Source organism: Herpailurus yagouaroundi, unplaced genomic scaffold (genome assembly GCF_014898765.1).
Source record: "Herpailurus yagouaroundi ecotype Mexico unplaced genomic scaffold, PumYag 77, whole genome shotgun sequence".
NCBI classification, from domain to species: Eukaryota; Metazoa; Chordata; class Mammalia; order Carnivora; family Felidae; genus Herpailurus; species Herpailurus yagouaroundi.
Window position 1 is genome coordinate 33,435,888 of NW_024412388.1, and position 139,640 is coordinate 33,575,527.

Consider the following 139,640-nt stretch of genomic DNA (forward strand, 5'->3'; position numbering starts at 1 on the left):
TAAAGCTAAGTGAAGAGGCCGCTTCTGGTACAGAGCAATTTAAAAGGCGAGCGCAGTGGACGAGCCAACTCTCAACAGTTAGGGCAAACTCAGGTAACCAGGATCTAGTGTGATTCTCCGAGGTGCATTTTTATCCTTGTCACGTTAGTGAAATTGGTATTGAAAAATGTGATGTGATCCACTGGATTAGTACGTGGAGATTATTTCTAAGTGGTTAGCCTTTGGAGGTAACAAGAGTTGACAGTGCAGTAGGGGAGGTCTTGTCATCTTGACTGCTAAGGTTATATCGCCTTTGTTTAACGTTTCAGTGTATGATGTCTTGAAGGCCTTGGAGAAATTTCACATTAGAACTACAATTTCTATTTGTTTCTGTAGTGGCCTCTGGAAGAAACTACCCTTTTCCCTTTCTCAGGTTTTTTATTTCTCCTACTTGTTTGTTCTCATCTTTAGGATTAGTCCTTTGAGTCGTTTGTAGCAGTAGTGATGATAGCGTGCAGTTTTCATACACTGTACTCTTCACGGTCTCCCTTGTGAGCCGGGCATCATTTCCAAGATGGCTGCCAAGCAAGGCTACTAGTGCAGTTGCATATGGGTGTAGGGCATGGTGTGTGCTCATAGCACATTGGCCTTACAGGTAGGATACCTTCATCTCTGCGTTTTCTTACATTCTTGTTTCAGAAGGCATTAAACAACTAGAAAAGAACACCTAAGGGTAGGAAATAATACTGAATGTTTGTGTAATGGACACTACTGCAAGAAACCCAAGTGGGCAAGATCAAGCTTAAAGACAGACATAATTGGCTGATGAAAAACCTTTCATTACTCAACCATAAAATATTGTGGAAATGCTCACAGCAAAAGAGATTGTAAGCATTTGATGGTCTGTTTTCCACGTTTGCAGTTGTGGGGAAATAATTTTGTTTCTTCCAAAATCTTTGGGGAATTTTCCATCTGTTATTAACACTTTTTGTGACAGGTCAAAGCTACGTTTTTTCCTCAGTTTTTTGATAATTGGTTACTAGTGATGAAGAGAATGCATGGGTGCTTATATTTGACCACTTTTTAGTTGCTCTCTGAATGTTAGCATTTCAGTTATTATTTCCATCTTACCCTGATTCCTGATTCTCTTTAGTGGTCTATACCTTAAACCAATAGTTCTCAAATTAAAGTATGCTTAGTACCTTGGAAGGGTGTTAAAAATGCAAATTCCCGAGTTCTTCCCAGCCTAGATTCTTTGGTTCTGGGGTACATTTTTAACAAGAATTCCAAGTGATTATGTCTTGTGGGCCATTCCTTGAAAAATAACGCTTCTAATTTTTGACCCAATGTAATGCTGGTGTGTACATTAGAAGGGAATGTAATGTGCAGCGTTCTCTGTGGTTGGATTGTAGTTTGTGTACTTTTGAAAGTGTATGCGCGTGCCTTATTTTTGCTATATTTTGTTAAATGGGCAGAGGTTATGATTTTTTAAGTGAACAGTTTCTATCCTAGGGTAAAAGTAGTTTATTTACATATTCTAAGTTTTTTTATTTCATGAGATGCCATTCCTTGAGTATCTTTATTCCAACCTGCAATTAACCCAATTGGTAGTCCTCCAGGGCAAGTTAAATGTAGATTGACTTTCGATGATCCTTCGCTTGGACTGTCCTAACCTCAACTATTTTGTCAAGTTAACCGGTTTAAATGTGCTTGTGCTTTGTGTTTCTAAACTGGTTTCAATGATTGTAAGACTTTCAAGTCACTGTAAAATGTGACTGTAATAAGTCCAAGAGAAGTTTACCTTGATGAAGGGAAAATGTAGGTCTTAAAGAACTATAGTCTGGAAGTTTGCGAGTTGGTTGGGTATGTAGACAGGGGTGGAGGTACCTGGCTGTCGATTGGGAGGGGGTGGGTAGACACTGCTGCTGCTGTGTAAGGGAGAGGATGTAGTCTTTGGGATGATGGCTGTGACTCTAATTTTAACCTTGGGAGTTCTGTGAGTTATAATCTAGGTTCTTCAGATTTTTATAATTAAAATTGAAGGTATTTTTATGTAAACTTTTTTACTGTTGAAGAATGTATTTTCATTGTAAATATTGTGATCTAAATTATTACCCATGAAAATAATGTTAGTTTTGTAAGGATTATATTTAAAAGCGTTTTCTTCTGGTGGTTTTATTGTACAAAAGGCATAAGAGCTTTTAAAACATCAAACGTTTGGCAGCTTTTGTTAGGCTGCAGAATCTAGGAATTGTGAGAAATTCATGGTTAGTCTTCCTGTGCTGTCTTGAACAATAATTGGATTATGTGACTAAGAGGGGTTTGTTGAACACCACCACCACTTCCCCCCCAGTTTCTTTTCAGTTTATTATGAAAAACTTCACTCAAAACTGTTGGAAGATGTCATTAGAAGGATGCCGCAGGGGTCAGTGGTTTCAGGGTTTGGTTCTTTGCTTTTTAAATCTGGAAACCTGATTTTTGTCTTTTGCTTCCAGCTGTTGAGGATTAATCCATGCTCACCAAACTCATGAAAAGTTACCATGAGTTGGTAACAATGGGACATGCATCTTTCATAGTGACAACAAGAGAAATACTCTGACTCTGTTCTCCAGAGTACTTAAAAATGGTTAATTAATCATCCTAGGGTTTGGTGGTGAGCGAGGAATTTGGAGCAAAGAGAATCCAGTAGGGCAGAGGGCACAAACTGGTGACCTCCTAGCTGAGTCTACCCCCAGATGTTTTGTTTAGACAATAGTGTTTTAAAAAGGATTAGAAATAATTACTGACACTTAGGGAGATAATACCCAAATTTTCAAGTTATCTTTTTTTAAGATCTGAATTTTAGCTTTGGGGCCTGAAGTCCATGTAAATAAAAATCAGCTGGCCATGAGTATTATTACAACTTTCAAATAGGGCGTAACATTCTTTTTCTTTACCGCAATATGACAGGTTGGGTTTTCTCCTGTTGTTGACTTCCCTTCCTGCTTCGCTTCTGTGTATGCATTTGAATTTATTACCTGTGGTCTAGGAAGATGTATGATAAACCAAGCCAAGGAAGGACTTAGCTATCTCTCTTTAGCAAAAATACTGAGGTTGTGGTTATCAGGTTTAGTCTCCCTTTTAGGGATTCCATGTGTATGTAACTGATGAAGGTGACTTACTTCACACAGTGATGGCACATAAAAGTAGCTAATATTTCTCAAACACTTAACACCAGGAATTATTGTAAATGCTTTAGGTGAACTAAACTGTTTAATTTTTAAAATCTTTGAGGTGTAGATACTATTCTGAAGACAGAGGTTGAGTGATTTGCCCTAGGAAGCATAGTAAGTGGCAGAGGTAGGTTTTGAACGGTTTTCTTACTGTGGATTTTGTTCATTAGCTGCTGTTCTACTGTCCCTGAAAATATAGGCCCTTAGTCCTCTTCAATTTGGTTGGTGTCCACAAAGTTACAGGTAATTTCTTAGTGTGGCTATTCTTAGCCATTGAAAGACCTGTTTTCCTAAGTAATACCCAGCATGTCACTGGAGCTCCTATATGTGCTCACTATTAGTTCCCTGGATTTTAAAAGCTTTCTGCTTTGCACTGCCTGTTTCATGTAGTTCGGTATTGGCTATAATAGTCCCAGTTTAGTGTGCAGATTGGCTTTAACAATTAAAAAGGACTTGCTTAATAGTCAGTATTGGGATGCAGTTGAGGAATTAAGAGAGAGAGCCTTTGACCCTTATTTCTTGGATCTTTTCACCCCGTCTTTATACGACCTGCAAGCTAAGAATGGGTTTTACCTTTTTAAGGGTTATTTAAGAATATGTGACAGTCTGTGACCTTACGTGGCCTAAAATATTTACTGCCTGGTTCTTGGATTTTAAAATGTGTAGACTTATGGAAAAGTGATTGCCAAGTCTTTTGGGCTATTAAAAATCAGACTGAAGTTGATTATGCACAGTAAGGTCTATCTAAATCATAGAAGACATGGGTAGTCTGTAATATAACTAAATGCTGTGGCACTAAGAAGACTGTGCTACTAAGGCAGGATGGGTGGATGGAAGCATAAAAAATGATACCTAAATAGTCCTTAGGTCATGATGTATCATTGACAGTCTTGAAAAAGCAGTTACTGGTTGTGGAGGGGGGATTTGTTTTGATTTCAGAACTGAGGCTTTTCAGACAATGGCTTTGTATACAAGGCACTTGAGGATTAATTTACATGCTGGTTGGGTTAGTTGCTCATCTTAAGTTGGCCAGAAGTCATCCTTGTTCACCAAGTCACTGATAACGTAAAAGCTTTTCATCTTAAGTCTAGAGAACGAATGTATTCACCTGCTGGGTTTTTTTAATGACTATAGAATTAATAATTTGTGCAATTGAGCAATTTAAGTTGTTAAAAGGGCATGGTGTAGTAATCTGCAACAAGGTAATAGAATAAGAGCGTTTAGTTAGGGATAGATGAACTTGTGTATATGTTAGGTTTCATTTAAGGCAGTGCTGTGGATTGGCGCAAAAGTTTCCTGAAATTTTAGGACATCTTAAAACACTTTAATCTGGATAAATTTAGTAGTATAGGAGTTTAGTGCTAGCTACATGTTTTTGCCTTCATTGTGCTGCATTAGGAACTTTTAAGAGACTTGTATTTATAAATCCCAGCAGTATTTCTCTTTAGCATTTTCCCAATTTAAAAACGGTAGCCTCTTTTTTTTCTTCAGCTGCTCACTATCTGTGATTCCTTTTTTCCTTGAAGACAGTACTGTGTCCTCATTTGCTGAATAAGGACAATACTAGTTAAGAGTGAGAAAACCTAAGAGGAGGGGTTTTTGTGAAAAATTTTCAGTATAAATAATGCCCTTAATAACAGCAAGAGGTGGAGTAGAAGAATACAGCAGAGAGCATACATCTGAGTGCAGAACAGGACTGTGTGCTATATGGAATGACACTGTTGTAATATTGTAGGCCTGTGCTGTCTATACAGTAACTATTAGACTTGTATGGAAGTGTAGTTAGTGCATGCATCTGAGAGACTGAATTATTTTTAACTTGAATTTTAAAACATACCCAATTTAGTGTTTGTTTTGAACCACTTTCTTTTGCACAGCTTGCATTTGTGAACCTACTTTTCAGAAGTGTAAAACATAGAGCAGATTATGAAGGCTTAGTATGAAAAAAGAAATGTAAAATACTTGGCATTTTTAATAATTGATTTGTACGTGCTTAAATGCAAAACTCGTTTTATCTGTTTTTACTTTTTTTATTGTGACTACTGGAAAATAAACTTAGATACAGATTTCCCCATGTTGTCCAAAAGTAGTGCATTTCTGTGAAACCTTTCATGAAAGTGAAGTGGTGTAAAAGTTAAAGTGAACTTTTAGGTAACTAGGCAAACCTGTATTTATTTAGCTTGCATTTGATTTCTTTTGGACCGCAGTACTAGGCACTGAACAGCAAGTAAAATAATTGCCTCAAGTGGCAGCAGTAAGGAAGGGTTGAGGTTTGATTATAGTGTGGCCTTTAGGTAAGTGTTTTATCCCCACTATGCATATAAGGTAACTTGCCCCAGATCATGTAGTTAGTAATGGAATAGCCAGAATTCTAGCCTTGGCTCCAGTGGTTCTAGTAAGGAGTTCTAAACCACTGCTCTATGTATATTGCCTGCTCTTCTTTCCTCTTCACCCTCTCTGATCAGTAGGACTTAACGTACTATATAGTGTGTGGAAAACAATACTTGGTAATTCTGCTGCATTGCATTGAATGTGGTGGCCTTCTAGGTTGAAATCCTAGGACGGACCATGTCCTCTTTTTGTTACTGTTGTTAGCCTAGTGCCTAGCTAGCTAGTTAGCCTGCTAAAGGGATGCATAAACTAGTCTGCCCTGCCCATAGTCTTCTACCCTCAGTAAAGTATGGTAAAGACAGAAGTGTACCTTTTAGTTCTCGCGGATAATACCACAAAAGGTAAGGTGCAGTCCTGGGGATGTCTCTCTGTTCCTTATTACGTTAGTAACAACAGCTAAAGGTTTCAAACATACTTCTTGATGATCCATTTTGGTCAGCTTATTTTTTTTTTTTTTTTTTTCAACGTTTATTTATTTTTGGGACAGAGAGAGACAGAGCATGAACAGGGGAGGGGCAGAGAGAGAGGGAGACACAGAATCGGAAACAGGCTCCAGGCTCCGAGCCATCAGCCCAGAGCCTGACGCGGGGCTCGAACTCACGGACCGCGAGATCGTGACCTGGCTGAAGTCGGACGCTTAACCGACTGCGCCACCCAGGCGCCCCTGGTCAGCTTATTTTAATTGCTGCTTTTCCCTCTTTGGTAAGCTCTCTCTATATAGTAGCTGTGAGCATGCATTATTTCCCAGTGTTACTGTAGATAGGGGTCTACTCCACAGCGATTTCTATGACTTGTGAGGCCAAAATGGTTTTTACATTAGGGGAGGGGATATGTAGCAGAGCCTTGGTCTATTTACAGGGAATAATTTGTAGAGTGGGGTTAATGATGGTGCCTACCTTGGGTTGTAAGGATTGAATGGTATGTATAGTTAAAGCACTTGGGACAGTATCTGGAACCTAAATCCCTCAGTAAGGTATGCCGTTGTGTCTAGGTTTTCCCGTTTTGCAGGTGGAGATATAGTGAAGGGGAGGCAGCTTTCCAAGGTTGCACAGCTAATAGTGGAATGAGAACTAAAGATTGGATTTTCTTTAAGCAGTACTTTGAATTTCTGCACAGTCACTTAATAAGTTGCAACTAGATTAATTTGGTGCATCCAAACTGTAGTATTCTATCTTGGCTAAAACTGCATTTTTTGATCTGTCAAATTTCTTCCTAAAATCAGATGCACTTTGGCCGTGGTAATTCCCCTAACAGGCCGGTTTGTTGTCAAAAGAGTGAGTGCTGTTGTTGGCACCACACCAGTTAATGAGCCCATATTGGTTTCCACGTATCTTTGTACCTGCAGAATATCTTAAGCTGTCTTCCAAGGGACAGCATTGTGTATATTGCCTACTTTGTACTGTTTTTAGGAAGATACGTTCTAACTAGATAAGTCATTTTGGTAAATTTTTTAATTCCTTTTACAACCTTGAAGTAAAATTGTAGATAAATTTTTATTGCAGTGCATAGTATATTCTGTATGTACATAGTTACTTGCAGCTGTATTAGAAGACATGATGAATAGTCAGTGCCACCACAAATACTGATTGATAAAAGAAATGGTGTATTGGCTACCCAGATACACAGGTCGCATTATCAGTAATGAAAACTTCTTTCCATGGAAGTTGCATTTTTAGTAAATTCAGTGCATGTTAAAACAATGTAAAATACCAGATTCAAAACTCAAATGTACTGGGGTGGCCTAGGTGGCTGAGTTGGTTAAGTGTCCGGCTTCACCTCAGGTCATGATCTCACGGTTTGTGGGTTCGAGCTCCACATAAGGCTTTGTGCTGTCAGGTCAGCTCAGTCTGGATCCTGCTTTAGATTCTGTGTCTCCTCCTCTCTCTGCTGTCTGTCTCTCAAAAGTAAGTAAACATTAAAAAAGATTTTTAAAAAGCCCTCAAATGTACTTACATGAAAGTCTACTAGGGTACCAAATAATTCTTTACCTAGTTCTCTAGCGCCTGACACCCTTCACCCCAGTTATGGCAAATAGTGCCCATCTTTGGAACAACTTTAAATGACCTGTGGTGGTCAGCACTGCCCCTGTTGAGAGTTCCTGTTCTAGACTTTCCTACTCTACTAGTTTTTCATTGTACTTTTTCTGAGGGCCCTAGGGTTCAAAATTAAAGGGTTCACTATTAAAGATCTTAATAGTGATGGCTATGGAATTGTTTGTAGGATGCCTGAGGACCTATTTGACAGATGGGCATTTTGGCAACCATAATTCCCTAGGTGTTCCTGATATTCAACTAGCTTATAGAAGTCAATTTTCGGTCACCTGCCTTGAGTAGCTTTTGCAGTGTTCTGCATTTGTGTGTAGGTTTTTCTTCTAAAAATTTAAAATTTTGTTCCCATAAATTAAATGTCCTCATGCTACGGGGGGTTCTTTGGCGCGCAGCATTTGTTGCTCCATGGTTCAACAGGAAGCCAACAGTCAGTAAGCCAGTCAGTCTAATTCACTGTAACCTTTGTTCCTTTTGTCATTAAACATTAGAACTGTTATTAAGCCCATTCACTCTGATCTATCTGACAAAATGAAGAGGGTAGGAGGAGGTCAAAAAAGATCTGGAAGTCTATTTCTCCTGTGGTGTTTACTTACAATATCATTGCCTTCACTCCAGCGTCCTAGGTGAAAAGCTAAAAGCTCATTCTCCTATTTTCCTCTCACTTCCAAAATCCACTTGTTCATAAAATTTCCCCTGCTTTTACCTCAAGAAAGAGACCTCAAATACTCTCCCTCACATAGGCTTCCATCAATCCTGGTCTGGGCTTCTAGAATAGTTTTTTATAACTAACTGGGCTGCTCTTGTATCTGAAATTTTCATAGTTGCTACTAGGTTTTAATATTTGATGATGTTATGCCATATTCCTCTACTCAAAAAAGCCTTTGCTGGCTCCTCTGCCTACATAATTTAGCTCTTGTTCTTTCCCTCCTCCACAGCCATATTCCTCATGACCCAGCCAGTTTGAACTCTTCTTGCATTGAGTTTGCTAGTTGCTGGTTTACCCATGTCCATGACCTCCTTTCTGTCTACCTCGGGAACATCTTTCTCATTTCCGTTAACTTCTTTAAGACTTAAGGCAAATGTTGCCTCCTTTAAAGTCCTGAAGCAGGTATTTTCAACCATATTTCTTTAGCACAGTTTAACTAGGCATTTAATGATTGTTGCAAAATGGTGTCTGATAAGAAGTAAAGGGGTTGTGTGCTAGTAGGAAACTCATTCATCTTCACGTCCTTAGTTCTCCAGCACAATGCTTGCCTGCTTGCCACAGGAATGATGGGGGTATTGATGGCATCCATGTTTGTACCTCATTGTGGTCTTTTGTGTTTCTTTAAGAGCAGTTTTAGGTGCGTGACAAAACTGAGCAGAAAATAGATTTTCCATGTACACTGTACTCATGCATGCAGCCTCCCCAACAGGGTCGACTCCTGCACGACCTCCACCTGCACTATCCACCGCAGTAGTGACATTTGTTAAAATCAACAACCTTACATTGACGTGTTGTCACATCACCCAAAACCCATAGTTTACATTGGTACTCATTCTCGGTCTAGTACATTCTGTGAGGGTTTTTTAGGAGTCACCTTTATGACCTCGAGGAGATCTTGGAAATTGGAAATGGTGAGGGGGAACTGAGAAGGAAGCTAGTAATTAATGGAATGAGCTATATTTTTGGTCTCCTACTTAAATTAGTAACAGTGCTCTTAGAAGTAACAGTGGGGTGTGCTGGAACATTGTTGATGTTTAGTAGGATAAGTGTGACAGTTGCTAGTCACACCTTAATGGCTTAGTAGGTCACACTTGGACTTTTTTAAATCCTGCAGTAGTAACGTTACAACTGTTGGTAATCTCTTGGTCTTAAAAAATGAAACAAAACAAAACTTTCTGCTTTAAATTTTCTAACGGCTGTATGGCAGCCAGAAAGTCCAAGTGACGATAGGAAAAATGGGGGCGGGGGGAGATGTACAGAGAACCAAGCTTATGCTTAATCTTTGGTAACGTGAAATGTATTCCATTTTCTGACTTGTTCAACTTGGTTCTGTCTTGTAGGAATGACACCAAGGAAGATGTATTTGTACACCAGGTGAGTGCTTGTGTGAATGTTTACAATTCTGGTTTTAAGGGTTGTGAGAAGGGATGCATGATTTCTCAACTATTGTTCCTTACAAAAAGGTTATTCTATCCAACCACCAAACAGTTTAGTTCCCACAGGAAGTGCTCAAATGTATACATTGAAATATTGTATTGGCAGCTCACTTAATTAAAATAGGTGTATCTCAGATGGGTATTTTTTGTTAATAGTAGTTTTTAAATGATGAAGTCTGCTCAACTCATACTAAATTTTTAAACCCAATTTCAGAGGAAGAAAAAAAATCTCCCATTAACCTGAACTGGAACTAATAATGCTATAAATACACAGAAACTTTGGTGAGGTGTTTGCAAATGCTGCTAGGTTTTATCTCTGTGGTAGGGACAAAATCACAATAATCATGGGGGAGAAGTAGGACTAAGCTGCAAAACCTATAAATTTGAAGTGAATGCTGGGGGGAAAAAAACTAGCAAAGTAGCCTAGGCCCCTCTGTTTATGTTAAAACACTTTGAATAGGAATTACCTTTGGAGAATTTTGTTTTGGCTTGAAAAATTTAATTAAGAGTCCTTAGTTTAGGGTTGAGGTGAAAAGGCGGTGTGGCAAAGTTGGTAATTACTCATTAAATAATTTTTAGATTGGCTTCAGTGTTTTGTGGGTAAAAAACTAACACAGGATTAGGTGCTACAATGCTAAACTTTGACAAGTACATTTAAGAAAACTACTTTGGAAAATGCGCATTGAGGAATTTTATTAAAGCCACTGCCAAGTAAACACTAGTATCTCGAACTTAAGTACATCATGGGCTCCGTTGGACTTCATTATCTTCACAGGTGTGCTGTGGGTAGGAAAAACACATTTCTATGTGTGTACTTGAAGTTTTTTCACTAAGACTATTGAAATATTATCAGCTTGTATTGAAAATCACTTTAAGAACTTTTTAGCCACTTTATCTTTTTATCCAGACATCAAAAGACATAGTTGGTTTTCACACTCACTGTTAATCAGGCAGGTGTGAGCTTGGGTGGCAGCATACTTCTTAGGAAGAGCTGTCTGATGTTGGTACTTTGTCACCTTCTGAGGTATCCTATGCAGCACTCAGTGGCAATCAAGGGGGGAGCCAGATCAATTTCTTGAATATCCAAAGCCCTATCAGATAATCTCAGGGTCAAATATATAAGAATGGAAACAAGTGTTCTAAACATAGGGGCCCCTGGCTGGCTCAGTCAGAAGAGCATATAATTCTTGATCTCGAGCTCATGGGTTCCAGCCCCATGTTGGGTGTACAGATGACTAAAAATAAGTAAATAAACTTCAAAAAACAAATTCTAAACATAAATATGGGACTGTTCAATGTTACTTTTAAAACAAGTGTTTAATAAAATTGAATGCCAACGCCTTTGTGTTCTTAATTTCACATGTTCAAAAGAATATGCATAATTAGAAACAGGAGACAGCAAGGCTGGTCAGTCTTGTTACTTGTCAGCAACATTAAAGAGTTTGGGGAAATTGGGGTGTTTTGAAGATGCTGACTGAAAGAAGTTTTGAGATTATAATTCTCCATACTTCTGCTATCCCCTATGACTGCAGGTAATTGAGAGTTGGCTATATATGGAAGGTATGAAAACTTTGGGACAGTTTAGATGACAGATGAGCTCAATTATTTGGCTGAACGCATGTCACCCACTTGGTACTGACCCACAGGTGTCACCAATATGCTTTCCTCTTTATTTTGGAAGTGGTTTCAACATTTAGTTGTTTCTTGGGACTTTGGATGCTCAGGTCTTAGTGTATCCGGGAGACTGTAGTTCTGGGCAACTTAGCTTAATTGGCTTCAGCTTTGTTGGTTGTCCTGCCTCCTATGGAATGGAAATGCATGAGTGATCCCGTAATGGATACCGCTGTGATGTAGTAGAATGAACATGGGATTTGGAATCCCAAGACCTGGATTTAGAAAAGTCCATACTTTTCGAAGTGCCACTTAGCTGTGTGACCTTGGGCAAGTCACGTAAGTTTTTTTAAAGCCTGTTTAATTGTCTGTAAAAAGGGAGTAGTAATAACCTCACGTCATTTGTCATAATGAGTTTGGGTAACACATGAAAGAACTTCATTAAGTAGTACATTCAAATGTGAGGTGTTATTCTTCCCCTTTTACTTTGTTGTAGCAGCAGTCTAGAGAACAAGCAACAATGTGAGATTTCTTGTATTCTGAGGAGGTAATAACTGACTATCCCACACGGTCAGATAATGTAAAGAGTGGCGCATAGTCAATACATGTGAATTGCATTTCCATTGAAGTATTATCACAGAGCGGTTGGAAGGGATTTTGGTTGACATTTGTAATTGAGTTTGATACGGTTAACACAGGGACAAAGTTGGTTTGGTCAACTTTGAAGCATGCAAAACTAAACTCGCCTGTCATCTAAACTGGCCCTGTGTGGGGCTAGCTTCTACTATTAAGTGCAGTCTTTGGGGGATAGATGGATATCCTCATTTTGTCTAAAGCTACATATGATGCTTTTGCAAAAAGCGTGTAAATACATATATATATTGTTGTGTCTTGAGTGTTAAATTACTTGTTTTAGTTTGGAAAATAGTGGTAAAATGCTGGGGCCTTGTAAGTTTAGAGTATTTTGGTTGAGGTTGGGGGTAGCATTGGTCCCTGTTTTCCTAAATTTATTGACGGTTTGGTCTTATTTAAAGCTAATATTAAGTGTATATCCAAGCTAAAATAATATTGACTCTGGTACATTTTGAATGAAAAAGCACATTATTCTCCCCTGTTAATCTATTTTTGGAATGTGATATTACTAGACTGCCATAAAGAAGAATAACCCCAGGAAGTACCTTCGCAGTGTAGGAGATGGAGAGACTGTGGAGTTTGATGTTGTTGAAGGAGAAAAGGTGAGGATGCTTTTTGTGTAAAGGTTTGACTTCAGTTTGGAAATATTTTGGAGATCTCATCCATTAGGATGGTGGCTCTAATGTGGATGGATGGGTCAGGTGACCACATGAACACAGGTGCATCAAGCCTTATGTGCTGGCTGCAGTTAGAGGGCAATCTCTTCAGAACAGTGAGGAACTGATACTTAATCATTTCCATGCACCCCTGGCCACATAGACCCTTTATTTGCTTTGTGTAAATTTTGTTAAGTATACTTAATTCTGTTGTCACTGTCAATATATGATGGCTTTTGTAGGGTGCGGAGGCAGCAAATGTTACAGGCCCTGGTGGAGTTCCAGTGCAAGGCAGTAAATATGCAGCAGACCGTAACCATTATAGACGCTATCCACGTCGCAGGGGTCCTCCACGCAATTACCAGCAGAACTACCAGAATAGTGAGAGTGGGGAAAAGAACGAGGGATCGGAGAGTGCTCCCGAAGGCCAGGCCCAACAGCGCCGGCCCTACCGCAGGCGACGGTTCCCACCTTACTACATGCGGAGACCCTATGGGCGTCGACCACAGTATTCCAACCCTCCTGTGCAGGGAGAAGTGATGGAAGTAAGTTTTCACCGAAAAAAGTAAAAGAATGAACAGCATGCAAAAACTTTGAATAAGTCTGCGTTTTAAGCATATTGTGAGTGTCTATCTGTATTGGAGCAGTTAATCTAACGGGAAGCATTTTTTTGATTCCTAATAAAAACCCAAAAGATTAATTTATAATATAATTACAGTTAGATGATTTCTTTATTTTTAACTCCTGTATGCAGACTTTGGATTTGTCTGATGGGGTTCATTTACTGTTACTGATTCAGTCAGCTTGATTGTCTTTCCAGGGTGCTGACAACCAGGGTGCAGGAGAACAAGGTAGACCAGTGAGACAGAATATGTATCGGGGTTATAGACCACGATTCCGCAGGTATGGTTTGTGTTAAATTTCTCAAGCATGTGTTAGGACTCAGCAGCATCATAATTCTCCTGCAGCCTTTTTGAGTCATTTATTCGTTAACACTTAACATTTTCTTTCATCAGATGCCTAAGAGGTGAACCTGAAGTCAGTTATCTTTGAGAATGTGTTCTTTGCATCTTCTTGCTGGTACTCATTAAAAACAGCTTGTATAGATGAGGTCTACTTTATATGATTGTGTCCCCCCCCCCTTGTAATAAGGGTGTACGGAATTTCAGTTTTTCTGTCCTTGCACAGGTAAGAGAATAGTTCAACCTGTATTCTATTACATGTTTTAAGACCTGCTTCATTAGGAGGGAGATAGGTAAAGGTAAGCATTGCCTTTCAAGCGTTAGGAGTATCTGAACTGTACCTTAACATAAATGAGGAATCGATAGCGTAACCTCTTGAGATGGTATAACTTTCCATTAATCACGTCTCAATTGAGGGTTTTTTGTCACCCTTAAATTGCAAAATAAAATCACCCAGTAGAGTGTAGAGTAATTGGAGAAGCGTTTCATGAGCCAGATGTGTTTGTTTAGTATATAAATATGGTAGTCCTCTTTGAGGCAGTATGCCCAGTCTGTCCCACAGTGGGTGGATAGAATGGCGTAACAGTTACTTTTTAAGGCTCTTTTTTTTATTAAAGCATTGAGTCTCTAGGTGTGATCCTATAACTAACAGTATACTCAAGGCAATACAGTAATAACTCTTAACTAATGATGACTTATATAGCAACTTTAACCGTTGATGCCTAAGTAAGTTTTAAGAAACAAATTCCTTACTATAAAAAGTATCTAAAATACAATATAGAAGTCTTCAAAATACGTTGTGATTCTAATTTCTATTAAAGAGGTTTCTCACAACACCACCACCCCAATCTTTTGTGTACTTCAACAGAGATGGAATACTGAAGCTTTAGAAACTAGGGAACCCAGCTGAGATTACCCTATCTGCATCAGTATATATGCATTGAGAGTTTTGCAGTAGCCAGTGTCTATAACGTATTCTTGTTTCCATTGATGTATGTTGTGTCCTGAGTTTATAATTCATGAAAATAGCCTGGAGTTCTAGCTGGTTCATTTAAAATCTCCACCAGGAGTTTGTTAGCTGTGTGTTGGATGTTGGAGATAGATGGTGTTTCCCTGTTGAGTGTGGAAGATTATTTTTGATGCTGACAGATGAGCTTTGTTGATCTTGAACTCAGCTACTGTTCAAAGTAGTTTTAAGCCAACACAAAGATACCTTGTTGAAATACTGCAAATGATATCACAATGTCATTTTTCAAAGTGATCAGTGTTTTTAAGATTGGTCTAAAATAGGCTCTCGTGGCAGTTTCCATTATATCCAAGAGTGCCAACAGCAGAAAACTTGGTTTGCCTTTTTGTTATGCTATAAAGTTGCTTAAGTTTTCTGCCTAGCTTTTATTGGTGTCTTTAAAAAATAGCGTGTGAGTTTTTATTGTTGAGTGCTTTGGTTTTACTGTTTGCCTTTTAATTAGATGTAATAGTCTTCATTTGGTGGATAGACGGGTTGACAGAGCCACATACGATGCATGGGGTTAAAATCCTGATTAGTGTAGGTTCCAGGGCAAATTGAAAGATCTAAGGCAAGTATAGCAGTTTCACTGAGGAGACAAATGAAGTGGCAAGAAGGGAGAAGTGGCATCAAGAAAGTGTTTTTGAGAAGTAAGGGCACTACTATAGGCTGGAAAATTCAGTAGAAGACAATTGTCAGGAAAGTGAGTGTAGAACCATCTTCAGATAGGGTAGGATTTTGTCCACACTTAAGGGGTGGGCCCTTTGTTAGGAACTCTCGGTATTTTATGTGTAAGAAGCCCGAGTATGTGGGTATGATGTGTTAGTGGCATCAAATGGAGGGGTCAGTGAAGAGGTGTGAGGAGTTTGGGCCAAAGATGTGGGATTATCTCAAGAAGAGAAATCAGGAAAATCAAATAATAGAATAAGGGTCACAAATTTAAAGTGGGGCCAACCAATGTGGTTGTGTTTTCCAGCCATTTTTGAGCAGCAGGCTCAGGTTGAGCAGAGTTGAATTTGTCCTACATTTGTTGATCCAAATGAAGAACCTGGGGTTGGGATTGGTTATGCTTAATTAATGGTCAGCTTTTTTACTTGGGTAAAAGGGGAGACAAATATTAAGGGAGATTGGGAGATAGAATAATTGTAGCATCACTGGATTATAAATTCTCATGGAAATAAAGAATGGATGAACAAGAAGGAATTAAACTAGGAAAATCGGAAAGGGTGTTTGGAGAATGGAATACTTGGACATTGAGAGAACCCAAATAGAAGAAAACTGGATAGGAGGTAAAGAACTTAAATACCCAGGTTATTTGGGGCTGTCAGGATAACGATAACAGGAAAAGGATAGTAAATGGAAAATAACATAAGATGTGAAAGCTTGGGGTTTTAGAAAGAAATGGGGAAAACTGACTTAGAAGCCACAGTGATAGGTGTAGAGCAGCCACTCTTGAAGACTTCAGGGGAGAGCTAGAGCAGTTTTGCCTAAGACTTGCAGTGAGGTCCCAAAACGGGGGGCGGGGGGGGGGGATAAATAAAAACCCATGATGACCAATATGTATAAAAGACATGATACTAATCTTGATGTTTTTGAGGTGATGTAATGTATGGATGGAGGAAAGGCCAAGAAAACCTCACTGGTTTCTAACACTTATAGTTATCAGTTGAAGAAATTCTCATCTTTTCTTTGGTAATAGAAGTGTTGATAATTTCTTTGATCCTGATCACCTTTAATTTCAGGCCATTGACCATAATATTGCTACAGTGTAAACTTGAACTTTGTTTTCTAAGTGTATAGCTCTGGATTTTAGTAGTATAGTCACATAGTTATGCAACCATTACCACTATCTCTTAATGCCAGACGTTTTCACCCACCTCCCGCCAAAAAATACCCTTGCATCCATTAGCAGTCACTCATTTCCTTTTTCCCTGTACCCCAGCCCCTGGCTACCACCAATTTCTGTCTGGATTTGCCTGTTTTGCACATCTCATGAATGGGATCATAGATTTGTATGTCTGCCCTCTTTCACTTTAGCATATTTTTTAAGGTTCATCCATGTTGTGGCATGTAGGATTTAATTCCTTTTCATGGGTAAATCAAGGTCCACTGTATGGATATCCTATTTTGTTTCTTCAGCAGTCAGCTGATAGGCACTTGGATTGTTTCCACACTTTTGTTAATGTGAATATTGTAATCATAAAATAGATATTTTCTTGGGTATAGACCACTGAGTGGAGTTGATTGCTGGGTCACATAGTAACTCTAACAATTTGAAGAATTGCTGGACTCTTTTCCAAAGCTGCTACACCATTCTTATATTCCTGCCAGCAGTGTATGGGTTTCCAGTTTCTCCCTATCTTCACCAACACTGGTTATGCCTCTGATCTTTTGATTATGGCCATCCTGGTGGGTATGAAGTGGTCTCTTACGGTTTTGATTTGCCTTTCCTTAATGACTGATGGTGGCTGTGTGCTTTTGATTTCTTTTGAGAGAACATCTTGTCTTTGATTTTGATTTCCTGCCTTTTTAGCAAGTGCTCATCTATCTGTAAAGGGTTAGTGGCACTTGTTCCCAAACCTGATTACCATGAAGCCCATTTAAAATGACCTCATCCAAGTGTCTGGTGTGTCACTTTTAGTCAGCTCATTATTTACTCACTGTATCATCTATTAAAAAGTTAGAATTTGCTGGTCCATTAAAACCAGTTTTAAACTCTCGTCTTCTAGTTTACACTTCCAAATCCTTGCACTAAACCCTCTCATTCAGTTTGTGAAATGCGAACCAAGTTTTGCACTTCTCATTTTTGATAAACGGGCCAGATATGGTGTTTAGTTGTCTGAACCAAGTGATAAACATTGGTGGGTGGGTTAAAGAAAGCGTGAAGGTTTTCTCATTGCAGTTTTGGCACAATGTTCATTCCAGGGGTCCTCCTCGCCAAAGACAGCCTAGAGAGGACGGCAATGAAGAAGATAAGGAAAATCAAGGAGATGAGACCCAAGGTCAGCAGCCACCTCAACGTCGGTACCGCCGTAACTTCAATTACCGACGCAGACGCCCAGAAAACCCTAAACCACAAGATGGCAAAGAGACAAAAGCAGCCGATCCACCAGCTGAGAATTCGTCCGCTCCCGAGGCTGAGCAGGGCGGGGCTGAGTAAATGCCGGCTTACCATCTCTACCATCATCCGGGTAAGTAAGCTTAGATGGCCTCTGGCCTCTGAGCAGTCATGTGTGGGGTCCATTAATGCAATAGAAAGATGAGCCATTGTGACTTAGGGTGTCTTCACCCATATTAATTTTCTAATTCCCTAAATACGCAGTTTTGGTAGTGGCAGGTATCAGGGCCATACTTAGCCTCTCGCCCACCTCAGTTCTGACACTTAGAGGCCTAAGTATTTCTTGAATATTAATTAGAACCTTTGTCAACTGTTCTGAATGAATTCTGTGATTTTACCAGTAAGCTGAGGAAAGTCTTGCTAACTTTATTTACCCTGAGAAGTATGATGGTTGCATTGTGTTTCTTCTCAAAAAGAGGTGGGATAGCTACTAGAATTCACAACCTGTGTGGTGATGAGCAATATAGTCTCTTTGGGGAAAGTGGCAGTTTTGACATCATACCAGTTCCAATATTAAAGGATTCCTTTGCATTCAACCATTTACTTGATATTCAGAGGCATGTAATTGTCTCTGTTTTGTTCCGGAATTGTCATTTTCAGACAGTAATGCTTTTGTTTTTTTCCCCTCTGTTATTTTGTGGTAAAGGTGGTAAAGTGGTAGAGGGGAGAAGGCATGCTCCAGCATCCAATAACTGGACTCATGCCTGCATTATTTTCCCCTCTGAATGGCAAAAGGTCATTCAGAACTTACAAGTAGCCATTCTTGTCACAGCATTGTCAGCCCCCTGTTGGAAAATCAGTATCTTGGAATAAACAGATTTGTTAATGCCTTCCTACTTAGCTAGGGTGATCTGGAGCAATTTGGTATGTACTAAAAGAATGTTGTAGACGATGTAGTGCGAGATGATCTTAAATTTATTTATTTATTTTCTACAGTTTAGTCATCCAACAAGAAGAAATGAATATGAAATTCCAGCAATAAGAAATGAACAAAAGATTGGAGCTGAAGACCTTAAGTGCTTGCTTTTTGCCCATTGACCAGATAACTAGAACTATCTGCATTATCTATGCAGCATGGGGTTTTTATTATTTTTACCTAAAGATGTCTCTTTTTGGTAATGACAAACGTGTTTTTTAAAAAAAAGAAAAAAAAAGCCTGGTTTTTCTCAATACACCTTTAAAGGTTTTTAAATTGTTTCATATCTGGTCAAGTTGAGATTTTTAAGAACCTCATTTTTAATTTGTAATAAAAGTTTACAACTTGATTTTTTCAAAAAAGTCAACAAATGGCAAGCACCTGTTAATAAAGGTCTTAAATAATTGTCTTTGTGTATATTTCTGTCTTGTCTTATTTTAGTTTGTAAGTCCTTAGCTAGCTTAGATGATACTGGTAATTATTACTCAGGGAAATTTCCTTAAAACATGTAGTTCTTTAAGGGCAAGTATTCATTTTGACAACTTGGCCATTTTCCTTCTTGTAAGATTCCTTTGGCTGTGGGGGGCAGTGGTAAAGGGGAGAGGGCATGCTCCAGCATCCAATAACTGGACTCGTGCCTGCAAGCCACTTAATTTCTGGCCTTTTGGAAAGTTATTTTACCCTGCCAGTTGAAGATACCCACCTTAAGAGTTACCATATACCTGCCACAGAGCCTATTGTGCTCAGTAAAGAGGTTCAGCTCCTGTGTGAGGTTGACTGAAGATGGTAACAACAGATAACATAATGCCTATAGGAAGACTTGGTAAAGAATGTGGAAATTGGTGAAAATAATTTTGTGTTCTCAGCTCCCTTCTGCCCTAAGCCTCTTCTGGTTATTTTTTATAATATCTTGCTAGATGTTCACTTGGAATCCTCCTGGTCAGCTTTTGGGGCCCAGGGGAGAAAGATGATGGGAATTTAGAGAGGCACATCCAGGAGTCCTACAGTGCTATGTAAGTCCAGGTGGGGGTGCCCCTTTTCAAAATGTGCTCAGAATTCACACAACCAAGATTGCATTGTACTGATGCTTTTAATTCTAGGGGACTGGTGAAATAAGGCAGGAAAATAATATCAAGTAAGCTAGTATCTTTCAAACTCCTTCCAAACTTAGGACCAACTTTTTTTTTTTTTTTTTTGCCTGCTGTAAAAAAATATTCACTGCTGGCAAGAATGCAGTGGAACAGCTTTGAATACTGCTGATGGTTGTAAGATGTATTTTTTGTAATTACATACTTAGGATGTGTTATAATGCTGTCATGGAAATTACAACACCAACAATACTGGTTAAATATCCAATACAGGTATTCCTCACTTTTCAAAAGTTAACGTTATATATACTACGTTGCCTTTAGGAAGCATATACGTTATTACTTGTTTTTGCTAGCAAAGAAATCTGAAAAGAATTTTTGCTTTATGAAAATAGCATTCAGTGTTTGTTTTGCTGCAGTGAGCTGTTAACAGAGGGCAATGCACACTGAGCAAGAGTGGTGCCACCAAGTTCCTTTCCTAGAAACTACACTCCGCATCAAGCTGCCATAGCGTGGAAGAAAGTTTCCTGCAGTGTGGTCTTGATGCCAATGTTGCAAACAAAACTGCTTATGCATTTTTTCATGTGTATTTGTCTTGGGTCCTGTTGCCCAGCACCTTATGAATGCCTTTGCCAAATGTAAGAATTAGATAGCCTATGAGTGTCTAAGGCAACCCAGAGAACGTATTTTTTTCTCCAGCTAGGATGAAGGTTGAGTGCCCAGTCTGGCAGTCAGATGGCACAACCATGAGACTTGGGAGAGGTCAGCACTTTGCTAGGCGGGAGTAGAGTTCTTCAGAAGCAGCGGTTTCCTCATCTGACAACTCTGCTTTAGTTTTTGAGCCTGGTGCTCCAGCCTTTAACAATTACAAGTATCTCATATCCCTTTATAAGAATTATTTATGTGGCTGTAGCAGAGGGATCACAGGAGAGTGGTAAGAAATTAGGTACCGAAAATGAATGAGGTGGGGTGCCTGGCTGACTCCATTGTCAGAGCATGCAACTCTTGATCTTGGGGCTGTGAGTTTGAGCCCCACATTAGGTGTAAAGATTGCTTAGAAATAGTCTTTGGGGCATCTGGGCGTCTCAGTTAAGTGTCTGACTTCCGGCTCATGATTTCACAGTTTGTGGGTTTGAGCTCCACGTCTCTGCTGACAGCTCAAAACCTGGAGCCTGCTTTGGATTCTGTGTCTCCCTCTCTCTGCCCCTGCCCCACTCGCACTGTCTCATATAATCTAAACATTTAAGAAAAAGTTTTCTTAGAAATGGCAGTGGTGTGTTACAGAAGAAAGCCCACCACCAAGAACCCTGATGCTTCAGGTTTCAGGAGGAAGGAAAGCCACTGAAAGGGCTCTAAGGGAAGTTTAATTTAGAGGCAGAGTAAGAAAGTGAATCAGAAGAGGCTGGGGACCAAGTTTCAGAAGGCACAGTTGAAGGTTTGGGAAGTGAAGCAGCATGGGTCAGATTTGGAGCTGGTGAAAGCTAATGGAAATTGAGTAAGTGCTGACCAGAGTAAGCTTGAACATCTGCTTAAGCGACAGGTAAACCAGAAAGTGTCACGTGACTGGCTTCATGCTGAGGTTTTGCTAGCGGAAGGGTTAGTCTGATCTGTCATGGTTAGTTGACTTGTGGCTGGGGAAGGAGCAGTCTTCTGGAACTCTCCCTTCTCTGAGTGGTGCTCTGTAGGTAGAGGAGGTTGTATACCTTCAATCTGGCTGCTGTAAAGTTTACAAGTAGTACAAAAGTAAATAGAAGGTTAGCTTGAACCATATTCACACCTTGAGTGATGTTTTAGTGCGTCTTACAGGTTTGGGCAGTTAGCTCTATAGTCCTCCTGCCCTGTAATTCTGTCTAGGCTGAGGAGCTGGTGATGGAGTTACCTGGATTATTTTTAAAGAGAATGATTTTTATTTTAGAAATCATACTCTGGGGCAAGAAAAAAAAAGTGATCAAAAAAGAAATGGCCAATTTGGTCATTATTGCAGGAGTCCAGATAAACAATGAGACCTGTATCATAGTTACAGCAATTGGAAAGAAGGTCAAATTTGAAATGTTTTCAGAAATGGAGTTGAGATCTAGGTGACTAGTTGAATGTAGGGATGAAGTCCAGCATGATGGCAGAATGTTGATACATACAAATGACAAATGGTGTCATTTGCTAGAATAGAGAATGCACAAAGGGGAGAGGTCTTTTGAGTTTATGTGGTGTTTGAGGTGCCTATGTATGCAGCATCCATGGGGAGTATACAGGAAGCAGATTTGGAGCTAAGGAGTGAGGTATAGGTGGAGTTGAATGACACTCATCCGGCAGCCATTGAAAGCTGTGGTCATGGATGAAATTCCATCACTCTAGGGCATCTGTGGAGAACAGAAGGTGGAGGCCCAAACTTTTGGAATAAGGTCAAGATATAAAAGCAAAGGCCAGAAAGATCTGTGGAAATTCCAGAAAAGGAGGACCTCACAGAATCCTAGAGGACAAAATAGGAAGTGACTCGTTTGCCATTACTCCAAAGAGGTTCAAATAGCTAAATGTGGAAAAGTGTGCATTGTGCTTCAGAACAAGGAGACAAGTCATGAGAGCAGTTGTGGAAATGTAGGGGTGGGCAGTAGGTTGAAGGGCTGTTGCTCCCACAGCCTGCCTTCCATCTCAGTAACAACTAGCCCATCCCTCCAGGTCCCGGCCAAAACCCTCAATCCTGATTTCCTTTTTTTTTCCCTCATCTCCTACCCTGACATGGGTCAAGGCCTCCACCTTTCTGCTATAGTTCATTTTAAAAATCTATGAGCCAGAGTTACATTGCTAAAACTCTCCAGCGGCTTCCAGTCTCACTTGTGCAGAAGCCAGCCAGGTATGGAAAACTTCACAATGTACCCCAGCCTGTCTTGCACTTTCTCAGCTCTCCCCCTGGTTTACGCCAACCTCACAGGCAGCTTTTTCCAGAGAAACTCCCAATTTCTAGGCTTTTCCCTCTTGATGGGGAAGACAGTTTCCCCAGTTAACTAAATGGCTTTCTTATTATGTTCTTTCAAGTCTAAAAAGCCTTCTCTGACCATTGTTTAAAATAGCAGCACCTCCCCTCCCCATGGCCAGATCTCCCAGCTTCCTTACCTTGCTTGGTTTTTCTCCAGTGCATTTCCTCATCTGCTAATTCTATATTTGTTTGTTCTTTGTGTTTGAGATTTTTGTTCTTTTTACTGCTGTTGTATCCCAGCATTTACAATAGGACTGAAAGAGTAAAAGCTCAAAAAATATATGTTGAAGTGGGATAAGGAATGTGAAGGCTGCTGGTGAAAGGGCAAGTTTGACCATCCAATTTACATATTAGCCAGAGAGGATGCTCTTGAGTGGAGGGTTGTGGTTCTTAGTTACACTGGCCTGAAAGGACTACCTTGAGCAACATGGATGTTCTGGTCCCTCTAAAGGTAAATTGGAGGGAGGCGCCTAGGTCACTCACTCAGTTGGGTGTTCAACTTCAGCTAAGGTCATGATCTCACAGTTCGTGAGTTTGAGCCCCATGTCAAGCTCTGTACTGACGGTTCAGAGCCTGGAGCCTGCTTCGGATTCTGTCTCCCTCTCTCTTTGCCCCTCCCCTGCTCCCACTCTCACTCTGTTCTCAAAAAATGTATAAATTGAAGGGTTTTTTTTTTTTTTTAATGAAGGGACATGTTTATGAGGGAGAGAGGAGCAACCAAGAAGACAGCTTAAAGATTTTAAAGCCTTATGTACAATAAAATGCCTTATTTTATCCGGTGCATAATGTAATTTGTCAAAAATCATTTGAGCCAATAGGAAGGAAAGTGGTTTAGAGTCAGAATACCTGAGTTCCAGTTCTTTGAGTGAAACTTGACCTTCCAGAGCCTCAGCATGGAGCTACTATGTAAGAGTCAGTTCTGAACTTTGAAATCGCTCTCAAAATAAGATCTATGGACCATCCACAAGAATATGAACAGATTTTCTTGGATCCCACCTTCAAACTGCCTAGTCCAAATGTAGGGGAGGAGCCTCAGAATGAGCATTTTATATCTTTAGAGATAACAAGAATTACTTCCTGAAATTCTGGTGAGGATTAGGTGAGAGTAAAGTAGAAATGTCTGACATTTTGTTAGTGCTCAGTAAATGTTGGTCGTTACTGTTAAAGGAACATCGTAGGGGTCAACTGAGATAATCGTTGTGAACTTTGTAAGCTGAAAGTGATGGACATGGGAATGTGACTTGTAGACCTCTGACTATAGGAAACCTAAAAGACCCAACATGCTTTGCTTTGAAATCTACCATATTTGCCCTGGGGCCATAATTCCCCAGGGTTTCCAAGCAAGGGAGTGACCTGGCAGAGATTCTAAGGCAGACCTGACCTGTTCATGGAAGATAGGGCTCCTCTGACAGCTGACTTTGGCTCAAGAACTCCCCTGATGGCCTTGCTAAATTTTCCATGATGGTCTAGGATGCTTCCACCTGATATTATTTCACTCAGGTGCTGTCTGATGGCTCTGTCCACTCCCTCCCCATTTTCTCTCACAGGTGTTTCCCTCATCCTTGCGTGCTTAATCCTATATGGGGGTCTACTGCTTGAAGGACCCAGACTAAATGAGCATCATAGAAAAGTAAGGAGGAGAAAAGGATGATTCTGGGAACAGAATCTGAATTCTGGGAATTCAAAATCAGGGAGAGAGTATGAAGCACCAGGAATCTGTCCCCCTCCCCTGACAACAAGTACACTGGCAGAATTCATTTGATGTAATTATTTTGGAACTGGATTCTTGAAGGCTTGAAACATTCAGGGAAGGCATAGATGGCAAAATGAGATTAATTTGGGGGAATTCAGCTCTTAGCTAAGCTTCGGCTGCCCATCCCTCACCCATCCCAGCCCCATGGCAGGCGGTTGTGCACATGTTCTTCCTGGAGTAGTTTACAGGAGCCAGAGAGCAATAAGGAATCTGTCTTCCAAATATGGGGGCTCTGTGTTCTGATTGTTCACTGCTGCTTGTGGTCGAGGAAACGTAGACCCAGGCCACAGCCGTTACTGTTCTGTCTTCTCTCCCCATTGGTGTAAGTCCCTCCCCTCCAGCTAATGTGAATTTTAGGGAATATAAAAGGCTATTCCTCCCCCACTTGTTGATTTTAGTCTTTTCCCCTTTGAGGAGCCAGACATTAAAGGGCAATCAAAAGCAACCAGTGTGTGGGGAAATTTTTAAAAAAGACCTATATATATGCCCAGGGGAGGGCACAGGCTCAGATAAGAGCTAAAAAGACCTTAAATGTACACCTTAAAGTCTAAAGGGGCACCTAGGTGGCTCAGTTGGTTAAGCGTCCGACTAAGGTCCTGTTTTTAACAAAACTCCTAAAGCATATAAAGAAAATGGGAAATCTCGCCCATTCAAAGGAAAAAAGTAAAACCAGCAAACCATTTCTGAGAAAGATCTGATGGATGAACTACTAGACAAAGATTGTAAAACAACTATCTTAACAGATGCTCATAGAGCTAAAGGAAAATGTGGAGAAAATGAAAATGATATATGGGGACGCCTGGGTGGCTCAGTTGAGTGTCTGACTGACTCAGGTCATGATCTCACAATTCTGGAGTTAGAGCCCACTTCGGCTCCTCTAACCCCCACCTCTGTCCTTCCCCTGCTTGCACTCCCTCTCTCTCTCAAGAATAACAAATATTTTAAAAATGTGTGTGCAAAATGGAAGTAATAAAGAGATGGAAAACATAAAAGTTCTATAGCTGAAAAGTATAACTGCAATGTAAAATTCACTAGAGATATGCAAAGGCAAATTTGGGCATAAAGAATCCATGAGCCTGAAGCTAGGACAATTGAAATTATTGAATCTGAAGAACAGGAAGAATAGGTTGAAGAAAAGTGAACAAAGTCTAAGGGACCTGTGAGGTAACGCATCATGGGAGTCCCAGAAGGAGAGTGAAAAAGGGGCAGAGAATATTTAAAGAAGTAATGGCAGAAAATGTCCTAAATTTTATGAAAGACATGACTAACGCCGTACAAAAAGTTTAATAGACTCCAAGGAGGATGAACTAAAGAAGGCCCACACCAAGACACGTTTTAATTCAAACTGTGGAAAGCTGGAGAGAATTTTGAGATTGGCAAGAAAGAAGCAACCACGTACAAGGGGAAGCCTCTGTAAGATTATAAGCAGGTTTTTCATCAGAAACTGAAAGCCAGAGAGCAGTGGGCTTGATACATTTAAAGTGCTAAGAGAAAAAAACCATATAAACAAAGAATCATGTATCTGGAAAATTACAGAAGCAAATTCTGTATGATTCCACATATGTGAGGTACTAGAGTCCAACTAGAGGAAAGAGTAGAATAGTGGTAATGGGGAGTGGCCGTTTAATGGATATAAGAGCTTCAGTTTTGTAAGATGGAAAGAGTTCTGGAGACGGATGGTAGTGATGGTGGCACAGCAATATTAATGTACTTAATGTCACTGAATTGTATACTTTAAAAAAAAAAAACTTTTATGTTTATTATTATGTTTTTTGAGAGAGAATGAGAGTGGGAGAGGGTTAGTGAGACACAGAATCCGAAGCAGGCTCCAGGCTCTGAGCTGTCAGCACAGACCAGACGCGGGTCTCGAACTCATGAACCACGAGATCATGACCTGAGCCACCCAAGTGCCCCTGAACTATATGTTTTAAAGTGGTTAAGATGGTAAATTTTATGTGTATTTTACCCCATTTAAAAATTTGGGAAAAAATGATGGGAAAGGTGTTGAATAAAGGTGTAAGAGCACATTGGAAACAAAACTGATTCTAGGGCCTTGCAGTCATTGTCAGTTTTATAGGAGAGAGGGCTTGTCCAAGGAAGAAAATCTTTACTGGAAACAACTGATATTTAAAGGCCATTTTGTAAGGCTTTGTCATCTGAAGATCATCTTTTCCATTTTTGTAAGAATGTCATATAGCAAGGTTCATGTGCTCAGTAGATGATTTTTGGAATGCGTATTTAAATTAAAAACTTTTTTAAATGAAGTGGTATAATTTTAAACCAACTCCGGTAAATATTTTAATATCTAATGGTTCTTGTGTTAATTTGGATTGATCATGACCACTCACTTTCACAGAAGTAAAAATGTTGTAAATTTTTAAAATATACTTTCTTAAGTTTTAAAGTTCTATTTATTTTGAGAGAGAGAGAGAGCATGCATGAGTAGGGGAGGGGCAGAGAGAACGAGCAGGCTCCACACAGAGCCCAATGCAGGGCTCAATCCCACTGCCTGAGAGATCATGACCTGAGCTGAAATCAAGAGTCTGACACTTAACTGACTGAGCCACCCAGACGCCCCGGTAATAATTTTTAAATGTTCTCTGAAAGTATATCGTAGCCCTTTGAAAAGAGAACTCTGGACTTCCACTTGTGGTAATGTTGGACCATCTATTCTGTGGAAGGCAGCTAAAAAGATTAGACATAGTATATTCTAAAATCTTATCAAAAGCAACAAAATTTTGAGGGATTCCTAGGCGAGGTTCAGGAAGAAGGTGGTAATGTAGCAAAATGATGTTCAAGGCTACTTTTTCCCTGGATATGTTTGCAAATCTGGAAGGCAACTTGAGAGGCTGAGTGCTGATCTGAAAGTATGTTTGCTGAGCTGGAAGAGGCAGTTGTACAGTGCTGGAGGGAAAAAAGTCCAGCCCCACCAACTGTGGGAACCCTTGTAAACTACCTTATGCTTTGAGTTGGGGACCTCCAACGGTTGTACAATAGTGGCTAATTAAACCAACCCTCGTGTAGATTGCATTGTAACCTGACTTGGAGCCACGTGAGGACCCAGAAATCTCAAGTCCTGAGTGGATAAACGTGATCCCGAATAGCTAGTGCCCCTAGGCACAAATAAATACTATCTGAGGAAAATAATATAATCCTATCTTGAAGTTATTTCTGCACATATTTTACAGATGCCAAATCAAGTGCATATTCAAAGATAACTAGGTTTACAAGGAGACAAGGAACCATGAACAAGGTCGAAACACAATAGAAAAGGACCCACAGGAACCCCAGGTGCCAAAGATAACAGACACAGAATGTGAAGCAAACATGTTTACTATATTCAGTGGAGATAAAAGAAGTAACTTGAAAATTTTAGGTGTTGGGGCGCCTGGGTGGCTCAGTCGGTTAAGCGTCCGACTTTGGCTCAGGTCACGATCTCACAGTCCGTGAGTTCGAGCCCAGCGTCGGGCTCTGTGCTGACAGCTCAGAGCCTGGAGCCTGCTTCAGATTCTGTGTTTCCCCCTCTCTCTGACCCTCCCCCGTTCATGCTCTGTCTCTCTCTGTCTCAAAAATAAATAAACATTAAAAAAAAAAATTAAAAAATTTTAGGTGTTGTGGGCTGAATTGTGTCACTCTCCCACCCAAATTCATATATTGAAGTCAACCTTCAATACCTCAGAATGTGACTATTTCTGCATAGAGTATTTAAACAGGTAATTAAGGTTACATGCGGTCATTGAGGTAGACATTAATCCAATGGGACTGGTCTCCTCAAAAAGAAGATCAGGACATGGGCATACACACAACCGAAGGACCATTGAAGATACCAGAAGAGGGGCGCCTGGGTGGCTCAGTCGGTTAAGCGGCCGACTTCGGCCCAGGTCATGATCTTGCGGTCTGTGAGTTTGAGCCACGCATCGGGCTCTGTGCTGACAGCTCAGAGTCTGGAGCCTGTTTCAGATTCGTGTCTCCCTCTCTCTGACCCTCCCCCGTTCATGCTTTGTCTCTCTCTATCTCAAAAATAAATAAACGTTAAAAAAAAAAAAGATACCAGAAGAAGACAGCCTTCTACAATTTCAGAAGAGAAACCTCAAAATGAAACCAACTCCGCGACACCTAGATCTTGATCTAGACTGCTAGCCTTCAGGAACGTGAGGAAGTAAATTTCTGTTGCTTACGCCACCCAGGCTGTGATACTTTCTTATGGAAATCCTCACAAACTGCAATAAAGAAGGGAACCAGAAACTGTATAATTAAACCAGCAGATTTTTAAAAAATTAACCAGGTGGCAATCTGAGAACAGAAAAATACAATACCCACCCCAAAGAAATCAATAGATTTAGAAGCTGGTTAACTCAACTGAAGGTAGAATTTGTTAACTGGGAGATAACTGAAGGAAACCATATATAATGAAGTACAGAGAATTTAAAGACTGGAAAGTAGAGAAGAAAGGTAAGAGAGAATAGAGTAAGAAAATCAAGAGGCTATGACTGAAGCCACAGAAGAAAGGAAAAAGAGAATTAAAGAGAGAATGTCTGAGACTTAGGGATAATTAGGGGGAAGGAGACACCAAAAGAAAGTCAAGAAGTCCAAAACCTACTTAAAATACCCACATCTACACATCAATAACAATACCACAATTTTTAGATGACAAAAGAGGAGTCAGGAGGAAAAAAAATTACTTTGAAAGGGATGGTATTAAAGCTGACATCCGATTTCTCAACAGAAAGACTGGGTGCCTTAAAACTGTGGAATGCTATCTTCAGTGATCTGAAAGAAAATACTTGCCAACCTAGGATTCCTATACACACTAGGATATGAAGGTAAAAAAAAAAAGACATTTTGAGGCAAAAATGGAGAGCATTGGCAAGCAAGCAGATGAGCAAAAGAAAATGATCCTGTTGGAATATTAGGAGATACAAAAGCAATGAAAACAAAGAAGTTCCAAACAAAGGTTGCCTACTTCTTTTGTTTGTTTGTTTTTAAATTTACATCCAAGTTAATTAGCATATGGTGCACTAATGATTTCAGGAGTAGACGCCAGTGATTCATCCCCTACATGTAACTCCCAGTGCTCATCCCAAGTATCCTCCTTAATGCCCCTTACCCATTTAGCCCATCCCCCACCCTCAGCCCCTCCAGCAATCCTCCATTTGTTCTCTATATTTAAGCATCTTATGTTTTCTCCCCCTCCCTGTTTTTATATTATTTTTGCTTTCCTTCCCTTATGTTCATCTGCTTTGTATCTTAAATTCCACATATGAGTAAAGTCATGATATTTGTCTTTCTCTAATTTCGCTTAGCATATACACTCTAGTTCCATCCTCATTGTTGCAAATGGCAAGATTTCTTCTTTTGATTGCCAAGTAATACTCCATTGTATATATATACCACATCTTTATCCATTTATCTGTCAATGGACATTGGGCTCTTTGCATACTTTGGCTATTGTTGATAGTGCTGCTATAAACATTCGGGTACATGTGCCCCTTCGAAACAGCACACCTGAATCCTTTGGATAAATACCTAGTAGTACAATCGCTGGGTGGTAGGGTAGTTCTATTTTTAATTTTTTGAGGAACCTCCATACTGTTTTCCAGAGTGACTGCACCAGTTTGCATTCCACCCAGCAGTGCAAAAGTGTTCTTTCTCCACATCCTTGCCAACATCTATTGTTGTCTGAGTTGTTAATTTTAGCCACTCTGACTGGTGTTAGGTGGTATCTCATTTGGTTTTGATTTGTATTTTGCTGATGATGAGTGATGTTGAGCATTTTTTCATGTGTCTGTTAGCCATCTGGATGTCTTTTTGGAGAAGTCTATTCATGTCTTTTGCCCATTTCTTCGCTGGATTATTTGTTTTTTGGGTGTTGAGTTTGTTAAGTTCTTTATAGATTTTGGATACTAACTCTGCTATGTCATTTGCAAATATCTTTTCCCATTCTGTCAGTTGCCTTTTAGTTTCACTGATTGTTTCCTTCACTGTGCAGAAGCTTTTTATCTTGATGAGGTCCCAGTAGTTCATTTTTGCTTTTGTTTCCCTTGCCTCCAGAGACGTGTTGAGTAAGAAGTTGCTGTGGCCGAGGTCAAAGAGGTTTTTGCCTGCTTTCTCTTCTAGGATTTTGATGGCTTCCTGTCTTACATTTAGGTTTCATCCATTTTGAGTTTATTTTTGTGTATGGTGTAAGAAAGTGGTCCAGGTTCAGTCTTCCGCCTGTCACTGTCCAGTTTTCCCAGTACCATTTGCTGAAGAGACTGTCTTTATTCCATTGGATATTCTTTCCTGCTTTGTCAAAGATCAGTTGGCCAACGTTTGTGGATCCACTTCTGGGTTCTCTATTCTGTTCCTTGATCTAAGCGTCTGTTTTTGTGCCAATACCATACTGTCTTTGTTTTTCTTTTTCAGGATTGCCTTGGCTATTCAGGGTCTTTTCTGGTTCCACTCAAATGTTAGGATTGTTTGTTCTAGCTTTGTGAAGAATGCTGGTGTTATTTTGGTAGGGATTGCATTGAATATGTAGATTTCTTTGGGTAGTATAGATATTTTAATAATATTTGTTCTTGCAATCCATGAGCATGGAATAGTTTTCCATTTTTTGGTGTCTTCAATTTCTTTCATAAGCTTTCTACAGTTTTCAGTGTGTAGATTTTTCACCTCTTTGGTTAGATTTATTCCTAGGTAGTTTATGGTTTTTGGTGCAATTGTAAATGGGATTGATTCCTTGATTTCTCTTTCTGCTGCTGCATTATTGGTATACAGAAAGGCTGCCTACTTCTGGGGTGCATAGACACAAATGCTGCCTGCCACTAGAGGAAAGTAGAAAACCCTTTTAGGACCAGGATCCTGTGTTGATATGAAACAGAAGTCTGCTGCCTGTTGGGAGGGCAGGAAACTCACTCCCACCTAACACCTAGCACCATTACAATGCAGAGGTCAGATGCTATGTGTGGAGGACAAAGCCCTATCCCCAAGGCTCAGGTGCAAAGGGCCTGACTACAACTAAGGCTGGATCAGGAGGAATGAGAAAACTCTCCTGCCACAAACATGAGCCTTGCATCATAAACAATGGCAAGCTGCTGCTAGGAACCGGGCAAGGGTTTGGAGAGGGTCTCCCTCTGTGGTGCAGGCATTCAGGGAGTGGTGAATGCTGAGGAACCCTAAAATACCCTGGTCACAAATTAAGCACAAGGCAGCAGCAACCCACTATCAGAAATGAGGAGTTGTGGGGCTCCTGGCTGGCTCAGTCAGTTAAGTGTTCGACTCTTGGTTTCGTCTCAGGTTGTGATTTCACGGTTCATGGGTTCGAGCCCCGCATCGGGCTCTGCTGATAGCATGGAACCTGCTTGGGATTGTTTCCTTCTCTCTCTGCCCCTCCCCTTCTCTCTCTCTCTCTCTCTCTCTCTCTCTCTCTCTCACACACACACACACACACACACACACAAATAAATAAATTGACATTAAAAATTTTTTTTTGAAAAGAAAAAAAGAAGTGAGTTGCTCCAATGTGCTCATCAAATGACACAGCAGAAGAAAGAATTCTTGATGACAGGTCAGTAGAAATTATCTAAACTGAAACAGAAAACATGGAAACAGTAAAAGCAAAATATTTAAGAGCTGTGCCACAATATCAAGCAGGTAATTGAAGTAGCAGATGAAGACAGGAAAAATATGACACAATAAATATTTAAAAAAATAAGAGCCTGGGGCGCCTGGGTGGCGCAGTCGGTTAAGCATCCGACTTCAGCCAGGTCACGATCTCGCGGTCCGGGAGTTCGAGCCCCGCGTCAGGCTCTGGGCTGATGGCTCAGAGCCTGGAGCCTGGTTCCGATTCTGTGTCTCCCTCTCTCTCTGCCCCTTCCCCGTTCATGCTCTGTCTCTCTCTGTCCCAAAAATAAATAAACGTTGAAAAAAAAAAATTAAAAAAATAAGAGCCTAAATTTTTCCAAAATCAATATAATAAACCACAGATCCAGGAAGCTCAGAACACCCCCAAGCTGAATAAACACAAAGGAAAAAAACATACCCAGGCACTTCATAGTGAAACTTGGTGAAAACCAAAGGTTGAGAAAATCTTGAAAGCAACCAGAGAGAGAAAGAGGAACAAAAATGAGTAAAGCGAGCTTTTTATTTAAAATCTATGTAAGCTATGGGGCACCTGGGTGACTCGGTTGGACATCTGACCCTTGATTTCAGCTCAGGTCATGATCCCAGGGGTGTGGGATCAAGCCCTGCCTTGGTCTGTACCGATCATGGAGTCTGCTTAGGATTCTCTCTCTCTCCCTCTGCCCCCCTCCACCCACCCACACTCTCTCTAAAATAAAAAATAAAAAAAAAAACTGCATAAGCCAGAAGGTACTAGGATGACATCTATATAGTACTGAAAGGAGTCAACCCTAAATTCTATACCCAGTGAAAACATCTTTCAAAAATGATGGCAAAATACAGATTTTTCGCTTGTCACCATAGGTGAGCCCAAAGCTTTCCAGCACCATCTGGGGAGGCATCTATGTTTGCGTAGGTTTTCAAGTACCTTCTGATATCAGCATCTCTGTGTACTAGCCTTCCCTTAGACTTTTTTTTTTAATCTTTCTATTTGAAATAATTTCAAATTTAAGAAAAAAGTTGCAAGAAGTATTTTAAGAACTCCAGTATGCCCTTCACTTACATTGTCCGATTAACATTATACTGCAGCTATCTGCCTTGTAACCCTCTTCAGGTGTATCTATGCATATTTTTTTCTGATGCTTCATTACCCTCTTAGCACTTCAGTGTGTGTTTCCTAAAATATAAGGACACTGTCCTGCAAAACTACAGGAAACTATCAAATTCAGAAAACTAACTTTGAAATGGTACTACCATCTAAACCACAGACACCATTCAAATTTCACTAGTTGTCCCAAGAATGTCCTTTATAGGGGCGCCTGGGTGGCTCAGTTGGTTGAGTGTCCGACTTTGGCTCAGGTCATGATCTCGTGGTTTGTGAGTTCAAGCCCCGCGTCGGGCTCTGTGCTGACGGCCCAGAGCCTGGAGTCTGCTTCAGATTCTGTGTGTCTCTCTCTCTTTCTGCCCCTCCCCCACTTACACTCTATCTCTCTCTCCTTCAAAAATAAATAAACATTAAAATAAAAAAAAAAAAGAATGTCCTTTATAGGTCCAGGATCCAATCCAGGATCACTCATTGCATTTAGTTGTAGTATCTCTTCAATCTCCTCAGTCTTTTCTTGTCTTTCATCATGTGGACAGTTTTGAAGAGTGCAGGCAGTTACTTTGGATTTTTCGGTCTTGTTGGAAGTAGGTTCAGTTTGTGCACCTTTAGCAGGAATATCACAGAAATGATGCTGTGTTCTCAGTGCATTGTATCAAGGGACGCACAATTTTGACTTGCCCCATTACACTTACTAGTTAATAAATTATATTAGTTGTCATTTCACTGTAGACCTTTTTCTCCCCCATTTATTTAATTATTCACATGAATATGGACTAGCAGATTCCTATTTTTATTCACTGAATTCAAATCCATTACTACTATTATTTTGATGCTCAAATTGTCCCAGATAAAGCGAATAGAAATCCCTTTAATCTGGCTTCTGTATCCTTTGGACATGTCTCCATTATTCCTTGAACACTTTCTTACTTTCTGGGACATCAAGATTCTCCAGGCTTACTTTGAACTTTCCTTACCCGAGTCCTCAAATCAGCCATTTCTCCATGGAGCCTTGATATCTATTATCAGAGAGTGGTATTCAGAAATCAAAGTGTGTAGGCCTTGCGACTGGGATGGCATTGCCTCTAGGCTTTTCTAGGGGATAGAACTCAGACATATGTACGTATTTCACACACATGTACACACAGATATGCAACTATAGCCATTTTGATATTTATCTAAATCTGTTAAAAGCCAGGTATCATCTAGATACCCCCAGTTCCAACCCAGTACCGTAAGATTTATTCAAATCTTCCCCATTTCCATCTTCATAAATCGATCCTCTGACAGTGAGAAAGGAGCCTGGCTCCCATCATCTTCAGTATGTTTATTATTTGTTCGGTCCCTTTATACGTAACTCATCCTCGAACCTGGAAGCCATGGACAACTCGGCTTCATGGTGACTAAGTGGGCCACCGTGTGGACAAAAGGGAGTGCTTCTTGCATTTTGACTTGGTGATTCCATAGCATTGTGTCAGCCCTTTGATGCCCTTTGAAGAATTCTTTACCCTTTCCCCAACATTTTTAGCTGTTTTGAACAGGGGCATTGTCAACAATAAAACTGTAGTGTTCTGTAAATTGAGCCAAATATTATTTTAATGTGCTCTATGAGGAGAAAAAGTCTGGAAGCACTACTTTGGGTTGTTACCCGTTCATTTCCAGTTTTGCCTGGATCAGGTTTAGCTGTGGCTTCCTATAATCTTGCCAACTCTAGATGAAATCATAAATTGAACTGCGTTCATTGTATCTTGTAATCAAACCATGGAAGAGACCAACACACCCCATGGCTCTTCCCTCACGAGCCTAGATCAGTGGTTCCCAAAGTTCAGTGTGCACCGAAACCACTCGGAGATCTCATGAAAATGCAGAGCACGTTATCCAGTCTGGGGTGGAGCCTGAGAGTCTAACAGAGTCCGGGGTTAGCAACTCTCTAGAGTATTCCTCACCCTTACTCCAGGGGTCAGTGAGGGGTGATTAAATTGTTCAACCAGCAAAACTTACAGGTATGTTCAACCTTTTTTTTTTTTCACTTGCAAACGTACACACAAACAGAGCAGAGTGAACCCCGAAGCATCACTGGCATTTACCAAACTTCCCCTGCCCCTGACCTTTCTGTTCTTGGACTATTTGAAAGCAAATCCAGCCATTTTATCATTTCAGTATACGCCTCTAAGAGAGCAAAATTAAAAACACACACATACACAACACCGTGTCATTATCACACAAAATTAACGATACACACAACACAAAACATCATTCCTTGACATCACCTAATACTCAGTCCATATCCATGTTCTCGGATGCAGGCAACGGATGGGTCCCCGGGTCAGCTACTCCAGGGCCCCAGGCTCACTCCCCTAAGCTGAACACCTTTGGTTGCCATGCTCCTTCGGCTTTCCTCACCAGCAGAGAGCACAGGTCCTCCGCAAACCGTATCTTATGGCCTGCCATTTTCATTCTTGGGAGAACGCTGCTAATAAGCCTTAGCAAAATCTTTAGGATCGCGTCCTTTGACCCCCTTCCTGGGGCTCTGCCCGGTCCTCTAGCCCTGAGGCTGGGACAGTAAACAGCAGCCCGGTCAGGAGGCCTGGAAAGTTGGCCCTGCCTTAAGTTGGCAGCCCGGGTGACCTTGATGTAGACGTTTGAGAAAGGTTGCTTCGGGAGAGGCCTGAGGGATCAGGCTTCCCAAACTCTCCCAGCCTTATAGCCCTCTAACTTTCCCCAGACATCTACCCATTGCTAGGATCCCACTGTGCTGTTAATCGGTGTATTGGGCTCTGTGCGTGGATTACCTCTCCCCTCTCCAACCCCTGGCTATAGGCAGAAAGGACATCCCTTCACAAAGCACCAGAGTGAAGCTTGTTCCTGCAGTGGTCAGCCCCCCACCCCCCACTCACTGGCACGCAGCTCGTCTCTCTTGCAGCCCATCCCCGAAACTCACGGGGAACAGCCCGCACATTTCCATCCCAACGTTTTCCTACCATATCCCAAGCCTCTGGTGGACCGTGAGCCTCAAGAGAATACACATGGTTTCCTGGCCAAGTGCCTTGTGTCCAGATAGCAAGGGCTGCCAAATCCTCGGCTGTGGACAGGAGAGAGGTCCTGGGGAACCGGGAGAGGTGGCACGTCTGGGCCCCACATCCCACCCTGCTCAGCCAGTGCCCGTGACAGGAGCCCTCACTCACACATTCAATTTCTGGGTTCCAAAGATGGTGTCGGTTGAGGCTCTTTTGGCTATAGGTGACAGAAGTCAAAATTGTTTCTGCAAAAAGGCGGTATTTATTGGGAAGGTGTGGGAATCTCCATGGAGCAGCCCAGACGCAGGAAAGGCGGAGGGAGACAGGGCTTCCTCTCATCTTTCTTCGGCAGGTCCCCTCCGAGTGGCGAGAAACGTGGGCCCGACAGCCCCGAGCTTCGGGCCTCACCGAGGTGCCCACACCGCGCAGTCCCTTAGGAGCTGCCTGAACTCAGTGCCAGGTCTACCCTAGGCCGATTCCGTCTGGATGCCCGGGGTGGAGCCTGGGCACCAGGTCCCCGGGTGACTTGAAAGCAGGCAGGAAGTGCTGCATGATAGCTTCCAGCCCCCAACAGACGTGTCGTTCTCATTCATAACTCGAGGGCCGGGACTCTAAACCCGTGCAGGGTCAGCTGCCCACCCCTCTCGCCAGAGGCTGCAGGCGACGGCCTCTTGAGGCAGCCTGTGGACGCGCAGCAGCTGCCTGCCCAGGGCCCTGCGCCCATAATCCCACAGCCCCTCCGCCGCTTGCTCCTCTCCTCCCATCCCTGACCCCCAGGGAGCATGCCCGCCATCATCTTGTCAGGCTTCCTTCAGGCCAAGCTTGGGGGAGAAGGCTGGGCTGCATCCTTGGGCTTTGGTGACTTGATGAGAGAGGTGGTCACAAGACAGGCGTTGGAGGAAGCCAGACAGAGCTGGCAGAGGAGGGCAGGGGGAAGGCAGGGGACAGTTATGGTCCGCTCTTTCCAGACGGCAGAGGGCAGTGGCCACTCAGAGACTCTGTTTGGGGTGGGTGAGGCCTGAGCACGAGGCGAGGTGCCGATCCGGGTGAATTTTCCCTATCTCCCTCTGAGGACATTTCCCCCTTCTATACTAACATGGTATCTGTACTTCAAGACCAAAAGCCCCTCCAGGCTGGCCCACACACTTCTGCATGAGGACGGGACTCCAGCCACAGTCCCAGGCAGCCTCAGACCACCTCTCCCTACTCTGGATGCAGGGCAGGGATGTGGTGGGACCTCAATAGACTGGAGAGGAGGAAGGGTGGGTGAGGAAGAAGGGGCAACATTAGGGCACTTGCAACCTTGCTCAGGACAGGCTTAATGCCTGAAGGAGCCTAACATCCTTCTCCCAGTCCCTTCTCCACGTAGCGAGCTCCTACAATGTCCCCTCATTCTGGCTCTGAGGTCAGAGCCAGGCTGGGGAGTTTCCTGGAGCCCTGATCAGCACTGGATGTGCTGTGTAACCCACCCTGGAGGTCTGTCTCCCCATCTGTATGTGCAAGGACCCAGGGACCCATCGTAGCCATGCCAGGGACAGATCGAAGGACACCACACTCAAGACTGGATGTTCACTTCTCTTTCCAAAAAATACCAAACACACAGTCTAGGTGTGGCAGGGGGACAGTCGGGCTGGGGACCTGGACATTACACACCCAGGGGGCCCTTGGCGGAGGCGGACAATTTAACAACTGGTCTGAAAGTCAAAAGAGAGGAGAGCTGGTTAGTGGGGTGAGCAACAGGGCAGGGCAGGGGCTGTGGGGTTCAGGCCTAGGAGCAGGGACTGGCCAGTGTGGTCAGACCTGGGCCCTCACAGCAGCCCAACCGGGGGCCCATTCCTGGGAGCGGGGGGTTGTGGGGGAAGGACACATTCTGGCCTGGCCTTGTGTGTGGATGTGCACGTGGTGCTGGATCTACTGGAAGAGCCTGAGACCTGAACTCAGGGACAGCGGGCCGAGCACGTCTCTTGGTCTTTCTGAACCGTTTCCTCATGTGTTACATGGGGACATTCATCATCCTGGCACTGCCCCCTTCGTGGGGTTGCTGTGAGGAACCTGTCAGCCTGGGAAGGGGACAGACTGTAGCTACCCCAGAGCACGGGGCACCAAGGTCCACCTTTGTGGCCGTGTCCCCGGGGCCCGGCACAGCGTAGGCCCTCACGTAGCCCTGCAATGAGTAAATAGCGGCCCGTGAAAGTGACGACATCTGGGCTGGAAACGTGCTGGTGCCCGTGCGTGGTGCAGGCGGGTCCCTGGCTGTACCTGGACGTGCACGTGCACCTGCGGGCTGAGTCCTGCCTCTGGCCGCCCTCTGTCTGGTTCTGAGTCTCAGAGTGCAGGGTGGGTGCCTACGTGGGGACAAGCTGCTCAGTGCAGCTCGGGGATGCGCTGTGCCCTACTGGCCCCGCCCAGGGTGCCGCAGGGGACAGCAGAGTGCAGGGCTCAGACGTACTCTCGCGCAGCGGCCGAGGGGCCGGGCCGGTAGGGCTGCGGGCTGCTGTTGGTTCTCTCGGGCTCCGGGCATGTGCAGCAGAGGAAGGAGCCCCCCAGCATGGCCAGGCCGGCGGAGGCCCAGCCCACGAACAGGGCCGAGCCGAACTCGTACCTGCAAGAGGTAGGGAGGATGCCTTCAGGGGTGGCTGTAGGCCCGCCCTGTCCCGGGGCTCCCCCCTCCCAAGGGGCGTGCAGGGTGTGGGGAGCTGAGATCAGGGGCCTCCCAAGCCTCCCCAGTCTCTCTGGGTAAGTTCAGATGAATGCCCCCCATTCCCCCTCACCGACATCACCCAGCACAGCCGCATCACCCAGCGTGACCCAGGCCCAGGGCGGCCCGCTCTGCGTGCGTACTCGGGCCCCTTTCCTCATCTGGCCGGAGGAGGGTGTCCAGGGGGGCCGCCGAGTGCCACGGGGAGGAGCAGGGCAATCCCTGCCATCTTTCTCTTGGTCACCCTCTGACCCACAGAACTCCCAGCCTGGGCTCCCTGCTCTCCTCTGGGGCACGCGGGGCCCCTCCACCTAGTGCCCCGTGTCTCCCGCCTCCTGGCCTCTCTGCAGCGCCCCCAGGACTCCCCGCCTCCATGCTTTTGCCTGAGGTGCCCCCCTCCTGGAGGGACCCTGTCTGTGCCTCCTGTGCTCCGCTCCTCTGCCTTAAGGGCCCACTTCAGATGCCACCTCCTCCCAGGGTCTTTCCCTGACCCCTTGTGCCTGACCCTGACTCTCACTGGATGGCCATTCAGCACCCCGGGCTTGCCCGAGCCGGAGGGAGCGCCTGGAGGGCAGAGAGCACGGGATTCCTCCGTTCCTCCGCGGCTCAGCACAGGGCCAGCATACTGGGTGCCTTGGGAAATGTTGAAGGGATAAGGAACAAGTGCCAGGCTGGTGTCTGTCTCTGAGCTGAGCCACCTGTTGCTTGGAGATCTTTGTGGCTGGAACTGCCAACCCCAGGGAACAGGCCCCATGCCTGAGGTCTCCTTTTTCTCCCTCACCACACCTCTGCCTTCTCCAGGGAGCCTTCCAGACTGCAACAGCCCCAGCATCTTTTCCTATTCTCCCTCCACTCCGGGGCCCAAGGTCTTTTGGGATGTCTGGGGTGGAGACTGTCCCATTCTCTACTGTGGCAAGCTGAGATGGGAGGTTGGAGCCAGGTGGGCCCAGGCTTTTCACAGAGCCCCCTCTTCCGCCCTCACGCCCTCAGCCTTACTAGTCCTGGTCATGCTAACTCCTAAATATCTCTGAATGTATTTTTCACTGCTAGCCTCTAGCCCCAAGGTCTGCTCCAGACCTTTGCACTTTACTGGTCTTATCTCCTCCCCACCACGTTGCATGCCACAGCCAGGATTGTTGGCTGCCTTCCGCCCCAGGATGGGGAGCCAAATCTTCCTATGGCCGTAAGGTCCCCCCACAACTGCCCTTACCACTTCTCCAGTCTCCATCTCCCAGCCCAAAGCACCTGCTGCCTTCTGCGGGAATCACAGCAACGGGGTTGCTGAGTGCTCTCCAGGGCCCTGGCATTGTGCTAAGTCCTCTCCGCGGTATCTCATTGAGCCCTCACAACCACGTGTGAGCTGGGTCCTTGGGTCCCAGCTCCATTTTACAGAGAGGAGACCAGGCTCAGGAAGATAAAGGAACTTGAGCTTTCACACAGCAAGCACACACAGAGCTGGGATTTAAACCTGGATCCGGGTTGCTTAGCCCCTGGAGCGCCCTCCACAGGCCTCCTGCCCCTTCAGAGGGCCCAGCCACACCCTGCCTAGCTCCCCGCTCCAGAGCTTCTCAGTGGCGACACCCAGTGCTCATCCCGTTTCTCCCTCCAGGTGCCCTGCTGGACAAAGGCAGTGGAGCGGGAGGCCCAGCTTGTCCCTTGGTCCAAGCCATGCCCTGGCACTCACCTGGCATTGATTGGTGTGCTGGGGTTGAAGAACTCCTGGGTCACCAGGGTGGCATACCACGAGACGGCTGTCAAAGTGCAGAGGCCTAAGGACAAAGGAGGGAGTGCTCAGCCCTTCTCTGGCCCCAGTCGGCCACCCAGAGTGGGGCCACCTGCCACAACCGAGATGGTGGAGAGGGAGCCAGGGACACTCACCTGCCAGGAGGAAAAGGGCACCCCCAGAGATGGCGATGCGGCTCTTGGCAATGGGGTTGCTGTCTCCAACCCGGGTGCACTTCATGCCAACCACACTGAGGACCATGGCCACAAAGCCCAGGAGCACGGCCACCACCATCAGGGCTCGGGCTGACTGGATGTGACCTGGGCAGGGCGGGAGGGACTGAGTAGGTGGTCGGAGAAGAGGGGAGGGGGGGTAGGAGGAGCGGCAGGGTAGTTTGAGTTCTCTCGTCTGCTGCTCTTTGGCAGGTGGCCTCCCTTTGGGGCCTGGCCCACCTTCTCCCAAGCAGTAGGGGTCAGTTCCTCCTGGGGCCTTGCGGATTCAGCAGAAGAAATAACCAAGGGTGTCCGAGGCCCAGCTCGTCCCAGGTTGGCTCTCGGGCAGGGACGCCTTCTCTATCGGTCATTCTGCCTCCTGGTCACCTTCCCCTCTGCCCTCCGAGTCACCCACGGCAGGTATACACCTGCACCCAGGTCAGTCCTGGACCTCAGGCAGCTCAGGGGATCTGGGTCCGTGAAGGAGCCAGGTGATCTGCCTGGATGGGCATGGGGAAGAGGGGTCGTGTGACAGCTGCCCGACTCGGGCCTGTGGGGCCCTGGGCAGAGGGTGGGTGGGCTGGCCCTGAGCCAGGGACAGAGCTTCAGTGGCCCGTTTACAAGCCAACTTGTCAGGCTCAACCCCACACCCCAGGAGAAGGAGAGGGACCTACGTGCCCAAACGCCATGTGCACAGGCCTGTGCGTAGTGTGGGTCGGTGCACCCAGATGGGGGCATGCGTGTCTAGGTGCAGGCCTGGCATGAAGGTGTGTGCGCGCAGTGTGTCTGCATAGGGAGTATGGGGAGAAGTGGAAGGGAATGAGCCTCTTTGAGTGCCACGCACCCCTCTCAGCTAACCCTGCCACAGTCCTGTGCTCTCCTCTACAGATGAGGACAAGAGAACACAGAGAAGGGGTAGTGGCTCCTTTAAGGTGAGCTGGGATCGAGGCTGCCAGAGCCAGAGCCCCTGCCCTCCACGGAGCACCGGGCTGGCCTGGCTTTTCTAAAGGCACAGGGATAGGGGCTGGAGAATGAGGCCCAGCGCAGGTGGCAGGCTGTGGGCAAGCCTCCTCCAGACTCCCCCCTTCCCCCACATCCCACCTCCCCCCACCCAGCTGGTGGGAGGCCTACCTTCCAGGGCGAGCAGTGAGTCGTAGAGTTTGCACTGCACCTGCCCCGTACTCTGGGAGGCACAGGACATCCAGAGCCCTTCGTAGAGGCCCACGGCCGTGATGATGGCGTCGCCCGCATACGAGGACTGCTTCCACTGCGGGAGGGCTGTGCTGGCGATGATGCCCACCCAGCCACCCAGGGCCAGGAAGTAGCCCAGGAGCTGGAGGCCTGAGTTGGCCATGGCCCAGGGGAGGGGAGGAGGGGGCTGGAGGTCCCAGGGCTCAGGGCCGGGCCAGGGTCCCTGGGGAAGCTGGGGTCATGGCCAGGTGAGAGGAACAACTGGGTGGGGGGCGAGGGAGCGGCGAGTGGCCAGAGGCTGAGAAGGAGAGGTGGCAGCCCGGCAGCGGCAGCGGCAAAGGCAAAAGCTCTGGGCTCTAGAATGCAGGGGGAGGCCGAGGGGCCGGGAAGGCCAGGGGCCCGCCCACAGCAGCTGCCTGAGCCAGGGCAGGGTCCCCAGCAAAGCTCCTGCCAGCCCCCTGGGGGTGGAGGGTGGGGCCCTGGCCCAGGTGGGTGCCTCGGCCCCGCCTCCCAGGGAAAGAGAGGGGAGGGGCTGGGAGGAGTGACCCTGCTTGCCCTCAGGGCCTTCCTGCCGGGGAACCCCCTTTAGCAACCGTGCACATGTCCTACAATTTTAATTCCTGCCCCAGCACCAGCCCTGAGATGATGGACTTTGCTGTTGCTTGGCTGACCTGCCCCTTGGGTTTTCTGTCCTCTCTAGGACAGAAAGGAAATGGAATCCCACTTTGCGTCAGGTAAGACTAGAGTTAGACATCAGAGAGAACTTTCTGGAGAGGGCTCTGAGGCCAGATCCAGATGTGGAGAGACGGCTGGGGAGGGGATGTTGCGGAGAGGGAATCCCGGGTTCTGGGGGTAGGGGGGAATATGTATCAAAAACAGGGGAGGCCAGGCCAGGGAATATGCACTGTGGGGTCTGAGATCTGAGGGGGCAGAAGAAGGACCCCATCAAGGCTGGGCCAGACCTGGCTGCCAGCCAGCAAGGGGCCTGGTCGGGGAGGTGGGAGATAGGACTGACCTCCTGGCATCAGTCTGAAGGAAGGCAGACTGTTCAGCCCCGTTAATCCCCTTGCTGGCTGGTTTAGCAGCCCCTGCTGGGGCCGGAGGCACGGGGCCCTGGCCTCCAGCTCCAGAACAGCCTGGCGGGGAGCCGTGGCCTCTGCACATTCCTGGGGTTCAGGCTGCCCCTCCTAGCTCCCCACACCCCCCTCCTCTCTCCCATCCCAGCTCAGCCCTCTGGAACAGGGGAATGTTTAACTCTCCTCGAGCTCATTAGCAATCCCCTCACGTTCAGTTTGGCCCCGTGGGCACCGCCAGGCGTGGGTGCAGGGGGAATGCCACAATCTTGCTCCTACTCTGGCCAGCGCCCCGCCTCCTGGCCGCCCCCTCCATCCCCAGCGGCCCACCTGCCTTTCCTGGACCGCATTGGGGGAAAGCAGGGTCCTGCCGTGAACCCCCCCACCCCCACCCGCAGGCTTCCTCCCCCACGGCCCGGCCCCCCTCCGCAGGGACTCGTCCCCAGCCTGCTCCCTCACATTCTTCACGTGGCTATGCAAACGAGAGGGTGCCAGGCACTGCCCAGACAATGGCTGCCCTGTGCACCCGCCCAGGGCGTGGGCCCCTGGTATGGCCTGCAGCTCCAGCAGCTGGGGGCAGGGGTGGGCGCTGCTGGCCTGTAGTTCCAAACCCCGGGCCCCCTCTGTGCCTGGACAGCCAGGGCCACGTGGATCCACGGACACACAGACCTGCTTCCTGGGACACCCCGAGGGTCCCAAACTCAAAGCTGTTGTAGAGAAGTCAGGGTGGGTTGGGATCCCGTTTCTACCGCAGACAGTTCGGACACAGCACGATCCGGGGAAACGGAGGACATCGCCGGAGCCCAGAGCAGAGACTTCTGGGGATGAAGTGAGCATCCTTTCTGCGCCCAGAACCGTCTAGTCCTCAGGGCAGCCCTCTCCGCCCCAGTGGAGGCAGGCCCTCCACTGACAAGGAGCCAAGGTGGAGAGGTAGCCTACCCTGGACGAGGACGCAGCAGGTCTGTGCGCTAGAGCCACATGGACCCCACACCCTGCCTCTCTGAGGAGGACTCTGATCAATGAGGGGGCCGAGAGCCAAAGAGGGGAAGTGAGCCACTTAGGGTCACATAGCAGTCTCCAAGAGCAAAGTCTGGGGGTGCTGAGGCCTCGGATATACGGGGATGCCTATACACCCCTCCGTCCAGGGCATCCCTCCCCCGTACTGGGGACCCAGAGCCACTTTGTGGTCCAGAATGAGGTTCACCTCCCCTCTGAAGCTTTTCTGTGTAACCCTCCTCTTTGTTATTTGAGGTTTCAAGTCTGCTCTACCAGAATGTTCTCTCCTACCCTGAGGGCCTTCCCTCACCAAGGTTCCAGCCTTTTGGAATCCAGATCCTGCTCCTGGGTGGGGTCCCCTGTTACGCCTGCAGTCCAGTGACTCCCAGGCCTGTGGGGAAAGCAGGAACACTCAGGGCCCCAACTCAACCTCCATCAGGAACTAATTAGAAACTGCCCTGGGGTGCCACACGTCCCTGCTTAACAAGCGCTTTCACTTAGGTTACAAGGCTTCTGGCTTTACCTCTGCCACCAGAAAGCTGTGTGACAGGCAAGTCCCTTAGCCCCTCTGAGATAAAATAGGGATAATAGCACTGGCCCTGTCTAGTTCATCGTGGCAGGGGTGGGGAGGGTCGCAGGGATCAAATCATAGGTAAAAGTACTTTTGGAAAACGTAACATGCCTGAAGAAATGTGGCTAATGAAAGCTCTTCTAAAAGACTCCCACCTGGGCGAGACCCCCACCCCCACCCCCCCCCACCTTTGCCCTCTCGTCCTGGGCGGGGTTGGCTGCCTGTGGCTGGAGACCCACAGCCACGCCATGCCCAGCAGTACCTGGCAGAGAGCCCTGCTTAGCAGATATGTGTTGATCATTGACTGGTTTGGGGATTAAATGTTTCTGCCTTCCTCCCCGTGAAACACTGGAGCTGTTTCCCTGGCCCTCTCCCACTGCCAGCCAGGAGGGCCATTCAGCACATCCTCAGCAGCCACCACCTCAAGTGTTGGGGGCTCAGGAGGTGGTGCCGGTCTTACTTCCCTGCCACTGAGACTCAGGCTCTCCTGTGGAAGCACAGGCTGGGAATGGAGAGGACCTGCTTCCAGCCACACAACCAGGAAGTGAGGGGGTCCCCACACTTCACCCAGGGGCCGGGAGGGTGTCTCTGCAACTCGCGTGGCTGCTGGTGGTGCCCTCTCCTCCCCAAACAACGCTGAGCACAGGCTCTCTTTGATACCCTTGCCGAGAGCCCTGCCAGCGGCCTGGGGTGCCAGAGACCAGCTCCTTCCAGGTCTGTATCTCCCTCCCGTTGGCTGGGTTGTCTCCCATCCCTGCTAATGCTCCCATGATGCCGTCCCTTCATCTCAAGCAGACTTCTCGCCCGGGCTCAGCCAGTCACAGCCAGCACCCTGCCATCACCCCCCTGCATCCTGGACAACCAGCCCTCGCTCCTAATTGCGTGCACTTTTCCTGGTTCTCTGGACGGTGAAAACATTTGGCCTTTCCTGACAATCGGCTGTCTCTGTGTGGTTGGCATACAGTGAGATTGTATAAAGGTCATCATCTGCCTTGCTGTGGAAACTTCTGGAGGACCAGAATCAGGCCGATGTAGTTTTCCGTTCCGTTGCGTGTCCACTACATGCTAAGCATGGTTCCAGGTGCATGAGGAGCATTCCTTCCTTACTCCTGTCAAACATCCTGGGTGGTAAGGGCCCTGGTCCCACGTTACTGGGGAGGACACGCACTCTGAGGTCGCACGGCACCCAGGGTGGAAGTGAGCTTTGCCCAGCCCAGCCTGTGGGCAAAGCTCATGCTCCATCAGTGTGTCCTCTCTCCCTATGGTGAGCGCGTCACCAAACAGGACACGACTGCCAGTGACTGGCGGAGCAGTGACCGCCCCTTGCCCTTGAGCACACTCACACATGCGGCTCTGCCCCAGCTTAAGAGCAGCTGCTCCGCCACGTCACGTCTCCCGCCAGCTCATCCCGATGCCCCCACGTAGAGGTGAGCTCCTGAGAAGAGCTGTCTACACCCGCCATCCCCACTTCACTCTCTTCCCCTTCCTGCGAGGCGCTCTAGCCCACCTTTCATCCACACCACCTCTCCAGAGTGTTGCCAAGCTATCGCAGATCTCCACGTCACCTGGTCCCGAGTGGCTCCTCAGTTCCCATCCGCTCAGCCTCTCAGCAGCACTGCCCCCTGCTCACCCCTCCTCCGGGAGCCACTGCCATCGGCCGCCCCGGGACACTGACCCTTTCGGTTCCCCTGCTCGCGGCTGGCCCCCCATCCTCTGTTGGGTCCCGCCGCCCCACCAGGCTCAGTCTTCTGCCTCTTCCTGTCTACGCTGACCTCAGCCTCCCTGCTTTGAACACCGTCCACGGCCGTGATGGCTCCTGAAGTTTTGGCCCCTCCCTCCTCCTCTCCCTAAACTGTCCAACCGCCTCGTTGGCATTTCTGCTTCGAGGCCCAACAGGCTCCTTGAACTCCAGCATAACACTCGTAACACCGGGCTCCCGGTTCCATGCCCAGCGCCATCTCTCCACAGTCTCCCTGTCAGGGGGAAGTGGCTCCATTCTTCCAAGTACTGGAAGCCTTCATGATGTTCCATGATGTTCCTTCTTCTCACACCACCGACCCACCAGCAACTCCTGCGGGCTCTACTTCAAAAATGGGTCCAGAACCTGCTCGCTTCCACCACCTTCACCGCTGGCACCCTGATCCACATTCCCCTCCCCTCCCCCACTGAGGACTGCCGCAGTCTCTTCATCTGGTCCTTGCCCCAAAGCCCCTCCTCCACATACACCCTTCACCGAGGCCTTGGCAAGGTCAGCAGATGCTGTCACTCCTCCGAGGGCTTCTGTCTCACTGAGTCACGGCCCAAGCGTCCACGGTGACCGATGAGACCCGTCTCATTGGCCGTCCTTCTTGCCTACCCTGTGCTATGTTGGCCTCCTTGCCCTGCCCCTGCCTCCTCTGGGCCTGACTCGCTTTCTTTCCTACCTTGAAAGGTCTCACACACGTGCGGGAGCACATGCACACACGTTTACACGTTTGTTACCTGTCTCCCCCCACTAAAATAGAAGCTCTGTGAGGCCAGGGACTTGTTTGCTACTGTATTTCCAGCACAGGCACTTCGCTGGTGCTCAGGACATCACTCCTGGTTGAGTAAATACATGAGAACTCAGAGTGCAGGTTCCCAAACTCCATACCCCACAGCATCTCAAGCCCAGGAGGAGAGACGGGCTTGTGGCCAGGGGAGCCGTCTGCTCCTTGTCTCCCGGAGGTGTGCGTTGTCCTGCACACGAAGGCCCTGAGGGACGGGGGCTCTGAGGCCAGACGGCAGAGCAGGACGCATGTGGCTGACATGGAGGCATCACGCCAGAGCACTGCTGACCAGCTGGTTGCTGCCAGAGACGGATTAATAATAATCCCTACCATTCATCCAGAGCATTCCAGTGTACGAAGTGCTGTCACAGCCGATACCGAACCCGGGCCACACAACTGCCAGGAGGTGGGCAGAGCGAGCACCGGGGTCCCCATTATACCGATGACAGCTCTGAGGTTAAGTGTCTGGCCCACGGCTGCACAAGAAGTGGCCAAGCCGGGCCCTGAGCCAGGCGTCCCCACACGGCACCGGAGCTGTATCCTGCCCAGAGCGATCTTTATCAAGTGAAAGTTCTACAGCAGGTGGACATATTTCGACCCTCCGAATAAACTACTGAGTAAAAAAAAAAAAACCCACAAATCATTTATTCTTTGGTTGTCTACACAGACACTTAAATACCGTAGTGCTGTCATGTGGCTGCCTGTGCAGGCCTCCAGGGGCGGCTCGGGGCCTGTGTCCTGAGCCCACAGCCAGGTCCAGAGGAGAGAGGACCGTCCTGCCATGTCCACTTCGGGGAGCAGTAGCACCGTGCGGACGGCCGTGAGCAGGGTCCCGTTGGCCAGGCAGCAGACAGAACCTTCTCACTGCTCCGCAGCCCCCAGGGGCCGGCCGGTCCAGGGTGCAGGACGTTTACTCCAGGTGGGTCTGGCCACCCACCCACAGTGAGCCGGACGCCGTCAGAGCTCATCCCTGCGCCCCGCCTCACCACCAGAGAGAGACTCCTCGACGGGCTGGGGGGGCCCCTCCTGGGGGAGGACCATCTCTTCAGGGTTGAAGAGCATCTTCACCAGGTCATCCGCCTGCACCCTGTCCTACAAGGACAGACCCGCCTATTCAGAGAGGCCTCGGGACCAGGCACTCCCCCTCTCTCAGGCGCTACTCGCCCGAGAACAAGAAAGTCTTCCTCCCTGGCTTCTGAGCTCCCCTCCTTCCCAACAGCTCCTCCTCTCTGGGCGGACAGCTGGGGTGCTGCCCAGCCAGGGAGTCAAGCACCACGATCATCCCCGATCCTGGCATCCCTGACCTACAGCCCCGTTTACAAGTAAGGAAGAAGGGCCGGGGAGGACAAGGAGACGTGGCCACGGTGACACATCGCTGGAGGGAGGGGCTTCTGTGGACTCAAGGCCTGGGACTCTTGTCATGTCTAAGCCACTGGCAATGAGATGGGAAGGTGGGAGCAGAACCCGAGCCCTTCCAGGAACAGACCACAGCGGTACCAAGTGCTCTCACCCGCTCGCTGTGCCGGGCGTCCAACGTGAACCACAGGGCGATGGCACAGCGCTGGCCTCTGGTGACAGCTCTCACTCCGTGCGGGTTTTCGGTGCCTGAAGAGAACCCCACAGCCCTTCCACACTGGGGCTGTACTTCTGCCTGAAGGAGACACAAAGTGTGGGGTGGTGGGGTGGTACATGGGATGGAGACTGTAACCTGTCTTCAGAAGGGACACGGGATCATCAGGGTCCGGGATCAAGGGTGGTTCCTCAGCCTGGTTTCCCAAAGACCAGAGCTGGAGAGGTGGCCATTCAGAGGAGTAGGTGAACACATCCCAAAGCCCCCCCCCCCCGCGTCCCCCCCGCCCCCCCACCCCACCCCCCCTCGGCTTGAGGAGGGGAGCCCTGGCCGCTGGGCCCATGGCGCTTTGGGCGTTTCTGTCTCCCAGGGATGGGGACAAGGGCATACTCACTGTCACAGTCTTGGCGTCTAGTTCAGTGAAATAGAAGGTTCCTCCATCGAAGTCTCCATTTAGATAAAGAATAGCACTGGGAACAACAGACAGTGTCTTGCCAAGGGCCTCCTCCTCCTCCCCCCCTCCCTTCCCCTCCCTTCCCTGCCCTTCCCTTCACTTCTCCTCCCTCAACAACCCACAGCTCCAGTTCCTTCATCTCCAGGTGCTCTCAACCAGCAGCTGGAGGACGGCTTCATGGAAAGAGAGCCTTCTAGACCCTTCTCTGAAGCCTCAAACATGACCCCAGCCTTCCCACCCCTCTACCCTCACTCCAGAGAATCCGCTGTCCTTCTCATGACACCACACTGGAATGACTCCCTAACTGACCTCCTAGCCAGAGGGCGTGGGGATAGGGATTGCATTCTGGGGACAGCTGGGCCCACAGCTCCGTGTGTGTGTGTGTGTGTGTGTGTGTTGGGGAGGGGGACAGCTGTCACCTGTAGTCCCGGAAGGTGTAGGCGGGGGGCTCCTTGATGCATACGAGGGCCTCGGCGTTCAGGATGCAGTTGTCCACGTGGACTGGGTGGCTGCTGTCCTTCCTCTCAGCCTGTGCCTCTGGGGCCGGGGTAATGCACATTAATGCGGGGACACCTCAGGAGACACTGCAGCTCTCCTGTTGGCATGGGGGGGTACTTCCCCAAATGTGTCTGGGTCTATGGAAATGGCCAATGAACTAGGGGGGTCTCTGGCTCAGCCACCAGCCCAGAGGCCAGGACAAATCTGCAGGTTTCCCAGGAAGGTTCTTGGTGGGGCAAACAGGTGCAGCAAGTAGGGTCAGGAGGCTCTAACCAAGGGGCAGGTTCTGGGCTGAGCTGCACGACCCCAGCTTTCGGGCTACAATACAAAACAGGAACCCCCAGGTAAGTAAAAATGAGGAGTCAGGAGGGTGGTAGGATGCAGGCAGGGTACGGTGAGACTCCATATGCAGTGGGAGAAAGGTGAGGACGGCATGGAGGGGGAACAGATAGGAGCAAAGGTAAAGAGTTAGCAGGGTGCCTGGGTGGCTCAGTCAGTTGAGCGTCTGACTTTGGCTCAGGTCATGATCTCACGGTTAGTGGGTTCGAGCCCTGCGTGGGGTTCTGTGTTGACAGCTCAGAGCCTGGAGCTTGCTTCAGATTCTATGTCTCCCTCTCCCTCTCTCTCTCAATCAATCAATCAATCAATCAATCAATCAAAAGGTAAAGAGGTAGTCTCAGTAGGGCTTTGCAGGTGGAGGAGCCATGCAGGAGGAAGGTCGTGAAAGAGAGCAGACGGCACGTACTCTAGGACGCCAGGCAAGCACGCACATCACACGGAGCCATTGCCCCCAGCGCAGATGTCTGGCATGCCCTGAGCAGGCTGGTGGCCCTGTCAGGTCACCATAGATTCCTCCTACTTGTCCCCACCTGTACATCCAGTCATCAGGCCCTGTCCCTCCACCTCCTACACCCCCCTCGCGTCTTCCCTTCTCTTTACTCCCAACACCACCTGCCAGCTCTAGGCCTTTGTCCTCACCCACCCAGGTCACGGCTGACCGGCTTTCCTCCCTCTGGCTTGATCCATGCCCTCCGAATCTCTCAACACAAAGCAGCAAAACTAACCTTGTAAAAAAGAGGTCTCACTGAGTCCTTCCTGCTTGATGACTCTTCCCAGCTTCCCACTGCCCATGCCCCCAGCTTGGGATGCCGTGACACATATAGTTGTGTATCTGACACATTCCTTTGGGTGTGTCCAGATTTTGATAGAAATCCAAACCTTCCGGGGGAGAGTAAAGCTCTCTAATCCCTACCACCTAGCCACAGTGCATCAGTGCGGAGAGCCTCTGAAGGCTGTGGCACGACAGATCTAGCTGTAGGCCACGTGTGACCCCCGGTCCCCTCCACGGGCACTGGCCATCCCTCACCCCTCCTCAGGACAGCAAAAGGGATAGAAGAGAGGGCGAGCGGGCAAGGAATGACCTTGAATGTGCTCTGACTTGGTTTTTGTTTTGTTTTAAAGATTTTATTTTTAAGTAATCTCTACACCCACTGTGGGGCTTGAACTTACAATCAAGAGCTGCATGCTTGGGGTTCCTGGGAGGCTCAGTCAGTTAAGCATCTGACTTTGGCTTAGGTCACGATCTCATGGTTTGTGAGTTCAAGCCCCGCATTGGGTGAGCTTGAGTTTTGGGCTCTGCGCTGACAGTGCGGAGTGTATGTGGGATTTTCTCTCCCTCTGGGATTCTCCTCTCTCCCTCTCTCTGCCCCTCCCTCACTTGTGCACTCTTTCTTTCTCTCAAAAAAAAAAAAAAGTTGTACGCTCTGACTGAGCCAGCTGGGTGCTCCTTAATCTTCCTTGATTTATAAAATTAGATCTCTCACAGATTTGGTATTTAACAGGTGGTGACGGAGAACTTGCAACTTAGCTCATGATTGATCTACACACCTGTACGTCCAACACCACTGCTGAGAACCAATGGCCTACAGGATGAAAACCAAGTCCTGAATGTAGTTCTCCATAATCTGGCTTCTGAAGGCCTCCCCAGTCTTATCTGACTACCCCAACTTCACCCCCACTCCCCAGAAACGGCCACTTTCTTAGCCCCATCACCAGGTTGTCCAATGCCTGCCCGCGTTTGCACATGCTGTTCTCTCTGGCTTAAACAACCTCTCATCACCTGCGCACTCCACAGCTCCTATTCATCCTGCACAACTGTCATCACCTCCTCCGGGAAGCCCTCCTGTCCTCCCAGTTGACTGTAACTTCCTGGGCTGCACTGATCGCACTGGGCTGCCACTTTTCTGGTTCCCCAACTAGGATGAAAAGGACCTTGTCCTGTTCCTCCCCACGTCCTCGGCACCAATGCCAGGGCACAGAGCGTGTGCAGTGAGAGCGGCAGGGATGGAGAAGGCCCACCTTCGATGGCGGTGCGGCACACCAGGTGGGAGTAGGAGAAGTAGAGGGGGGTGTCCAGGCGGAAGTAGGACTCCATGACGCGCCGCACCTTCTCGGTCACGTTGTAGTACAGGTGGGCGCTCTGCAGGGGAACCTTCCCTTCCTGTCCCAGCTGCCAAGGAGACCAGTGGTCGGCTGCCCTGAACGCCCGTCTGTGGGCTGACGGGACCCATCGAGGCAACAGGCCCCCCTCCCTGTCCCTCGCCCAAAGTGCCAACGCTGCACCCACGCACAACGGCCCCCCAGTGTTACACCCGCCCCTCCTCCACCCTTCTCTTTATGAACAGTTTGTGCAGCCCTTCAGAAAGCACTCTCCCGGCTCTGGACACCGGTCAGTCTTGCTGCCTCGCTCTGATCACACTGAGTTTACTAGCCAGGACTCAACAGTCCACCTCCCTCAACTTAATTCATCCTGTGACAGGCAGACACCTTCACCTTTCCTGCCTCCACCCCCAACTCTCCCCTCTCCCCATCCCCCACACTCTAGAACACTGAGTATTGGTTTTACCTTGAGGGCCTTGAAGACAGTGACTCCATAGAACTTTTCACTGGGGGTGTGTGGGGAGGTCTGACCCCGGTAGCCATCTCCTGAGGTCGCTGCTGCCTACAAGGCCCAAAACACAGGACGTAGACAGGGCGGCTGGGGTGGTTAAGGGTGAGCAGTGAGGGGCACTGGTGCAGGGGAGGCTGGGCCTTGGGGTGAAGGCGCGGTCACCGGGTTTCCCTTACGTTGGTAAGTCTCTGCAGCTCTCGGCACTCATCATCGGAGATGACACCATCCATCACCACCCTCTGGGAACCATTCAAGACTTTGGAGTTCATGGTGAGACTGATGCCTTCGTAGAGCAGGGGGCCACCTGCAAAGCAGTCATGAGACTGGACTGAGACCTGCAGCAGTTCTGTCCAGACACTCTCCATTGGACGGGGATAGAAATTCCAGGTGTTTCCAGGTCACCAGAGAAACCTCCTACTCGGTCACTTCCAAAGGTGGGGTGGCCAGGAGGACAGAACTTGGAGCTGACAAGACAGAAGAGCCAAGCGCTAGTCCTGGCTCCCCTCCCAAACAGTTGTTGGTTCTTGGGCCTTTGCCAATAAGGAAACATCACCAACACATTCCTAAGACCATGAGCCCCAGAATCAGAAAGAACATGCTTATTAGCTGTGTGACCTTAGCAAGTTACTTAACCTCCCTGAGCTCTAATTTCCTCATCTAGAAAATAGCATCTACCTAAGTCTGATGCTTGTTTGATGTAAGAGAACAACAAGGCAAATTAAAAACCTAGCACAGGGGCGCCTGGGTGGTTCAGTCAGTTAAGCGTCTGACTTCAGCTCAGGTCATGATCTCACAGTTTGTGAGTTCAAGCCCTGCGTTGGGCTCTGTGCTGACAGCTCAGGGCCTGGAGCCAGCTTCTGATTCTGCATCTCCCTCTCTCTCTCTCTCTCTGCCCCTCCACCACTCACTCTGTCTCTCTCTCTCTCTCAAACATAAACATAAATTTTTTTTTAAAGGGGAGCGGCTAAATTAGCTGCCCTGTTTCAAAAAACAAAAACAAAAACAAAAAAACGAGCACAATCCCTGGCACATAGTTAATGCTCAAAACTTTAGTTCCCATCACATCATTGTCACCAGCAGCAGCGGTATTTATTTACAATGGGGACTTCCATCTGGCCAACCCCCCCCCCCCAGGCAGTTATGAGGATCCAAAGAAACAATAGAGTGAAAACAAAGGAATGCTGGGCCAATTCTTTTCATATGCTAATCTTGTTAAATTAACCACTGTCAACTTAAGCCACAGCGGAGCAAAGGCCAACCTTCTCTTCTATTTCTCGTGGTCTCCCTCCATGCTGGGGACCCACTGGAGATGCAATTCAATTCCATCTATTTACTGAGGCTGCACTGTGTGCCCGGCCCCTGCGAGGGTCTCACACCTGAAGGTGGCACCTCTTCCAACAATTATGCACATGGGCAGACCTCGTGCAAGCACAGAGAAGGCTGCCAAGGAAGCTCAAAAGGAAGACGGAGGGGATCCTCAGGGCTGGGAGTTTAAGAAAGGCTTTGTGGACAGAGATGATGGGCGGGCCCTGAGAGGAGGGACAGGCTGGCAGATGAACAGAAGGTATAAGCAGGGGAAGAGCTCAACATGAGGTGACAGGGGCAGGCAGGGTGGGTAGGGGCAAGGTCCTTGTATTTGGAAGACTGGTCTAGCCACGTGGCGGGGGAGGGGAAGGACAGACCAAGGAGGGACAGGAGTGCTCTGACAGCACTGGGGCCTGCAGCACCGGGAGAGGAGAGGCCTAGGGAGACAGGTGAGGAAAAGCAGTTTCAGTGCAGGTTGGAGGGGGCAGGCACGGGGGCAGAGCCCTTGGATCTGGAGGCTTGGTAACAGGGTACATGATGGAAGCGGTGGGGGCAGGGGGGGGGGGGGGGACAGGATGAGGTCTGTGCTGTAAACACTGACTGCAGTGAGCTGAACCAGCATTGCAGTGACAACAGGAATCCTATCTCTTAACCAAAGACCAATCGTCAGTGCCCCTTCTGGGTGGAAGTCCTGGTGAGTTAAAAAGGGCACCAGGCGAGGCTAAGCCTGGCACAGGTCCTGGGGCTGGTCAGCTTGCGCAAGGACACCAGCTTGCTGTGTACATGATAGCCGCAGACCCCCAGGCTCTGACCTCTCACCTTCCCGGGTCAGCCTGCTCACATCCAGCGACTCCTTGGTCTTCTCCTCCACCAGGGTCTCAATCTCCTTCATGAGGTTTCCGATCTCCTGGGAGATGCGGACGGCTGTTTCCCTTTCGGACCTGTGAGCACGGCCACCCTGAGCACTGTGTTCTGGGGCCACCCTGGCTCCCACCCCAGCCTCCCAGCCTGGACCAGCCCACCCCCCTGCCAGGAGTTCACATCTGCCTGGGCTCAGGAAGCCTCGAGTGCCTCATCAGGCCGGTCCAGCCATGCAGTTTCTTCAGGGGCCTCACTTTTGTTTCTCTTGCAATCTTTTGGGAATCACCTCTTCTGGAGTCCATGAATCCTAAAAGCAGATCAGGAGAAAGATCAACACTGTAGAGCGACCTGCATCATCCTCCAAGGTCTCCGTGCGTAGATTAGGGCCTACGGGAGGACCCGCCTCATCGCCTGCCTCCTCTCAGGAGGTGAAGTGAGGTGTGGGAGCCGGAGTCACCCCTGGCTGCCCAGAACTCCCCTTTGTCTTCCTCTGCCTCTCGTCCACAGGTTTCACAGGTCCCATGTCTGGCTCAGGCCCCTGATGGTTTTTGCCCAGAGTCACACAGCTAGCCCCCTCACCCCCAGCTCCTGCATCCTGGCTCACCGGGTCAACAAAGGGAATTCCGAAAACATCGTAAGCGAAGAAGAGCAGTTCTTTCTCCAGCAGGCTGCGCTGTCGGTACTCCCGGGCACTCTGAGGAAAAGGAGTGGAAGGAAGGCCCTGGAACTCAGTCCTGTTAGCTCTGCAGCAGGGGTGCGGAGGGGGGAGTGCAACCCCACATTCTGCACTGTTGCTCCCCGCGTGACCCGAGACTCCTCTCCCACTCCCACTAGTACTAGTGTGTCTGTTCTCCAGCACCTCTGTGCTCCGGGGTTCCTCTGGCCTGGCGCAAGCAACGCCTCTGAGGGTGGCATAAGGCCCCCTGCCTCCCCCCATTAATCTCCGAGACAGGAAATCTGATGATTCTCAGGAGATGGGGAAATATTCCTCAAAGAAGGAGAGTTCTTTCTGGACTTCCATAGGGGTTCAATGCTGAGGCAGGAGACCTCGGTGCTCTGTGACCCATGTGTTATCACTTAACCTTTACAGCCACCTTTGAAGTTGACAGTATTCATTTTAGAGACAAAGACGCTGAGGAGCAGAGGGGATATGTGACTTGTTTAAGGTGACACTATAGGAAATGGAGCAGGGACCGACATTCAGACCCAGGTCTTCCCAATCCTGAAGCCCACGTGATTTTGGTTAGGCCCCTGCCTCCTCTCAGACTCTGAGCAGACCGGATCCCTCCCGGAGTCCCACGGCTGCAGCTACAACAGCAGGGTCTGGCCTTCCAGCCCTACCCACACATGCTCACAGAGAGGGCTTACCCAGGGCAGAGAAACTAAGTACCTTCCAGGGTCACATCTCTCCCTAGGTGCCCTGCTAGCCTCCAAGCAGCAGAAGGAGGAAAAAAAAAAGAAAAAGAAGACACCATCAGTTGAAAGAAAAGATGAGGGGAGTAAGGAAAGTGTTAACAAGACATCAATGAGTTCTACATCATCTATCATATTTACCCAACAGGGAGATGGAAATTTTCTCCTAAGGAGTTTAAGTGGTTCACCAAGTTCTAGACACTCAGCTAGGTGCGTTCTCCCATTTAACCCTCTCCCACAGCTCTATGAGGCTCCTAGGAAGCAAATCCCACTCCTATGTTTATTCACTCGGCAATGATTTGTGGAATATCAGCTATGAGACAGGAACTGTGCCAGCCCTGGGGTAACGCTGGGCCAGAACCGGGTCACCACCACCAGCCACAGGCCACTGTGTGAGTCAGCCCATCTCCTGGAGCCAGAATGTTCTCATCTGTAATGTGGGAGAATAGCGCCCCCTACCAGGGCTGCTGCGGTGATTAAATGAGATGATGGGTGTAAACCACACGGCACAGTGCGTGGCCTGGGACAGGGCTCAGCAAATGCTAGTTACCTTCTTTCCAGAAAGGAAAGTTCTAGTTAAAAGTGGTTTCTTTTCTCCCTCTGCTCCAAACTCACTAATGCGACTATAAGTGGAGGGAAAAGGGTCTTAACTGAACAAGACAAAGGCAACTGAAGCAGCACCCTCTCAAATGAGACGGTCCCCACCTAGTGGCCAAAGAGGACAACTACAAGGTCGGGTCTCCACAGGAGAGGGGATCGCAAGAGAAGGGTTATTTCTTTTTTTTTTTTTTTAATTTTTTTTAACGTTTTATTTATTTTTGAGACAGGGAGAGACAGAGCACGAACAGGGGAGGGTCAGAGAGAGGGAGACACAGAATCTGAAACAGGCTCCAGGCTCTGAGCTGTCAGCACAGAGCCCGACGCGGGGCTCGAACTCATGGACCGTGAGATCATGACCTGAGCTGAAGTCGGCCGCTTAACCGACTGAGCCACCCAGGCGCCCCGAGAAGGGTTATTTCTATTAGAGACTTGGGATTCCAGAGCCAGGAAGGAAGAACCTTGCTTTTTTTTCCTTCAGGGCAAGCTGGTGGCCCTACCTCACCATATGAGAATCAAATGAAACAAACAAAGGCTGTGGAAGAATTTTTCAGACTAAATGCCATACACATCGGAAGAGTGGTTATTTTCAACAGTAAGCTCCACAACAGCCACAACGGGAAGTTGGCTACTGCCTCATTCTCTGCCTCCTTCTCCTGGTGAACAGGGGAGAATTTAGCTACCTGGGGCTGGAGTGCAGACAGGGCAGACCTGTGAGGAAAGCGCCCTGCTCCACCTGTATGTACCTGAGTTAGGTAGGCAGCGCCACTCATGTGTCTCCAAAGCTGGAAGTTGGTTCTAATTAGATGGGAAGATGGAGCAGTGAACCATTCTGCCATTGCCGCCTCCTGTTCCACCTAGCGAGTTCCTTCCTCCAGCCACTGCCTCCCTCGGCCCAGCAGCCCCCCTCTGCCTTGCCACCGTAACCCTGTACTGGTCTCCTGCTTCTAGCTCCTTCCTGTTCTGAGCCTTGCACCGTTTCAGCTGGTCGGGCTACTGTTTAAATCCCTTCGCGCACCCACCACTGTCTGCCTTATGGAATAGAGGCCAAGGTCCTGGGAAGGCACTCAAGACCCTTCAAAATCTGACCCTCCCAGGCCTCGTTGTCTGTAACTCCCCAGTATCATCTTCCATTTATGTGGGACAATCGTCCAGGTTGTTTGCACATGCTGTTCTTCATCTAAAAGGCCCTTCCTTGCCTCATTCACCTGCTGAAGGCTTTTAAAACCAAATGTCAACGGCACTTCCTCTTGTGAAGCCTTCCATGACTTGTCAGTCGATTATTTCCTTTTTTTTTTCAATATGAGAGAGCGAGAGAGGGCACATCATCAGGGGAGAAGGGGAGAGGGAGAGAGAGAGAGAGGGAAAATTTGAAGCAGGGTCCACACTCTGCATGAAGCCCAATGCAGGTCTCGATGCCATGACCCTGGGATCATGACCTGAGCCAAAATCAAGAATCGGATGCTCAACAGACTGAGCCACCCAGGCGGCCCAGTCGATTATTTCTCTTCCATGATTCCACTACAGCTTGCATACGTATCCACTATTAGATTTACTACGGTAGTCTGTAAATTTTGGATTAAATGCCTTTCTGTATCATCAGTGCCCTAAGGTTGTGCTTTAGATGGCATTCAAGGGGCACTTGGGTGGCTCAGTCGGTTAAGTGTCTGACTTCAGCTCAGGTCATGATCTCACGGCTTGTGGGTTCGAGCCCCGCGTCAGGCTTTGTGCTGACAGCTCAGAGCCTGGACCCTGCTTCAGATTCTGTGTCTCCCTCTCTCTCTGCCCCTCCCCTGCTCGTGCTGTCTCTCTCTCTCAAAAATAAACATTAAAAAAATTTAGATGGCATTCAAAAAGACACGAAAGTAATACATTATAGTGACTCCAGCTCAGGTTATGATCTCACGGTTCATGGGACTGAGCCCCATGTTGGGCTCTGTGCTGACAGTGTGGAGACTGCTTGGGATTCTCTCTCCCTGCCTTTCCTCTCTCTCTCTGTCTCAAAATAAATAAATATTAAAAAAATTTTTTTTAATGTGTATTTATTTTGAGAGAGAGATACAGTGTGAGCAGGGGAGGGGCAGAGAGAGAGGGAAGCACAGAATCCGAAGCAGTCTCTGAGCTGTCAGCACAGAGCCTGACGTGGGGCTCAAACCCACAAACTGTGAGAGCATGACCTGAGCCAAAGTCGGACACTCAACCAACTGAGCCACCCAGGTGCCCCATCAAAATAAATAAATATTTAAAAAATCCCACATGTGTAGCTATAAGAAATCCACAAAGTGCCAACAGCCATAAATACAAACATTTTGGTCTCTCTCCCTACCCAGGACCTGTAGGCCCATTCCTTGGGGGTAATTTGATGAACAATTTCTCATCAATCTGTCTAAAAAGTATACAGTTTAAAAAATACCTATGTGTTTTAAAAAACACAAATAGGATAGAATATAACTACAGATCTCTTTTGTTTTCCTTACCTAAAACAGTCTCATGGAGACAATTTCACAGTGGTGCATAGTAATCTGCTCATGCAATAAAACAGGTGTCTTGTATACCATTGAACAGATGTACTGCCATTTACGTAGACAGTTCCCAAACGGACGGCACTTAGCGCGGTTCGATTGGTTGCTTTCAGTGGCAAGGTTCTGATGCGTATCTGTGCCCGTTTACCTCTGCATACCGGGGCAACTCTGCTGCGGGCCAAATCTCTGGCGGTAGAATCACCAGTTAAACGAACAGTCCCACCGACAGTCCCGCCAGCAGCGCGGGAGTGTGCTTGCTTTTGCACCCCCTACATTTGTCCCAGATATTTGGTGCATAAGCAAATGGGTTGCCTCTAGAGTAACAGTAGCTTTTGGCATCTGTTTGAAAAACTGGTCCAAAGTTACTTTTACACAGTATGTAGACAGGGTTTGTTTGAGAGGAGCCAGCAGGACACAGGCGACAGGCTCGCCGTCCGTCCTAAGTCTCACTCATTCTCCTGTTCTGAAACCAGGGATCGCTCCTGCAGTGATAGGCCACCCCCTGTTTCAAGAGATGGCTGAGGTAAGAGGTGAGGAAACCGGCCACTGGCTGCTTGTGTCATATACCATCAGTAAGGCCCTCGTGATGCTACCTGTCCACAAAACATCTGGGAGATATTTGTGCCTGTTGGCTTACAAAGTGCATTTATACTCAGTATGTCATTTGACCCTCACGCCCATCTTGTGTTAAAGAAAGAGTAAAAACCACAATCCCATTCTATGGAAGGAAAACCCGAGACTCAGAGGGGCCATGCCATGTGCCTAAGATCATGGCAGAACATGACATGCAGAAGTTTATACAGCTAGTAACTAGAGGAGCAGGTACTTGAGCCCAGACTAGTGACTTCAAATCCAACTCACCGTTCTGGGCTCAAGAAGAGGGTCCAGGGCGTGTACAAGGCGTATGTGAAAATATCAAGGATCATAGTATCACATTTCACTAAGTTTAAAAACAGAACTTTCGGGGCGCCTGGGTGGCTCAGTCGGTTAAGCGGCCGACTTTGGCTCAGGTCATGATCTCACGGTCCGTGAGTTCGAGCCCCGCGTCGGGCTCTGTGCTGACAGCTCAGAGCCTGGAGCCTTTTTCTTTTTGTGTGTCCCCCTCTCTCTCCCCCCCCCCCCCCCGTTCATGCTCTGTCTCTCTCTGTCTCAAAAATAAAAAAATTTTTAAAAAAAAAAAAACAGAGAACTTTCTATGTTTCTAAGTGCAAAAATAATACCATTCGCTGAAGGGAATTTAGAAAATATAAATGGGCAAGATACAAACATCACCCATATTCCACCACCTAGAAATGATCACTGAACATGTCAGAGAGTTTCACTTTGGTCACTGGGTCTGCTTGGGAGGGAGTCGGGCATAGTGCTGAGAGAGGGAGAGCTCGGCTCACACAACGGCAGAAAGAAGGGACAGGGAGGAAACGGAGGCAAGAAAATAGGTGAGTGAAAAAAGAGTTTAGCTTGAAGTAAAAGAACGATAGATGTTGGCCAAACAGTATCAAGTCTCAAAGCAGAGGTGCCAAGAAAGGGGAAAAGGGGTGCCCGCATTGCAATTCTGTTTTTCTTTTACGACTCAAGACAACAGACTTCGGGGCCCCGATCGCACCGAGAGAGGCTGTTCCCTTGTTCCTGGGTGACAAGTGCGTTAGTGCCCTCACACCTCCCTGTCCAAGCAGTGCCAGACCGCAACCCCCCACCCCCTTCTGCCCTCTGGTCTGGGTTCGGCTCGCAGCTGCCAGAACTAAGGCAATCTCTCACCTCACGGGGGCCAATGGATCTGGCTGGCTCTTCTCCAAGCATGGCTGTGTAGTAGGCCAGATTCTGGTTCATCACCTCATCGTTGGGGAAGAAGAGGAGGTAGGTCTTGGCACATTCAATAGCCTGTGTATAATTCCCAACTGCAGAGCAAAAAAAGAGACGGCTGGGAAGATTAGACATCCTGGGTACCAAGAACCACTGATGCCGAGTCTCAGTGCAGCTCGAGGCGGTGATGACACACAAGATGGCCCTGCGACCTGACACAGCTGCTTGATCTGAGGGGGAAATTCTAGAATAAGAACAGAAGTTACATAAATACAGAATATAGAATTGATTTAAGATGCTCAACATCCTCAGGCCTGCCTAATGTTTAAAAAAATTTTTTTTAAATGTTTTATTTATTTTTGAGAGAGAGAGAGAGAGAGAGCATGAATGAGGGTGGGGGGCAGAAAGAGAGGGAGACACAGAATTTGAAGCAGGCTCCAGGCCCTGAGCTTCAGCACAGAGCCTGACACGGGGCTTGAACTCATGAGCTGTGAGATCATGACCTGAGCCGCCCCTCAGGCCTGCCTAATGTTGAATGCCCACATCTTTGACACTTCATAAGTAATTTAAACACTACCCTCACATGAGACCAATTTCACGAACATTCCCATCTTCCTACTTTCTTTTCCCTACATATTTTCAGAAGATGGGGACAGACCAATAGCAGATTGCCTCTCTGACAGGACAGCTCTCACGCACATGTGTTGGTCTCCCCAACTCAACTAATAAACATTTTATACTCGGGCCGCCTGGCTGGCTCAGTCAGAAGAGCATGCGACTCTTGATCTCAGGGTCGTGCGTTCAAGCCTGTAGAGATTTCTTAAAATAAGTAAAATAAAAAAAAAACCAAACAAACAACAAAACACTAGATGCCTATCTTCTAAAAAAAAAGAAAGAAAAATAAACAGTTTATACTCTTGAGTGTGTGGTGATGCTTAGCACACAGAAGGAACTCAGGAAAGATCTGCTCATTGCTGCTTGTTTGGATACTGGCAGTCCCCTGCCCGGAGCATCAGCACTCTCCTAGGGAGAAGGGCTGGAAAATGTCCTGTGAACTGTTTTAAATGGCAGTAATGGTAGTATATACCCTTGCCTTTGCTCTACCTTAATTCAGATGGGAAATCAGGTTATAAATGTTATAGAAGCGAGGAGAGAGGTCCTAGGTCCTCTCTCAGCTTTGCCGGTTGCTGGCCTCGGCTCCTGGGGCCAGTCCCTTGTCACAAAGCACCCAGGGGTCACCTGGCTGGGTGCCTCCCAGAGTCACAGTGAGAAGCCAAACATGTTGAAGCAGCACAGGGGCCATCGTCCCTGCCTACCTTGCTTTGGGCATTCTACTGAAAAGCAGCAGAGAAGGAAGAAAGTCGGTCTTACTGTTATAGTAGGCAAACTGCAGATAATTATAATGTGATGGGAGGAAGTCTTCAAAGGGCTTCTCTCGGCTTGGGTGGGAAGCCAGCTCCGTGACGCAGTTCTGCTTACAGCTGAGGACCTGGATGTAATGATCTGAAAGGAATCAGAGGGGTAGTAACCATCAGGTCGACCTTCAGGATTCAAATTCTGGTGAAGATGAACACGTTCAAGCGAAGGGAACTTTCAGGCCCATCCTCAGACGGCGGGGATTGAGGCGGAAGACGCCGTGTGCGCATCGTCAACCCGTGGCCCCGGGAGCCCCCGGGCGGCAGGCGAGGGCAGGCCCGCGGCCGCGCACCTGCGATGGCCTGGAAGAGGTCCGCGTTGTACTCCAGGTAGTTGTAGCCGTCATAGTCGTACGGCCCCTCGCAGAGCGCGCGGCACTCCGCGTCCGCCACCGAGTACTCTCGCAGCGCCGCCTCCAGGTGGGCCACGGCTTCCTGCGGCTGCTCCTCCGAGTAGAGCCGCACTCCCAGCCGGAACTCGTGCTACTGGGAGGAAGGGGGGACTCAACTGCGGGCCGCACCCAGCCCCCGGCCCTCGTGCCCCCATCCCCACCCCGGGCCACCTGCACCTGCGTCCTCATGGCCTGCCTCGGGTTAGGGACGCAAAAACGGTGGCTGCTACCCAGTGGAGGCCTTTCGTAAACGGCCTTCACAGGTTTCTCTGGACACTCCAAAGCATTTAACTCAATCTCGATAAAAGATACACGGGAGTTCGTTGCAATTTTCTTGTACAGCAATTTTCATTTGCCACAGAGTTACTAAGACACACACACACACACACACACACACACACACACACACAAACTGTGTGTAGTTGTAGAACATATTTGATGCACACCATTTACTTTTAAAGTCATTTCGGTATTGTTTGTTTCTAATATCTCTATTTCTAAACCATTAAAACTTAAGAGAACATAAGCTCTTTAGAAAATGCTATTAGCATCACAGATAATGTCTCTTGTGGGACATGGATTTCTGCTAAACAAATAGAATAAGATCATCAAGGAACACTGAACCACTTATTGTAGTGAAAGCAAAAACCTACACGGTAGATTAATACAATTATGCAAAAAATGGACTGTCATGCAACCATTAAAAATTGTATTTTCAAAGAAAATCTGAAGCCATGAGAGAAGCCTCATGATATAGTGTTAGTTCAAAAAGGATTCTGAAAAATACAACATGATACCAAATTAGGTTTAAAAATTAAGATATAGTGGAGGCGCCTGGGGGCCGAGTTGGTTAAGCATCCAACTCTTGGTTTTGGCTCAGGTCCTGATCTCATGGGTTGTGGGATCAAGTCCTGGATCTGGCTCTGTACTGACAGTGTGAAGCCTGCTTGGGATTCTCTCTCTCCCTCTCTTTCTGTCCTTCTCTGACTTGTGCTCTCTTTCTCTTTCAAAATAAATAAATAAACATTAAAAAAAAATTAAGATATAGAAGACTTTAAAAATAGGCTAAAATATGAACTACTGGTTTTCTTTTTTTTTTTTTTTTTAATTTTTTAATGTTTATTTATTTTTGAGACAGAGAGAGAGAGAGAAAAAGAATGTGAGCAAGGACGGGCAGAGAGAAATGGAGACACGGAATCCAAAGCAGGCTCCAGGCTCCAAGCTGTCAGCACAGCTGTGAGATCAAACCCATGAGCTGTGAGATCATGACCTGAGCCAAAGTCGGACGCTTAGTCGACTGAGCCACCCAGGTGCCCTGAACTACTGGTTTTGTTAAGATGGCAGTATTATAGATGATTACTTTCTCCTTTGTACTTATCTGCATTTTTCTAGTGTTGTACAATGAACATTTACTACTTCTGTAATCAGAAAACAAGCCTAGTAAAAGTCACTTTAATAAAAAAAGAGAGAGGGGGGTGCCTCGGTGGCTCTCCGTCAGGTAAGCATCCGACTTCGGCTCAGGTCATGATCTCACGGTTCGTGGGTTCGAGCCCCGCGTCGGGCTCTGTGCTCACAGCTTGGAGCCTGGAGCCTGCTTCGGATTCTGTGTCTCCCCCTCTCTCTCTCTGCCCCTCCCCCGTTCATGCTCTGTCTCTCAAAAGTAAACAAACATTAAAAAAAAATTAAAAATAACAAAAATAGAGAGAGAGAGAGGGACAAAGTTTTTTTCACCATATGGGGTTTGGCCTCAAGATCCTTGAAGTCAGCCTCCTTCACCCCAGACATGGTTTGGTAATAGTCCAGGTTCTGCCGCATCTCCATGTGTTCAGGATTGCCCACGAAGAAGGTATGTGCAGCTGCTACTGCTTTCTCCAGCTTGTTTATCTAAGAATAAAGCACAAGAACATAATCCTCACATCCAAGCCCTGAAGGTTTGTGTCCAAATGCACAGTCCACGGTAAACAGGAAATCCCAGCCTTCCTGAGCCATCCACTCAAACAGTATGCTCTAGACCTTGCCAGCCGCAGAAAACACACCTATTACAGGAACTACATACCAGAAATTAGGAGCACAGAGCCCTGGGCAGAATTAGCCTTTCTCAAAGCAGGCGTAGCAGTTCCCCAAATCATTGGAGGTGAAACCTTCAATAGTGTAAACATTCTATTTTTATTTTTTTTTTAATTTTTTAAATTTCTATATATTGTTTAATGTTTACTTATTTTTGAGAGATAGAGACAGAGAACAAGCAGGGGAGAGGCAGAGAGAGAGGGAGACACAGAATCTAAAGCAGGCTCCAGGCTCTGAGCTGTCAGCACAGAGCCCAACACGGGGCCTGAACCCATGAACTGCGAGATCATGACCTGGGCTGAAGTCAGACACTTAACCAACTGAGCCACCCAGGCGCCGCTAAACATTCTATTTTTAAACAAAGGTCATATTGTGGGGGGAATGCTATGGCAGATTGACTGCCCAAATAATATATTCTCAAGATTCAGATGTGGCAACTGAGCTGAAAAATGTGTAACGCTTCAAGAATTTAGTAGTAGAGGAGAAAGAACAGTTAACAATGACGCCGTGTCTAAGGATTTCCCTAGAAGATACTTTTCTTTTTTTTGCATAAAATATAATCAAGTGTTTTTGACACGTTCAAGGAAAAGATGAGTGACTGAAAAATCCTAAGGTCTTCTACAAAATCCAGACATGGCATCTTCTGACTCAAAGCCTGGGACTCATGAGGTTAAAACAAGTGGTTATATTGAAACCTGAGGAGAAAAAATTGTGCTACATGCCACAATAATGCCCACAGCAATGGACTCAAGCATATCAGTGTTACACAGTTTCCTATGTAGAAGCTAAAATAAATCACTGATGATCTAATGATTAACATGGGCTTAAGTGTCAGACAGATCTGTGACACAGCTAGGTTTAATTAGTCACTTGCTGGGGCTTTAGATAAGTCACTTAAAGTTTACTCTCTAAATTCAGTTCCCTAATCTGTCATCTGCAGATAGCACTAACTCACAGGGTTGTTGAGAATGTTACACAAGGTGATATACATGCAGCTTCTAATACATGGAGCTGGGCACATACGAAGCGCTCAATAAATGTTAGCTGGTATAATCAATATCCTAAAAATTTTTTCCTTTTCCTCTTACCATCAGAACTAGTAAATGCACATTAGATAAGGAGTTGGCCCTGGCTCTGACCCTAAAATAGCTAGGTAACCTAGGGTCAATAATCGCCATCTCTGTACCTGTTTTGTTAATTGTACAATTAGAAATTCTCCCATGCCTGTCCCCTTTATGGATTTATTCTCCCACTGTTATCTTTCTACATTGCTCGTGCATTTTCTCGTTCTCTCTTATCTTCCCTCTCCACCCCCAGTCCTACTTTACTAAGCACCAAGGCACCTAATTTCCTTCTCTCGTGTGGACAACCCACACTCATCTCCTAATGGTTAGCCCCGCCACCTCTTTCTCCTTCTCCCAAGGCTTATTCCACTTTCCAGAAATAGCATTCTAAAACCTGACACTGGCTCCTGAAGCCTGCAGAATTCTCTTCTGAGTCTGGCCTCACTTTACCTGGAATGGCCATTCTTCCTCTCCTCCAGTGAGATTTAGGACTGACTTCAATTGTCAACTCTTCTTTCAGTCTCCCCGGTTTCTCTGAGACAAAGCTAGGTTCTCCCTCCTTTGTGCTCCCACAGCCCTATGTACATACCTTTTTTAGCCTCTTCTATAGTGATTCTTAATAGGGAAGCGATAGGAAACAAAACAAGGTAAAGTTAAGCATTTTAATGACCTGTACAACAACTGGAATGTAGTAGGTATTCAGGAAACATTTGTCAAAGAATTTTAGAAAGTGCTGTTAAGTGACACGACCAAAGACATGACCCACTTATTTTGGCTTCAAATACAGTACTTTCCCAAGTAACAAGGAGGAAGGGAACAGAATTGTGTTAAGCAAAATGCTTGTGGAGAGGTGGAAGTCTGGTCTCCACAGTTCTCTTAAGTCTCTCTTTGGTGGAATTGAAGGTCTGTGAAACTATGGATATAATAAACATGCCCCAGGGCTCCTCCTTCTTTGTTTCCCCCCAATAAAATGGGTCTAATAATAGCACCTACCTTACAGGATATTGACAAGATCTGGGCAAATAAATCAATAAACACAAAGTTCTTAAAATAGTGTCTGGAACAATGTGCTGGCTATCATCACCACCACCACCACCACGCAAGCCAGGGACGCTCCAAATCCATGTATACACTTGGTCTTAAGCCACTCTGGAATTCCTAAAAATACTCATTTTCTTTGAAAACCTGACAATAGCCAGAGGGTCCCCCCACAGCCTTAGTGGCTAGACAGCCCCTACTGGCGACGTGGCAAACTCACGTCCTGAAAGAGAGCTGCAGTAATCGTGTGGCAGGAAAAGCATCACTGAACAACGAACCGGAAGGAAGATCTTGTAGAAAGGTCCTAGCTTCTCACTCGGACACTTACAATGAAATTCGGATGAGAGACCCAAGCTGCCGCTTTAGTTCCCTCTAGGAGGCCTCCCGGGGAATACAAGGCCAAGGTTTGCTTGGTCGTGCCTTAACCCCACGCTGGACCTTTGGGGTTACCATCTGCCTATGCGAACCTGGCGTAGCAGGTCTTCCGGCAGGGTCCCTCTTCTCCCTGGGTCCGAGGAGAGCTCCCCGGCCAGGAGGCCACCTTCCCTCTCCGCGGATACTTCCCCGGCCCCCCAGGTTCGCCCGGGTCATCTGCAACCACGCCCAGAAGGATCCCTGCCGCCCAGGGCCGGACAGGTCTGCACCTTGAAGTAGGCGACCTGCAGGTAGTTGTAAGGGCTCCGCTTGCGGAACTCCAACTCCAGCTCCTCGCTGAGTGAGTGGGCGGCCGGCGGCCCGAGGCAGCGGCGCAGGCAGGCGGCACGACGCAGCAGGCCCCCAAAGAAGCGCAGGTCGTGCAGGGCGGCGGCGCCCGAGGCCTGCGCCAGGCTCGGGGACGAGTCGGGGTCCAGCTCCCACGGGAGGTCGGCGGCACACCGGGTGCGGCAGCGCAGGCGAAGGGCGCGCAGGGCGGCCCTCGAGCGAAGCGCCCGCTCCATGCTCAGGACCACCCCAGCCCAGTCCCCGCGCGCGTAGGCCGCGGTCCCCTCCGCGAAGAGCAGATCAGGCGCAGGCATGTCCCATCCCGTCTCGGACTCGACCTCGGCCCGGGAGGCAGCGGCGGCAATCGCCAGCAGTGCGGCCAGCAGCCTCAGAGCGCGTGCAGCCATTGCCGCCTCAGACCTAACGGGACAGCCTGCCACCCGCCACGGAGGCCGGAGTCCCACCCCCGAGGAGCCCCGCCCACCACGTCCCTCCCCTCCCCGCCCCTTCCCTGAGTGGAGCCCCGCCTCCCAAGCCCGGCGGCGCATGCCCACGAACGTTGCACTGCCCTTTTTGGCTTTCCCTAAGCCAGCACCCCGCCCCTCAGCAGGGCCTAGGGCGTCAGCTGGAGCCCCGCCTCCGGGCTCAGGCGGTGCCCCTCAGCCCTGATGGCCAATGGCCAGGGAACACAGAAGCTCCGCCCACAGGCCTCTATGCGCATGCTCTTCCGCCTCGGGCCGCCGCTGGGGACGCAGGGAGGTTTGGCTGTTGTCATGGGGGACACCGAGACGCCGGGGCAGTCGGGGGGAGTCCCCGCAGACCAAAGAGTTCAGCCGGCTACAGGTCGGGGAGGTACGCAGGGCGGGAGTCCGAGCGAGGAAAGAAGCCCTCACGGAGCAGCTAGTCTCCCGGGCTGCGCGGGAGGCCGAGGGCGGGCGCTCACGGGCTGTGTTCCTGGGTATGTGTCGTAGGAGCCCTGGTGGAGCTCACCCCGACCCCCGGAGGCCTGGCCCTAGTGAGCCCCTACCACACCCACCGGGCCGGGGACCCCTTAGACCTCGTGGCGCTCGCAGAGCAGGTGCAGAAGGTGAGGAGGCGCGGTTGGGGAAGTAAAGAACCGTTTTGGTTCACGTTTGGCCCTGCATCTTGAGACTGGGACCTCACAGCCAAAGCCAAAGCGAAAGCCATTTGCTTTTTGTCTCCATTTTACAACTCGGGAAAACTGATTGTCATTGAGGGTCGGTAGTCTGACTCGCACTCTGAGCTTCTGAGACCAAAGGCTCCATCTGCAATATGAGTGCCCATAATCTCATTTCGTGGGAAGTTTTGCACAGCACTTTGAATATTCAGTATTTCATTTGGGCCCTCAGGACAGTCCTGTAAGGTAGGCAGTACAGAAGTTATTCTTCCCATTTGACTCGTGAAGAGAAGTTTCCATGCAAGTGTCAGATTACCCTAACGGATTCTGCAGGGATGCATAGTCCACTTACTTTAAACCGCTTCCCATTAGATCGTTATCTGTGCCCTGAACGCTTTTAGAACGTAACATCTTTTAGAAGGACAGGGACTTTTTGAAATTTATTTTCATTTAATTTATTTTTAAAATTTACATCCAAGTTAGTTAGCATATAGTGCAACAATGATTTCAGGAGTAGATTCCTTAAAGCCCTTTACTCATTTAGTCCCATCCCCCCTCCCACAAACCCTCCAGTAAACTTCTGTTTGTTCTCCATATTTAAGAGTCTCTTATGTTTTGTGCCCCTCCCTGTTTTTATGTTATTTTTGCTTCCCTTATGTTCATCTGTTTTGTATCTTAAAGTCCTCATATGAGTGAAGTCATATGATATTTGTCTTTCTCTGACTGGCTAATTTCACTTGGCATAATACCCTCGTTCCATCCACGTAGTTGCAAATGGCAAGATTTCATTCTTTTTGATTGCCGAGTAATACTCCGTTGTGTGTGTGTGTGTGTGTGTGTGTGTGTGTGTGTGTGTGTATATATATACACACACCACATCTCCTTTATCCATTCATCCATCGATGGATCGATGGACATTTGGGCTCTTTCCATACTTTGGTTATTGTTGATAGTGCTGCTAGAAACATTGGGGTGCATGTGTCCCTTCGAAACAGCATACCTGTATACTAGAAGGACAGGGACTCTTAAATTTTGTCCTGTGTTCTCATTCACTGGGCACAACATTCCTAAGCCCAGTGCTTACACATTCATTGCCAAGAGAATAAGGAGGAAATGTGAAATAACAAGAAGCATCAGAAATTTTGACACGTGCGTCTTAATCCCACTGTTGATAATAACTTGCACTGTAACTTAAGGGAAATTACTTTTCTCTGGACTTCAGCTTCTTCATCGGTAAAATGCAGGGTCTCAACTAGGAAAATTCCTAGATCTAAAGCTGCGAAAAACCAAATTTCATCTAATTTTTTTTCATAATTTTTTTTAATGTTTATTTATTTTTGAGACAGAGAGAGACAGAACATGAACGGGGGAGGGTCGGAGAGAGAGGGAGACACAGAACCTGAAACAGGCTCCAGGCTCTGAGCTGTCAGCACAGAGCGCGACCCAGGACTCGAACTCACGGACTGCGAGATCATGACCTGAGCAGAAGTTGGTCGTTTAACCCACTGAGCCACCCAGGTACCCCTCCATCTAATTTTTACCAAGACTTCCAGTTGTAGAACCCTCTTCAATATGTACAGATAAAGGGCCCTGCTGCTTTGAAGCTTCTGATACTCCTCTCACCCTTGTGTGCACTATCACATTTGGCTTTGGTTATATTCAAAGGTCTTTATTTTGTTCAAAATATTTAATAATTAATGTGCTCAAATTCCCTCACATAAACATCTCTGTACTTCAGGTTTTGTTTTTTTTTTATTTAAGAAGTATTCAAATGCTTAGGAAAGTGCTTTTGATTCAAACTTAGTGACTTGTCTTTTCTAGAGAGGTGGGAAGCAAAGCATAACTTTTATAGATTAGGAGAATACCATGTGTCTGTTTAACTGGATCACTTGTTGGGAGGGAGGCAACTAGGCCCAAAGCTTGGGCAAACATTTTCATGGCTTACTGAGTGACCATCATATTTATTACAATGGCTTGAAACAAACAAAAAAAAAGAAGATGGAACACAGTTTTTGCCCTTCAGCGTATGATCTAGTAAAATACAGAGGATGCATTATGGTGCTGCCTCCTTTTTTCCAATATTATCAATATTGAGCAGCTGGAATAAAAACACTAGAAACAAACAGATTGAATCAAGCATATTTACTGTTTGTGTCCTGAAATGTACTTTGTAGCAGGACTGACTGCTGCCATGCCATTTTGGTATTGATGTGTGTTTAGAATGCTCTAGAGGTCTGGTATTAAGGCAGAAATTTGGAATCAGACTGATCTGTGTTCAAATCTTCAACTGCCATTTATTAGCTGTTATTAACCCTTGGACAGGTTGCTTTACCTCTCTGGGTATAATTCCTAAAATGAGACTGAATCATCATCTCCAACTTCATAAGGTATTCTAAAAATTAAGTTAGATAATATATGTGAAGGGCCTCAGAATGATTGGGGCCAGTAATTAGAAGTGTTTAGTAATTAGAAGTACTCTTCTCATTTCTGTCATGAATTAGACTGTTTTGTTTACAGGGAACAGATTTGCTGCCACCACCTTAAGAAGAAGATTAATAATGAGGCCACTCCTAACCTAGAGCTCTCTTAGCTCTAGAAACCACCTGCTTTCTCTTTGGCCATCAGGTGCCTCACTGTCCTTGGAACAAAATGCAGTACTTTCACCATGGGCTATAAGGCCTTGCATGATCTGGTCCCTGCCCCCTTACTGACTACTCATTAACTACTGTCCCTCGCTAACTGCCTTTCAGACATAACTTCTCCAGTTTTTGTTGCATGGCTGGCCCTTTCTTTTCTTCAGACTCAAGTCAAATGTCACATCTTCAGTGAGGCCTTCTTGTCTACTGAAGGTTATACTCCACTCCATCCAGATGATGGTATTATTAAATTGAATATGGGTACCTGGTGGCTCAGTCAGTTAAGCATCTGACCTTGGCTCAGGTCATGATCTCATGGTTTGTGAGTTCGAGCCCCACATCCGGCTCTCTGTGTCAGCAAAGAACCCACTTCAGATCCTCTGTTCCCCTCTCTCTCTGCTCCTTCCCAGCTTATGCTCTCTCTCTCTCTATAAAAAAAAACAAACAAACAAAAAGGTAAACAGGGGCACATGGGTGGCTCAATTGGTAAGTGTCTGACTTCAGCTCAGGTCATGATCTCCTGGTTCATGAGTTCGAGCCCCCACATCGGGCTCTGTGCTGACAGCTCAGAGCCTGGAGCCTGCTTTGGATTCTGTGTCTCCCTCTCTCTCCCTGTTCTGCCCCGACTCACGCTCTGTCTCTGTCTCTTAAAAATAAATAAACATTAAAAAAAAAAAAACCACATTAAAATAAATAAATAAATAAATTGAATTTGCATCTAGCCTGCTCATGCATGCCAGTCCCTGCGGTGCTTACCACTACCTATTAAACCAGTTACTCCACTCACTTGTTACCTCTGATCTGCTTCTACCACATAATTCTGGTTATTTTCTTCATAATAGCACATCATTATTCTGAGTCCACATAATACTAGCTCTAATTGTCTTTCTTGTTGGTGTCTGTATCTCTCACCAGAGCTGTGTTCTGCATTATGGTAGCCTCTAACCACATATGGTTGTTGAGCATTTGGGCTATATGGTTAATGCAGCCGAGAAACTGGATTTTAAATTTTATGTAATTTTAACAATTTACATTTTAAAATGCGATAATTGATTCAATTATTGGACACTTTTGAAGTGTATTTGGAACAAGCTGAGTATGTGAACTGACCCTTTTAAATGCAAATTTTATGAAGTTTAAGTACTGATTATTTCTTTTAATTTTTTTTAATGTTTGTTTATTTTTGAGAGAGAGAGAGAGCATGCATGAGCAGGAGAGGGGCACAGAGAGAGGGAGACACAGATTCTGAGGCAGGCTCCAAGCTCTGAGCTGTCAGCACAGTGCCTGATAGGGGGCTCAAACCCACAAACTGTGAGATCATGACCTGAGCCGAAGTCAAATGCTTAACTGACTGAGCCACCCAGGTGCCCCAGATTGAGTATTTCTCACGATAATTTGGTATCTCAATTGATAGTATGAGTGTAAAATATAAGTATATACTTAGTATGAAATGTAAAGTATCTCATTAAAATTTTTTATACTGATTACATGTTGGAATAATGTTTTTTGATGTATTGGTTTAAATAAAATATTATAATTAATTTTACTTATTTATTATTATTTTTTTATACTTTTTTTTTTCAACGTTTATTTATTTTTGGGACAGAGAGAGACAGAGCATGAACGGGGGAGGGGCAGAGAGAGAGGGAGACACAGAATCGGAAACAGGCTCCAGGCTCTGAGCCAACAGACCACAGCCTGACGCGGGGCTCGAACTCACGGACCGCGAGATCATGATGTGGCTGAAGTCGGACTCTTAACCGACTGCGCCACACAGGTGCCCCAATTTATTTTTATTTTTAACACAGCTGCTAGAAAATTAAAAATTTACTACTTTGGGGTACCTGGGTGGCTCAGTTGATTAAGCAACTGACTCTTGGTTTTGGCTCAGGTCATGATCCCACAGTTTGTGGGATTGAGCCCCTCATTGAGTTTTGTGCTGACAGTGGAGCCTGCTTGGGATTCTCTTTCTCTCTTGCTTTCTCTGCCTCTCTCCCACTCGTGCTTTCTTTCAAAATAAATAAACATTAAAAAATTACATATTTTACTTCATATTCTGAAGGACAGTGCATTAGGCTGCAATCTTGATGGAGGCAGGGACTTCTTTCTCCTGTTTCTGGTATGTCCAGGGCCTGGCATGATATCTCATACACAGTGGCTGCTCAATCTCTATTTGTGGAGCAGATAAATGATTGACTCTGTTGACTCCATTGTTTTCTTCTCATGTGATGCTGGCTTGTACCTGACTTTTATCTTGAGCTTCCTCAACTCACCAGCAAATTCTCTTAATATTTCTTTTTTGTATTTTTATTAAAATAAAATTTAAATATATATAATATACGTATATAATTATATATTAATTATGATAATATATAATTACATATATAATATTATGTTATATTATTATAATGTATCTTTAAATATATTACAAAATATTTGTAATAAATTTAAATTAAAAAAATTTTTTTAATGTCTATTTTTGAGAGACTGAGACAGAGCATGAGGGGGGAGGGGCAGAGAGGGAGACATGGAATTGGGATCAGGCTCTAGGCTCTGAGCTTTCAGCACAGAGCCCGACATGGGGCTTGAAACCACGAAGCCTCAGTTGGAGGCTTAACTGACTGAGCCATCCAGATGCCCCTAAAAAAAATTTTTTTAATGTTTATGTATTTTTGAGAGACAGAGACAAGAGTGTGAGCGGGGGAGGGGCAGAGAGGGAGGGAGGCACAGAATCCTAAGCAGGCTCCAGGCTCTGACTTGTCAGCACAGAACCTGACGTGGGGCTCGGACTCATGAACTGTGAGATCATGACCTGAGCCAAAGTCAGACGCTTAACCGCCTGAGCCACCCAGGCACCCTCTTGATATTTCTTAGTTTGAGTTTAATCTCACAATTTCTTCTTCTTAACTTGCCATATACCCCTAGACATTAATCAGGTTTTCTTGATAGTAAGCTGGAAGTCTTTGACAGATTTCTGATGCCTGAGTGATAATCCTTCCCATTGGTCACACCAGTCTCTCTGGTTTTAAAAAGTGATTTATTTTAAACAATTTCCATTGCCTTCATTTGCACTTCCTAGCACAAGACAGAAGTCTTATGTGCACAATATAACATTGTTTCAGATCTACATCCTAGTATAGTCTTTAAAGGCTCAGTGGGTAGTTAGAGCATGTGACTCTGGGTTTCACAGTCGTGAGTTCGAGCCCCACATTGGGCCTGGAGCCTACTTAAAAAAAAACAAGAAAGCATTTGAAGTAACAATTAGGAAGGCAAATAGAAGTTAAAATATAACTAGGTATGATGTAAATAATTCAGCTGAGGCAACGGTCAGATTAATAGGTCCTTCCTATATATAGCTAGATTCCTACATAACAGGTGATAAGAACTTTATCACAAGTGTCTTTTTATTTTAAGACCCATCCCAGATCTCAGAAGTATTTAAACATGAGAAAAATAAATGGAGACCTGAGAAATAAGTGTGTTTATTTGGGCAAAGAGTAAGAGGGGAAGTATTTTCTGTTGAGGAGAGGGCATATTCCGTACATGTGTTAGCATGTGAGAGTAGACCATGTTACAGGACTGAAGAAGTGCAGAGTGACTGGACTACAGAGGGTAGAAAGCTCTGGGACGTAGAAAAGAAGGAGGACTTAGTCCTGCTGTGTGGGGTCCTGGCAGGGTGAGCTTCTTATAAACAGTGCTATTTGAGTTGGGTGGGAACTGGGTGAGATGAGTGCGAGTTCCCAGGACTGTGTTGAGGCTAGGAAGGGTATTTAAGGCATAAACGAGGATGTTGAGGTAACTCTTCACTCTGAGCTCTAAATACGAACATTGTCGAAGTCTTATCCTTTTTCCACCCACAGTTTGGTTTTGTCTCACCTGTAGGCTGACGAATTCATCCGAGCAAATGCCACCAACAAACTAACAGTCATAGCTGAGCAAATCCAGCATTTACAAGAACAAGCCAGGAAGGTGAGTAACACGTAACAGCTTTTAGGTAGGGACTCCTTTTCCTCATTTAATTCACAGGTCTGCCTGGTCTTGCTTATAATCGTTAAACTATTTTGTCTTGCTTATAATCGTTAAACTATTTTGTCTTCAGGACCTCCTAGAAATATAGAAGTGTTGAGCAAAATAGAGTAAGCCCAAGAAGTTAGGTATGAGGTAAGCTTTTTCACTGGGAGACAGTTTCAGTGAAGTAAAGCATTTTGAGGGGAAAAACATGTTCTCAGTTTTAAAAGAAATGTACATACTGCAGAAAAATAGGAAAGAAATTTAAAAGGCACTCAAAGCCAGTGACGTTCACCAATGCAATTCTTCTAAAGGCATTTTTACAGTCTAGTAGCATAGTCTAATTTTTGTCTCCTCAGAATCATCTGGGTCCTAGTAGTGACTGTGTGCTATGGGGGAGCAATTCCTAAGCATTGATTGGGATAATCACTGAGTGTGCCTGTTATGTCCAATACTTAATTTGTTACATCTCTGTGGTTCTTAGGTACTGGAAGATGCTCGCAGAGATGCCGACTTGCACCATGTAGCTTGTAATATAGTAAAAAAACCTGGCAACATTTATTACCTTTATAAACGGGAGAGTGGTCAGCAGTATTTTTCTATTATTTCTCCAAAGGTAAGAACATGTATTTTTGCGCAGAAATCTACTCTGGTCTTTGAGAAACTCTTGGCATATGTGCGTGAAGATGTAGGCATAAGGGTTTGTAAATGGCCTTCTAGAAAATTGGAGGTTTTCGTGAGCCCTGGCATGACTCTTAAAAAATATACATGACAAATACAAATTATCTCACAGTCATTATCTCTGTTAAGGGAGGTATCTGATGTGTAATGCAGTGAGGATGATTCTGACTGGTCTGAAGTGAAAACCCAAAAAAGAAATTTGTGGCATACAATGAGGAAATGAGGGGAGCCTCGGTGGCTCAGTGGGGTAATGATTCTTGGTTTTGGCTCAGGTTATGATCTCACTGTTTGTGGGTTCAAGCCCTGCATCAGGCTCTGCACTGACGGCTCCGGAGCCTGCTTGGGATTATCTGTCTCCCTCTCTCTGTGCCCTTTCCCCGCTTGCTCTCTGTCTCTCTCTCTCAAAATAAGTAAATAGACATTTTAGAAAATGAGGAAATAAGCTCAATTTCTTTACCTTCTACCCTGATGAGAACTGACTCCTTTGCCTTCTTTAGGAATGGGGGACAAGTTGTCCACATGACTTCCTTGGCGCCTACAAGCTCCAGCATGACTTATCCTGGACTCCGTATGAGGATATTGAGAAGCATGATGCTAAAATCAGCATAGTGGACAGGTTGCTAAGCCAGCCGGCGGCCCTGCCTCCAAGCACTGAACCCGCCTTCCAGGGACTGACTGACTGAGAGAGGTGTCTGACAAACAGCTGTCACAGCAAGGACTTACCACTGTCACCTCCTTGTTGCCCTCATTTTCTGCGTTGATGGGAGGGGGCATGAGAATTGAAGTCTTGTGGGGGAATCATGCACTTCTTGAAACGAGACCCTGTGTGCATATAAATGCTGTCGTAATTACTTTCAGTTCCGATGGTAATGAATCATACCAGACCCAACCAGTCACTTTCAGAGTACTGGCCAGTGTACTTTCCTTCTCCTTTATCTCCATCTGTTCTCCCGTAAGTCAGAGCATTGGAGGAAGAGGGGTGTCTTGTACCCACATAAAGGTTGGCGAGGCACTTTCCAGAGAGGACTGTTTTTAGTCTTTTTGTAACTGGAAGTGTTTGAGATTGGGTTGAGGTTGAACATAGCGGGGAAAGAGACAGAGAGAGAGGCAAACCATAAAACAAACTTTAACAATAGGGAACAAACTGAGGGTTCATGGAGGTGGGTTGGGGATGGGCTAGATGGATAATGGGGATTAAGGAGGGCACTTGTGATGAGCACTGGGTGTTCTATGTAAGTGATGAATCACTAAATTCTACTTCTGAAACCAATATTACATGATATGTTAACTAGAATTTAAATAAAAACTTGAAACTTAAAACAGATTGGGTTGAGGCTGTTGAGCAGTTAGTGTAGCTCCAACTTCAGATGCGTCTGGGAACAGGAATGTTGCGTAATGGAGGATGATGAACAGCTCGGCTTGCCTGGACTAGACAGCGTGTGATTCTGGTATTTTTGCACTCTTGCGGAAGTGTGGCTTGCCTGTTTTGCTCTTTCTGCCTACTTTGAGTGACTGGAGATTCTGGGGCAGCAACAATGGACGGGTTTGGGGAAGGTCTACCTGTAACCTCACAGAATTCTAGACTTGGAAGAGATGTGGGAGGCTGCCGCGGACATGGATCTGTGCTGTAGCTTTGCTGAAGAGGAGCTCCAGAGTTTAGCCATCTGCAGCAGGCCAACTCCATTTAAATGGCAACCTCAAACTCTTGTGGAAGAGGGGCAGTGGGTGAGAAACAAGAAAAAGAGCCAACCTGTTGATCATGAGTTAATTCAGATTGAAACTGATTTTGACCTGAATTACCCAATAATTTAGCAGAGGCTTTTTAGCTGAGTTCCTCTAGTTCTCATTCTGACTAGACTCTTGTGGGACTCTACCTCACCTCGTGTGTTCAGTGGAATTAACTGAATTTACAGCATATGCAGTGTGGCTGTACTTCAGTGCCATATATCTTATCACAGTCTGCTGTAACCACAGTTGCCCAAGTTCCTTTCTGGGTATGGATGTCTCTTGTGCTGATCTGCTTGGTAATATCCTAACCCCATCCTAGTTTTCATGGCCTTTCCTCATAAGGTGTATTTCTTGTTAGCTGTAAAATGGTCCATGAAGGCCTCACACAGAATGGGGCTAGAACCTGACAGGGCCACCCAGGTGATACTTGGTCATTCGTTTCATGGGGGGATGCTCTGTGGGGTCAGCTGCAAAAGCCTCTGATGGAGATGGTGTAGGGGACACACACACACACACACACACACACACACACACACACTTTAGTGGTATAATAGTTGGTTATGTAAGTTTCCCAGGTTTTCAAAAGGTCCTGACCTGCATGGTAATGACACATTCTGAGTAGGTGTTTATTAGTTATCTGTTGCTGCATAAATTACCAGAAACTTAGTGGCTTAAAACAACACACATTTATGATTTCATAGTTTCTATGGGTCAGGAGTTCAGGCACACTTAACCTGGGCCCTCTGCTTCAAGGTTTTTCACAGGCTGCATTCTGATTATTGGCCAGGACTGGGTTCTCATCTGAAGGCTGGAGAAGGGTCTGTTTCCAAGCTAACTTAAAATTTGGCCCAATTTTAATTCCTCCTGTTGGACTAACATTGTTAATTCTGTTTACCAATAGACTATTAACCAGAAACTGACTTCAGTTCCTTGCCACATGGGTCTCCCCAACATGGCAACTTTCCTTATCAAAGCCAACAAGGATGAGTCTGCCAGCAGGATGGAAGTTACAGCTTTGTGTATTCTAATCACGGGAGCGACATCTCATGCTTTTGCTGTATTCTGTCCATTGGAAGCAAGTCCTAGGCAAGCCCACACTCAAAGGAGGGAATTAAATGAAGGCGTGAATACCAGAAGGCAGAAATCATCAAGCAGATCTTAGAATCTCTGCCACAGTGCTTAGCTGAGAGGGAGAAAAGAAGGTTCTTGGGTAAAAGAGGCAGTATTACAAGTGGTTAAGCATGGTAGTGGTAAAGTCACGATGGGAACTGGACTCTGCTCTGACAAATAACTTCCCCAGCTAGCATCCCTGCTTCCTCGTGTATCCCTTCTCCAATCCATTCTTCAAAAAATCATCAGCTTGCTCTTTTTAAAATCCAAATCTCCCTCACTCTTTACATTTCCTAACCACTCTAGAGCAAAAAAGAGAGCAGTGGTTAAAAAAAGTTCTTCTGTTCAATAAGGTGCGTTCCCTGCACTGACCACCAGGTAGTGCCATTGCTCTTTGGTACTTCTGCCAATTACCAAACTTCGGGAGTCAGTGGCAATGTGAAATGACTTTGGAGGTAGCACCTCTGAGTGGGGATCTAGGACCCCTTGGTTATATACAGTAACCACTTTTCATTCACCCAACCATCTACCCATTCAACGATTTTAGAAGTATTAAGTGCCTTCTAGGTTCCATGCTCTGGAGAATAACACAGCTGAATAAAACAGGCACCTATTCCCAAGAAGCTCACAGTCTAGTAGGGGAGGAACCAAATCAACAATTACAGTGTGGTATAAAAAAGACTATGATAGTGGCATGTAGGATATGGAGCACCACGGAAGGATACCTAACGGCTTGGAGAATTTAGGAAGACTTTGTGGAAGAGCAGACACCAGCTTATGTGTTGAAAAACAAGAGTTAGAGCTTGTTTGGACACTCTCACCTGTCCTCTAGAGAAAGATGTCTGGAATTTGGAGTAGGGTTCATTTTTGGATGTTTGTTTGTGAGTGAAGAAAGGGACATCCATTTTAACAAGCCATGTCCACCAAACTAGTCCTGGCAGTCAGGAGGGCTAGAGTGAGGTACGACCTGGCTAGAAAACTCTTTCTCCTCCTCCTCCTCCTCCTCCTTCTTCAGAGAGAGGGGGAGAGAGAGAGGAGAGAGAGAGAGAGCGCAGGGGGTGGAGGGGGAAGAAGAGAGAGAATCTTAAGCAGGCTCCATGCTGAGCCCCCGACGTGGGCTTGATCCTACAACCTTGAGATCATGACCTGAGCTGAAATCAAGAGTCGGAGGCTCAACTGACTGAGCCACCCAGGTGCCCCTAGAAAACTCTTACTTCTAGTAGCTAAGAGATAAGTAGATGAAGAAGGGGAAGAAAAGCAATTCCAGACTAGAAGCAATGTGACATTTGGAAAATTTCAGCCAGTTTAAAGTGAAGAATGTGGGCCAGGGGCTATGGGAAAAGGGTTAATTGAAAGATTTGGGGGTACGTAGCTGGCAATGTTGGCCTTTTAGAAATCTGGGCATTAGAAGATGAGTGGAGGGAAGACCATCAGGAGCTTCCATCCCTAGTCCAGGCAAGAGAGGACGGAGGCCTGAACTAAGGTAGCAGTGATGGAATGAGGTATATAATTTCATCAGTTGTAAGGTGTGCTTTTCTTCCCCCACGTTTTAATATCTCTGAAACTCGGATGCTTCTAAAAGTCAGTGGCACGTCGTAGTTTAAGTGGCAGCACTTTGTCCTTTCTCAGAGCTGCATAACATAATGCCGTGTCTCACAATGGTTGGGGTCTTGGATTTGATAAAGCTTGGCATTTTGAAGGTACAATAGATTGCAGCTTGTTAAATAATAAGACGTCGGGGGATGAGTGAGAAGAAAGTCTTAGGTAATGCTTGAATTTCTGGCTTGAATGCTGATACGGACGTTGGGGATCCACGCAACAAAATACGGAAGTGGAAGACATCCTGATATTTCCCAGAATAATGAGCAATCTGTGTTTGCTTTATTAATCCACCATGCTGGTCCTGTCCAGGTTCACTAGGTGTGAATAGCACCTGACTGTACTTGTCTCTCTCCACCCTAGGTGTCTGGAAGGAGGTTTGCTGGGTCTTAACCTTCTCAAGTTATCAGTCAGTCCACCAGTATTGGGAGTATTGGTATCGTAGATGCAAAGATGACAAATACTGCTTAGTGAGCTTTTATTCTGCCAAGCATATCCATTACCTGATTGAATTTTCATATAACCAACTGTCTATGAGGTATATTGTATTCCTGTTTTAGAAAATGGAAACATCTGCTCAAAGATTAAGCAACAGGCCCATGGTTATAGTGATAGAGAGTGGTATGGCTCAGACTCAAACCGTCCTGTTGGATTCAAGTCTGAGCATAACCAGCCCTAGAGGATCCTGACATAGAGGTGTAAGAAAGTTAAATACCAAAGCGATGGAGGAAGATGTGCATATGGGATACCATAGGAGTAGTTCACTGGGATGTGTAGTGATGAGCACACAGGGCATGTATATCACGGCCCGGAGAAGTTAAGTAACTTACCTAAGGACATAACTCATAAGCAGTGGAGCCCATGTTCCTGGCACTAAAAGCCTGTGCAAACCCCCCAGGCACAAGATAGGGTTCATCCCCTTAAAGAGCTGGAGATTGGGAGGAAGGAGCTGCTAAGTGCCTGGAGTGATTATTTCTAAAGTACCTTTGATTCAGTGGACCAGCCTCTAGTTGAAAGCTTTTGTCTTCATTTTGATTTGGAATATTACCATCTCCTGCTTTTTTCCAACCTCACTGACTACACCTTTTCTGTCTCCTGACATCTAGCTTTTGGATTGCTCTGGGGCCTATTCCTTAGCCCCCTTTTCTATTAGGTGATCTAACCCATTCCCACGGATTACATACCCCCCATATGCTGTTGACGCACTTACATGTCTCCAACCCTGCTCTCTCCTGAGCTTCATGCAGACTGACTTACCCAACAGCCTCACTTGACGTCACGATAAACCTAACATGTCCAAAATGAGTCTGGAGTTCTGCCCCAAGCATGTTTCATTGCCAGTCCTCTCCACTGCCATCAACACCTAGCTCACTGTTTTGGAGGCCAGAAATCTAAATCATCCTCGATTCTGTTTGTTCTTCCTGTGCCAGTCAGCAGGTCTTCTCAGCTGTCTTCAGAATATATCCCACATCTGACTGCTTCTCACCACTTCCACCCGTACCCCTAGGGCCAGACCACCGCGGTGTCTCTGGCCTGGACTGATGCAGTGACTTCCCAGCAAACCTCCCTGCCCCGGTTCTCACGGTGCTTCTGGCTAGCTCCACAGAGACTGGTAGCATTGTCCTTTATTATTGTTATTTTTAAAGGTTTACTTATTTATTTTGAGAGAGAAAGAGCCTGAGTGGGGAGGGGTAGAGAGAGGTGGAGAGAGAGATCCCAAGCAGGCTCCATGCTGTCAGCACAGAGCCCAATGTGGGGCTTGATCTCACCAACCGTGAGATCATGACTGGAGCCCAGATCAAGAGTTGGACGCTTAACCGGCTGAACCACCCAGGTGCCCCGGTAGCGTTGTCCTTTAAAAATACAAATTGGGTCCCAACACTTCTCTATAAAGATGATTCAAGAATTTCTCATTACACTTAGACTAGAGCCCAAGCTTTTTTCCAGGATTCCGTGTGGTCTTGCCACGTTCCTGCTGACCTTGTCCCTTTAACAAATCAAGCTCATTTCTGCTTCAAAGGCTATACATTTGCTGTTCCACCTGCCTGGAACATTTCCCCCAAGGTCTTTGCATGGTTTGTGGCTTCTCACCATTTAGGTCCCTGCTCAAGTAGCACTGCACTGATTCCCCTGTCAGAGATACCAACTCGTCTCACGTCAAGATAACTTCTGGCCCTGCCTCGTTTTCCATAGCACTTATCACGAGCAGACATTATTTGTGCCCACACTCGAATCTAAGTTCTGTGAGGACAGAAACTGTCTGCCTTGTTCGCTGCTATATCCCTTGCACCTGACATAGTGCCTGGCATGTAATAAATACTCTAATAATGTACGAATGGATGGACATCTATAGCTGCGTACTTACTTAGATCCTGTAAAGGATCTAAGTCAACATCACTAATAGAAATGTAACGTGAGTCACATGTATGGTTTTAAATTTTTTAGTAGCTACATTAAAAAATAGAAGCAGGTGATATTAACTTTAATAATACATTTTATCTCACCCGGTATATCCTAAATATTAACACTTCAAATAATACTAAATAATTATTAGTGTGTTATATGTGAAATAACACGCTAATAATTTTTTAGTATTATTTGAATATATATTCCATATGTATATTCCACATATATGTATTCCAACTCATAACTCATATATACATATATATATATTTGAATATTTGAACTGTGGTGTGTATTTTACACATATAGCACATCTCAATTCAGACTAGCCACATTTTAGGCACTTAAGGGCCATATGTGGCTAGTGGCTACCATATTAATACAAGTGTAGACAGTCTACTGTTCTTGTTCTCTACTTTCTTGTGAGATTCCAGAACAGAAGGACGCTAGAAACTTCTGACAGACGGGGACAAGTGTCTTTTGTGGCTATCCCTCCTTCCTCTCCCTCTTCAGAAGGAAGCCTTGGGGATGTCCAGGCTGACAGATGCATGATCGTGTGCTTAGAATAATACTGATAATGACTGAACTTCTACTCTGCGCTAAGCACTTCATATAATCTCATTTAATCCACACAAGAATCCCATTTTACAGATTAGGGAATAGGTTCAGGATACAAAGTAAGATTTACACATCTGGTAGTGTTAGTGCTGCAACATAAACTTGGTTAAGAGGTAAAGCCAGCATTGCCATTAGTATGCTGTAGTGGTTTTTGTTGTTGTTTGGCTTTTTTTGAGAGAGAGAGAGAGAGAGCAATCACAAGTGGGGGAGAGGAGCAGAAGGAGGGAGAGAAAGAATCGCAAGCAGGCTCCACACCTAGCACAGAGTCCGATGTGGGGCTCAATCCCCCCACCCTGGGATCATGACCTGAGCTGAAATCAAGAGTCAGCCGCTCAACCGACTGAGCCACCCAGGCACCCCAGTAGGCTGTAGTTTGTAATTTGCCACTAATGGTCCATGTGGCATGGACAAATTAAGGTAAATAACAAAGGATAGGAGGAAGCTGCCCTGACTCTTGGACTTGTTGCCTCCATTCTGGTTTTCTCTTTTAGTTTCTCAGACACCTGAGGTCCGACTTTAGTGTTAGATTGTGTTCAGGTCTCATTTCCACTAATTATTAAAATCGACGAATCCCCCATTTCCTCTTCTGGAGAGTAGAAACACTAATGCTAACGTCAAGAGCATTTGAGAAAATCCGGTAAGATGATAATGTGTGTAAAGCACCGTGAACAGGGCCAAAGGCTAGTCGCCACTCAGGACACGCTCCTCTTTCCCCCTCCAGGTTGCTGGGAGAGACAACAGTGTCACAGGACCGTGCAGCTCCGCCCCTTCCCTTGCATCTTCTCCCGTGGGGTCCTGGAAGCCAGTGCTGCTCTGACTCAGCGTTAGGGCAGGTGGGAGGATGTGGGGCAGGTGTTAGAACCTGTGCCTGGGAACCTACCCAGTACTAACAAGCTTCTTTCTGTAGCGCACTATTCATCCAGTTGCCAAATCCAGACACCTCTGAGAGGCTCTTACCTTCTCCCTCTCACACCTCTCCCACACCCTGGGGATTCTTTTCACAATGGCTCCTAGTCCGGCTACTTCCATTCCCTTCCGTTGCTGTCCAGCGAATGCGTCCTTGCTCCAGCCTGCCTATTCTGTCCTGTGGTATTACAGACCCTTCTTCCACGCTGGCTGCCAGAATCATATTTCTAAACCAAAGTGACCATGTCATCCATACTTAAACCAACATTCAGGACAGTGTAAATTACTCAGCTTGCCATTCATCTGACAAATACCGGGGTGGGATGGGGTGACTTACCATATGCCAAAGCAGTTCTTACAGGTACAGAAATACAGCAGTGAACCAAACAGCAAGAGCCCTGCTCTAGGGACCTGTCACAGTCTGGACCCCAGCAACCTTTTACAGCCCTGTCTTCCCCAAAGTCCTTCCAGCCCACCTCTCCTGCACCATGCACTCTGGTCTCTGCCTCTCAAGGCTTCCTTTGCTGGCCACGTTGGAGAGACCAGTCCCCTCCTCCTAGATCCCTCCATTCCCCAAGTTGCCCACAGGGTGGCCTAGGGCTCCTCTGCAGATTGAGGCCCCTCTTCCAGCCAACTAGAGCCCCGCTGCCCCTCCCTTGCCCCTCCTGGATTGTGAGCTAAGAGCCAGGGGTGAGAGGCTTGGGACCTGCGTGGCTCCCCCAGGCCTGTGTTGGCCTCCACCCACCACACAGGAAGCGGGGAAGGAGTGCGGCCCTCACCCCACCCAGGAATGTCTGGTCCCCAGGTAAGCATCCTGACAAAGTGCGTGACCCTCCCAAGATTACTGTCAGCGACCAGGACCCTGTGGGTAAGCGCTGCCCTAGAGCCCAGCCTGCCTCCATCTCTTCCATCTTCTCAGAGGGGGTGTCTTCCTGGGACCCCGGCAGGGCCTGGACAGGACCAAGAACTGGGAGAGGGGGCGTGGCTATCTGTTGGGGGTGTGGTCTGTAGGGCTGAGGGGTGGGGAGCATGTCTAACTAGAGTGGCTGCGCCCCGGAGTCCCTGCGCCTGATGGAGAGCCCTACCTGAGCATGCTCACTGCAGTTTGTGCCCTGGATGCCAGACACAGAAGCTGTGCAGCCTCGGGCCAGGCCGTACCCTTCTGCCCTCTCCTGCCCACAGTCCCCGCGTCTGCAGTTCCCGCTTGCTCACTTCTCTGCCCTCTCTCACCAGCCTCAGGGCTGCCTTCCTTTTCTTCACTTTCTCCCCTCCACTCCCGACCATATCTGACCCAGACACATCACTGCTACTCAAGGTCATTCAGGCATACCCTCAACTGCGACCTCCCTGCCCACTACGCCTCCGCCTCCGGTCACCCCCCCTCCCTCCCGGGGATCCAGCCTCATCGTGCTATTGCACCTTTTACCCCTTTGCCCCTTCATCCTTGGAGCCCCTCCCTAAACGTCGCCGCGTCAGAGAAACCTTTCCCCACTGCCACTGCAGACTCAGTCTGGCGTTCCCTTGTGCGCCCAGAGAAATGGGACAGCGCCTTGCCTGCCGTAACACTTGCCGCACTGCCCCTACTCGAATCTACCTCCCCTGCCAGACCCCTTCCTTCCTGGCGATGCAGCCTGGCTCTTGTTCTTTCTGCCCCAGAACGTAGTCCTGGGGGTAGCAGGCATCAACCAATGTATCTTAAAATGAGTAAATGGAAGATTGTAGGCATTAGGTAGATGCTGGGTGTCTGGAGGGTCTGGATTGTTGAGAGTTCATTTGAGAGGGCTTCTTGGAGGACAGACTGAACGGGCTTTGGTGCGGGGGAGAGATGTGATTTGGTGCAGTGAGAGGATCCTGGGGAAGCACCAGAGTGACACATTCTACCGATTTAACGATCCTTGAACAACTTCTATTGTCAGGCTTCATGCTGGGCACAGGGGACCTCAGTCTGCACTCAAGTTGCTTGCCCTGCAGTCGACAAGGAAGACAAGAGAGGCGGTGCCAGTGTAGAGTGCCGAGTGTCACACGGTGAGCACACGGACATGTGGCAGTGCGGAGGAGGAGTACTCACTCCAGGGGAGAGTCAGCCTTCCCAAAGAGGACCACCGGCCAACCCGAGAGCAGAGGGAGGGCCGGAGCCAGGGGCAGTGGAGAGAGGAGGCTGGGGGCTGAGCCAGCCTCATCATAAGGGCTTGTACGCCAAAGGAAGGAGGTGGACTCCATCCCGGGGGAATGGGGAGCCACTGACGGGCTTCCACAAAGTTCGGGAGTGACACGATCTAGTCCTGCAGGCCAATGCTGCGCAACGCCTCAGCTCTGAACCCCTCCTCAGAGAAGTCTTGTCTGAGCCCTCTGTCAGGCTGGACCCTCTTCCATGCTCCTCTGGCAGCCTGGTCAAATCCCCTTTTGGTTGAACACCTCTGCTGGCCTGAGCTCCTTGAGACACGAGGCCAGGTCTTAATCTTCTCCACGTCCCAAGCACCAGGCACTCATTCTTGCTCATGACCAAATGTTTATTGAATGAATGGATTGCTCCTTTCTTGTCTGGATTTCTAGAGCCCTTACTCTCAGGTCCACATCCTTTTACACCCGGAACCTGTGCATTATGTTGAAAATAGCATTTAATTGCGAAAGAGGAGGCCCAATTCAAGTCCTGGCTCCATTTCACGGGGCCAAGTCACTTGACTGTCTTGAAACCTCAGATTCTTCATCTGTAAGATGGGGTACCATCGTGAACAGAGTCTGGGAGTCCCCACATGCACGCGTGAGTCTTGTGTCCCTGGGTAGACTGTATGCTCCGTGAAGGTGTTCCCCAGCACCTAGTGCAGTCTGAGCTTACAGGGAGCACAGTGCTCAGTCCTGTTGGTTGGTAGACAGCAGAGTGCAGAGTGGAGGGGAAGGTACACCTAAGGTGAAGTTGTAAGCCCTGTCCTGCCACTTCTGTGTGACTTTGAGCAAGGTTCTTCCCCTCTCTAAGTCTTCCTTGCCTCATCTGGCAACTATGGATATTAACCGTCACTTGGCAGACCTTACGGGCCAATGGAAACCATAGACATGAAAATGCTTCATGCATGAAAGAGATGATAGAGTAGATAACCGATCATTAATTAAAAACAAAAAGACAAAAAAAAAACAACTCAAGGAGTACAGATGAGGTGTGCGTGGCAATTGGTAGAAATGCCCACAGGCATCTGCTGACTACCCCTGACAGGCAGAGATGCTGGGTTGCTGCCCTGGCAGCAGCTGGGCTGGGGACAGAGGTGTTTGGTCTTGCTGGGGTCAGCCCTGGGGCGCGGGAGAGACCGGGAGGGAGGGGTTCCTGAGGAGGGACTGAGCAGCCGGCCTTGGCTCTCCTTCCCTCCCGGATTTCTTAGGCAGCGTTCTTCTGTCTTAGGTTTTGAGGGGTCTCAGGAGGAGTCCTGATGGCCTTGGTGAATGGGACCTGCCTGGGGGAGCAGTGAACCCCTTAGTGCTGCCTGATCCACTCCCAGTTCCAAACTCCCAGTCTAGCCCCCTCCTCCCGGCCTCTGACATCTTGGTGGCAGGGCTTATGGGCCCTAATTTGTCTTAAGTCCAGCCTGGGGCAGAGACAGGGGCTGGGCAGAGGGAGTCTCAGCTTCCTCACCTCTAAAATGAGTGAGGATGAAACGAGAAAGCGGCTGCGACAACACCTCGGAACTTGCGTATTTTATTCAGGTGCAGGATTGCTGTTTGTGGGCAGCGTGTTTATGGTGACCAGTGGGGCGTCCCTGTTTCAGGGAGCACTGGGGCTCTTTCTCCCCGAGAAACTTGGTGCCACAGGCCATTTATGTGTATGGAGTGCAGGTTTGGTGTTGGAGGCAAAATAGAGCCGGCCAGGCTATGGAAACAGGCAGGGCCAGCTGATTCCCTGGGCTCTGAGGGGCCCGGGGCAGGGCTGCTTCCTCTTGGGCAGGATGAAACCACCCCATGGGGCTGGCCCCCTGAGCTCCTCCTTGGCCTCCTACCCCACAGACCGCCTCCTTCCGGACCTGTGCCCCCGGCAGAGGAAACACCAGGCTTAGAATCCAGCAGGCAGGATTACCTTTCACTCACTGAGGATGTGATTTGAGCCAATATATCTCCATTTCTCTGAGGCTCAGATTTTGCATTCATCAAATAATGACAGCACCGTCTCCTGAGGTCGTCAGGATCAGGAGAGAGAACAGAGTGAAAGGTGCCTTGTGCGCCGTTTTGTGCTGGACGCATTCATCTCTTGTCTCTCATCTCTTCCCCTGTCGGAGCTGGGCCTGATGTTCTGGTTGGGGCTTGTCAGAACCAGGACCTCGGGGCACCCCCGCTGCAGCCCCGTCCTTCCGAGGGAAAGAGCAAGGCCTGCAGGACAAGGGAGGCTGACTCTGCAGTGGGTCCCTTTCGTGCTTTCTACCCCTCGGGTAGCCTCTCGCCCCCTGGAACATTCCTGGGGGTGAGGGGCTTGCCCTTTCCCAGTGTTATTTTTTATTCCTGTGGGGCTCCCCTCACAGGAATAAAAAATATGAAAAGTAGCTTTGTAAATTTTTTTTTTAAAGGGCTCACCTATGACAAAAGGCTCATCTCCCAGATAGGGGAAGGGCCCATATCCCTTATCCCCTGGGCCATGGGGGTACCAGGAGGACCAACCGTGGGCTGGAGGGAGGTCTGCACTGTAGGCAAGGGGGCAGACGGAGGGGTTGGAGACTGTGGCTGTACTGGCGTGGGGGCTTTGCTGTTGTGCCTTCCCAAGACACCCATTTTTAGCACCTTGGTCTTTACCTCCTGGTGTCCTCCAGCTACCTCCTGTCTCATTCTAGTCAGTGAAACAGTGTTGGGAGGGTACAGTTCTGGGATGAGGTCCAGGGAACAGGAGCTGCCTGGTCCTGGGAGCCTCTTTTGGGACACTTTGACCTTGGGAACCCCTGATCCCTCTCCCCGGAGCCCCAGATCCGTGCACCAGGTTCTTCCTGACCAACGACCAGATCCATCTCTATATGAATGAGTTCTCCTGGAAGGACGTTACCAATGCCTTGTCCCTGGCCAACATGATCCTGGGGCTCTTCTCCATCTTCTGCAGCGTCTGCAAGTAGGTCTGGGGCCCAGGAGGATCTTAGCCAAGAGCTGGAGCCAATGGCATGCAGGGAGGAGTGGGGAGCCTAGATAGCCAGGCACTGAGGCCCAGGATCAACCGGGGGCAGGAGAAAGGGTAGTGACTGGGAGTCAAGAGGCCAAGATCCTGGCCTCAGCTCTACTACCAGCCTGATATGTGACTTTAGGTCGCATCCCTGAGCCTTGGTTTCTCCGTCGTTAAAACAAGGAGCTTGCACTGTGATCTCTAGGTTCCTTCCAGCTGTGGCAGTCCGGAATGGTCTTTATGAGAAAACCAAGAGATTCTATTCTGGTGGCCTTTACATAATCCTTGGGGTAGGCAGGCTATCATGAGAAAATTTTGATTCTTAAATTAGAACTTATGATCTGGGGAATATTTATAGTCAGCACTATTATGGAAAATCTGGGACATGTTTATGGGCCCCTAAAAAGTTGTAAGCAAGTTATATTTCTACAAATTGAATCATATTTCAATGCCTTGGCAAATCAGTTCTTTTTTTTTTTTAATTTTTTTTTAACGTTTGTTTATTTTTGAGACAGAGAGAGACAGAGCATGAACGGGGGAGGGGCAGAGAGAGAGGGAGACACAGAATCGGAAGCAGGCTCCAGGCTCCGAGCCATCAGCCCAGAGCCCAACGCTGGGCTCAAACTCATAGACCGCGAGATCGTGACCTGAGTCGAAGTCGGATGCTTAACCGACTGAGCCACCCAGGCGCCCCTCAAATCAGTTCTTTAAAGATAAATCCTTTATAATGCAGCCTCCTAACCTGTTTGATTCTCTATAACCATCAGCAAGTGACTTCTCTGGATCTGTTTCTCATCCATTAAATCATTTTACCTGATGATGTTTGAGTTCCCTTCCAGTTAAATTTTATGATTCTCTAAGTCTGGATTTTTGGGGGTCTTATAAAGTAGAGGATATCTACAGCAGAAAATCTCTAACTTCTTAGTTCAGTGCAATCTTCTGGGAGTGTAGCTAAAAAAATTTTTTTTAATGTTTATTTACTTTTGAAAGAAAGGGAGAGACAGAGGCATGAGTGGGGGAGGGGCAGAGAGAGAGAGAGAGACACAGAATCCAAAGCAGGCTCCAGGCTTTGAGCTGTTAGCAGAGAGCCCAACGTGGGGCTCAAACTCACAGACCATGAGATCATGACCTGAGCTGAAGTCAGACACTTAACAGACTGAGCCACCCAGGTGCCTCAGTTTTGGGAGTGTCATTTTTATGGCACGGTGGTGGGCCCGTTTCCCTTTAGACACATAGGTATGGCTCTAAAGAAAGGTAGTGCTGAGCTTGTTTGGAGACAGCTGAAGCCTGGGGTGAGGTTCTCTGCTTCTGCTTGGTCATCCAAGCATTGCAATCAGGGTGTAGACTTAGGAACGGCATTCTAGGGCAGCCTTGCCTGAGACTATGGTGGCTGCTTTTAGAGAGGTCTGGGAGCATGTGCTGGACCAAAGCACAGAATCCTTGAATGTAAGATCTGAAAGAGATCTTGGAAATCATATAGAGCATCAAAATATGTGAGATAAAAAAACAGAACTGCAAGGAGAAATGGGCAAATCCGTTATCGTAGTTGGATATTTCACACCCCTCCATCAGAAACTGACAGATCCATTTGGCAGAAAATCAGTAAGGAGATAGTTGAACTGAACAGCACCATCAGTCGACTGGATCTAATTGATATTTATAGAATACTTTACCCAATAACAGCAGAATACACATTCTTCTCCTCACACTTTTGGGCTATAAGACATACCTCAACAAATGTAAAAGAATAGAAATCATATGAAGTATGCCCTCAGATCCCATGGAATTAAAGTAGAAATCAATACCAGAAAGATAACTAGAAAATCCCAAAATATGTGAAGGTTAAGCAACACGATTCTAAATATACATTAAAGAAGAAAAGTATTTTGAGCTAAAAGAAAATGAAAATACAAGTTATCAAAATTTGTTGGGTTGCCTGGGTGGCTCAGTCAGTTAAGCGTCCGACTTCGGCTCAGGTCATGATCTTGTGGTCCGTGAGCTTCGGGCTCTGTGCTGACATCTCGGAGCCTGGAGCCTGCTTTAGTTCTGTGTCTCCCTCTCTGCCCCTCCCTTGCTTGTACTCTCTGTCTCTCATAAATGAATAAATGTTAAAAAAAATTTTTTAAAACCCAACTTATCAAAATTTGTGAGATGCAGTGAAAGTGGTAGTTATAGTGAAATTTGTAACATTGAATGTGTGTATTAGAAAAGAAACCTCTGTGAAAGACAACATCAGGAGAATTAGAAGACAAGCTATAGGCTGGGAGAAAATATTTGCAAAAGGTACATCTGAGAAAGGACTGTAAAATAGACAAAGCTTAAAATTCTTCAATAAGAAACCAAAGAACTCAATTAAAAAATGGGCCAAAGACCTTAACAGAGACCTCATCGAAGGAGATGTACAGATGGCAGTAAGCATGTGAAGATACTCCACATTGTATATTATCAGGGAGATGTAGTGAGATATTACTACACACCTACCGGCCAAAGGAGTTGCCCAGAACACTGACGACATCAAATGCTGGCGAGGACGTGGAGCAACAGGAACTCTCATTCACCGCTGGCAGGAACACAAGATGGTTCAGCCGCTTTGGGAGACAGTTTGGCAATTTCACAAAGCTACACCTAGTCTTACCATATGATCCAGCAATCACACTGTTTGGTATTTATCCAAATGAACTGAAAACTATGTCCACACAAAACCCTGCACTTGGATGTTTATGATGTTTAATTTACAATTGCCAAAACTCGCAAGCAACCAAGATATCATCTAATAAGTGAATAGATGAATAAACTGAGGTATTTCCAAATTTTCCAAACAATGGAGGATTGCTCAGTGCTAAAAAGAAATGACCTATCAGACCATGAGAAGACACAGAGGAATCATAAGTGCATATTACTAAGTGAAAGAAGCCAATATGCAAAGGCTACATACTATATGATTACAGTGATATGATATTCTGGAAAGGCAAAAATATCAAGATAATAAAAAATCAGTGACTGGTACAGGAGGGTGGGGGGAATGAATAGGTGGAGCACAGAGGATATTTAGGACATTGGAAATAATCTTCATGATACTATAATAATGGATACTAATCATACGTTTGTCCAAAACCATAGAATGTACAACACCAAGAGTGAACCCTAAGGTAAACTATGGACTTTGGGTGACTATGTGTCAACATAGGTTCATCCTTGGTATGTGTCAAGAATTAGAATGTACTGTTCTGGTGAGTGATATTGATCATGTGGGAAGCTATGCATAGGTGGGAGATGGGGGGGGGTAGATGGGAAATTTCTGTAGCTTCCTTTCAATTTTGTTGTAAACCTAAAACCTCCCCAGAAAAATAAAGCCTTAGAAAAATTGGGAAAAAAAGGGAGATAGAAATCAATAGTATAAGGCTTCCACCTTAGCAAACTAGGGAAAAAAAAAAAAAAGCATGTTAAATCCAAAGTAAGCAGAAGAAAATAATAAAAATGAGAGGGACACCTGGGTGGTTCAATCGGTTCAGCATCTGATTCTTGACCTCAAGTCAGGTCTTGATTTCAAGGTCGTGGGTTCAAGGTCCGCATTTGGGCTCCACGCTCTGGGTGCAAAGCCTACTTAAAAAAGGGGGGGTGGGGGGCCACCTGGGTGGCTCAGTTAGTTGAGCGTCCAACTTTGGCTCACGTCACGATCTCGAAGTTCGTGAGTTCAAGCCCCACATTGGGCCACAGTGCCAGCCTGTCCACACAGAGCCCGCTTCTGATCTTCTGTCTCCCCTCTCTGCCCCTCCCCTGCTTGTGCTCTCCCCAAACTAAATAAATATTAAAAAAAAAAAGCAGCCATCAATGAAATTAAAAATAAGAAATCAGTAGAGACAATCAACAAAACCCAAAGCTGATTGATTCTTTGGAAAAATCAATAAAATTGATAAGCCTCTAGGCAGGCCAACCAAGAAAATAAAGAAAAAAAGAGAAGACACAAACTACCAGTATCGGAAATGCAAGAGAGCCATCACTACTGATCTCGTGGACTTTAAAAGGATAATAAAGGAATATTATGAACAACTCTGTAAGTGACGTAGCCTAAATGAAAGGGACCAATTCCTTAAAAGTCATGAGTTACCTAAACTTGCACTAGGAGAAATAGCTTATCTGAATAGGCCTCTATTAAATCATTTGACACAACCCCCTCACTTTCCAGATGGAGGAAGAGAGGCCTAGAGGGGTAGGGAGTGGTTTATCTGAGAAACCACAGTGAGATGGTTGCAGAGGCTGGGAACATAGGACCCCTGTGCCCTCAAATATGCCTGGGATTTAGAGTTGGAAGGGACCTTAGTGATTATCTAAGGGGCTCGAGGCACCCCCTTTAAGACTGTGGGTTTAGAGTATGGCAGGGGTGTGTGTGTGTGTGTGTGTGTGTGTAAAGCAGTGTATTTCAGAAAGAACACGAGTGTGGGGAACATGCAGGGCAGGGTGTGTGTGTGTGTGTGTAGGGGTTGCCCAGTGCAGCCCATGACACAGCTGTCCTGTCGGGGCCTGCTGCCCTACACTTCAGGAAATGCTACAGTGCCTCCTGGATGCTTCTGATCAGCTTCCTATTAGACATGGCAGTTGGGACGATAACCAGACACCTCAGCCTCTGCTCCAGATCGGGTGAGTCCAGGCCTCAGACCCCTGATCCCTGACTCCAGGAGCCCATCTCAGGTCTCCCTCCATCTTCTCACATCCAGCAAGCTTTCAGGAGTCAGCACGCCTGCTCACCTCCCTCCAAGGACAGCAGAAGCAGCCGGAGAACCATCCCGGAGCCCCATAGTTCAGATCTAGGCCCCCCGCGGGCTCACCTGTTGCTCCTTAGCCATCCTTGCCCAGGCCGCAGTTTCCTTGGCGGTGCTGCCTCCCCGCTAGGGGTGCCCCAGGAATTGGGAGTGGGTGGTGGCTGCGGTGCTTGGGAGGGGGGAAATGAAAAATCCCCCCAGCAGAGCGGCTGGTTTAAAATACAAGAAAATATTTCCATGTAAGAGTTTGCTTGAAAAAAAAAGGGTTCTGTGGCTTGTGAATTTGTATCCAGTTGTGGTCCAACCCTGGATGTTAAAGGGCGGGAAAACTAAGACCTGAGAAGGAAAGATTTGCCTCAGGCCGCATGGTCCATGTGAGGCAGAGCCAGGAGGCCCCCCCCCCCCCCCCCCCCCCCCCATCCTTGATCCCTAGGGGAGCAGCTGTTGCTCTCTGGGACCTCAGTCCCGGCTTGGCACCCCTGCAGCTCCCCCACCACAGGGGACTAAAGTGCAAGACAAATGAGCATAAGTTCTGACCTCGTCGACCTCCTGGAGCAGGGGTGGAGCTGAATGACTTTGCTGTCTTCACCACCTTTGGCCTGGCCTCAGCCCTGCTCCTAGGCGTGGATGGGCCTCTGAATGCGTTCCTGGCCGTCATCTATGTGTTAGCTGCTACCTTCCGCCTGTGTTTTTATTCAACCGGTGAGTGGACCCCAGCCTTGTAGCTAAGGGTGGGGAGCCACGGAGGGGCGCTGTTGGATGCCAGAAGCCTTGGGGGGGGGGGGTAACTGACTCCTCCCCTCCTCTTTGGTTCCTTTCCCTTCCTTGTCCTGTGCCCCAGGCCCACTGGAGGCTGCAGGCTGCACTGACAGAGACCTGGAGAGGGGCAGGGGCCCATGGTTCTCGGACCAGCTGTGCCTTTTTCTCGTTGTATGACCTTTGGGTGGTGCACAGAGACTCACAGAATCCAGAACTAGGGGTCATCCTCCACAGTTTTCTACAACAGATGGAGAAACTGAGCAAGGCAACCAAGGGCAGTTGCCTTGCCCAAGGTCACAATGCAAGGGGGCGTAGAGGTGGACTGGAAGACCTCAGAGGACCCTCCTGCAGAGACTTCCTTGGTGCTGGGGCCCATGCCTTGTCCCAGCCACCTGCTTCCCCGTGGGGATTCAGCACAGAACCCACACACCATCTCTGCGAACGGCTGACCGCTTTACAGCCTGCCATTGCCTGGCGAGGAGGGGGATCTGGAGTGGGTGGCAGGGAAGACCCAACGGGCTGGCTTTGCTCAGCGGGAGGCAGCTAATCTCCACCTCTTCCTTCCCTGGCAGGTGTTCCCTTCACATACAAGGGTCTACCCTGCCGCTATGCTTCCTGTGTTTTGGCCTCCACCTGCCTTCTGACCAAAGGCAACACGTTCATTCTGTCTTGCATGGCCTCACTTATGATTCTGTTCATGATGGACCAGAGCTACTATCCACGTGATGAGATCCTGGGGTCTGAGAACTGGAAAAAATTGATTTATCTGGGGGGTGAGTGAAAATACTGCTTTCAAATGGCACCAGTGCTGGTCTATTATCACTGCTGCTCATGGCCACCCTGTACCTCGCCCCCACACTCCCGATCTCCCTTACCCTGTTTTATTTGTGTCCATGGAGTTTATCACCATCTGAAATGTATCTACTTTTTTATTGTCTATACACACTAAAACTGCCCCCAGATAGAGGACTCTCTTTCATTCGTGCAGTAATCCCTGGGCCTAGCATTGTGCCAACCACGTGGTAGATGCTCAGTAAGTATTTGTTGAATGCTGTTAAGTTCAATCAGGAACACCTACCATATGCTGGATACTGGGAACCAAACTGATAAACTAGACAAACCCTTCCTGCCTCAGGATTCACAGTCTAATAGGGGAGACAGACCCCAACCAAATAGTGGCAGAAATAACTAGAAATGCATAGTTGTTGTTTTTTTTTAAGTTTATTTATTTATAATGACAGAGAGGGAGAGAGGCAGAGAGAGAATCCAGCAGGTTCCATGCTAACAGAGCGGAGCCCGACGCGGGGCTCAAGCCCATGAACTGTGAGATCATGACCTGAGCTGAAACCAAGAGTTGGACACTAGAAAGGCATAGTTTTGATGCGTCGTGGAGCACAGGGTGCTCTGAGAAGGGGACTTAATGAGACTGAAATGGTCTGAAGGGTGGAAAGGATGCTTCAGAAGGTAACATTTAAATGGAACCTGGGGGAAGGTGGTCAAAGGTACAGACTTCCAATTATAAGTTCTGGGGACGTAATGGACAACACGGTGACTACAGTTAACAATACCATGTTGTGGGGAGCCTGGGTGGCTCATTCGGTTAAGTGTCTGACTTTGGCTCAGGTCGCGATCTCACAGTTTGTGGTTCAAGCCCTGCCTCGGGTGAGCATGAACCCTGCTTTGGGTGAGTCCCACTTCGCTCTCTCTTTCTCTCTGCCCCTTGTGGGATTCTCTCTGTCTCTACCCCTCGCTCACTTGTGCCCTCTCTAAAAAAAAAGAGGGGCACCTGGGTGGCTCAGTCGGTCGAGCTTCAAACTTCGGCTCAGGTCATGATCTCATGGTCCGTGGGTTCGAGCCCCGCATCGGGCTCTGTGCTGACAGCTTGGAGCCTGGGGCCTGCTTTGGATTCTGTGTCTCCCTCTCTCTCTCTGCCCCTCCCCCACTTGTGCTGTCTGTCTGTCTGTCTCTGTCTCTCTCAAAAATAAATAAACATTAAAAAAAAAAGAATATTGTATTTGGAAGTAGATAGGAGAGCAGATCTTAAGAGTTCTCGTCGCAAGAAAAGGAAATGGGTAACTGTGCAGTGGCAGACACTAACGAGACTGCTGGTCGTGTCACAGGATACACAAATATCGAATAATTATGCTGTACACCTTGGACTAATACAGTTTTGTGTTATATGTCCATAATATCTCAATAAAACTGGAAAAAATAAAAATGGTGACCTTCAAGATGACTGGCTAGGTGGGTAAGAGAGGTAGTTCAGAAGAGAAAACAGCATTTTCTAGGCTCTAGGCTAGAAGGTGCTGGGTGCGGTCGTGCAGCCGTGTGGCTGGAACTTGCTGAGAGATCCTAGTGATACATACTGAGTCCGTGAAGGGGGTGGGTTTGGGGGAACTGATCCTAGCGGCAAAGGGGAAGCCTCTGAAGGGACTTCTGAGCAGCGGTTTTAAGTGGCCACTTGGACTACAGTGTGGGGACCAGATGGCGGGAGACTGAGAACAAAGAGGAAAAGTGACTTGCTGTCGTATGAGAGGTGGTGGCAACAGAGCAGATGAAGGGACTTCAGATGCATGTTGGGAACAGAACCGATATTGAGGAAGCCCTGAGGTCCTGGCCACACTGGGGACCTGGCGGATATCTCCCTAGAGTTCTCCCTGACTTAGGGCTTCCTTCAAGGAATACCCGTGTTTCTTCTTTTGGGATGTGCTCATGGGGACAAGACAAACATCTACAGGGATACTTGGTTTCTTTCTTTATTCCCTGTGGGTCCAGTCTGGTTCATAGGGTCCCTGCTTTCATCCTGACTGTCCTTTTTTCTTTTAATTTTTAATGTTTATTATTTATTTAAAAATTTTTTTTTCAACTTTTATTTATTTTTGGGACAGAGAGAGACAGAGCATGAACGGGGGAGGGGCAGAGAGAGAGGGAGACACAGAATCGGAAACAGACTCCAGGCTCTGAGCCATCAGCCCAGAGCCTGACGCAGGGCTCGAACTCACGGACCGCAAGATCGTGACCTGGCTGAAGTCGGACGCTTAACCGACTGCGCCACCCAGGCGCCCCTAATGTTTATTATTTATTATTGAGAAAGAGAGAGAGAGACAGAGTGCAAGCAGGGGAGGGTTAGAGAGAGAGGGAGACATCAGGATCTGAAGCAGGATCCAGGCTCTGAGCTGTCAGCACAGACAGGGGCTCAAACTCATGAACCGTGAGATCATGACCTGGGCTGAAGTCGGATGCTTAACCGACTGAGCCACACAGGTGCCCCCTGACCTTCCCTTTTAGGCTCATACCCTTTCTCTGTACCACCAGCACCGACGCCCCTGCTCAAGTTCTAGGCAGTGGCTCCTCTGTGGCCCAGCTAGCAGAGGCAGAACAGTGTTGAGAAGCATCTGGGTTTGCTGCTAAACAGACCTGAGTTCAAGTTCCAATGCCAGGACGCGTTAATTGCATCAACTTGGGCTGACGACCTCATTATTTTGAGTTTAGTTTTCTTCATCTATAAAATGAAGCCAATAATTCCTACCTCAGGATTCTTGAGATTAAATGGGATGATGCAGATCAATCCTCTGGCACAGATGTGTCCTGTAGGGAAATTTCTAGTCCCTTCTTCCCTCCACCTGCCCTCCTATCTCTCAGCAACAGTGTTTCCCACAATGCTCTTTGCTCCTGTAGATACCACGGCTCCCCTTTTCTCCCAATAAACCATATGCTTGGCCTCAGCCTTCCTTGGATTGTCTTGGCTGTGAGAGTAAAGGAGGAAGCTGTACCTCACAGATTTTGATACCACTTAATACCAGAGCCCAACTGGACAGATTCCAAAATGGCCACTCTTGATATTCCTCTTACCTGGAGTGCAGCCAATCACCTTTTTAGACGGAGGTTCCGTCTCCCCCACAGAGCTTCTGAAAAGCCGGCCTGTGGCTGTGAGACCTCATGTCACGCATTTTCCAGGACAACTCTGGTTTAAAATATTGTCCCATTGCCTCAACAGATCAATGACTGTCCTGAAATATTAAGCATTCCAAAGCTCCAATACATCTCTGTAACTGAAAGTGGTCTTCTGTCAGATCATATGTTCTGATTTCTCTTGAGGAATGTATGGTAGTTATCCCCACGGAAACGATGTTGCCTCGTACTCTCCAACCCTCTTTGAGCTTTCCGAGGCTGTCTAGTTTTTACAAGTCAGGCAGACACGGCTTTGAATCAAGACCTTGTACAGGTTATATCCCCTCTGTCTCTTCATCTGAAAAACAGACTGGATTCTGAGTCACAGAATTATTGTGAAACGTAAATGGAGCGATCTTTGTAACATACCTAGCAGATTGGTGCAAAGTAGATATTCCACAAGTGTTGGGGCCCTTTTGCCTGTCGGTGGTGTATCTCAGATTCAAATGTGTTGGGGGTCCCCCAAGACCACCCCAGGTTCAGTGGTTCTCTTGGGGATTCACAGGATGCATATAGTCATACTCATGGTTAAGCCTTATTACAGCAAAAGACACAAAGCAAAGGCAGCAAAGGGCAGATGAAAGGGGCAAAATCTGGAGGAAATGAGGCACAGCCCCTCAAGTGTCCTCCCTGTGGGGCCACCCTGCACAAAACTGTGACAACACCCATGAAAGTCTTGTGTACCTGGAAGCTCTTTAGAGACTCAGGGTCCAAGGTTTTTATAAGGGCTGGCCACATTAGCACCCTAGACCTAGTGGTACCAAAATTCTAGACTTACACAGAAGGAAATCAACACTCAGCACAGTCTAAGGACAGGAAACCATTCTTGCCCATTAGGGAAAGTTCTATATTAGAAATAGACTCTTTTTTTAATGTTTATTTATTTTTGAGACAGAGAGAGACAGAGCATGAAGGGGGAGGGGCAGAGAGAGAGGGAGACACAGAATCGGAAACAGGCTCCAGGCTCTGAGCCATCAGCCCAGAGCCTGACGTGGGGCTCGAACTCACGGGCCGCGAGATCATGACCTGAGCCGAAGTTGGATGCTTAACTGACTGAGCCACCCAGGCGCCCCAAGAAAGTTCTATATTGATATAGGGAACTGTTTACTAGCCATGTTCCTGGACTCCAGTTAAAGGCCAACCTGGCAAGCAGGCCGGCCTTCGTTCATTCGTTCGTTCGTTCGTTCCTTTCTTTTTTATTTATATTGAGAGACAGAGTGACCAGGGGAGGGGCAGAGAGAGACGGAGAAAGAGAATCGCAAGAAGGCTCCATACTGTCTGCATGGAGCCCAATGCAGGGCTTGAACTCACAAACCCAGGCACCTTGCAAGCAGGCCTTTCTAAAGAGAGCTGTCCCAGGTCTGCTGTGCTCTTCTGCATTATGTGTAACATTGTATTGGCCACTATCACATATTAAACTTGACACAATTGGGAATATATATGTCATTCATATATATATATATTTTTTTCTTTTTAATGTTTATTTATTTATTTTTGGAAGGGGGGAGGAGAGAGTACAAGTAGGGAAGAGGCAGAGAGAGAGGGAGAGAGAGTCTCAAGCAGGCTCCATGCTGGCATCACAGAGCCTCACACAGGACTCGATCCCACGAACCCTGAGATCATGACCTGAGCCAAAATCAAGAGTCGGACGCTTAACTGACTGAGCCACCCAGGCGCCCCTGGGATGGATGGAGATATATACATATATTTCTAACAAGGGGTCTGGACAACTCAAATTTATTCTCGGCTAAGACTGATTTCTGATCTGAATTCAACCAAATGGAACCTGAGTTTGCATTACATTATAATTATCTAGTTACAAAGAGACAAAACCTCTTGAAGGCAGGGCTCGGGTCTCGTTGGTTCTTGTTTCTTAGGCCGATGAGTAAAAACTGAAGGAAGGGAGGATGGGGATGGGAGGGAAGAGGGCGGGAAATACACGCAGAGAGCTTCATAGACATGGAATGTTTGCCTTTTTTCTCCCTCCAGGTGTCATCATGCTGCTTGTGTCTCCATTCTCCCTAACTGCTTTTTACTGCCTGATGTGGTCGCTGTCCTACATCTTCTTTCCAGATGCTCTGTGGGGCAAGGCAGCATGCTTCAGGCTACAGCACCAAAGAAAGTGAACAGCTTCACCCACTCCCACTGGCCTCTGTGGGGTTTGTGCCAGCATATCGGGCCAAGCCTTGCCTTATCCTCACTAAATCTTTCTTTGTCCCTATGTCTCCTGTGTGCTAGATACGTGTGCCTTGAACCAGAGCAACCCACGATAGGGCCAGTGGCCTTCACTTCTTCCTCTTTACTCAGGGTTCCGAATCCCTTGGGGACAATAGCTGTGTCATATAGAACAGAATTCTTTCCAAGATAAAGTTGGGTTGGGTTTGAGTTCCAGCCCTGTTACCGGCTGGGTGATGTTGTGTACTAAGGTCAATCCCTTGGAGTGGGGTGAAACCCTTTAGCATTGGTATAGTCTCCACCTTGGCCTGATCCTTATTACTCTAGGGCGCGGGGGTGAGGGGGCGTGGAGGGTGCTTATTAAAGCATTTCTTAAACTTGCAGATTGGTTCAGTAGAGCAGAGCTAATCACAGGACAATCATGGTGCCCAGTGTGAATGTATACAGGATTTTGTAACTTAAAATTCTATATTTCGACAGTCAAAGCTTCTGCCTTTTGCTTCAGTTAGAGATTAGACACATTGGCAGCTTGAAGGCGTCACCTGGTTCCCATCTGGTTTTTTCCTCAACTATAAAATACTAACCTCTAGATATTCAGATGCCACTTCATATATTTTTTAAGTTTATATATTTACTGAGAGAGAGAGAGAGAGAGAGAGAGAGAGTGAGTACCAGCAGGGGAGGGGCAGAGAGAGGGAGAGACAGAATCCCAAGCAGGCTCCGGGCTGTTAGTGCAAAGCCCAACCTGGGGCTCGAACTCCAGAATCGTGAGATCATGACCTGAGCTGAAGTCAAGGGTTGGACACTTAACTGACCGAACCACCCAGGCACCCCACACTTCATATTCTAAAATCCAAATTGAATACAAATAAAGAATATTGTATGGAACCTTAAAGTTGCCCCTCACAAAGAATTTAGGCCCGAAGGCAGTGACTCCCCAGCACGGCCTCTGGGCCCTCTAACCTCCAAGCAGTATTCCAAAGGATTGTTGGCTGGCTTGGCCCCTTCCCCAACTCTGGCGCCAGAGAACCTTTTACCTCCGATCTAATTTCTTGGTTTGCAGAACAATGTATTTGGTAAATAGGTAGGAAGTCTAAAATTAGATTTTAAAAAGAACCATCTGGTGAATCACACTGCCAGGACCTGGCTTTGAAGGAGCAGGTCGCGCCTTCCTCGTCCCTCCTGCTCTCCATTCGTATCTGTTAGATCATTTCTATTTTTTCACGGGTAGATGAATATGTCTGTGTGCCACCAGATTTTAGGCTCCTTCAGTTCGCATGTTTTTATTTCTGCTGTTTGCCACAGTGCCCGGCACTCAGAAACGTTTGCTTTGCAGGTGAATTGATTTTGTTGTGCATTCTAGCAAATTAGATACAAGATTACTATAATGTAGTAAGAACCTTACAAATATGCATCTATATACCCGTACAAATGCATGATGTCCTTGGTCCTACACCCTTATTTCAGAGATGCTACGCTTCATCAGAATATTTTAGGAAATCCAGTTTGAGAACTGTCTTCACATACGCTCTTAGAGGCCAGCACGTAGCACAGTGCCTAGACATAGCAGGTGCTCAAAAAATACTTGTATTCTGAACCAACCAAATCTAGTCCCAAAAATCTACTATTGAAGATTAGCCAATGATGGTTTTTTCCTGGAGCCACGTTATTTATCAGATTTGGTCTCCAATGACTTCTGGCTTTTTCTAAAATTTTCAACTACATTCAAAACAAGATGCAGTCTGAAAGAGGATTTCTGTGTCCATTTTGAGCCATAGCAGCAGAGTTAAAATAAATAGGCAGACCCCCCACCTGTCCAAAAGGGGCTGTTTGGAGGAGGAAAGTACCCATTTGAATATGTAAATTGTGCTTCGCTTAAGACAATAATAATTCATACTTCATTGTCTCAAACTCAAGTTTAGGCTAGTGACACAAGGATAGTTATAGGTCAATGGGAAGCCTCTAGATTTCACAGAGGTGATGTGTGCTTCCTTCCAACCACGTGGAGGGATGGCTGCCCTTCTACACTGGTTCCGGGGACTCAAGCTGCTAATGCTAATCATGCAGGCCTTCCTCAGTTAGGAATACAAATTTTAAAGTAGAATAGCTAAAATAGGACATTGTTCTAAAGTAAAATAAAATTAATAAAAAAAATAAATAAAATGTTTTAACATAGAACAGCTCTCAGGAACAAGTGGAAAGTCCAAGACTTTAAAAACATGCTTCTTAGGGCGCCTGGGTGGCTCAGTTGCTTAAGCACCCGACTTCGGCTCAGGTCATGATCTCGGAATTTGTGAGTTCGAGCCAGGCTCTGCGCTGACAGGTCGGAGCCTGGAGCCTGCTTCGGATTCGGTGTCTCCCTCTCTCTCTCTCTCTCTGCCCCTCCCCTGCTTGTGCTCTGTCCATCTCTGTCTCAAAAATAAATAAACATTAAAAAAATAGTAAATGAAAATACGCTTCTCAGATGAGCACCTGAAGTCAGAGGGGTTGGTTCTTGATTCCAGGCAGCTGTACTTCTCCCCTCGGGATAGAGTATAGATTTCCCTTCTAGCCCCCCCTGAGCTATCCTGTGCCCAAGGAGCAGGATCAAGTGACTGAGAATTCTGGGACTATTTATTTATTTAAGCTCTGTGACCTTGAGTGACCCATTTCCTTAACTGTATAATGGAGTATTTACTTCCTCTCTGGGTTGCTTTGTGAATTAAATGCAACACATAAGATAACTAGAATAGGGAATGGCACGTAAAAAGTGTTAAATAAAAGTTAGATCTCTCCTCTCTCTCTCTAGGCTTTCTCCCTTCCAGTTATACACCTTTCCATTTAAAATAACAGTAATAATAACAATTAACATTTATTTAGTCCTTTCTGTGTGTCAGGAATTGTTCCTTGCACTTTACTCTTTCACTTAATCCCCCATACAACCCGATGGCATGGTGACTGTAGGCTTAAGGTCAGCAGTTCTCAAAGTCTGGTCCACGGACCCCTGGAGTTCCTGAGACCCTTTCAGGCTTAAAACGATTTCCTTTTTCTTTTTCTTTCTTCTTTCTTTCCTTCCTTTCTTTTTATTTATTTTTGAGAGACAGAGAGAGATAGAGCATGAGCAGGGGAGGGGCAGAGAGAGAAGGAGACACAGAATCTGAAGCAGCTACAGGCTCTGAGCTGTCAGCACAGAACCCAATGCAGGGCTCGAACTCACAAGCCTCGAGATCATGACCTGAGCCGAAGTCAGACGCCCAACCGACTGAGCCACTGAGGCTCCCCAAAACGATTTTCTTAATAATCCTGAAACAGGAACGAAAATCACTTGACATTTTGCAAAGCAATGGTGGGTAAAGCTCCTGGCGCCTTGGTGTGAATCTAGGCTGTGGCACTAAATGGTATTGGTAGTTAATGTGCTTTTCCCTGCCATATGCTCACGGTGAACAAAACAAAACAAAAAATCTCACTTGAGAATGTCCTTGATAAAGCGGTAAAAATTATTCTTTTTATTAGACCTTGACCCTTGAGTATACATCTTTTTAAAAAAAAATTTTTTTTAATGTTTTTTTATTTATTTTTGAGACAGGGAGAGACAGAGCATGAACAGGGGAGGGTCAGAGAGAGGGAGACACAGAATCTGAAACAGGCTTCAGGCTCTGAGCCGTCAGCACAGAGCCCGACACGGGGCTCGAACTCACGGACCGCGAGATCATGACCTGAGCCGAAGTCGGACGCTTAACCGACTGAACCACCCAGGCGCTCCTACATCTTTTCAATATTCTGTGCAACAGTGGAAGGCACGGGTAAAGAACTCCATACTGATATTATGATGGTTGTCTCCAGGAAAAACATTGCTTTTAGTTTGAGCTGAGCTAACTGCATTTCTTGTAAAATACCAAAGGGTGACTGACAAACTAAGGTTGTTCAGACTTGGTTTTCTTGAAATACGAGCTGAGACTGTCACTTCATGAAACAAGTTTTTGTTACCAAGGGTAAAATTTGAGCTTTTCAATGACTTTTCGAACACTTGTATCTAGTACCGTGGGCTTGACAGCTTTCCAGTACTCAAAGACTCTTCTGATGAGATCAGTGGGGATATTGATGAAAATGTTATTTTTAACGGTATATAACAAAATGTGTAAACATTTGAAAGATCTGCATAAGTCAGTGAAGCGGTATTTTCTAAATGATCCGTGCCAGATGTTACAAGATCACACATGAATAAGTGATCCAAAGGGCAAGAGTCAAAGACCAGTGGATTTTAATGTAACACAGTACAAAAAGTTCATTAATATGGTATCAGATTTCAAGTTGCAACTAGCCTTTAAGAAACTACCATCCGCTGAATTTTGGTATTTGTAACAAAGAAGAACATCTAAAATGATCATTAAAATACCCCTCTCTTGGGGCGCCTGGGTGACTCAGTTGGTTGAGTGACCGACTTGGGCTCAGGTCATGATCTCACGGTTTGTGAGTTCGAGCCCCGTGTCGGGCTCTGTGCTGACAGCTCAGAGCCTGGAGCCTGCTTCAGATTCTGTGTCTCCCTCTCTCTCTGCCCCAACCCCACTCATGCGCTGTCTCTCTCTGTCTCAAAAATAAATAAAACATTAAAAAAAAAATACCCCTCTCTTTTTCAACTACATATCAATGTGAGGCCAGATTTTCTTCACATAGTTTAACCAAAACAATATGAGAATGCAGAATGCAGAAGCAGATATGAGAAATCAGCTCCTTTCCTGTTAAGCTGGGTGTGAGATTTGCAAAAATGTAAAACAATGCTGCTCTTCTCACTCAATGATTATTTTGAAAAAATATTTTTTTCACAAAAAAGTTATTTAAAAAATATTCATTTAAAGTGAGAAAAATCAACCACAGGTTAACATAAATAATGAAAATAAAAGCTCTTCGGGGCCCTCCATTTTTAGAGTATAAAGAAATCTGAGACTGAAATGTCTGAGATTCACTGACTTAGGGAGACAAAAACTTGTCCAATGTTCATAGAGTTAGTAAGCGGGGGACCCAAGTGTCAAGCAGCCTGACTTCCCAAGTCAGTGTTCTCATGAATTTTTAAAACAAATTTTAACATTTTATTTTTTGAGAGACAGAGTGCGAGCAGGAGAGGGGCAGAGAGAGAGGGAGACACAGAATCCGAAGCAGCCTCCAGGCTCTGAGCCGTCAGCACAGAGCTCGATGTAGGTCTCAAAGCTACGAACGCGAACCAGGAGATCATGACCTGAGCCGAAGTTGGATGCTCAACCGACTGAGACACCCAGGCGCCCCTCATGAATTTTTTGATGCAGAACTTCAAAAACATGTCTTACCTCTGAGAAACCGGGAGTAGATCCCCTCAGGGTTAGGGAATCCCAGGCAGGGAAGCAGACACAAGGTGCTCCCAGTTTCACTGACCGTGCTCCCAAGAGCCTTAGCGTTCAACGCTATTCCAATTAGAGACTCAGAGGCCTCTGGAACCTTTACCTGAGGCAGATGAAACTTCTTTCCCTTTAAGTTGTGAATAAAAAGATGACTCAGTCTTGCCTCACAAGACTCAAACTTTTTTTTTTTTGCCACAACCTACAGTAATAAGGAACTTTTCCCTCCAATGCAGCTGACGCTTTCAGAAGTATACATAAACCTGAAACAAAAGCTTCATGAAACAGTATCTTTACCATATGATATTTTTGAATCTATTATTTCATTAAAAAGACAAGCAGGTCATAATTTATTAAATGGATTTTACAACCACCTGCAGTTTGAAAAATTGCAACACTACAGTATTTCTCTTGGATGGAAGATATCAGGCTGACATATGTTAATACAGGCAATTCCCTACGAAGGATCAGAATCTTTCCGACCAATGCTCATGTATTACTTGGTTATTTGACATTTGAAACATTTCCCGTGAAACAAGATGGTTGGAAAAGGAAGTAACATTCACTAAGGATCTATTACATGCATTATCTCATTTATTACTCCAACAAATGATCCTGACCCGAAGGAAATACTCCATCACACAGATGGGAAAAATTAAGGCTCGGAGATTAGTAACTTTTCTAGTGTAGTAGAATTTGACCCCAAGACACTTGACTCCCCAAAATATGCTTTGTAGCACACTACAGCATTTTCTTAGGTTTATAATCACTCCAAACCTTGACTTCTCCAAAAAATAAAACCAAATAATCCCTATTCAACCCAAATTGAGCAGGATATTATAGAGCCTAATCACCATTTATGGGGATAATCTTTGTAGAGGTCATCCTTAATTATAACTTGGGCTCTCAAAAACACATTCTCCACAGTGGTAGCAAGATTCTTATACCCCGCAAATTCCCCAGTTGGCTCCTAACACAAGCCACAGCAAATGGGAACAGAATTCTCAGTGATTTCAGAGGCAGCAGGGAGACAAAGAGGAGATGGGGACTGCTTGAGACACCCCCAAGGCCAGTAGGGGAAATCTAGGCATTTCCAGGGTGGAGACTTAAGGAGGTAGAGTCTGGCTCCTTTGCCCTGACTAGGTCTACTTCATTTGCATACATATTCCCACTGTCTTGACATCCCTTTCCCTACTCCCCAGGAGTATCTGGGGAAAAAGAAAAACGCTCCAATTTTGCTCAGCTTTAAAAGGACTCTGTTGCTAAAGCTGAAGTATGAACCACCATTCCTGATACAAGTGCCTGAAGCAGAAACGACTTTACACTCCGATACTGAAAGATGGCAGGTGGAAGGATGGGTAGGTGAATGGTTCTTGAGGAACCAGTCTGAATATGCCCATCGCAAACCCGTTTCCAGGCCTGATAAAGTGATTCCCGGAATGAAAAGCAAAAAGCACCCGCACACTCCCCCTGCTGGTGCAAGCCTGCTGCTAACTGTCCATCACGAGGTCAGAGGAATCCTAGCTGCGGCCCTCCACCCCGAGTATTGGCTCACGTGGGAGTGAAGCGTCACGTCTTTATGTCCGTGTGGCTGAAAATTCAGGAGCTGTTGGGGGTGCTGGGCTTTCGCCCCAGGAAGAAGGAGAACTGGAAGCACTGACTTTCTCTTCCCTCCTCCCTTCACTCCCTCCCCGAGGACGAAGGGTTGCCTCTGCTCACCTCAACTTGTCTTACCTATTACATTCTTCCTTTTTATTAATTTTTATTGGTTTAAATTCAAGTTAGTTAACACGCAGTGTTATCACATCCTTTGTGACTCCACTGTCTGTGGCTAGGCACCCCCCGCCCCCAAGCTAAAGTGAGCAAACGAACATTTTATCAGTCTTTTATTTATATTTTTGGAGAAGATCTACAGTTTCACGAGAAACACTGATTTTTTTTTCTCAAACAATAGAAAAAAGTTAAAAAAAAAAAAAAGAAATCTAGGGTCTAGTGTCTTAGAAGAATAAAACAAGTCTCTTCAGCAAGCATCGGGCCAATTCAGACGGGAGTAACCAGTGAAGCAGGAGTCACACACAGGAAGTTCACATTTATCCAGTTTTAGGAAGAACCCAGATGTCGTCTTGTCTGGTTCTGTAAGGTTCCAAGTGGACCGGCTCAGCCTAAAACTGGCAACAAGCTGACCAGCACAGCCTCCGGGGGCCGTGTCGTTTGGACACGGGTGGCTCACTCTCCGGGAGGCTGCATCTGTTTACAGAACTCATCGAACTGCTGCTGCTCCAGCTCTGTCATGACTCGGTTGAGGGCATAGATCTGAAGGGAGAAGCCGACATGTTAGCAGACGAGGCAGCTGCTTAAGCAGACACCACAGGCTGGGTCAGGGGCAAATGCCGGGCCTGGGGCAAAAATGCAGGGACAGTGATAACGGAGCACAAGAGACGGCTACTGATTCCATCTGGAGCATGAGGAGAGAAGCAGGCAGGTGGCTTGATCTGGCTTTTGAAGCTTCAGTAGGATCTGGACAAGCAGGGAAGAAAGGACATACTAGGGGGCGGGCAGAGGGTGGTGTGACGGAATAAACAGAATGGAAGAGTACAGGATTAGTTCTGGAACCTTCAACTATGCTAATATGAAGGATATCACAGCGTGTGGGGAGGTGGAGAAAGCACTGAGGATGTTGGAGCCTTAAATGCCCTGCCGAGGCATCTGGACTTTGGCCAGACTCTGGAGAGCCAGCAAGATTAGTGCGCAGGGGGGCAACCCGATTGTATCTCTGCTTTGGGAGAGATAACTAGAGACCATGTGAGGGATCAAGTAGGGGAAAGAGAGATCACAGGCCCCTTAGGAGGCATCATCACAACAGTCCAGGGAGGAGGTGGCAAGAATATGACGACGTAGGGCAGGCAGCGGCGGTGGAATGAAAATCTCAAGAGACATTCTCAGGTGAAAGGTGGGGTATCTACCTCATTCCTCACCTTTATCCTTGCGGTGCTGATCTGTCCACTAAAGAACAGAAACATCATAAAACGCCCCCAGTTGTAAAAGAGAAAAATGAAGGAGTGTGTTTGTGTGTGGGGGCGGGGGGATGTAACTTGGATGAATTTAAGAGAAGACAAGAAAGGGGGAAAAAAGAAACCGAGCAGTGAGACAAATAGAAAACACAAAATAAAGAGCAGAAAAGGCAACCAAATGTGTAAGAGAGGATCACTAACCATGCAAGATGGTTCTTTGAAAGCAGTAGAGAAAATCCTGCAAACCTATGACAGGGTGAACAGAGATAAAAAGGGGGAGACACAAACATGACTGGCATCGGGGCGCCTGGGTGGTGCAGTCGGTTAGGCGTCTGACTTCAGCCAGGTCACGATCTCGCGGTCCGTGAGTTCGAGCCCCGCGTCGGGCTCTGGGCTGACAGCTCAGAGCCTGAAGCCTGCTTCCGATTCTGTGTCTCCCTCTCTCTCTGCCCCTCCCCCGTTCATGCTCTGTCTCTCTCTGTCCCAAAAATAAATAAACGTTGAAAAAAAAAAATTTAAAACATGACTGGCATCAAAAAGAAAAGATAATCACTGATCTAATGGAGGCTAACTCCAAGTATTATGAACTTTGTGTCAATAAGTTTGAAAACTTAAAATGAAATAAATTCCTACAAAGAGTAAAATGATCAAAACTGACTACATAGAAAGGGTGAATGATCCTACAGTCCCCCCATGTGTCTGCTATGGTGAGACCCTATAATCTCTAAGGAAAATGGGAATCCCACACAGTGATGAGGACAGTTACAAGCAACATAAATGATTATCAAAAAGCAGAATACTGATGGTTAAGGGGCACCTGGGTGGCTCAGTCGGTTAAGCGTCTGACTTCAGCTCAGGTCACGATCTCGCGGTTCACGAGTTCAAGCCCTATATCGTGCTCTGTGCTGACAGCCCAGAGCCTGGAGCCTGCTTCAGATTCTGTGTCTCCCTCTCTCTCTCTGCCCCTCCCCCACTCGTGCTCTGTCTCTCTCTCTCTCTCAAAAATAAAAACTTTAAAAAAGCAGAATACTGATGGTTAAAATGGTTAGCTTTTAGGTTATATACACTTTACCACAATGAAAATAAATGCATAGATCTGAATAGTTTAAAAAAAAAAAAGCGGAGTGAAGAGAGACAGTCACAGAATGTAGTAACATATTTAAAAATTCAGAAACATGCACAACTAGATAGTATATTGTTAGGCCACAAAGTATTACTTGGGGGTACACAGTGGAAGAGTAAATTAGTACAGAACAGCAAGGGCATGATCGGCATAAAATCAAGAAATTAGGCCATGCTAGTGGGAAGGGTTGGGGACAAGACCAGAGTGGGGCCCGAGAAGCTTCCAAGTTCCTGGTCACGTTCTATTTCTTCAGTTGGGTGGTAGGCACAGGATTGTTTTATTCATCTCCTTTAAGTTGCACACATTATATATACATATGAATACACATACTTCTTATATATGTAGATTAGATATAGATTTATAGATATAGGTATCATATATTTGAACCTCGGCTTCATCCGTTCATGCTTTACTGAGCATTTTAATCTGCATCTGACTGAGCTGGGGACTAAGAAGGATATGAAGTAGCTTCTTGGGGACCAGAAGGCAGACTGGTAGAAGGGAAAATAAAATAAGCAGAGAAAGAAGGGACTCAAAATAGGTCAGCAGGTCTGAGCCAAGGAATGAAAGACTTTTGAGAAGGAAAGAGTCGCTAACAGTGTCAAATGCTGCTTCACAGCCACATGTGCCCTCTGTTCCCATTTATCCCCCACATCGCTCCATCACATCGAACTTTCTAGAATGTGCCATCTTTGTAGAACTGAATGGAAACTGTGTCTCCTTTTCCCCGCAAGGGTCTTGCCATTTCTATCTTAAGAGACTACATCCCAGGCAGCACAGATAAAGCGAACAGCAAGGTCACTGTGGGGCAAAGCAAAAAGCAGGAGCCGAAGGTCAGATTTAGCTGGCAGTCCTGCCCCTCAATCCCTCAGTAACTAGGGTTCTGTGCTTTAAAGTGAGGATAATACCTTCTACCTCACAAAGTCACATATCCTCTATCTCTTCCTTATGCCAGGCAGGATTTACAAAGGTCAGAATAATGGGAGGAGTAATAAGCCCTAGTGTGAAGATACACGTGGTCATGCACGTGCAGGCTGGCCCCGTGCCTGGGAATGTTACATTTCAATATTCCTTTGCAGCATATCACCATAAACACAATCAGTCCTTCAATTCAGAATCCGCACAAGTAAAAGCAGGCCAAGTGCCTGGAAGCACCCAACCTCTGCTAACAATCTGCTGCCATTTACTGGGTGCTCTCTCGGTGCCAGGCCCTGTGCTAAGTGCCTTACATACATTTCTGTTCCTCATGACAATCTTGGAGGTAGAGGTCATCATCCTCGTACTAAGGGGGGGACTGAGGTTCAGAGAGATGAAGCATCTTGTCCAAGGTCCCATGGGAAGAACTGGGGTTCATAGAGGAGCGGGGATTTAGAGTTGGACTAATAAATCTAACCTGTGGAACCTCACCAGAAGGATGTCAATAAGGACAAGAATGTCCCTGACAGCATCTTTCCTTACAGTGTGCACAAAGGACGGTTGCCTCAGGCTGTTTCTTAGAGCAACCCTCCAACTGTTCCCCAAAGCACAATGCAATAAGAACATCTGGGGCCTGGATCCAGGTGGGGATGGGGAGGTGAAGAAGGGGAGAATAATTTGTTAGAATCCAAGTCCACAGCCCTCAGGCGGTCGGTCTTAACCCAAAGGTAGATTTCTGTGTATGGATTAACTTCAAACACTCTATTATACAGTTTACTTAGTATAAAGCGCCTCCCCCAATGAATGCAGCTCCACGAAGGCAGGCATTCTTCTCTGCCTGGTCCAGTCACGGGTCTCAAGCTCCTGCAACGGCGCCTGGCACCTAGTAGCAGCTCAGGACTTAATGAACGGATCAAATCAACAAAAATGTGAAATCTTTCGCTATCAAGTAGGAAAAGAAGTGAGGAATGAGAACCCTCTTACACTGCTATCACCTCTTTGACAGCAATCTGGCAATGTCTAGTACAACGGAAATATACACAGCCATTCTACTTCTAGTTATAGATGCTCTACGGAAATTCTAGCACAGGTGCCAAAGCATCTATGACATCAAAAAGTTTTTCACGACAGTAATATCTGTAGTAGTAAAAATCTACAAGTAATTTAAATGTTCATTACTGGAAGAACGGGTAAATATACCCAAGTGGATTCATAAAACAGACTACTGTATCTCTTTTTCTCCTATGCTCATTTCTTTTGTTTCTTAAACTAAGAAACAGACTCTTAACTATAGAGAACGAATTGATGGTAATCAGAGAGGAGGTTGGGGTGGGGGGGATGGGTCAGGTGGATAATGAGCACCGGGTGATGTATGGAAGTGTTCAATCACTACATTGTACACCTGAAACGAATATTACACTGTAAGTTAACTAACTGGAATTTAAATAAAAAGTCAAAAAATAAAATAAAATAGATTACTGTAAGCAGTGATGAGGAATAAACTACATTATTATAATAACATGAATAGTCCTAAAAAACATAATGTAGGCAAAGGGTCAAATAAAACACAGAATTTTATTTTTTACTTATTTATTTTTCTTTTTTTAAAGGAGGATTTTGTCAGTTTTTAATTTTTTTTAATGTTTATTTATTTTTGAGAGAGAGACAGAGAGAGAGCATGAGTGTATGAGTAGGGGAGGGGCAGAGAGAGAAGGAGAGAGAATCCTAAGCAGGCTCCACACTGCCAGCACAGAGCCCAATATGGGGCTTGAACTCACGAACCGTGAGATCATGACCTGAGTTGAAGTCAGATGCTTCACCAACTGAGCCACCCAGGTGCCCCTACTTATTTATTTTTTGATAATTTTTTTTAAGATTTTATTTTTGAGCAATCTCTATGCCCAACATGGGGCTTAAACTCACACCCCCGAGATCAAGAGTTGTACACTCTACTGACCAAGCCAGCCGGGTGTCCCAAAACACAGAATTTTATTAATATAAAATTTTAAAACACAAAAGAACATTGTATATTGCTCAAGGATATCTATTAATATATTTGAGTGTAAAAGCATAAAACATTATAATGGTTGCCCACAGAAAGGGAAAAAGGGTGTAAGACAGGAATGGACAAAGAGGACTTCAAATTCATATGTAATTTTTATTTATCTGAAAGGCTCCAGGCGAGTATGACAAAATATTAATCAACACCAATCTGGGGTGCTGAGTACGCAGGTGTCTGTTCTAATACTCTGTTCTTCCATATTTTTTAATGTCTCAAAAAAGGAACAAATAAAATGACCAGAAAGAGGGAAGACAGTGCAGCAAGCTTTCTTATGATATTAAATACAAAAAAAAAAAAAAAAAAACCCTACATGTCTGGATGTGCTCCAACAAAGGTAGTGTCAACAGTTTAGCTTTTCATTCTCAAGTTGATTGTGTCGACTGAACAAAGGAACAGGTCTGGTGGCTATAGGACCTGCGCCTCTTCTGGTTATGAGCAGCTAGCTGCTCCCCGGCCAAATCCCGAACATCTGTGCTAGGGGGTATCCAACACTTGTTGTCTCACTCTGACCCCTCCCTCACATGTCCCTTCCGTTTTTCCTTTCTTCCTTGCACAAAGGCTCTGCACCAGGAATCACGTGGGGACGGTCAGGGCTCTGACAGTAACCTGGCATGAGACTCTGGGCTGCCACTCCATCATTCTGGACCTCGATCTCCTCCCAGGAGAGCACCTGCTTTCCTGGAGGCAGAACTGCATCACAGTTCTCTCTCCTGTCTCTATTCCAGCATCATCTCCAGCAGACCACAGGTATACTCGCCCATCTTTATCTCACCTCTGCTCTTTGTCTTTGCTTCAGCTCCTGCTGGGCTGATTTCTGCTTGGCCTTCTCCACTCTGCTGACAGGTTCTTTAACTTTGGATTTTTCTTTGCGGGCAGGTGGATCCATGACTTGGCTTCTGAACGCTTCCTAGCACTGATGATGCAGAAGAGACTGATGAACAACAGAAAGAAAGAAGGAAAGAAAAGAAAAAAGAACTGCGGGTCCCTTCCCTAACAATCCCTGAGCTCAGCCCCTTCCTTTGACGGGGAAGGCAGAGTGGCCAGGTGAAAAGGGTGCTGGATTTGGTGGACTAAGACTGAATCCCACCGCCATGACCTTGCTGGGCGTCCCTGGGCGAACCGTTGTAATATTCTATTTTTCTGTATTTTTAAATTTGTAAGAAAAAGAAAAAGCAAGAAATGAATAAAACTAATATAAGGAGGGAAGAGAGTGCACCAAACTTTCTCCTGATATTAAATACTTAAAATCCCCTCCCCACTCTGAGCCTGTTTCCTGTCTGCAAAATGGGCCAACAGCCACATTCCCTGCCTCCTTCCGAGGCCTGCGGCGTGAGGATCAAGCCAGAGGACCTCTGAAACGTTCATACACTGCAGCGCGGTTCTGTGAGGACACCGCGGCCCGGCGGGGCCGGCCCACGCGTCGGAGCGGGTCGGCGGGGAGGCCCGGGCCTCGCGCGGTCTCCGGCCTCCGACACGGCGCCTTCCCACGCCCCGCCGGCCCGACAGTTACGGCCCCCCTCCGCCGAAGGGTCCTGGCCTCCCGCCGCTCCGCCCGGGCCAGCCCGCGGCCCAAGCCCGGCCCCGGGGTACGCCTCCCCGCCCGCCGCTGCCCTCTCCGGGGGCAAGATGGCGGCGAGCAGCGGCCCGGAGTCGCCGCCGGCCCTTCTCGCCTCAGGACTCCGGGGCCCGGCCCCGTCGCCGTGCAAGACCCCACGCGGGACACCCCCGCCTTTCCCTACCTCCCGGCTCGGACTCGCGAGCCCGCCGCGCCTAGGATTGGGCAGGGCCGGGGGCGGGGCCGAGAGGCGGGGCGGTGGGGCTGGCGCGCTCTGAGGCCCCGCCCCCGGGAGAGCCGCGCGTGCGCAGAGAGCACATCTGGCCATTCCCAAGTCATTCCAGAGTGTGAGCTCTGGGGCAGGGGCGGGGGGTGACTAGCAAAAGCTTTCCCTGGGATATTTTCTGGGACAGCTACTAGGCTTTGAAGAGTGAGATCTCAAGCCGGGACGAGAATTGTTAACTTCCTGGCCTTCACTATTCTTAATTCGAAAAGTGCGGATGGTGACCGCCGCCTTCTTGGTTTACAAGCTCGTTAAGAAGACCAAGGGAGGGAGGTCCTGCTGGCCACAGTGTTTGGAAAAAGGAAATCAGGACAGAAATGTAAATAACCAATATAAACATAGAGAAACGTTCAAGCTCATCGATAATACATAATTTTACATTTTTTTATAATTACAATTTTACAGTCATTTAAAATAATTTTACAAATCAAAATAGCTGGTCATCGTTTCTCATTTATTAGATTAGAAGGATTGAAGAAAATGGTAGGTAAATGACAACAGAAATCTTGTTCAGTCTAATCGTAATAATAATAGTAATAATAATGATAATGGCTGCCTCACACACTGTTCTTAGAGCTTCACATTTATTAACTCATTTATTCCTGTTGATAAGTATGTATGACAATGTACATGTATAGGACCATGTTGTTATCCCCATTTTACAGGTAAGGGAACAGAGGCACAGAGAAGTTAAATGACTTGTCCATGGTCACACAGCTAGTAAGTACCCCAGCAAGTATTTCAGCCAGGATTTAGGATAGGAAATGGCTTATCCAGAGAAAGACGCGGCCATGTAGACTCCCAACTTTTGTTCCTCTAAGGACTAGGCAAGAATTGAAACAATTGATGGATGCTAAGCAGGGAGCTGTTCAATGGATATAGACTTTGAATTTTGCAAGATGAAAAAGTCCTAGAGATCTTTTGCCCAAGAATGTGCATATGTTTAATACCATTGTATTGTACACTTAAAAATAAATAAGATGGGAAATTTTGTGGGGTTTTTTTCACCACAATAATAATACAAGCATGATCTTTGACTCAGCAATTCCACTTCTAAGTTATCCTAACTAAATAATCAGAGATAGCACTATTCTTAAGAGTGAAAAACTGGAAACAATAAAAATAATTGTAATAGGGGTTGATTAAATACATCATAGGATAGCTGTCATGGGAGTCAATGCAGTCTTTAAAATGACATAGCAGAATATTTATTGATGTAATAAAATGTTTTTATTAAATGAAACAGTTAAAAAGAGGCACATACAACATGATCACAACATTTGTTTTATTTTTTCAAAAAAGATTATTCTGGACATATGGAAAAAAGATTGGATGAAAACATACCAATAGGTAAATCCAGATTACTTTGAGAGTAGAGGGGATTTTTATCTTCTTTGTGCTTTTCTGTATTTTCCAAAATTTCTGCAATGAACACTTATACCTTAGCAAGATTTATACTTTCTTCTTTTAATTAGAAGGAAGTCTAATAAATTTCATTTAAAAATGCTATACGAATGGTGATTGGATTATTGTTAATAATAAAAGTAGCCAAGTTAGACTGGATTATAATACAGCTGGAAACAGGCATAGGCCTTTGGAAAACTTTAGAAAGCCATTCTAAAACGGACTGCATGCAGGGTATGAAGGAGTGGAAAAGCCGAAGTAGAAGATTAGGAAGAATAGTGGAGCCACCGATAAAAGTGAAGGTATGCTGAGTTAGTTTGGGAAAGGATAAAGAAGAGGGTAAATTAGAGGGGTGTGTGTGTGTGTGTGTGTGTGAGAGAAAGACACACACACACACACACACACACACACACACACACACACACAGTGTGTGTGTTAGTTTATACTCGAGGTGGCAATAGGCAAGAACAGTTGTCTAGCTCCAGAAAGGTACAGGTGTAGAGACACTGGTTTCGGATTCTTCATCAGGATAGTGAGGCTGGAGTCTGGAAGGAGGGGGAGTCTGGAAGGAGGGGGAGTCTGGAAGGAGTGAAAATCCCCTCCCCCTAATTCCTCCATGAGTTTATGATATCTATCTATCTATGCATCATCTGTCATCTTTTTGTGACCATCAACAGACTGTTGGCCAGTCTGCTTAATTCCCTAGTTGGCTGAGTCAGAGTTTATGTTGATACAACCACAGTATGTTTTTACAATTGAGGTGTATACCATACTAAGGTTACATTCACTTTATTGAATAATTTTTTTTCCTATAGTCAAAAATTGTCTTTTTTCCCCCCATTCACTTAGTTATGTATGCATCTATTGTTAATTCTTCCCCAAATTCTCCATCTGGACTATAAAACATCTCTTGATCTGGTCACATGAATCTGGTGATCTTTCAGTGTCTTTTTTTTTTTTTCTTTTTTTTTTAATTGGAGACATCCTTCCTTAGGCCCATCCTCTTCTCTCCAAATTATCGTCTTGGCCTCACTAGGCAACTATTGTTGTAGGACTTCCCCTAACCACATTCTGGGGATTCCCATCTCTTCTCCCTGGTGCCAAATCCGTTGTGTCCTGGATCTTCCCATTTGTGGTTTATTCTCTCATTTTAGAAGAGTGCATTCTCCAGTAACCTCCCCAGAAGGAGTTCATGGGAGGTAAATGTTTGAAACCTTGCTTGTCTAAAAATGGCTTTATTTTACTCTCACATTTGACAGTTTGGCGGGGTACAGATTTCCAGATTGGAAATCAAATTCTCTTGGAATTTTAAAGGTATTGATCCGTTGTCTTTTAGCTTCTCATGTGGCTAGACTTTTGAGAAATCTGATTTTTATTCTGATTTCTGTTACTTCCTGTGTCATTTTTGTTTGTTCATTTGTTCTCCAGAATTTTTTAGGGTATAGGTTTTCCCTTCATCCTTGGTGTTCCGAACGCTCATAATGACTTGTCATGGTAAGTCTTTTTCATTCATTGTACTAGATACTCCCTTTCAGTCAGGAAACGTGTAGTGTTCGATTTTGGGAGACTTTCTCTGTGATCGATTCCTTTGTTTTTAAAATCTTTTCTTTCTCATTTTCCACCTCTTGGTTTTGCTCTAGTTTATAAGAGATTTTCCTGAACTTCATCCCCTTCTTCTTCTGTTGAGTGTTCTCACTTCTGCTCCAAAATTGTAATTTCTGAGTTTTTCCTGGTACCTGACTTTTCTTTTCGCAACCTCTTGCTTTCATGTTGTGGATTCAGGACCTTCTCTCATTTCATATACCTGAGGACATCAGTTGTAATTTTCTGCTCTTTCCTTTCACTTCCTAGATTATTTTTTGTTGTTTATGTTGGTCTCTAGCTTTGAAGCTGGAGGCTGTCCTCAAATGATGATAATAGCTACCAAATATTGGGTGTCAAGCTCTGTTCTGAGTATTTTACATATTTTAACTAATTTAATCCTTATACTATCCCAGTGAGGTAGTTACCATTCTTATCCTCAATTTACTGATAAGGAAACTGAGACACAGAAAGGTTAAGGCTCTCATCCCGGACACACAGCCTGGAAGTGAACCTGAATCTAATCAAACCTCCAGCTTTCCAAATCACAGGAAATATGAGGGATAGAGAAATAAATTCAATGATACCACTAGAAAGCAATCAGCCAAATCCAGAATGTGGGACATTGTACGAGACAAATTTCTAAGTTTTACCAATAATCAAGGGTATAAAGACAAAAATCTTTAAAAAAAAAAGGGCAAAGAGACCATTATGGAACAAAGGCACTTTAGAAACCGAACCCCAAAATGTAACATGTGCGTCTCGTTTGGATGCAGATTTGAACAAACCATGTGTAAAAAGACATGTCTGACACCATTGAAAATGTGTGAACATAGACAGGATATCAAATAATATCAAGGGATTATGATGTATGTAGGGGTGTGTGTGTGTGTGTGTGTGTGTGTGTGTGTGTGTACCTTAAATGGGTTCTATTTTTGGAAATTTGCCATAGTGGAAATTAAACTAAGAAATTATTACTTCATTTAAACATGTCCTTACATGTTAGCATAAACAAAATATGTTTTATGAGAACAGCTATTTTCTGAAACAAAATAATTAGTGAGAAGAGTGGTTTTGTTTCACACATCTGTACACCTTTTAAGCGTCTGGCTTGATAAAAGACAGCTGTATTCTCGTATCAGCTCTTAAAAAATTTGATCCGCTGCAGTAGGCTGTGTGGTTGAAGTGGATGTGATTGGAAAAGGGGCATTTCAATCGCCTTCTCAAGTAATTGTGGATATTCTTCTTTGATACTTTGGCCAAACTTGGCCAATGGTAGTTTCTGAAAGGTTACTGCAGCATGGGATCTGCAGCCATCCCGGTGAACTTTTCTTGTCTTTTTTTCTCTCAGCTTTACTGAGATAAAATTGACATATAGGCGTACGACTTGTAGATCTGATACCCTTATATATTGCAAAATGATTACCACCATAAAGTCAGCTAATACCTCCATCGGGTCACATAATTAACATTTCTTGGTTGTGGTGGGAACCTTTAAGATGTGCTCTCCTAGCAACTTTAAAATGTATAAGCCAGCAATGAACTTTTCAGACTCTGTTACCACTGAATTCTCTTGCATTTTGAGTAGATCTTTTACCTTTGCATGATTTTGTCAAGACATGCATTAGTCATTTGGAAGTAACTGGTTCACTGAGTTACACAGGTCTTTCAAATGTTGACACATTTCATTATATAATGTCAAAAAATCACTAATTACATTTAAAAAATTTTTTTAACGTTTATTTATTTTTGAGACAGAGAGAGACAGAGTATGAACGGGGGAGGGTCAGAGAGAGGGAGACACAGAATCCGAAGCAGGCTCCAGGCTCCGAGCTGTCATCACAGAGCCTGACGCGGGGCTGGAACTCACGGACCATGAGATCATGACCTGAACCGAAGTCGGATGCTTAACCGACGGGGTCACCCAGGCGCCCCTAAAACAAATAATCGCTAATTATTAATGTCACTACCAATCTCAAGAGCATGATCTTTTTTTATTGGGAAGCTATCAAGCCCACAACGGCAGATGAAATGTCAACACAGTGAAAAAAGCAAATAACAGTTTAGTATTATTACGAGCATAACAATACTGGGGGACCTCAGGAAAGGGTCTCAGGGGCTTCCGGAGTTCATGGACCCCATGGACCCCGCACATTGCTCTCCTAGAGAAACTCTTGCACATGTGAGCCAGGAAAGAATGTTCACAGCAGCACTGTTTGTAAAAGCAAAGGCCCAGGCACAACCCACATTTTTATCAATGAGGGACTAGACACACTGTTGGTATATTCATACAATGTCTACCACCCAGTGGTGAAGGAACGTACCAGAGCTCTCTGAATCAATCTGGATGAATTTCAGTATTTTAATCTGTACTCCACCAAAAAGCAGAGTGTGAACCGAGTCCTTCAGTGCAAGAGTTAGGAGGTGATCCCAGGAATCAGGGATGGGTGAGAAGAAAAGGAAGAAAAAACCAATAAAATGTGCATTATTGAGCTAATGACATCTGTGCGCTACTGTGCTCATTTCCTCTGGCAACTCTCTGAGGTGTCGCATAGAATACAGCTCAGAACTGTCCCTCAGGGTGTGAGGCTGGAGCCTTTTCCACTGACGCCTGTCACTGCCCAGTTGATCCCTTCAGGGCATTACGGTTCCCGAACTTCTGGGCGGCACACAGGTCGAACAGCCTTCCCTTTGTGTAGAGCCGAGTCAGACAAGCAAAGAGACCTTGTGGTCTTTGAGGTGGCACGCTGGCAGCTTGCCTGCAAGTTTCAGCTACCCCAGGATCCGGGGAGGGGGGTTGCTGAGGGGATATGGTGTCCACCACCCATGTCTGCTAGACTCAGAAACTAAGGTTGAGTGAAAAAAAGGAAGTCACAGGGAATTACGTACAATGTATTACATTTTTACAAAGTTCAAAGATAAATAAAGATATATACTGCATTATTAAGGATACAATTATGGATATTGTGCATATGCAGTTATGGATGTTATGAAAGCAAGACAGGCAGGAAAGGGTTTATCACATGTTGGGAGACAGTCAGCAAGTCTGTTTGCCAGAAAGCACATGTCAGGGTGCAGCTGGAGATAAAGGTAGTGGGGTAAGGAAGGTGGTTCATTGGTGGGTGTCTTTGAAACCAATCTTCAATTTTACTCTAATATGGAAAGCAAAGGGCAGCGAGCTTGTGAGAAAGAACGCGACAGGATGGAAATATATGGAAGGGAATCACTCCCTCCGCCTGGGAGGGGAAGGAGGCTTTGGGGCAAAGTTCCCTCGCAGCGGGTAGCACTGGGAGGTTCCCTCCCTTTTAGGGAGCCTCCTTTCTGCTCTGTTCCTTTATCAGGGGCGGACAGGCAGGGTGTGGCTGGTTGGTGTATAGGAAGGAGGCAGCTAGAGGGGAGTGTGTGGGGCAGGAGAAGCCCCTGGCTGAGGGCTGAGGGCTGAGGGCTGAGGGCTGAGGGCTGAGGCCTGAGGGCTGAGGCCTGAGGCCCGAGGGCTGAGGGCTGAGAATAAAAGATGAACTCTTCCCAGGCTCACCTCAGCCCTACCTGATGCTCCTGCCTGAAGCCTGATCTCCGTGGATGGACGGAGGGAGCGTTCCCAGCTTGGAGACTCCAGGTCTGCTGGTGAGGGACAAGGGCCCCTGATTCCAAAGGTGGTGAGTCCTCCCTCTCTCTCCTCTTCATTCTCCTTAGTCCTTTGACTTTTTCGGGATCCTCAAGTTTGTTGGAGAAACTGTCCCCTTTCTCCTTACTCACAAGTACATTTTAGAAGACAAAATGGGGCAAGTGGAGATAAGTATAAAAGGATGAGGGACAAGGGGGCTGGATGGGTTTTGTCTAAAGATTCTCACTGAAAAAAAAAAAAAGACTCTCACTGAAGTAATAGTGTTATTATTATTACAGCTGTCATGTATTTAGTCCTTCTTATTAGCCAGGTCCTATGCTCTGTGCATCTAGACCAATCATTTGTAGATTTGAGGAGTCTTCTTAGCCTGCTTGGGGTTGTCAAGGGAACTTCCAGTGCGTGGTTTTTTGTGTTTGTTTGTTTTGTTTTTTCTGATTTAGAAGGCTTTGAAATTAAACTCTTTACAACTTAAACGTAAAATAAATAAAGAAATAAATAAAACTTAAACGTAAATGGGTGCCCGGGGACAACATATTTCCAACATGTGTAGTAGAAAGAAAATTGTTGCTATGTGAAGAATTTTGCAAACCATTAAAGAGACAGATGCCCACACAAAAAAATGGGCAAAGTATTTAGATAACTGACAAAGTCCAAATAATAAGTAATCAAAAAAAAAAAAAAATAAATTAAAACAAAACACCATTAATTCTTTTAAAAGAGATACCATTTGGGGTACTTGGATGGCTCAGTCAGTTCAGTGCCCGACTTCAGCTCACGGTTCATGGGTTTGGGCCCCGTGTGGGGCGCTGTGCTGACAGCTCAGAGCCTGAAGCCCGTTTCAGATTCTGTGTCTCCCTCTCTCTCTCTGCCCCTCACGCACTCACACCCTGTCTCTCTGTCTCTCAAAGTATGAATAAAAACATTAACAAATTTTTTACATAAATAAAAAATAAAAGAGATACCATTTTGCTACTCATTAAAATAACAAAGATTCTGTTAAAAACATGAAGCCATGTGATGGCAATCTTGTGGGGAAACAAGCAATTTCCTCACTTAGGTAAATTGATATGACCTTTCTAGAAGGCAATTTGGCAGTGCAAATTAAAAGTCTCTATTTTAAAGATGGGAACCTCAAGGCCTAAGAATTTAAGTGACTTGCTTAAAGTTACAAAGTCAACAGTTAGGGACTAAACCAAGATTAGGGCTCAGACTTCTAACTCTGGCCCTCCAGGTCTTATCTGGTAGCGATGCTTAATACAGCAATGTGTTGGAAAACAACCTAAATATCCTACAATATAGATTTACTTTAAAAATTCTCGGGGGCGCCTGGGTGGCGCAGTCGGTTAAGCGTCCGACTTCAGCCAGGTCACGATCTCGCGGTCCGTGAGTTCGAGCCCCGCGTCGGGCTCTGGGCTGATGGCTCAGAGCCTGGAGCCTGTTTCCGATTCTGTGTCTCCCTCTCTCTCTGCCCCTCCCCCGTTCATGCTCTGTCTCTCTCTGTCCCAAAAATAAATAAAAAAACGTTGAAAAAAAAATTAAAAACAAAAATTCTCGAATATCCATGATATCCGTGGCACATAAGTCATTAAAAGAATATTTGATGGTATGGGAAAATGCACATAATGTAGTGGTTAGGGAACATGACAGATATCAGCAGCATATATGGTATGGTCCAATTTTTTTAAAAAAAGTTATATACATGCATGGGAAAAAATTTGACGAAATATATCTCTGGGTGGAGAGATTTCAGATGATTTAAAAGTTTTAGGGGCACCTAAGTGGCTCAATCGGTTGAGCATCGACTTTGGCTCAAGTCATGATCTCATGGTTTGTGAGTTCAAGCCCCACATTGGGCTCACTGCTGTCATTGCAGGGTCTGCTTCGGATCCTCTGTCCCCCTCTCTGCCCCTCCCACATTCGCCCTTGCTCTCTCTCTCTCTCTCTCTCTTGAAAATAACATTAAAAAAAATGTACACTTAAAAAATAAATTTAAAAATTTTACCTATTTTTTGGATAACTTCCAGATTTTCTACGGGATAGAAAAAGCAATATATTTTATTTAATAAAAACTTTTAAAAAATGGCTGAGGGGCGCCTGGGTGGCGCAGTCGGTTAAGCGTCCGGCTTCAGCCAGGTCACGATCTCACGGTCCGTGAGTTCGAGCCCCGCGTCAGGCTCTGGGCTGATGGCTTGGAGCCTGGAGCCTGTTTCCGATTCTGTGTCTCCCTCTCTCTCTGCCCCTCCCCTGTTCATGCTCTGTCTCTCTCTGTCCCAAAAATAAATAAAAACGTTGAAAAAAAAATTAAAAAAAAATGGCTGAAATGCCATGGGGCTCTTCTGGATGTGAGCTGGAGCTGGCTGACTGGCAGGTGACTGGCAGGGCAGGAAACACTCATCCCAGAGGGCAAGTGTGAGGGGCTCACAGAGTCTAAGAGAATTTATAGCCACGACCAGGGAAGATAGGAAAGATGGCTTTTAGTTCCTTGAAGTTGGATAAGTACAAAGCAAAAGTTAAAGTTCAGGTATAGGAATGAAAAAATACCTAATTAGATTAACAATGTGTTTGGGGGACCTGCTGTACTATGGGGGGACTCATAGCAGAGGTAGTACCCAGAGAGCCAGTGATGGAGGATTCCCACACACTGTCTGTTCACCCTTTTATACTTTCAGTCTTTTTCTTCTACCCTGTCCCCCTTCTACCATCTTTTGTTTCTCCTCCCGATCTTACTTAGGTTTCTTCTCCCCATCTGACTTGGAAACGTACATTGAATACCCTGGTTCTCCTTCAGCACTGCTCTGCCCTCTGAAGGCTCTCAAAATTACAATCTGACTAATCCTGCTCTTCGTAATTTTGTAAATGTAGGCATCAGGTTTCCAAATTAAGTTATTTCTAGCAAAGAACTGCAAGACAAACACTCGATATATAATTTTTCCTTTTTATAGTATACTGGAGTTAGAAAAGCTCCATCTATGGGCACCTGGGTGGCTCAGTCGGTTAAGAAAAGCTCCATCTAATCAAAATCCCTTAATAAGTGAATTTATTTTTTGCTAAATTTAGTTTTGTGTTATGTCTTTTTATTATTTTATTATGCTTTATTAATAAGTTAGGAAATAGAGATGAGAAAAAATTGTCTATATTTCCAACACCTTAATTAATTTTAATGTTTTTAATGTTTATTTATTTTTGAGAGAGACAGAGTGTAAGTGGGGAAGGGTCAGAGAGAGAGGGAGACACAGAATCTGAAGCAGGCTCCAGGCTCTGAGCTGTCAACACAGGGCTTGAACTCACGAACTGTGAGATCATGACCTGAGCCAAAGTTGGATGCTTAACTGACTGAGCCACGCACGTGCCCCACCAACACCTTAATTATCAATATTCATATTTTATAGGACTTCCTCTCAACTCCTTTCTTACACACTCTTTAGTTATAATCATTGTAAATATGTTATTTTGTATTTTGATTTTAACACATCATTATTAGTTTGAAGCTAATCATTTGAAACACAGGCTTGATGAACCATAATTTGCTTAGTCATTTCCTTATTGATGTACCTATAGATAGTCCAGTTTTTCACTTTTATAAACATACTGCTGAGATCATGTGACCTTGTATATTTAAGATTCTTTTCTTAGAGTAGATTTCCAGAATATTTCTTACTGAATCAAAGGCAAATACATTTCTGTTTTTTAATGTTTTATTTATTTTTGAGAGACAGAGAGAGATAGAGTGTGAGTGGGGGAGGGGCAGAGAGAGAGGGAGACACAGAATCGGAAGCAAGCTCCAGGTTCTGAGCTGTCAGCACAGAGCCCAATGTGGGGCTCGAACTCACGAACTGCAAGATCATGACCTGAGCTGAAGGTGGATGCTTAACCGACTGAGCTATCCAAGCGCCCCCAAGTAACGTTTCTTTACCTCTTGTTCCTTCCCAACTTACAATGAATTCAGCAAATGTAAGTGAATCTCCTATTTTCAAGACAGGAGACTCAGGGCCTAAGAGTTTAAGTGATTTGCTCAAAGTTATAGAGTCACATAGTCAGTTAGGGACCAAGACAAGACAGAAACCAAGGCATCTGACTCCAGCCCTCAGTTCGCTAGGTCTACTAGCTTTTCTTTTACCATTTGGCTTTATTTAGCCTTAGATTCTTGGGAATTTTCCCATTGGCTTACTCTTTGCTCTTCTCAGATGAGATTATGCATGAAAGTCACATCTTTAATAAAAAAAGCTAAGACCTTACATTACACTTGTCACCCTCTACCCAACAACAGAATACACACTTAAAAAAAAAGACACATGAAATATGTGTCTCCTTTGCCTAACTTCTCTATTCAGTTTCTGAGTAGCTGGTAACCTGTGGGAAAGTGGGTGGGATGGGGGGGGGGGGGGAATGTCCTAATTGTCATCCTAACCTCAGTGTGTCCTAGTGCTGTGTTGCCATTTGCAACCCTAGGGGATTAGAGATGGATATTACATGCGTCGTGACTGAAAAACAAAAACAAAGAAACAAAAACAACCCTAAAGCAGTGTGCTGTTTGCCATGAGAGAAGCAGAACTGGAAATTCGTTCAAAGCTTAAGTCCATCCTCCGTTTTTCCTCCTCCTTTTGATGGCCCCCCCTCCGCCAAGTCTCTTTTTGCTCTATTCCAAGACCTTCCGGGACCTGACCTGAGGACTTCTACAAAAACCCTCCTCTTTAGAAAGGATTTGAAATCTTGGGGAGAATTCAAGAGACATTATCTCTTCCCTGGAGTGTTTTTTACCTTTAAACTTCATCCCCGGTTGTGGCATGAAAAGGTTTGGTTCCCGCTAAAGGAATTTCAGGCAGTCGCAAGTAGGTGGGGAGAGTTTTATAGTAGGGAACCCTCTAGGGTGTCCTTTTGGTTAATGCGCAAGGTGCATTTAGTAATAACTAAACTGTGGTTAATGCACAAGGTGATTTAGTAATAACAACTACAGCACTTTTATTGAGCACTTTTTCTGCCGGGCATTTGCGGCAAGTGCTTTCCATGCATTATCTCCTTGCATCTGGGAAGAAGCTCCCCCCTTTATAGATTAAGCACTGGAGGCCCACAGATTTTAAACAATATTCCCAGGGACACGGAGCTAGTACATGAATGGAGCTAAGACTTGAATCCACTGTGCATGGAAGAGCAACTGTGGAAGGGCCAGCAACAGGCCCTTGCCAAGCCTGGCTTGAGACACTAAATGCTAGAAGAAGCCTATATTCTGGTGTGCACCTGGTTAGTTCCGGGTGTAAGTTCTTGTTTCTCCAGACCCCTGCCTATGCCTTCGAAATCACACTCAGTGTCTTAGCCTCCCTGTCACCATGGCCCTCAGTCACGGCTTCCATGTTGAGCACTTACCTCCTCCAATCCTCACAATAATCCTGCAAGGAGGCACAGTTATTATACCCATTTTAAAGATGGAGAAGCAGAGCCTCAGTCACAAGGTTATTCAGAGAAGTTAAGTCACGAGTTTCCACGGAGGTAAGTAGCCAAGCTGGGCTGTGGGATTCCAGAGTGCTTGCTGTGCGTCTCGTGCCTGCGCCCCCACCTCCTCCATTGTCCCCGTTCCCTCATCAAGCTCACCAGCCCTTTCTGGTGTCTCCCTGTGTCTGTCCTCCTAGTTCGGATGGAGATGGCAGGCTCCTCGGGCGCCTGGCTCTCCGGCTGCCTCGTGGCACTCGTGTTCCTCTGCCTGCCCACGCGTGTGTCAGGTAGGAGTTTGTGAACCTCTTCCCGTGTCCGGGACGTCTGCGAAGGAGACCCAAGCTCAAGGGGGCCTTATTTCTTCTCGCGTTCACTTATCCCCCCCCCCGCCCCCCCGGTCCTCTCCCAGGCCCTTCCCAGGCCCTGCCCTTCCCCAAGACGTCCCCTTCGTCCATGGCACAGCTCCTGCGCTCCCATCCCTCCCAGACGCCCTTGTCCCTTTTTTGTCCGCACCGCACAGGGGACACCGGCAACTTCCACCTGGCCCCGCTAGGGGGCACAGCCGAGCTGCCCTGCCCGCTCGCCCTGTGGCCGGTCACCGTGCCCACCGCGGTGACGTGGCTGCGGTCCCCACACCCGGACCGCTCCCAGGCGGTGCACGTGTTCCGGGACGGGAAAGACCGGGAGGAAGGCGTGATGCCGGAGTACAAGGGGCGAACGGCCATGCGGAGGGACGCCCGAGAGGGGAGCGTCAGCCTGGAGATCCGCCAGGTCCGGCTGGAGGACCGAGGGCAGTACCGATGCCAGGTCCAGATCGGAAACCTGACTCGAGAGGGCACCGTGACCCTGCAGGTGGCTGGTTAGTCATTGTCCAAGGGGGACCGAGGTGCCCCCAAGATCTGAATCGTGGGGTGCAGTTACCCTAGGGGCGGATTGGAGAAGGTATGAGGATGAAGCCAGAGACTGTCTCACCCCGTGGGGAGGAGGATGAAGGTGGGGAGAGGGTGGGCATGCACGTGCCGTGAGCAGCCCCTGCTGCCCCCCACCCCGGGAGACCGTGGGAAGGGGGGGGAGGGCTCCCGCGGGGACCGCGCCCCGACGGCCAGGCGTCTCTGTTCCCTGTCCCCCTCGCAGTTGTAGGCTCCGACCCTTACATCCACGTGAAGGGCTACGACGCTGGATGGATCCAGCTGGTGTGCAGGTCGGCGGGATGGTTCCCAAAGCCTTGGGCCGAGTGGAGAGACCCTCAGGGCAGGGTGCTTCTATCGCTGTCGGAGGCCCATTCCCTGGAAGCTGGGCTCTTCCGGACAGCGGTGTCCAGCAGAGTCAGGGACAGCACGCTGGGGAACGTGTCCTGCACCTTCCGCAACTTGGCCCTTGGCCAAGAGAAGACGGCAGCCATGGTCATAGCAGGTAAAAGCTGGGGCCGTAAATGGGCTTGAAGCCCCTGGTGAAAACTCCTACCTTAGTGGAAACCTTATAAAGAATTTTCACATTTTTTTAAATTCTAAGAGTAACACATGTTTGCAGTAGAAAACTTGAAAAAAAAAAACGAGGAACATTTTAAAGAAACCAACAAATGGCCTATAATGTCATAAATTAGAGAGAACTGCTGCTAACATTAAAAACAATTATATATTTTGAGAGAGAGAGAGAGAGAGCACAAGCAGGGGGAGGGGGTGAGGGAGAGGAGAGAGAGAAACCCAAGCAGGCTCCATGCTGTCAGCACAGAGCCCGATGTGGGGCTGGATCCCAGGAACCATGAGATCATGACCTGAGCAGAAATCAAGAGCCCGACGCTTAAGGGACTGAGCCACCCCGGGGGCCCTGGGGCATTTCTTTCAAGACTGTCTTGTGTGCGTGTATCTCTGAGTGCCTATGTCTTTGCACGTATGTAATTTTCTACCTGGTGTCTTCTTCCTTTCCACTTCTAATGTCATGAGCATTTTCCACCCATGTCCTTCAGTAGTTCTCTGCAACGTGATCTTTAAGGGCTACATAGTACTTCATTGTGTGGTTATAGCTGAATAAAATTAATCGAAGCCCTATTTCTGGACATCTGGATGGTTTCTAATTTTTTCTCCTATTATAATGAGTGGTGCAGTGGACACCTTTGCACAAATTTTGGCAAGTGACTTTGATTATTTTCTTAGAATGTGTTTCTAGAAGTAGAATTGAGGGGTTAAAGGGGTATGAACCTTTTAAAGATCCTTGAGACATGGAGGCCATGTGGCAGAGCAGAGTGGTTTTAGAGCCCAGAAAGATAGACTGTGGCCTGGGGTCCCGAGTAAGCAAGGGTCATGACCTCTGCCCCTTCCCTTCTCTTACTACTGCTACTGCCTCTCACTGAGTGCTAAGTGCTTTACCTGCCTATCCGTTTCTTTATTTAAACAAAAATTTTTAATGTTTATTTATTTTTGAGAGAATGAGAGAGAGAGAGAGGGATCTGGGGAGGGGCAGAAAGAGAAGGAGACACAGAATCTGAAGCAGGCTCCAGGCTGAGTTGTCAGCACAGAGCCCAGTGCAGGGCTCAAACTCACAAACTGCAAGATCATCACCTGAGCCGAAGTTGGAGGCTTAACCGACTGAGCCACCCAGATGCCCCTATTTATTTATTGTTTAATTTTTTTAAGTTTATTTATTTTGAGAGAGAGAGAGAGAGAGAGAGAGAGCAAGAGAGCAGGGGAGGGGCAGAGAGAGAGGGAGAGAAATAATCCCAAGCAGGCTCTGCCCTGTCAGCACAGAGCTCGATGCAGAGCTGGAACTCAGGAACCGTGAGATCATGACCTGAGCCAAAACCAAGAGTCAAATGCTTAACTGACTGAGCCACCCAGGTGCCCCATGATCCTTTTAAATCTCCCAACAACCCAGTGGAACAAGGATTATTATCATCTCTATTTTACAGATGGTAAGCCAGGCTTGGGGAGGCTCAGTCTCTCGCTCAGGGTCACATAATGTTGAGTGAGGTCTCGCATCCAGCCTAGGCTCTCCACCACTTGTCACGGAGCCTCTTCTGCTCTTTTTTTTCTTCTTTCCTTTCTCCTTTCTTCCTGGCTAGGCTTTAGTCTACTGCTGTAGCACCCCAGAATCTGTTCTGCCCCTGCTGCTAGGGCTCAGGGCAAAGATGTCACTGACTGTTGTTTCACTTGACAAGGAGGCAGGTGGGTACTCATGAGAAGAGTGGAGGTGGCCCCTGAGGAAGTACCTCCTATCCTCCAAAGTCCCCAGATAATGGTTTCATATAAGGCAGCACGAGGTTGTGGTTGAAAGGCTGAGTTTAACCCACTGTCTTTGGGCGGAAGCATCAACACCACTCCTAAGGGTCGAGCATCTCACTTTAAAGTTGTCCCTGGGTCATCCAGGGTTGGAGTTACTGAGAGAAGCAAAGACACTCACCTGTCTTGGCCGGAGGTCTCTCCCTAAACTTGATGGAGACGGTTGGGATGTGCCTGAGCCGCCTGCCATCTGAAGTGGGGCCCTTTGAGGGTGGTCATTGGCGGTTTCTGTTTCAGCCCCATCTCCAGGGAAGATCTCCTCCTCAGCACTGGCTCTTGCTGTGATCCTGCCTTTCCTGGGGCTTCTCATCATGGCAGGCGTTTGCCTCATTTGGAAGCAAAAAAGATCCAAAGGTAACTAAGTGGTAAGGGAGTCCCAGCCGAGACTGAGAAGTGGGACTGAGGCTTCTCTAGAAAATGGCCGGGAGGAAGTAGATGTGGACATGAGTTTTCCCTAGGTTGCAGACCCTGCAAGCTGGCTGAGAGCAAACTGGTAGAGCCATGCTGGGGGACTCACATTGCAGAGAGGGTCAAAGAAACTGCAGAAAACTCCTGGGCAGAGCTGTGAATTCTCATCTTCTGATAAATTAGGAAAATACTGATCATGCCAGTCTTCTAATTAATGAAGAAATGCAGTGCTATCCATTAGATAAAACCCCTGTGAATGTGGTTGAATTTCATAGGATCTTGGGGTCACAAAGGATCCTGAAAGTCGTATAAGCCAACACTTCTTTCCCCATCTGATGGTTTGAAGATCCTCTAATCCTTTCAAATAGTCTCACACCCACAGGGACGAGGAGCAAAGTCCTACTCAGGCACCTTGCGTGGGCCATCTTTGGACAACCCTGCCTACTAGAAAAAGTCCTTCCTTTAACTGAGCTGACACATCTTTCTTTCTTCCAGAGAATCTTCTCTATGAACAGGTGGTGGAGGTAGGTAAGTGTCTTGAGCTTGGTGGGGATGTTACTGTGTTTTATTGGTTTTGTGCTCCCAATGACCACTGATTTAAATTGTGCACCTGAAAGTCCCAACATCTGATGTCCTGGTGGCAGGGGTGGTGGGGGGTCTATACCTGCCATTTCCAGTTTTTGCAGACTCTTAGTTGTCACAGCTTGCCTTCCAGTATGTTTGGTGGTTTTTGTATGTGAACTCATTCCTTGGTCTTGCTCTCCACTCCTGTGGGAGTCATGTAGATCTAACGTGGGGGAAGCTTTTATTCGTTCAACAATTAGTAATTGTCTCCGAAGCACCCCAGACCATACTGGAGGCTGGGGACATAATGGCGAGTAAAAACACACACAGTCTGTGCCTTCTTGGGGCGTTCAGTCTAATCAAGGAAGCATATGTGAATGAAATGATTATACAAACAAATTGTGCACAGATGCCACAAGAGGGAGTTCTAAGGGTTGTAAAGACTGTAACCAGGAGGAACCAACCAAGCTTCAGGGACAGGAGAGGGGGGCCCTGAGGAAGTGATGTGTGATCTGGAAGACAGGCGGTCTGGAGGGAAGAGGGAATAGAAAACCATGTGCAGCAGAAGGAACAGCATGTGAAAGAAACACAGTGTGGAAATGAGGCCAAAGATGACAGCGGATGAGGCTATGGACTTGGCAGGGGTCAGCCCAGGTGACGCCCTGTAGATCACGTGAAGGGTTTTGGTCTTTCCTATCAGAGCAGTGGTAAAGCAGTGAACCGGGCAATCTTGGCCAGAATTGTGCTTCGAGAAGCTCTCTCCGGCTGCAGTGTTGAGAAAGGATCAGAGGGAGCAATGGGACAAGATGTGGGGGCAGGTTGGGGGGGCACCACTTCTGTCATCCAGATGAGAGATGGTGAGGGCCTGGGTCAGGGAGGTGGAGGTGGAGATAGGGAGGTTCAAGAGCAGGTGAACTCAATAGGCATCGGGGACCTTCAGAGTAACAGCACAGAATCTCATTTACTTTTCTTTCTCTAGAAAATCTTCTCTCAGACCACGCAAAAGAAAAAGGTAATTATATGTGTAGAATAAAGAGTAGGGAACAAATAACAAAGAATATATTCTTTCTATTTCTACATGAATGCTGACAGTCTATGATACATACTTTATACACACACACACACACGCACACACACACATTTTCCATTAATATTATTGGAATTCACTTTCCAATATCAAGGGCTTATAGGGCCGGTGGCCATGGTGAGGGGGTGCACTTGATCAGCATTCACGGGTCTGGATTGGCCTGAGGTCCCTTCACCAGCCTTTCTGTCAATCACTGAAAAAGAAGGTCTGTTTGCTATTTAGAAAGGTGTTATTATGGTCATGTGGGGTGTATGAAAAATCTGAGGAATCCATACAACTTTTGCACCGAGAGAGGCGGTATCATACGATGGGAGGGTCACGGCCTCTGGAGTCAGCGACTGGGTCAGTGATACCTGGCTCAGATCACTGCTCTGCCGCTTACCGGCCTTAGACAAGGCACTTAACTGCTCTGAGCTTCAGTTTTCTCGTCTGTAAAATGGGGACAGCAAGTTCCCTCACCTGATTGTTTTCAGGACTCAACTAGACAAAACTTCTTATTACAAAGCCTGGTACTCCTTTTTCTTCCTGCCATTTCATCTTCATTAATCGAGTGTCTGCTGTAAGCCACTGAGCATAAAAGTTAGACACTCAGGACACAAACAAACAGGGGCTATGCCCTTAAGGTCTTGCTGGGAAGACAAGTCACTGGACCAGAAATGGCTCTATGTGCACCGATTTCAGCATCTCCTCTCCTCCCTGCTTACATCTCCTCCAAGGCGATGGAAGTGTGGGTGCGTGCACAACTCAGGGATGCTATGGCTGCTCTGTTCAAGAGCGGAAGGAACGGTGGTGTAGTGGGGCTGACCTCTGATTGGGAGCCAGACAGATGTGGGTTGGAATCCTGCCTCCTCGGCCACTTACTAGCCTGGTCACCTGGGCAAATTTCCACCTCCCTCTGAGCCTCAGACAACTACTCTATAAAATGGGGATACTAATTGTATGCACCTCACATGGTGGAGGGGGTTCAGTGCCCACCTCGTTCTGAGAACAGGACACAATAAATGGAGACTGTTAGTAGTGGGAATAGTAAAAATCAACCATAAGCTCCTTGGGGGCTGTATCGTATTCGGTTTCACTGCCCAAGTGCCTAATGCCTAACACATGCCCCGCCCTTAGCACAGGGCCTGGCAGTGAACTCGAACGTGTAACTTTAGTTGTCTGGCAAGGCCGGTGCTAGGAGAAAATGTGGGCTGGATGGCGCCTCCAGAAAAGCCACAAGCACAGTAGTCTCAGGAGCGTACAGTTTATGTCCCGAGACCTGGGATCTCCAAATTTACCAATCTCTCTGCAGTTCTTCAGCGGAGTTACTGTCGAGAACAATACGAGCCAACAAGCCAATGCTATAGGCCTCCCGCTGGACACCATAGCTATTATAAACAGTAGGTTATAGAAGGAGAGCAAGGGACACACCCGTGTACACACAGTCACAAACGTACAGAAACAGACAGAAAGAGAAAAGGAGCCGGGCAAAAAGGGAAGAGAAGGGAGAAACCGAAGTTCTGGGCAGCCTGGGTCACTGGGGAAAGTGGCGCTGCCAGGTTCACGGGTCTGAGCTTTGAGAGATGTGACTGGATTAGGGGCCGACAGGATGGTCATCGCCCCCTTCACTGTAGGGGACGGAGCCATGAGCCTTCCCGCGTGCGTCCCAGGGATAAAGTGGCCACATGTGTTCACTTGTGCCTTTTTCTGTTTGTTTGTTTTAGGAAGGCTCCATAAAGTGCTCAGTAAGTTCCGCTCCTCACCTGTGGCGCAAACCTCCTTCTGCTGACATCTTTGCTCTAGGATGAGTGTCTCAGTTTCACTCGTTGGGGCAGAAGAGGGGGGCAAGGATACTTGAGGCCCTGGGGGCTGGGGATATCCTGGCTCCCACAGCCCTCTTTTCTCAACTATTCCCTGTTCCTGTTTCCCGCATAACTGTTATCTGGTCTCTATGCGGGAACCATTTTACCGGGAAGAGCTGTACCTCCCAAAGGGGAAGCCGCCTGGAAGACCCCCTTTGATCACCTAGGGGGGACATTCCTTTAGGTGGGATCCAAAGCATGTGCGTCCTCTTTAAAGTGAACGTGTGGAGAAGTGGGTCTCCCCCACTTCACGAACGAGAACCTCTTTATAACAAAAAAGTCTTCAGGCATGTGACATGTCTATTTTATTTTACACTGAGGAAACATACAGAAGAAAATCTAGTGGAAATTCGGTGGTAGTTTCAAGTGAACTGATATTTTAGGCTTCTCCCGCAACATCTACAAATGTTGATGTTGTCGTGACCTGGGTGTAGAAGATGTGTTATTACTTGGTCTGCCGGGAAGTTGTGGGGGCCGCAGGAATTTGGTGACCCTCTGCGGTGTCTCTGGGGCGCGCTGGCCCACGGCTGGGGGCCCGCTGCTCTTGCCGGCCCTGTCACCGGGGAAGCTCAGGGCATTGCTCCCCAGGATCTCATGTGGGGGTGTGGTTGGGATGGGACCGCAGCATTCTGGGCAGGTCGATGCCCTTGTTCTGATTGGTCCAACTGTGTTTCTTCTTTAGAGACCCTCCGGAATGAACTGAGTAAGTGTCCCACGTGCTTATAACTCCTGTATCACCTTGTCTCCTGTGAATTCTGTGTTTCCAGCGATAGCTCACCCCCTGGTTTCTTCTTTTATTAGAGTTGAAGAGAGCTGCAGCGAACTCAGGTGAGGTACACTTTCCCTGCATTTGACCCCCAAGCCCCAAGACTTCCCCGTTTCTGTGTCCTTAAACTCAGGCATCCCCTTTACGTCTTCCAGGCTGGAGGAGGGCCCGGCTGCACTTTGGTAAGTCACACCAGCCAAATCATCCACATTTCAGAGCCCATTGCTCTGGTCCTGAGGAATTCAGACTGTCATTTAGAACTTTGTAAAAATCAAATCTGATTATCTGCTTATCAGTTTTGAAAAATCTTTGTGATTTTGGGGTTCACATTTAGAGTTAGGAAGTCTCCCCTCTTTGTTTTGATCTTCCTATGAGTTCTCTATGAGTTTTGAGATTTATCTTAGGTTTGTTGGTTATTCACATTTCATCTTTGTGACTTGTCTGCTCCTGTCCTGTTCTGGCTACTTTTTTTTTTTTTTTTTTAATGCTTATTTATTTTGAGAAAGAGAGACAGAGTGCCAGTGGGGAAGGGGCAGAGAGAGAGGGAGACACAGAATCCGAAGCAGGCTCCAGGCTCTGAGCTTTCAGCACAGATCCCAGAATGGGGCTCGAACTCATGAACCATGAGATCGTGACCTGAGCCGAAGTCGGATGCTTAACCGAACGAACCCCCCAGGCGCCCCTGTTCTGCCTACTTTTTGATTTGTGAGGATATTATTTCTATATAAAGCATACTAGTCTTTGTCATGTTTTTCACAAATTATTTTTCTTTTATTTTTCTGACATTTTCTATGTCAGACTTTCTGACTTTTATTTTTCTGACATTTTCTATTTTTCTGACATTTTCATTTTACTTTCCCTATAATATTATTTTTTTATGTATGAACATTTTGTTTTTTATGGAGTCAAATTTATTCATCTTTTCCTGTATTGTCTCTTCCATGCTTTCTAGTTGGGGAGGTCCTTCCTATCCCACAGCTGGGCCAACAGCCAGTGCTCTTGTCTCTTTCCACACCCCTACCACATCCTTCTTTCTCTGATGATCAGTTTTCTTGGGGCGTGGTGATTGAGACTCTCAGAGAAGTGAATGGGTGACGCAGAAGCTCCAACAACGCGGACTACACAAAAGTTTCGCAGGCTCATCCTAAAAGATTTGCACATCTCTTTTCATTTTATTCCGAAATAGCTTGCGATCTGTTGCTGCTGTTTTAACGAGACCTGTTATTTTCACTGCTTTGTAGTCCGTATCAGTTTTCCAGCTGCTCATCCCCCTTCTATCCACATGTCTTCCTTCAGGCAGGTCTAATAGAATCGGTGAGTTGGCACTTAAGAGAACATCAGGTCACCTTGGTTGGCACTCCAGGAGCTCACAAACTCTTCTGACATTCGAGGTCCGGCTTCCTCCCACCACCTTGACTGAGTACAGATTTCATGGATTTACTCTCCAAGAAGAGCCTGTTTTCTGTACTTGGTGAAGGAGAGAGGCTCACTGTGACCCTTATAATCCACAATTTTAAGGAAGAATCCTTTTGAATCCTTTTCTCTATACTAACATTTAGCTATAGTAATTATAAGCAATAATTTTATTTTTTTTAATGTTTACTTATTTTTTTTTAATGTTTTTATTTATTTTTGGGACAGAGAGAGACAGAGCATGAATGGGGGAGGGGCAGAGAGAGAGGGAGACACAGAATCGGAAACAGGCTCCAGGCTCTGAGCCATCAGCTCAGAGCCCGACGCGGGGCTCGAACTCACGGACCGCGAGATCGTGACCTGGCTGAAGTCGGACGCTTAACCGACTGCGCCACCCAGGCGCCCCATAATGTTTACTTATTTTTGAGAGACAGAGGGAGACAGATGATGAGCAGGGGAGGGGAAGAGAGAGAGGGAGACACAGAATCTGAAGCAGGCTCTGGGCTCTGAGCTGGCAGCACAGAGCCCGACGTGGGGCTTGAACCCACGAACTGTGAGATCATGACCTGAGACGAAGTCAGATGCTTAACCGACAGAGCCACCCAGGTGCCCCATTTTAGCTACCAAAATGAGCATCACACCCTCACTGTGTGAACTCGGCACTATCTCCTGCATTAGTTCCTCAAATCTGTACAACAGCCCTACTCCCATTTTACAGAGGAAGCAACTAAAGTTGGGAGATAAACAACAAGCCCAAGATCACATAACCAGCGAGTGGCAGAGCTGGGACATCCTAGCTGGCTACTGGATCTAACATCAAAGCCCATGTTTATTATCATACATTAGATTCCTTTGGAACATCGAAGACAAAGGCAGTATTTCCTAAGGATTAAGGCAGCTTCACAGATGATGAAATACTTATTCCTCTTTTACATAATACACCGCCAACAGACCTGGGGGACTGGAAGACAGTTTTCTTTGGTTCTAGTACTTATAGGGGAGGGCGAACCATGGACTCAAATAGACCAATGACAGTGGTCACAGCCTAGGGATTATCTTTCCCTCCAAAGCTACCCAAATATCCCAAAGATCTCAGGGGATCTGAGACCTTGTCTTCCCCAGCCTCACCTGTTGGTGACTCTCTGCAGTGGCAGTGACCCTGGACCCGGACACAGCACATCCCAAACTCATGCTGTCTGAGGACCGGAGATGTGTGAAACTTGGAGAAAGAAAGCAGCCTGTGCCCGACGGCCCCCAGAGATTTGACTTTGTCGTCAGCGTCCTGGGAGCTGAGTACTTCACGGCGGGCTGTCACTACTGGGAGGTGTTCGTGGGAGACAAGACCAAATGGGCCCTGGGGGTGTGTAGCGAGTCCGTGGGCAGGAAGGGCAAGGTCACTGCCACGCCGGCCAATGGACACTGGCTTGTAAGACAGAGTAGTGAGAAGAAGTATGAAGCTCTCACATCCCCGCAGACCATCCTGCGCCTGAAAGAGCCGCCACGGTGTGTGGGGGTTTTCCTAGACTATGAAGCTGGAGTCATTTCCTTCTACAATGTGACCAGCAGATCCCACATTTTTACTTTCACCCACAGTTTCTCTGGCCCCCTTCGCCCTTTCTTCGAGCCTTGCCTTCATGATGGAGGGAAAAATACAGCGCCTCTAATCATTTGCTCGGAACTCCAGAAATCAGAGCCATCAACTGTCCCCAAGCCAGAAGAAAAAGGCCAGGCTAATGGAGACGTGGCCATGAAGGTGGACCCTTCCTTACTCCCCCCTCAAGCACCGGAGCCTTCCCCACTCAGGGATATGATCCTGCCCTGGCCTTCTGACATTGGCCCTGCCCTTCAGGGGCTCAAAGTTCCTTCTTTTTAGGGCTGTGCCTCATTATCTGCCCCCCTGAAGGTCTGGCACCGGGCCCTGCATTTTAGGCTCCTGGCCCAACACCTGATTCTGAAACATCTCATCTCCTTTCCCCAAATCTAAACCTTGTGATTTCTGTTCAAATCACCTTCCTCCCAGGGCTCAGTTCTAAACTCTGTCATCCTTCTGGGGACTTAAAGTTCCCACTGCCCTGGAAGAATTCTTGAAAACCAGACGAACAATCACATTAAGTTTAGGTGGTGATGGTGAATGTGTGTCACCAAGATACAGGTGTTCTCTACTCGAGGGGCTATTTATAGAGGAACTTCACTCTACTTCAGCTTGCTCTTGACCTCTTAGTCATGAAGTTATGGTGCCCAGTCCCTGACTTTTCTCTGATCTCCTCCAGAATGGCGTTTCTTCTTTTCTCAGGGCAGGCCTCTAGCTCCCAAAGTCAGCTTTTTAAAAGTAAACATTTTTTGGGTCACACACTCTTCTTTCTTCTGGAACAGGGGGTAGGTCAGCTAGAGGGGTAAAACAGGCCATCCTTTCTTTTCTATTTCCTTGATGCTTTTTTGCAGCATAGTGTCCTGACATCCAGAGCTAATGTACATGTTTTCAAAGCTAACTTACCTATTGATGATAACCAG

The 139,640-nt window shown here is 46.5% G+C and overlaps 7 protein-coding genes across 19 annotated transcripts in view; 4 read left to right on the forward strand and 3 right to left on the reverse strand.

The window, feature by feature from the left end:
• YBX1 (Y-box binding protein 1) overlaps window positions 1-19,083 on the forward strand; it is a 20,637-nt gene extending 1,554 nt beyond the window's left edge. The window contains exons 3-8 of one of the 2 annotated variants that reach the window (XM_040469856.1): window positions 9,677-9,710; window positions 12,529-12,618; window positions 12,915-13,217; window positions 13,493-13,575; window positions 17,566-17,831; window positions 18,695-19,083. In XM_040469856.1, the coding sequence (XP_040325790.1) occupies window positions 9,677-9,710; window positions 12,529-12,618; window positions 12,915-13,217; window positions 13,493-13,575; window positions 17,566-17,800 (745 nt within the window). In that variant the 3' untranslated portion in view covers window positions 17,801-17,831; window positions 18,695-19,083. The remainder of the gene's footprint in view (window positions 1-9,676; window positions 9,711-12,528; window positions 12,619-12,914; window positions 13,218-13,492; window positions 13,576-17,565; window positions 17,832-18,694) is intronic. The other variant, XM_040469857.1, reaches the window with a different exon arrangement.
• Window positions 19,084-37,762: 18,679 nt separating this feature from the next.
• On the reverse strand, window positions 37,763-42,557 carry CLDN19 (claudin 19). The gene is made up of 5 exons (XM_040469861.1): window positions 41,972-42,557; window positions 40,784-40,948; window positions 40,590-40,674; window positions 38,657-38,809; window positions 37,763-37,901 (listed from the first exon to the last, which is right to left on the reverse strand). The coding sequence occupies exons 1-5, from the start codon at window positions 42,192-42,194 to the stop codon at window positions 37,853-37,855; spliced, it is 675 nt and encodes a 224-aa protein (XP_040325795.1). The 5' UTR covers window positions 42,195-42,557; the 3' UTR covers window positions 37,763-37,852.
• Window positions 42,558-47,810: 5,253 nt separating this feature from the next.
• On the reverse strand, window positions 47,811-68,311 carry P3H1 (prolyl 3-hydroxylase 1). 2 transcript variants are annotated; one of them, XM_040469862.1, is made up of 15 exons: window positions 67,790-68,310; window positions 64,708-64,860; window positions 62,878-63,067; window positions 62,541-62,672; window positions 61,125-61,264; window positions 55,442-55,531; window positions 55,092-55,144; window positions 54,796-54,917; window positions 52,848-52,975; window positions 52,627-52,722; window positions 52,080-52,230; window positions 49,643-49,760; window positions 49,164-49,239; window positions 48,710-48,850; window positions 47,811-48,291 (listed from the first exon to the last, which is right to left on the reverse strand). In XM_040469862.1, exons 1-15 carry the CDS (start codon window positions 68,252-68,254, stop codon window positions 48,157-48,159), a joined length of 2,190 nt encoding a protein of 729 aa, XP_040325796.1. In that variant the 5' UTR covers window positions 68,255-68,310; the 3' UTR covers window positions 47,811-48,156. The 2 variants fall into 2 exon arrangements, with proteins under 2 accessions (XP_040325796.1, XP_040325797.1); XM_040469863.1 differs by lacking the exons at window positions 47,811-48,291; window positions 48,710-48,850 and adding an exon at window positions 48,871-49,044 and having other exon boundaries at window positions 49,079-49,239; window positions 67,790-68,311.
• Window positions 68,312-68,571: 260 nt separating this feature from the next.
• On the forward strand, window positions 68,572-77,331 carry CUNH1orf50 (chromosome unknown C1orf50 homolog). 2 transcript variants are annotated; one of them, XM_040469871.1, is made up of 5 exons: window positions 68,572-68,699; window positions 68,819-68,934; window positions 75,504-75,590; window positions 76,114-76,245; window positions 76,808-77,331. In XM_040469871.1, the coding sequence occupies exons 1-5, from the start codon at window positions 68,621-68,623 to the stop codon at window positions 76,991-76,993; spliced, it is 600 nt and encodes a 199-aa protein (XP_040325805.1). In that variant the 5' UTR covers window positions 68,572-68,620; the 3' UTR covers window positions 76,994-77,331. The 2 variants fall into 2 exon arrangements, with proteins under 2 accessions (XP_040325805.1, XP_040325806.1); XM_040469872.1 differs by having other exon boundaries at window positions 68,572-68,690.
• On the forward strand, window positions 76,136-101,489 carry TMEM269 (transmembrane protein 269). Of its 7 annotated transcripts, none has more exons than XM_040469864.1 (8): window positions 76,136-76,245; window positions 84,490-85,542; window positions 86,591-86,699; window positions 89,604-89,748; window positions 94,337-94,434; window positions 95,115-95,258; window positions 95,888-96,088; window positions 101,256-101,489. In XM_040469864.1, exons 2-8 carry the CDS (start codon window positions 85,465-85,467, stop codon window positions 101,390-101,392), a joined length of 912 nt encoding a protein of 303 aa, XP_040325798.1. In that variant the 5' UTR covers window positions 76,136-76,245; window positions 84,490-85,464; the 3' UTR covers window positions 101,393-101,489. The 7 variants fall into 7 exon arrangements, with proteins under 7 accessions (XP_040325798.1, XP_040325799.1, XP_040325800.1 ...); XM_040469865.1 differs by having other exon boundaries at window positions 89,610-89,748; XM_040469866.1 differs by having other exon boundaries at window positions 84,490-85,479.
• A 7,169-nt stretch (window positions 101,490-108,658) lies between these two features.
• SVBP (small vasohibin binding protein) lies at window positions 108,659-115,736 on the reverse strand. Of its 2 annotated transcripts, none has more exons than XM_040469873.1 (3): window positions 115,640-115,736; window positions 114,673-114,813; window positions 108,659-109,102 (listed from the first exon to the last, which is right to left on the reverse strand). In XM_040469873.1, exons 2-3 carry the CDS (start codon window positions 114,784-114,786, stop codon window positions 109,016-109,018), a joined length of 201 nt encoding a protein of 66 aa, XP_040325807.1. In that variant the 5' UTR covers window positions 114,787-114,813; window positions 115,640-115,736; the 3' UTR covers window positions 108,659-109,015. The 2 variants fall into 2 exon arrangements, with proteins under 2 accessions (XP_040325807.1, XP_040325808.1); XM_040469874.1 differs by having other exon boundaries at window positions 114,673-114,831; window positions 115,640-115,711.
• Window positions 115,737-121,053: 5,317 nt separating this feature from the next.
• Window positions 121,054-139,640, forward strand: part of ERMAP (erythroblast membrane associated protein (Scianna blood group)) — a 19,784-nt gene continuing 1,197 nt past the window's right edge. The window contains exons 1-12 of one of the 3 annotated variants that reach the window (XM_040469875.1): window positions 121,054-122,379; window positions 127,973-128,062; window positions 128,296-128,634; window positions 128,910-129,188; window positions 131,288-131,404; window positions 131,954-131,986; window positions 133,002-133,034; window positions 134,813-134,833; window positions 135,633-135,653; window positions 135,752-135,778; window positions 135,872-135,898; window positions 138,278-139,640. The exon at window positions 138,278-139,640 is cut by the window's right edge and continues 1,197 nt beyond it. In XM_040469875.1, the coding sequence (XP_040325809.1) occupies window positions 127,978-128,062; window positions 128,296-128,634; window positions 128,910-129,188; window positions 131,288-131,404; window positions 131,954-131,986; window positions 133,002-133,034; window positions 134,813-134,833; window positions 135,633-135,653; window positions 135,752-135,778; window positions 135,872-135,898; window positions 138,278-139,002 (1,707 nt within the window). In that variant the 5' untranslated portion in view covers window positions 121,054-122,379; window positions 127,973-127,977 and the 3' untranslated portion in view covers window positions 139,003-139,640. The remainder of the gene's footprint in view (window positions 122,380-127,972; window positions 128,063-128,295; window positions 128,635-128,909; window positions 129,189-131,287; window positions 131,405-131,953; window positions 131,987-133,001; window positions 133,035-134,812; window positions 134,834-135,632; window positions 135,654-135,751; window positions 135,779-135,871; window positions 135,899-138,277) is intronic. The other 2 variants (XM_040469876.1, XM_040469878.1) reach the window with 2 other exon arrangements.

What these genes read in the sequence shown, in the direction of transcription:
- CLDN19 (XM_040469861.1), bottom strand. Translation starts at nt 42,194, where the DNA reads ATGGCCAACTCAGGCCTCCAGCTCCTGGGCTACTTCCTGGCCCTGGGT. An exon ending in CTCACTGCTCGCCCTGGAAG is followed by an intron (nt 40,949 to 41,971) that starts GTAGGCCTCCCA and finishes CGCCCTGCCCAG; the next exon opens with GTCACATCCAGTCAGCCCGA. An exon ending in AGCACACCAATCAATGCCAG is followed by an intron (nt 38,810 to 40,589) that starts GTGAGTGCCAGG and finishes TACCTCTTGCAG; the next exon opens with GTACGAGTTCGGCTCGGCCC.
- TMEM269 (XM_040469864.1), top strand. Translation starts at nt 85,465, where the DNA reads ATGTCTGGTCCCCAGGTAAGCATCCTGACAAAGTGCGTGACCCTCCCA. An exon ending in AGAGTGCCGAGTGTCACACG is followed by an intron (nt 86,700 to 89,603) that starts GTGAGCACACGG and finishes CTCTCCCCGGAG; the next exon opens with CCCCAGATCCGTGCACCAGG. An exon ending in CAGCCTCTGCTCCAGATCGG is followed by an intron (nt 94,435 to 95,114) that starts GTGAGTCCAGGC and finishes CTCCTGGAGCAG; the next exon opens with GGGTGGAGCTGAATGACTTT.
- CUNH1orf50 (XM_040469871.1), top strand. Translation starts at nt 68,621, where the DNA reads ATGGGGGACACCGAGACGCCGGGGCAGTCGGGGGGAGTCCCCGCAGAC. An exon ending in TCGCAGAGCAGGTGCAGAAG is followed by an intron (nt 68,935 to 75,503) that starts GTGAGGAGGCGC and finishes TCTCACCTGTAG; the next exon opens with GCTGACGAATTCATCCGAGC. An exon ending in TTTCTATTATTTCTCCAAAG is followed by an intron (nt 76,246 to 76,807) that starts GTAAGAACATGT and finishes TGCCTTCTTTAG; the next exon opens with GAATGGGGGACAAGTTGTCC.
- SVBP (XM_040469873.1), bottom strand. Translation starts at nt 114,786, where the DNA reads ATGGATCCACCTGCCCGCAAAGAAAAATCCAAAGTTAAAGAACCTGTC. An exon ending in AGCAAAGACAAAGAGCAGAG is followed by an intron (nt 109,103 to 114,672) that starts GTGAGATAAAGA and finishes TTCTCCCTTCAG; the next exon opens with ATCTATGCCCTCAACCGAGT.
- P3H1 (XM_040469862.1), bottom strand. Translation starts at nt 68,254, where the DNA reads ATGGCTGCACGCGCTCTGAGGCTGCTGGCCGCACTGCTGGCGATTGCC. An exon ending in GAATTCCCTTTGTTGACCCG is followed by an intron (nt 55,145 to 55,441) that starts GTGAGCCAGGAT and finishes ATCTGCTTTTAG; the next exon opens with GATTCATGGACTCCAGAAGA. An exon ending in GAGCAGGCTGACCCGGGAAG is followed by an intron (nt 52,976 to 54,795) that starts GTGAGAGGTCAG and finishes ACTGCTTTGCAG; the next exon opens with GTGGCCCCCTGCTCTACGAA.